Source organism: Dermacentor silvarum, chromosome 2, assembly GCF_013339745.2.
Source record: "Dermacentor silvarum isolate Dsil-2018 chromosome 2, BIME_Dsil_1.4, whole genome shotgun sequence".
Classification (NCBI taxonomy): domain Eukaryota; kingdom Metazoa; phylum Arthropoda; class Arachnida; order Ixodida; family Ixodidae; genus Dermacentor; species Dermacentor silvarum.
The window spans coordinates 201,527,457-201,662,413 of record NC_051155.1 but is presented as its reverse complement, the minus strand read 5'-3'; the positions used below and the strand labels follow the sequence as shown (position 1 = coordinate 201,662,413).

At 46.6% G+C, this 134,957-nt stretch overlaps 5 protein-coding genes across 5 annotated transcripts in view; 4 read left to right on the top strand and 1 right to left on the bottom strand.

Annotated features, from left to right (window-relative positions):
• The window catches only part of LOC119441204 (sulfotransferase ssu-1-like), a 12,648-nt gene extending 12,258 nt beyond the window's left edge, over positions 1–390 (top strand). The window contains exon 3 of the mRNA XM_037705858.2: positions 349–390. Within this exon, the coding sequence (XP_037561786.2) occupies positions 349–390 (42 nt within the window). The remainder of the gene's footprint in view (positions 1–348) is intronic.
• A 4,231-nt stretch (positions 391–4,621) lies between these two features.
• LOC119441203 (sulfotransferase ssu-1) lies at positions 4,622–10,253 on the top strand. The gene is made up of 3 exons (XM_037705857.2): positions 4,622–4,693; positions 7,724–7,914; positions 9,031–10,253. Exons 2-3 carry the CDS (start codon positions 7,730–7,732, stop codon positions 9,791–9,793), a joined length of 948 nt encoding a protein of 315 aa, XP_037561785.2. The 5' UTR covers positions 4,622–4,693; positions 7,724–7,729; the 3' UTR covers positions 9,794–10,253.
• Positions 10,254–13,347: 3,094 nt separating this feature from the next.
• Positions 13,348–87,428, bottom strand: LOC119440666 (uncharacterized). Its single transcript, XM_049663003.1, has 9 exons — positions 87,320–87,428; positions 86,051–86,180; positions 81,962–82,137; positions 26,341–26,517; positions 24,067–24,198; positions 22,797–22,890; positions 21,147–21,416; positions 15,358–15,654; positions 13,348–13,670 (listed from the first exon to the last, which is right to left on the bottom strand). Exons 1-9 carry the CDS (start codon positions 87,426–87,428, stop codon positions 13,355–13,357), a joined length of 1,701 nt encoding a protein of 566 aa, XP_049518960.1. The 3' UTR covers positions 13,348–13,354.
• Positions 87,429–94,712: 7,284 nt separating this feature from the next.
• On the top strand, positions 94,713–95,375 carry LOC119440661 (prenylated Rab acceptor protein 1). The gene has a single exon (XM_037705552.1). The coding sequence runs from the start codon at positions 94,713–94,715 to the stop codon at positions 95,373–95,375; it is 663 nt and encodes a 220-aa protein (XP_037561480.1).
• A 4,559-nt stretch (positions 95,376–99,934) lies between these two features.
• On the top strand, positions 99,935–115,798 carry LOC119440660 (uncharacterized). Its single transcript, XM_037705551.2, has 7 exons — positions 99,935–100,040; positions 101,204–101,579; positions 102,216–102,403; positions 105,865–106,073; positions 107,444–108,586; positions 111,029–111,172; positions 115,420–115,798. The coding sequence occupies exons 2-7, from the start codon at positions 101,276–101,278 to the stop codon at positions 115,796–115,798; spliced, it is 2,367 nt and encodes a 788-aa protein (XP_037561479.1). The 5' UTR covers positions 99,935–100,040; positions 101,204–101,275.
• Positions 115,799–134,957: the final 19,159 nt, after the last annotated feature.

The following is a 134,957-nucleotide window of genomic DNA, read 5'->3' as shown; positions in this document are numbered from 1 at the left end:
TCTTATTGGGTCGCAAATACTGGATGCATGACGACCTCTGCAGCCGGAGCACGCAATTCTCCATCCACAATCCCTTGCACGGTGGCCTTTACTGGTGCATCGAAAGGACCGCATGTCGGCGGAGAGAAGTTTCTTCTTCTCTGACAGCGGTAGGCCTGTACGGCTGGACTCCGTCAAATGTTGCGTTGACTTGTAGAAAGTGCAGCCCGTATCCAGAGGGGTTTTTGAAGCTTGGTTATGAAGCACTGATAACGTTGGGATCGTACTGTCAAAACGACGGCTCTTATTGTCTCTAGGATGAGCCGCCTCATCGTATCCTTTTTGCTCCCCAAATTCACTCTTTTCTAGGCTTTCCAGTTCAATAGAGACGAACTGAAGCAGACGCTCTAGCTCGGTGGTATACTGAACGTTGTCATTGGCGGAACTTGCAGCTTGTGTAGCGCAAGATCTGTGATACGCCACGATTACGTCATGTGGCAATGCCCTGAGCAGAACGTCGTATAGTATCGACGAGAAAGACGAGAAAGACGACTTGCTCACGCCAAGCGCCTCATGTCCCCGCGTGTTATTGAGCACCTGGTCATACAACTTGCGAAGTTTTGTTACTTCATTAGAAGAACGCACAGGATTGAGCCTGTGGCTTGAGAAATACTCCTGCTCCAGTCGCTTCTTGGCGCCGAAACATCTTTTCAGTATGTCCAACGCGTCCGCGTAACACGCTTCGGTGGTAGGCAGCCTCGCTATAGCGCTGTCGCCACGTCTCCTTTCAAAAATAACCTCAGGCAGTTAAATTTGTCGCTAGCTGTAAGGTTTCCGTTCTGGTTGATGATCTGGTCGAATTGCTCCCAGAAGTCGTTCCGCTTGCACAGATCACCGGCGAAACTATTAATTACCAGCTTCGACAACTTGATTCCTGGCCTTTCAGAATGTCCTATGGCCGCCAGCGTGTCGCAAACATCGACAGGCGATGACAATGAATTGGTTTCGGACTGCTGGTGGTGTTTGCTCTGGAGCTTGGCTAAGATGCGGGTCGCGTGGTCATCATATTCAATTACGGTAGCGTAATCCGCCTCGAATGCCTCGTAAATTATGTGGCTTTCTAGCCCATCATTAACCTTCTTCAGTTCATCGTTATTGTTCCTGAGCCGCTCGTAAATACTGTCAATCTGTCGCGATGTCGCGACCTTGTTTTCTAGCAGCGCACTTGCTTCTTGAATGATCTTGGTGATCTGGGCCCGTCGGGTGGTCCGATTCAACTTGAGCTTATCCATGGCGGTCAGCAGATGCGTCTACCTCCGTGGTTCGCGGCGGTTGTTTCAGTCGGTAGCCACCAGCGAAGTCCCTTGACTGTGGCTCACGGCTCTCCCCTCCCCGGTTTCAGCACCAATTTTAGAATATGTGACACACGGAACAGCCGACAAAGACTCAAGACTCAGACAGGCGTTTATTAGCGTCCGCCTGAGCCCAGAACCTCAAAGATGGCTGCCAGTCTGTTGGAACGCGCTCACGCACTCCCTGGCCCGAAGCTCGTCCTCTTCTATTTTGTATGAAGAACGCATGAAATTCAACACCTCATTTTTGCACTCATGATTTGGCGTCCACAGTGTTTTTGTTTCCTGTCACTTATGTGGTTCCTAACCACGATGGGTGACTCGCGAAGAAATGGATACGCGGAGCGCAGCGGAGCCATTTCGTATTGAATGATCCTTATCGCGTGATAGAAGACGATGACGATGGTGACCTGCACACCATCAAAAGTGTTGTGCGAGCGTTTGCATATAGGGAAGACACAATGCCGGGTTGTGTGAGAAATTTGACGTCATTTCTTGACGCGTATTTACCCTTTGCGCCGGCGGCCATTTTTGGTGCCATGTATAGTAAATTCTCGAGTCGAATACGAATTGAATATCAGAGACAATTCGATTCGTAGTAGAAATTTCAAATATTCGCATACCACTAGTGCTTAGGCTTGTAAATACATTTTCTACATGTTAATTGAAGGCTGACTTACGCACGTGCTGCCGCTGTTACTGATATGCCGTACCTCAAACTTAATACACCCATTTTATTTCTTATATCTGATTAGAACTATACAGTATACAAATGTTGGACTACCTATGCCAGAGGCTATGGAAACTAAAGTCTCTGGATATGGTTGCTTTCTTTTCTAATGACATCTTTTTTCACCACCACGACTCATCACCCTCGTAATAATTGCACCCTTTCCGCTAGCGTCGTCCGCCATGTTCTTCCTAACTCGCACAGGCGAAGCGGCGGAGTAGACTTTCGCGTCGTCCTCAGTCGTTTGTACATGATAGCACTGGATGATTGTGAAACATGATAAAACAAAAGAGATAAACCACAAGAAGCGCATCATTGCGCCTCTAAGCCCGAGTGCAGATGCTCGTGCTTGCGAAGCACAGCGAAGTGCACGCTACGTGTCCTTTATCGCGGCATCATTTTGTCGATCCGCAGACCGTTGTTCACCTTCGCGTCGTCTTCAGCCGTTTGTACACGATAGCACTGGATGATTGTGAAACATGATAAAACAAAAGAGATAAACTACAAGAAGCGGATCATTGTGCCTGTAAGCCCGAGTGCAGATATTTGTGCTTGCGGCGCACAACGAAGTGCACGCTACGTGTCCATTATCGCGGCATCATTTTGGCGATCTGTACAGCGTTGTTCACCTTCGCGTCGTCCTCAGCCACTTACACGATAGCAGTGGACAATTGTGAAGCGTGATAAAACAAAAAAAGATAAACCACAAGAAGCACATCATTGCGCCTCTAGGCCCGAATACAGATATTTGTGATTGTGGCGCACAGCGAAGTGCACGCTTCGTGTCCTATATCGCGGCATCATTTTGGCGATCCGTAGAGCGTTGTTCGTCGTGCGCCGCTGTTATACTCGTAGTTTCAGTGTTATACTTTGGGAAAGGCGGTATACATTGAAAGTGATTATGCTGTTCCTGTAAGCCTTTGTGTTGCCCAAGCAAGTAAAATGTCCCAGACTTTTGCGTTCTTCTTTCTTCTTTCTGGGGTATTACGTACCAAAACCAGTTCTGATTATGAGGCACGCCGTAGTGGAGGGCTCCGGAGTACTTTTGACCACCTGGGGTTCTTTAACGTGCACTACAACGCAAGCACACGGGCGTTTTTGCATTTCGCCTCCATCGAAATGCGGCCGCCGCGGCCGGGATTCGATCCCGCGATCTCGTGCTCAGCAGCGCAACGCCTTAGCTGACTGAGCCACCCCGGCGGGTAGACTTTTGCGTGCGTTAGCAGACAGACAGAAAGCGAGCTGATAGTATCTCTACACATTGAGGGCTGCGATTACATTTTGCGCTTTCATTTTGACAAGTGTTTATTTTTTTTCCACAAAATTAAAAGCATTTCCACGAAACTTAAATCACAACACAGAATTATGGACACTCAAACACGTTGTCAGCCTGGTCGTACACTTCATTGTCAACAGTATCGGAACACGTAGAAAGAAAGCATGGAAGACGGAAACAGCTTCCAGCAGGAAGTACAACGCTGACGCAGCAGATTTGTTGGCGACACATGAAAAGTTGTTGCGACTTAGATTCCATTTAAAGCATTCACAAATACTTTAATGCAAATCGATCAGCATAGTCATACTGTAAGGTTGGTCACTGAGCTTTCTAAAAGAAAGATAACGAACGGAATATGATATGATGTCCATGCCTTTCTTCAGCGTTCTGTCTTCAATCTGTGTGAAAAACATTTTCCTTTGAATTATACAGATTCAACAAGACGTGTTAACGTGTGGTTACAAGCAGGGGGCCGTTTTCTTCCATGGTCGATGAATTGCCATCTGTGTTCTTTGCCTGACAGAATCGATCACTGTTTGGCGGATTGTCAAGACGCTCTGTTCTTTTGGGACATTCTAGAGAACACTCAAGAATGATACACAACCACATTGCACAGCCAGCAAAAAAAAAAAAAAAAAAACGAAAAAAACAAACTTGTAGCTTTACTGTACTAGTTCACAGAATAGTTTTAACGACTAACATTATAGTTAGTCGGAAAATATTTAATTAGCTTATTTCGTAAATCTAGATCAAGATGCATTGTCGCCTATAATTATTAGAGAGACAGCTGTTTGTTTCACTTATTTATTGAATGAAATAACGCTTAGAATGTGGGCAAGCATGATTCTGGAAACTGGGCCCACCGTAAGAATGCCTACTTTTGCCTCCATAAAACAAGGTACTTCAATTATCATTGCCTGCTTGTTTCCTTACTGCCCGTACCTTTCCATCCTGGAGGCATTTGCCAACTAGCTCCATGTCTTCCTCTTCTCTGCGGACGTTTTTATCTATGCAAAGCTCATAATAATATTCTCCCAAAGGAATCTTCTACCTGTATTTGCTTTCACTAGAACACTAGCCACTGATAAATGGCGCTTTCAATGACTGCCTAGAATATACTGCGCAGAATCTTTATCTCCTAAATATTAACTCCAGCAAGAAAGATACGGAGGCTGTACAAGCGCTCTACGGCAGAAGTCCTTATCACTGAGGGAGAAACGCTGTGAGAGATGGCTTAGCGAGATGTCTAGTCCGATAAGCGCGACAGCATTGCCCTTCCAGACACAAAGAAGGCGTCATCACAGACAGGGCACCACTAGAGGCAACAACTTACTCCAGGAAATTCTCTATAAGCAGGTATGTATTTAATTGTATTACCTATTAAGGTTGATTCACACTAGGCCGACACGGCACCGATTTTGGTCTGCTGGCTGTTGGCGACAGCATTTTCTTTCCTTTAAACCGTTGGCCACAGCGTTTTCCGTCCTGTAAACTGCTGTCGTCACAGTCAGCAGACCAAAATCCTTGTCGTGTCGGCGTACTGTGAATCAGCCTTTACGAATATAAAACTCCGCGCTGTGGGCTTCAGTTGTTTCTCGCTGTCACTATAATTTAAGTATATCCTGCTAACTTACATGCAGATTAAGTTACGCAACTGTGTTGGCCACTTCCATATGCTACTGAATTCGGGACATCAGAGTTGTTCGCAACAAATGGTTGGTAAACTACAGGCGCGAAGAGGGGCTTATAAAGACCTTATTTGTGGTACATTCTTTCTATAGAAGTTTGTTGACGTAACGTTCTGCTTTCGATGATGTAACTAGTACGTATTTAGTTCGCCCTGTCAGGGATTCTAGTTGCATTCAAAGCTTGTTTCCCGCCCACCGCTGTGACGCAGTCGCTGTGTTGTTACGATGTTGAGCCGAGAGGTCGCAGGATTGGTCGTCTGCCACGTCGAGGGAGATATTGAATTATGAGCATTGAGCGCACATCACTGAACCCCTACAGGTGGTCAAAATAGAGATGGATGGATGGATGTAAATGAAAGTCCTCAGGTACGCGACTCAGCGCGCAGTGGGCCGTTCCGACGTTGGGACAGTCAGGCCATGCCCGACCGCCGCATCGTGGGCCCTCTGGACAGCCCATAGTTGCGCCCCGGAATCGGGGCTCTTGATAGCGGAGAGCCACTTGTCCTCATTGATAAAGATAAAGATATTGATACAGATTGATATTTATAAAGATAAAGATAAAGATTGATAGAGATAAACATATTTTATTGATAGAAAGAACAGGAGAGGCCGACCTGAGGAGGTGATCTCTAGCCTGCTACTCTGGCCTGGGTAGAAAAGGAGGTGAGTGATAGTATCAGAAGGAAAGATGATGAGCAGAAGGGAAGGAGCGACATGTGTTCAATGCTGGGCGAATTGGTATTCCATACTGACGAAAAAGTTGCGCTCGTATTGTGTCTCGCTTTTTTGCGCTATATTTCGTCAGAGGGAATGTGTATGTGCATTACACAGCGCGTATACTTAGACTACGCGTCCACTGCCCTGGTACACCGAAATTTTAGTATGGTTCTTCTCTACTTTGGAGTTGTAGAGTACTATCATGGGCCGAGAACAGCGCCCTCTGACCGTGGTTGCCTGCGAAGTTTCGCTGGGAAACCGTCCGAGTCCATCAGCCTAGCATATATGCTGGACAATCGCATAAGATACGTTCCACCATTTTAGGAGTATATGACAGTGCTCGCAGTCAGGGTTATTCGCTCGGACGAGGAGATGTGCTTAACTTGTGCTTAGCGCTGAGTGAAAGAAACGTCAGAACGGATTCTGTACAGCAAAAATGCCTGGCCTTGCGTAATCTTTAGACGTAGACGGGAGTTTCCCGCCTGGATCAAATACATAGAAACACCTGTAGGTGTCAGCATGAGCAGTGTACGACTCCATCATCTCATGCATGATTAATTGAAACAGCGAATTGCTCAATCGGTCGGTCGGTCAATCAATCAATCAATCAATCAATCAGTCAGTCAATTCATGAAGACATTGAGGTTTGGCCGCAGGTTGTGTTGGTTCCGAGCAGTTGTGGGTCAAGAGGTGCTCGCAGAAATCCATAATCAACCACAACGAAACATATACTACTTTTATCGCGCAGCTTTCCGCGTTACCGGCAATGCTGTGAGACTCATACAAATGCTTAATGCGATGTAAATGCATGTTTTCTCTCAAACAGGATTCAATAGTGAGATAAAGTATGTTGACTATCACAGAATATGCTATAGCCTTGACAAGCAATCCGTGGAACTCATTTATGATGAACGTTAGAAGCAAATTTTCATGACACCAATGCATGTGTTCATGTTACGCACTTCTTGCACATTACAAATACAGTAGATACTTCGAACACCGACAATAGACTGTGGAAGCACGACTTCTTGCTGCCATTTGGTCATTATGGTTAACATAACTGAGCTTTGTTCCCCCCCCCCCCAGGCACTGACGACATAAGACTAAGAGCCAGGGACTATACCGCAATGATTACAGAGCCATTTATATAAACGCCATCAAGCCAATCAGAAATGTCTTTATCTCGTATCAACTTACTTCGGCTCGGTTATGTTCACCATCTGGCCTCATGGTGCATGTTGGACCCGCCGCGGTGGCTCAGTCAGCTAAGGCGTTGCGCTGCTGAGCACGAGATCGCGGGATCGAATCCCGGCCGCGGCGACCGCATTTCAGTGGACGCGAAATGCAAAAGCGCCCATGTGCTTGCGTTGTAGTGCACGTTAAAGAACCCCAGGCGGTCAAAAATGAATCCGGAGCCCTCCACTACGGCGAGCCTCATAAGCAGAACTGGTTTTGGCACGTAAAACTCCAGGAAGAAGAAGACAGTGCATGTTGGTACAACTGTTGAGCAAGAATTTCATCGCTGCAGATATCAGTATTTGATCGACTGTAATGGCATATTCAAGGTATTTTTATGCTTTTCATACGTGCAGCACATTGTTTCTGCGGTCATCATCACACGACTGTGGAAAAAATTAACTTGTATATTCTCCAGTCTTTTTTTTTTTTTTTGCTTCTTGATGGAGCAAGACTGCTATCGACGAAGTGCGCAGTTCATGTGTGCACTCAACATGAAAAAATAGTTGAATGACTTTACCTTTATTAATTTCATGTAAATTTAATGAGCACTAATAAATTTTTTCTGCATTTTTTTAGTGTAGAATGAGTCTTTTTTTTTTTTTTCGTGTTAGCCACTGTCAGTAGGCGACGAAATAAACACTGCGAATGGATGTACCGTGATTCAAAGAGAAAATCTTCATGATTGTAGGCTCAACAAGATAATGAAAGGCACATTCACGTCTTGCATGTTACACGTTTTCAGAAAGGCATGACACCCAAACGCTTTCCTGCCTACCAAGTGATTGATGGCCTGAAATATGCGAAGACGTACTTGCCTGAGAATGTGCGCGCCATCCGCGCATACATGCCACAAGACGATGACCTTGTACTGGTGTCCTACCTGAAATGCGGCAACAACTGGCTGGAACAAATCATCGAACTAATTCTTCACAGGTACCCATAAATGTTTATACCTCAATAAGGAACTTCGCCGATGGAGCATATGCCAATACAGCATGGTTTGAAAAGTTTAAAACCTTTTAGCTAACGTTAAGCCTATTGCGGCCTAATACACAAGAGACAGAGCCATGTAGCCAATCAGCAGGACTAGCAAAGAACGACCACACACCCATTTTCACATGCCGAATGGCTAAAAAAATTGAATCAGAGAATTCCTTAATAAAATCTACTATTTCATTAACAAGTCCGTATGATTGAAATATACTTGTGAACTAGCCTACATTATTTGCTCAGGTTCTATGTAGATAGCTTTTTTTTGTTGTTACGCAGAACAAACGTTACTAACTTCTTTGTGGTCAGCATACAGGGGCTACACAACCCGTTCGCAGCTAGTTGCATTCGGTGCACTTATAACCTTCGTACATATATCTCCAATTGTCCTTGTAATAATCGGATGTCGCAGGGAGATGCCTTCGTCCTGCAGGGGACATAAAAATAGGCTGATGATCATGATGATACATATACCTACAAATATTCCAACCGAAATACTTATCCAACCAGGAGTCAGCAGTCACGCTAAACTCGGAAGGGTAGGCAAAGGAGGCTTCGCTTTAATGAATGTTTAAACAACTCATGCTAGTAGGTCGAAGCTTGGACACGCGCCCCGAAAGCGAGGATGGTTCGAGTACCGGATGACGGCAAGGTTGGTGTCACCACTTCCCAGGCCGATGCGTCAGTTACAATTTCAGCCTGTTGTCCGTGTTCTTGGTTTAGTCAGACGATGTCTCTGCAGAAGCGCTCTACAGTATTTTGCGTACGATCTGTCAAATAGGCCGACAGTAGTAGCTGTCATAACAACTCCTAAGTATCCTTGTTTTGCGTGCACATCAAAACTGAATGTAAACAATTCATATGCCTTATTTATTCCAATCCTGTCGTTTATGTACGATATCGTGGTACCTTTGAAAATTTGGATGACACGTACGGCTGAAACTTAGAACAAAAATATTCATTCCGTCGTGTATTTACGTGCACGAGCGCTTGCCAATCTCGCATGCTCTCACCCCCCCCCCCCCCCCCCCTCCCTATTTTATCTGCTTTGGTATCCAGGGGGCAAAGTGCCGACAACTACGCCGAATTTCACCGTTGGTGTCCATACCCTGAGCTGACGGGTATGCGCTACCTCGACGAGATGCAGCCACCACGTTTTCTGAAAACGCACTTCCAGTACCAACAGCAGCTCAAGAACCCCAAGGCCAAGTTCATCTACCTGACCCGCAACCCGCTCGATGTCTGCGTCTCATTCTACTACTACGTGCGGAACGGCCCAATATACGACTTCGCCGATGGCACATTCGACGAGTTCGTCCATGCTTTCGTTGCCGGCGAAGTAGAGCGGGGAGACTACTGCGATCACCTGCTCTCGTGGTACCCGCATCGACACGAAGAAAATGTGTTCTTTCTCACATACGAGCAGCTAAAAAGCGATTTTAGAAACACAGTTTTGTCCCTAGCAGGCTTCATGGGTGAGCAGTACAGACGCATGTTAGAAGAAGACCAAGACGTGTACCGCAACATTGTTGAGAAGAGCAGCGTGCAGTACATGTCCAAAGTATGTTATATTGACCAGTCAACCATGGCGAGGTTGACGGAGAAAGATCAGCCTTTCGTGGACGCCGCTCACCGCTTCACGTTGGCGACTCCCGGCAAGCTCAAGGGTACGGGCATCGTAAGAAAAGGTGTCGTAGGAGACTGGAAGTCGCACTTCACGCAGCGTCATCTAGACCTGATACGCGAGTGGATTGCGAAGAGGAACGCCACCGCATCAATTCGAGAGATCTGGGCCGATATGAACCTCGGTGGGATTGTGTGAATGCCGAGTCAAGAAATATTGGCGCGCATGGACTTGGAATTTAGCACCCTGATTTCACTGTCATCTCTGTGTCGTATGTTGCGAGTAAACCTTCTCATTGAACACTGAAAGGAAATTCAAGTGGGCACTTTGAATGCACACCACTTGAATAAGGCACCAAGATTGAAAGCTGGGCTTGTTGGTACGGATCCATGCTTAAGAACAAAACAGCGCGAAAAACACGGGGATGACGAAAACGAGCAGACAACACAAGCACTGAACTCGTACCAAAAGGTTTATTCTAGAAACAGCTGGCATGTATACAGTCATGAGAACTGACTTAAAGAAAATTATCAGCGCATGTCTATACCGAAGATTGACATTTAAAAGCTTTATGTTCAACGTGCGCAAACACGTACGCGTCTCCTAATGTTCTTCAATTCCTAAACAACCCCGGATATCAGCCAATTTCTTTCGTGTTAAAGCTTAATGGCGGCTTGTTCAGAAACATCGGATTATTTCATCTATGCTAAGATAACCGCCCTGTTAAATTTTTTCCAGCCTTTCTTTAGAGGGCGCGAAATTAAAAAAAAAGGTCGCAGTTTCACCCGAAAGGCGAAGCTTCGATTGCGATAGAAAATTAGCGGAGAGCTACACAAAGTAAGTATGGTAGTTTTATCGGCCGTGTAAACTTGTAAATGTAGCACACTAACTAAATTAACAAGCATGATGTCACGCGCGCACAAGCTCGCTGTCAAAACGCTGGAGTGAGTCAGCGCCGCAGCAGCAGCGAGCGAATTGAGCTTCGTGCCGGTGCTCCCCCCGCCCCCGCTCCCCTCCACTTCCGCCCGGAGCCTTCCGGAGCAGCGGGAGCGCGCGGCCGCAGTAAAGCGCGGCCCCTCCACCTGCCCACCCTCCCCTTGGAGCCTTCCGGCCCGACGGAAGTGCGCCGCTGCAGTAAAGCGCGGCCCCTCCATCTCCCTACCCTCCCCCCAGAGCGATGTGCCCGACTGGAAAACGCCGCTTCCTTCTTGCTTTCCGTCCTTGCGTGCGCGAGTCAGAAACAACTAAATTAGGTAAATCATTAACAAGTGCGACTTGCATGAATGATCGAATTATAGGATATGAAGTATCGAGGAAGAAGAAGAAACGAGACACTATTTGCCGCACATAAAAATGTACTAAACCCAGCCCGCCCTCCCTAACTGGCCTGAAAATACTGTCTCGCCTCATGGGCTCGAACGTGGAAGGCCATAGAGTTTCTCACTGTAACACCTAGAGGGTAATCTGGCGCCACCGCCTATGCGAGTTTCTTAAAGGGCGCCGTGCCCTCATGGGAATGACGGGATATGTGCCTGCGAGGCGTGTGTTGGCTGGTGTTGAACGAGGCTTCGTCTAAAACGTGGATATGGCTACACAAATACTGCTTTCCTAAAATAAAATCTACATAAACGGCTTTCATTCGCTCATATTACATCTCTCAGTAAAGTTTACTCACCTACAATGCATGATCAAGCGAAGAAAAGCAAGAACAGACGACAAGTTGTTCCAAAGCGAGCGATAATCTTGTCGCCTGCCCTCCAACTTTAGCGTCCAGCTGATACTTTGTTACGTTTCATATAACTGTGCATCCAATAGTACGTCCTCAGAATTAAACAAAGCACGTTTTTGTGTAATACTAAAGCTAAAAAGCAGTTTTTTACGTGCTGTTTTAGCAGAAAATGAATCATTGTGACAGACGGAATGGTGCTAGCCAGGCGCGTCTTCAACGCTTTCTGGCTCTCCGTGAACGATGCCAACTTGAAGTCACAATATATCGGAATTCCCATGGATACCACAGCGCAGCAGCGCCAGCTTTCCCTCTAGGTAATATAGTGGGAAACTCTATTTGGAAGACCATACGAAAGTTGGAAAAATTTGTTGAAAGCGTTGAATATACAGCCTGGTACAATGAATAACTTACTATATATATATATATATATATATATATATATATATATATATTAAATTTTTGTTGCCAAAAACTTATTGCAGGCTTCCACGGTTCTGGCCATAGCCTCCTATATTTTTTCTAAAAAATATAGGAGGCTATGTTATGGCTTACTAAAGGTGTGCCTAGTGGGTGCGTGATTTCACACGTCACAGAGACGCGCTCGTGCCACTGCTCGCGCGTTCGTCGTCGTCTTCAACAGCTGGCTCCGATGCCGTTCATGCCAGCGTTCCCATGCTCCGCCTCCCTCTGCGAAGGCGCTGATGGCACTGGCTGACTTCCAGTAGGTGCGGCGATTTCGGCGAGTTCTGTCGTGCGCTCCGATGGACGAGCCTTCGAGAAAGACAGTGAAAAAAAAAACACCGCATATCCACGGGGTGAATGATGATGAGTGGGCGAAGCTCCGGAGGGAATCATCGGTAAACCATAAATCTTCCATAAATCTTCCGTGTAATTCGGGAGTGAACGCACGACAGAGAAACGCGCGTTCTGTGCCGTGCTCCCTTAAGGGCTGCAGAAGTAGGCGTCTCTTTCCTCCTTTACAATCACCATATATGTAGAGCAAACGTGCCTTCTTCCGACGCGCGAAAGGCCGGGGGGGGGGGGGGGAGGGAAGGGAGGCGACATTTAGCTGCGGCACCAAGTGCCTATTTATATCAGAGGCTCCGGCAACAGTCACCAACGCCGCACGCATTTTGAGCGAACGCGGGCAAAACGCCGACGGCGTCGACAAGTTCAGCGTGTTGCCGGCGCTGCTGCATGTCCAAAATTATACAGCTGATAAAGCTAATATCATTACTCCGTATAGCTCTCTAGAAATTTGCTATCGCAATTGATGCTTCGCCTTTCAGGTGAAACTGCGACAACTTCTTTTTTTTTCATAAAAGTAGACGTGGCTACCTACTACGACGACGACTACTACTACTACATACTACAGAGGAGGGACAGACCCACACCCTAAGGAGCTTCGCCCCTAAAAGAAATTGTTACACGTTTGTAAAACGTAAACGCGAAATCCTGATAGCACACTTGGCACACAGTAATTGTGACAAAAACTGCGTCAATGGTGCAATAAGGCTTTCGCCTTAACGGTTTACAAACGCGTAACACTTGCTTAATTTTTTTGCACTGGCGCTGCGTGCAGTGGCGTCAGCAAATTTAATTCTATATTTCGGGAAACGGATGGGCAGGTATATACTTAAATATATTATGTCTTCATTCAAAGGACTCATGAGCATGAATATTCGTGCAGTCATTCTTTAGCCATAAGAGTTTAATACTCCAACATTGATATAGCGCGTCTTTAACGTCATGTAGAGTTTAATGATAACGACACTTTTCTCAAAGAATCATACGCCTGTATTCATGAATGATCAACACGCAAGCGGCATGATAGGAACTTATCGTGTGCGGAATGTGGACCCAACGAAAACGCTCATTTTGCTCGTGAAACACAGTTGGCCCATACGTCATGTGCGCCGCAGGGAAATAATGCCGAGAAGCTGGAAGGGAAGCAGCGAGACATGTATACTTCCAAGATGCTTGGCCTCAAGCTGAATCACAAACAGCGTACGTACACGTATATTTACTTTCTATTTCTTATAGTTTGCAAATAACACTTTGCGCGCCGACGTCGGCAGCGCGTCGCTGGACTCGCTGCGCGTCCTGGGCTCGCGCGCAGCCGCCGAGTAACGAGAACTGCTGCGGTTGCGCAGCCTTGTCAGGGGCGCCCGCGGCTCTTCATCGTCATCATCGTCATCGGCCGCGTAGCGCTGCGGCTTCCCGGAGCGGGCCCCAGGCACCGGGAACGAGCGGAACGAAGACGCCTCGTCGCTGCAGGTAGCCAGCGTGGCCCGACGCTGATTAGGCTGCAAGCGCTGCGACGAGCGACCACTGGGCGCCGCAATCCTGCGCATTAAGCGTGAATTTGTTTTGGAAAATGCTGCTCTAACTTGTCGTGTCAAGTGCCGCCCAGAACAATTGTTGTGATAACGTGAGCGGTACGCGTACCATTGTCATCAGCGCTACCGCGCACACCATTCAACAATGATCACGATCGCATAATTACTGGTTAGAACTCCTTCATTCTTAGGTTACCACGTATAATCTAATTCTTTCGGTTAAGCGACACGTTTCGCTGTCGCTTCGGTTATCGAGTGCTTTGAGGATTCTGCTTGCCTAATTTCAAGACTAAAGATGTAAATGGCTAACTACTCTTCGCGTAAAAGCGCTACTGACAGGAGCTCGCGAATCTATCTATCTATCTATCTATCTATCTATCTATCTATCTATCTATCTATCTATCTATCTATCTATCTATCTATCTATCTATCTATCTATCTATCTATCTATCTATCTATCTATCTATCTATCTATCTATCTATCTATCTATCTATCTATCTATCTATCTATCTATCTATCTATCTATCTATCTATCTGCGCCACTTGCACATATTCACTTCGGCATACACCCATGTGCATATAGGCGTCATCTGGGTCAATGACGCTGTCGCTTCATGGCAAGTGCTAGAATCAATCTAACAGCAGAAAATAATACGTCGCGTAGAGCGTGCTGTCGAAGGGTATTCAGTGTATTTCAAGGTATTCGGCGTGTTCAGGGTATTTCTTCAGCTCGCCCTTGCATACGGTTTCGCTGATGTACCGGTCCTTTCTCCTAATTCCCGGCTTGAGGAGTCCAGGAGCACGTTTACGAACTTGCGCGCAGGCGCTAACAAGCCGCAGATACTACGCATCCTGATGAAGCCTAAGTTTGCTGTGGCGCGGTATTTGGGTGCCATCTCGAATGCACTCTGCGAGTATACAAGGGCGGCTACCTACAAGATTTCGGTACATGTACTAGTGTTTCTTTCCACCTTTGTTTTGCGCTTCTTCCGTGAATAGACTATAATCTCTTCAAGACAAGATGACCAGAACTAGTGCAAACACGTCTCTTATAGCATGGCTGGTACGTATTACTTTCCATTGGAAGTGAGGATATGCAATAAAGAAACGCAACAGCTGTTTTCACCCTCGAAGTTTCTTATTTTGCGTGCATACGTGAAAATGTGCGCATACGATGATCGCTAAGCAGATTACCAACGAATTAGTCATGCACGCTGCCCTAACATCTATACCCATGCGAAGTGCTCCTCATTCTCAGTGGAGAAGGGTGGACATTAGGCACCTTCCTAGCCATATATATAGTGCAATAGTTGCGAATAGAATGCATGCTGACAGGGAGAAGAAACCCAGTAAGAGCTTTCCGGCCAGTACAACGCACGCACACAGGCATGCGCGTGCACATAAAAGCACGCCCTGTCGGGCACGCGCACTTACATTAGTACAACAGCGTATCATCAGCAGCCTATATTTAGGTACACTGCAGGACAAAGGCCTCCTCCTGAGATCTAAAATCACCCCTGTCTTGCGCTAGCTGATTCCAACTTGCGTCTGCAGATTTCTGAACTTCATCATCCCACCTAGTTCTCTGCCGCCCTCGACTGCGCTTCCCTTCTCTTGATATCCATTCTGTACCTCTAATGGTAGGTAACTCTAATGGTGTAGGTAGCCTCGGCAATTTCGATTTCACAGATACCTGCGAAGGGACTCCTGCAGCGATTTGGGCAGCGGCGGTCCCTCGCTGCCGTAGCGGGCCGATAGGGCCGAGGGTGGTGCCGGACTGGCCATCGCCGAGCGGGGTGGTATTGGCTCGGCGACGCTGGACGAGTCCGGGTACGAGCTGGAGGCGCCCTTGCCCGCCATCAGCCGCCTCACCAGCTTGTTCTGGTAGATGGGCGACGCCAGAGAGGTAAACGCCTGCTGGGCCCACATCACCCGGTTCTGATCCGCGGCACCTCCTCCCCCAGCACTATCGAGGGTGCATTGGTTGTTCCTGGAATAACGAAAGAGTACGAGTTTTTTCTCCTCTTCGCGAGATGTATAACAGGCAAAAAGAAAAAATGACACAGTTTCGCCCTAAGGGCGAAGCAATGAATGCGATAGCAACACAGCAATGTCATACGAAGTAAGGTGAGCGGCTTTGGTAGCAATATGAATTGTAGTAAACATGAGCTGATTATGTAAGCGGGTGTGCTGCGGCGTAAGTAGACAGACATGAAGAGAGACTCGATGACCACGAGAAGGCGCTTGTGAAACGGTGGTGTTGATGAGAAGCGCTTCCCGTGGGCAGCGCGTGCGAAGGGACACACCTGTAGCGCTGCACTGTTGATCCGGGCATCATTGCATGTGTAGTGTGCGTTGGAAAATGTGGCCCGACTATTACTAACTGAATGAACAAGCGTGGTGTGAGCGCGCACAAACAAACATGAATAGATCACACTGAATGACTGCAGACAACGACCGTCAAAACTCTGGCAGCAAGCGGATACGCCGCAGTGGCGAAGGTACGTGCGGTCTATCGCTTCAACGGAAACTGAGCGGCGAATGCACGGCGCATAAAGGTCAGAGCCGTGTGGAGATAAGAGACGGTGCGAGCGAGCGACGAGCGCGGTTGTTGGCAGAGTGGAAGTGCGCCCCCCCCCCCCCCCCCCCCGCTCCCTCCGGCGCTGGCTTCCCGCTTCCTTGCTTGCGCGTGGGAGATTGAGTGCGTTCGCTCTCCGTGAGAGCGCGCGTCCCCGCACGCTTCCGCTCGGGCATACGGCACGCGGCGAAGATTTTATCTATAGGGAACCTCACGGCGACGGCGACGGCGGCGACGACGGCGACGCCGACGGCAGAAATCCGCTTGAAGTGTCCATATAATTGCTATCGCAATAAAACAATATGTGTATCCCACGCTCTGTAGTAATCGATGTAAGCCAAGTTTTTCTATGCTGATTACTTTGATTTACGATAATTATCCGTGATGTTGGCTGCGAATGTGTAGTTTATTCAGCGTTTAGTCCAATGCGAGAGCGATGACTTGATGTTAAACGTTAACTTGCGTGCACGTCTGCTGTTTGTCTGCGTAGTCCACAGAAGACACAGGGAGACGTGCTTGCGTGAGGCATTGTTGTGCGTCATTGCTCATAATCTCCGAGAGAGATAAGCATTATCATTGCCTCCCATGGCACATCGCATCGTGGCAGATGTAATAAACTAATCTAATTATGGGGTTGTACGTAATTCAATTAAATATTATAATTGTATGTATACATTGTTTACATATATTGGCGATCTGCACCACGTTTCGCTGCGTAGCGAAGACGCTCCTGTTCCGCGCGACACTTCTTTCTGGCCTCGGTGTCATCGATTCTGAGTGCACGCTTTGGAGCCATTTTGCTAGCACGTGTTCACGTGCTCCTTCTGCGTACGTGGCCAGCACGCTCTTGATACGCCAGCTCCAAGCGCTCTCTTCAGGCTATGGATGATTGTAATGATTACACTATCACAGCCAAGCACCTACATTTTCGTCACATAGGAAGGCAATCACAGCACCTGCCATACGCACAAACTGTGAAACGCTGGCGCGGCGGCACCAGCGGAATGGATAGATGGATGGATGCTATGAGCTTCCCCTTTGGAACTGGGCGGCGGGTTGCGCCACCAAGCTCTTGTTATTATGTTGCCAATGTCCCACCTATCTTAGAAAAAAAAAACGAATTCCCATCACAAACCTTTCCGAACCCCTACTTCTAACTTTGTTTTTGTGCACCTCCATTGTTTTTCGTTTCCCTACTTTTCTTCCACCAATATTCCAATCAGCCTCTTACTAATTGCTACTGCGGACATGTTTACTTTTCCCCTGCTCTCACTGAACCCAAGGGCTTCAAGGAGCCCAGAGGTGCCTAAATCGATCGCTGGGCAGATATCTTAACATTCTAATAAAACATGCACCATCGTTTCCTTAGCTTTAACGCACCAAGCACATGCTTCTCCTTCTTGTATGCCACTTTATAAGTGCGTGTTCTGAAGGCATCCTGTTCTCGCTTCGAAAAGTGAAGAGCTTCCCTTTCAGTTATCATAAATTGTTTCTGTCCTGATTTCGTTTTTTGCTCTTAAGTAGTTACTTATAGCTGGTTTATTTTCCATTGCCGCCACCCATGAGATTACCTCAGCCTCTCTGACTTTTCACTCTTGACGTTCTTTGGTGCCATTCTGCTCACCATGCCGGTCACAATCTTGCTGGTAAGTTTACTAGTTCTTTTCCTCCAATGGGAATCAATGTTCTGCTGTACAAATATCTGAACCCTCTCCCAGCCCATTTACTTTCTTCCCTATTTCTCGGTCGTTATTTATAATCAACTTCCCTCACTTCAAAAATTGTCCAGCGCATATCACCTTGCACAGCTTCATTTACAGTCCTCCCGTGAGCGTCCAACGGGTGGCGTCCCACTGACCTTTGGTTGCCAACGAGTTCTGATTGTACCCCTGACTTCAGCAAACAACCACATTTCCAAATTTAGGTCCAGGAACCATTACACCTTTCCACATACCCCGGAGCACCGCGTACCTATTGAATCCCCATAGCGCTTTGTGTTTCATTATGGCCGCATTTCTCTTCCGCTTTGCTGTTATTGTTTTTTCCTGTGTTTCTATGTATCTATTGCTTTCGTATATTCATATACCAAGGTATTTATATTCTTTTACCAGAGGTATTTCCTGGCCCTGCATTGACACTGTCTGTTCCCTGTTTTCATTGAATACCACAACACCCGATTTTTTAATGCTAAACTTCAAACCTAAATTCTTGCCTTCCTGTCCGCAGATATTAGCCAGACATTGCATTTCACCCTCGATTGTTAGCTAGCAACACAATATCGTCCAGATAAAACAAACCTGGAAGCTGCTACTCTCTACTATTGTACCCGCCTGTTTTTATGAGAGAGTAAACCCGATATTGCCTCCTCTAGCGCCCTTTCCATCCGTACCATGTACATCGTAAGCAGCAGCAGGGATAAGATGGCACCCCTGTCTCAGTCCTTTCTTGATATAAACTGGCTCTTAGCTCATGATTCGTTCCCATTCAACGCAAACTGCCTATGCCTTCCCCTTCCAGAATTTCCCACAATATGTTACGGTTTACGGTGTCATACGCTCCGGTAATGTCTAAATGCGCGGGATGGATGCTATGAGCGGCCCCTCTGGAACTGAGCGGTGGGTTGCGCCACGAAGCTCTTGTTATTATATTGCCTAATGTCCTACCTGTCATCAAAAAACACGAAGAATTTTCATTACCAAACTTTCTGAACCCCTACTGGTAACATTGTCTTTACCTTCCAGTCACCTCCGACTAACCTCTATTGCGGGCATGTTTACTTTCCCCCGGCTCTCGCTGAACCCAGGGGCTTCAAGGAGGCCAGAGGTGCCTAAATCAACCGCTGGGCAGATATCTTCACATTCTAATAGGACATGCTCCATCGTTTCCCTATAGCGCTGATGCGAGCGCCATCTGGTGGTGTTGCAAGAAACCCAGTGGCGCACTCTGGGTTTCTCCCAGCAAGCAAGACCACAGCAGCGCCGGAAAAGTCGGGAGAAAAGACAAGGAAAGCTTCGCATTGAAATGCGGCGTGATCACCACGTGATCAACATTTTCGATTAGCCCGTTGTGTGGAGTCCTGGAGAATGGCAGCAACGGATATTCCTGATCTGATATAAAGAGTCTTGGCCTCACGCAGAACTTTCTGGAAATCCGGAGTTGATGTTATAGCTTTGAAGTAGGCCACAACTTTATGCCCTTACCGAGCTAAGATTCCTTGCTAAAGAGAAAGTGCGGTGTCGGTCGCGTTTCGATGCTGTGGTCGGTAGAAGAAAATGGAGAGGAGAATATGGAGATGTGCAGAGGTGGGAAGGGGAGAGCTGCACATGAGGTGCACACATTCTTCTGCTGCGGCGACGGAATGGAGATCTGCGCAGAAAGGACACGCCCCCCGTCGCCTGTTAACACTTCGCACAGCGTGCGGGCGTTCCAGCCTGGTCCTACACTACTGTATGCGGATGATGAAGCGACCCATCTACATGTGATGAGTTACGCAGCATATGAGCTCCTTTAATTAGTCTAAAGACAGGAAGCAAACCGTCGTTCGCTTTTACAATTATCTTGAATAATTTCTCCAAATAATTAGTTTCAATCTCAACAACGCTGAGGACTTGCAAAGTCGTGGTGCTGTTGTATTACTGCCAACTGTCTCATGCTAAACGGCTTCTTGTATGCATTTCTAGGCCGAATGCAAATTGTTATTGAAGTTGGCGAGCCTGAGCAAGTTATCCAACATCTCAGATTGACAACGCCTCAAGTAGACGACAGGGTTTCATTAAAATTTCGCTTGCCAAGCGACATAACACATCAATACTTGCACATGCTGAAAACTTTAATATCGAGATGGTGCTGTCCCTGCACTTTTTGCCGGCACTTTCTGACCGCGCCATTGGGGCATGAACATAGCATGCCGACGCCGTGTAGAGCTGAGGCGACGACACAGGGGCAGTAAGAACATATCTGTCAACAACGTTGTGTATAAAAAATCATGCCAAACTTACACTTGAGCTTGAAAAGCAGCTTTACATCAATGCATTGACACCTACACGCAGCCTCAAGAGGACATCATTCGACTTTGATCAGCCACTGATGGCAAGCTCCGACACTGCATATATACTTTATGCCTTAGCTTCAAAATATTTTTGAAACATTTATGTCGGCCGAAGGCAAAAATGTTCCACGGCTACATTTGGAAGTTCTGCTTTTCAATTTATAAAAATATTTCAGATCCAAAGCACATGTTGGAAGCGAAACTAAATGCGTTGTGTAAATTTGTCTTTATTACCATCCTATGCAACGGGGAATTGAACCAATGTTTATGCACCACTTAGATTCGAACTCTTATGTCATGCTATGTTGGTTTATGCACTACAACGTTCAGAAGCTATGCCGAAATGCAAACACCAGTACATGCGAATGCACACTTTAACACGTCGACGGAGTTATGTCAAGAGGACCAGGTCGATGTTTGGTATTTGTCGAGGGAAGAATGATGACGAGAGGTGCATGGCAAAGAGAAGTACGACGCTGAAGACAGCGCTAATGTTGATTGTTGTTCTGCCTTTAATTACTGCGTCTTTGGCCTAATGGAAACTGACGTGCGCGCACGTGGCATCGCGTCAAGAAAGCAGCAGCGACGGTCAGCGAGGTCAGTGAGTGTTCGCAAAGAAAGCTTCGCTTGAAAAGGCGCCAGAAATCTTTTGAAAAAAGTTTCAAAGTAGGAAAGGCTATTTCATGCATCACGGGGTAACAGCTTTCACTACTCGAAACGCACGAACATGGACTCAAAAATCAGATGGAGCATTTGCTATCTTGGAGAAAACGGTAAGGTTGAAAAAGATTATGTGACTCCGTAAAGCAAGACAAGGTGATTCAAAAAAAAAAAAAGAAACGAATGGCGTGCTCACCCCCTTAATCCCTTCGGGACACGGACCCAGTCCTTCATTTGTGGGACGTTGAGACGGCTGAGCATGTCGCTGTACTGGTAGCCCTTGGGCACGGCCCCACCAGCTTCGCCGCTGTAACCACGATAGCGTGACTCAGGCGCCTGCTGTGTCGACTGCTGACGTTGTACTTGGGTCTGCTGGCGGGAGCTAGACGCTCCGGGACCGGCAGCCGGCGCGTCTTCCGCGTCATCGTCATCGCTGTTGCCCGAACCCGAGCTCGACTTCTTGTTGCTGGCAACATGGTCGGAAACAAAGATAGTTTCAGGCATTGCGTCATAACCACACATTACCAGTCAGCTTTTAGGAGAACAAAACAATGTGGCTCTCCTAGCTCACTGCGTAGCAAGCATGGAGGCCGGAAAAAGTTAGGAGGTAGCATCGCGCAACGCGATTGAAGCCAAGCGTGTCGGCCCAACACGTGTTAGTCCTGTCTGAATGAGCGGTAAGTTTTAGGGCTGCCGCTCTGCATGCAGCACTGCGGCAGGGCCCCCGAACAAGTGCGCATTGATTAAAAAAAAAAGCACCAGGGAGCAACCGTCTCGGCAAATCTCGATTGTGGCTCCGTGATCTCGACCCAAGAAGTCACGTGTTGGGCCGACCCTAAGAAAAGAGCTGGCGTCACGGAGTGTTCGTTGCCAAGGCTGGCTACGCGACGTAATGCTCTCTCCTAACTTTTTCTTTCCTCAATGGTAGCAAGGGCCTCAAATTTGGCAGCCTTGACGCTATGAAGTTGTATAGGAGAATTTAATGGGCAAGTTTCCGGCTGCTGAAGTTCACGTTCTATACATGACGCCGGCGGCTGAAAGGATGCTCCACGTCCGCCACCATGGGCGTGAGTGGCGCAGCAATAACACCTCCAAGGCAGCATCTAGTACACATACGCGAACAGACAAGAAAGAATCCGAGGACTTAGCTTTCGCCGTAGCTGTATAGGTTGAGCATCGCAAGAGCAATGCGGAGGATGGTGGTTCACCTCCCATCGGCGACAAGTTTGACTTTTCGTTTATTTTCATGTCCTATTTTTCTTACAATTTCTGCATTTCAAGTAATAGAATAAATTATTTTCCCGTATACGATTTCCTTAGCTTGCTTGTCTGTAGGCTAGACTTATGGCTGAAATGGTAGACTGAATTTATGAAACTAAGATTAATATCGAGAGCGGAGGAGTGGTGCTCCCGAAAGTGGGCCGCAAGCAAGACTGCGTCCCGAATCGACCAAAACTTTTTCCGGGGCAGCTGGTGTCGACATCTGAGAACGTTGCCGGATTTAGCCGAGCTATCCACTTACGTTATTCCATGTTACTCCCGTCCTAATGTCAGGAATTTGCTGCGTTGCTAAGCTGTGACAAAGCAACGTTTGGGCATTGGGTATCAGACGAAGGATGATGTGCCATAGAGACTACACAGCTGGAAGCTGCGTAACTTATTTCTATGTTGCTTTCAGTATACCTACTCTATAACGAGTGATTCATTGCTCCTAATGGTGAAAAAAAGGGCTCTTTTAATCACGTTATAAATAACACAAACAACGGTTTTCTAACGAGAAAAATATGGAATCGAAGTGGCAAACAGCTGCTACACTTGCACATATAGGACATGTATGGCCGCTTACCGCTTCGATATCAGCCAGGCAGCCATCCCAACTCCTATCACAGCAAGAACTGCCACAGGAATGAGCCAGGAGATCCACTCCTGTACTGAATCGCCTGCGCGAGACAAGATAAAAGCTACAGGCTTGTAGCTTCTAGTTGAGTTTCCTATACGTATATGGTTGTAATTAGGGTATACAAAGACGTAGCACAATATACAAGAATATATTTCTTAGTCAAATACTAACAAGACGTCGTATTAAAAAATAAGAATATGAGAACATTGAAAACAATGAATTGCTAAAGGCAGAGAATGTATACTACGTAGGAATATGTAGGAAAAACTCAGTGCCATTCCATTCTGTGAAGGTGGATGACCAGTTAAGCTGTATACAGGGTGATAAAACTATACTTGTTTTATATAACGACACATACCACATGAATTTTCATTTCCTACCGTCTTCTAAATGACTATAGCTTTGTGGTCACTATGGTGGACGGCCATGGGTTGTGCAACGATGCAACGATGCTTCAGCGGGAATGGGCACGAAGGCGGCGGGAGGCGTTAGCAGCCTCCCGCCGTCTTCGCGCTCATTCCCACTCCTGCTTACGCAGTCGTTCTTCGTAGGCATGCTGTTCTTCCACGGCCTACTACAATACACGGCCTACCCATTACATGGTCGGAACACAACTGAGGTAACGTGTCTATGCAGTGCGTGACGTCATAAGCCAAAGACGGACATTCATTGGCGGCGCACCGGCGATACGCTTTTGCTTTGTATCGAGGCTACGGCATCTTTGGTCCCCGTGCTCGGTCTACGCACGCAGCGATCCGCTGGAAACTAGCGTATAACAGCTCCGCTGTAATACGCTGTAATAATGTGAATTTTCTCCATTAACATAGCTTCGACATCACGCATCGCTAAATGAACGAGCTAACACTAGGCGTTCCCGCGTCGTACATTCGCCGGATATGCATTCCATGTGGTTTCTGCTTCACACAGTTCCGGGCCCCTGTTCACCAAAATATTTCTACATTTAAGCAGTTCGTCGCTACATTGCGCTTATGTACAGCTTTCTCTATTTGTTTTATTTTAGGTCGCATCTCTCTATGTCACCTTTTGCCTTTAACCTGTTTGCCTCACCACGAGTATACCAGTTGATCCTTATACTGCCTAACTTCTCTCTCTTTCCTTCACGTATTTGTTTTATGTAAGCAGCCGGCAAGTCTGAAACGCTTTATTAACGAATCACTTAGACAATTGGGGCGCTGATTAGCCGAGTGTCGCTCACCGCCAATGCATTCAACGTGGTCTTTGAGGACGTGGGGAGGCTGGCAGGAGCACAGCCTGTTGACGCACTCCAGGTACGGGTTAGTGGCCGCACACTCCTCGTTGCTTCGACACTCGTCAAACAAGTCCTTGGCTGTACGTAATGACACGAACAACGGTTATTGATAACTCTTTGTTGGACTCCACGAAAAAGTTACGTTATACTATGTCACTCTCGAAATAATAACCTGTGGTAAAAGTACACCATGTTTGAAAGTGACTACTGTGAAAGAGCGCTAAATGTCCACTTTTGCAAAGACTGCGCTGGCAAACGTAGCTCGCAGCGACAGAATGCTGAGCAAGTTAGTAGAGAATGATCGTATGAAAAGGCTGGCGGACAAAACAGGCATACAGGATAAGAACTACCTGCGCATGCTCATACCAATGCGGCGCAAAGGCGTCAATCATAGATGAGCTAGTCGTTGCATCAATCAGGGAATAATAAAGCACGAACGATCGTTAACTGACGAAACAACGTCTAACCTTTAGGTGCACTGGGGAAATTACAAGCATACTCATAAAATTGACTGGAGATCTAGACATTTCTTTCGGATGTAGGAATAATCGAAGAAGGGCGTCTTATATGGTTGGGTTGTGACTTAACAGTAATAGCGGTTGCACGTGCGCATAGATGTCTACCCTTGGTTATCTTGCATAAAGAAGAATGGTCACGTATGAACTAATATTTCTCGAGAGTGTACACCTGTTGCCATGGTTGACGACATGGCACGGCGTTACCCTGGACACATAAGGGTAGTTTTACAGCGTAAGCTGTTATGGGCTCATTCCTATAGCCGTTTCGGTTCGCGATGGTGTCCGCCGCCGCGACCGATGTCCGGTGTCCCTAACCGCTATCGCCGGAAATGCGAAAAAAAGTACCCGGTTCCCGCCGGGATCAAACCCGGGCCGCTGCGCGGGAGTCAGATACTCTACCACTGAGCAACGCAAGCGCTTGCTGCCAGGGAGCGGAAAAATTCCCTATAAACGCGCCCTAGCGAGGAGGCGCGCAATCAACACGATACCGAGCCTCCGCCAGTATGGTGGCGCCATCTAGTTAAGACGCCTGCAAACGCCACGTGCCCGACATGTAAGTCGCATATAGCAGTTGCATGCTACATGTAACTGGACCTGGTTAACCCAAGCAGGCTAGGTGACTATTTGTCACCAGCCCGTTTTGAAGATTCCAATAAACGATCATCATCATCATCATCAACAACAACAACAACAACGTAACATGCCAGGTGTCAAGGGATGTGAGATTTGCGCCAAGTATTCTAGATACCTCTTAGGTACACGATACCTCTAGGTACACTTTATGGCGTCTCCTCGCAAGGTACGAACCGCTGCTGAAGAAGCGAATCGTAGAGCTACGTGCGCGGCTACAACCAGACATCATCGGGCTCAGCAGACTGCTGTGCAGAGAGCATTACAAGCCACAGCTCGCCGTCGATGCCGGGCGGACAGTTCAAATCGTTCTCGTCAAAACGAGGTGAAGAGACTTTGCCGCTAAGACTATGTTGTGCGTGGTGCTGAAATTGGAGCTCCTCTTGCGCCACTCCACCAGCTTACGCGGTGACTGTGCTGCGTGTACCTCGCAGGCCTGTGACTTTTTGGGGGGGTTTTTTTGCCTTCTCTCCTCTGCGCCACTGTGCGACCTTTCAGTTCATAGTCTGCGTTTGTCTTTTGCGTTATTTTTATTTCGGGATTTTCCCGCCTGCCTTTTCATACCACAAATGTAGTTTGTTTCATCTGTTGTTTTATGAAATACTATTTGTACTGTTCAGAAATCTTGGACAGAAAGCAATGTAATGCATGTAATGCATCTAAGCAATGTAAGCAATGTAAGCAATGTAAAGCAATGATAACCACGGCAGCTCCGCGGCTATGGCGTTGGGCTGTTGAGCATGAGATCAAGGGTTTAAACCTGCAGCGGCGCGAGCCCCATTGCGTTGGGGGCAAAATGCATAAAACACTCGTGTATCTTGCATTGGGTGCACATCAAAGAACACCAAGAGGTCGGAGTCTCCTATGACGTGACTCAATAACAGATCATGGTGTTGGCACGTAAAATGCCTCAATGTAACTGAATTAATTGAATAATTCAGGGTTATTACGTGCCAAAACCACGATTTTATTATGATACACGCCGTAGTGGGGGCTGCGGATTAATTTTGACCACCTGGAGATCTTTAACGTGCCCCCAGTAGAACGCCGTAGCAAGTGAGCTTCCACCCACCGGTGACGCATCGCACGACGCCGTTAAAGGTGGCTTCGACGGGACGGTAGAAGGGGCACTGGCAGCGACCGTACGGCTCGCGGGCGTGCTTGATGCAGATCTGGCTGGGCGAGCGCCTGCAGTCCCGGTCATCGTCGCATTTCTCGCGCCGCTCGGGCCGAACCTGCGGACGGGGCCCTGCCACCGAAGAACGTAGAGGTGAACGTTCGACGCTACAAATGTGCAGCGCAGAATGTTGCTTATACTTTGCTCGTGTGGTATGTGCTTAGGCATGAGTTTTGCTCGACTGCACAGTTATCAGTCGCCGCGTCAGAAGGGTGGCCAAGCAGTGATCACGCGTAAGGGGCAGCACGCACTATTAACTAGGTTTACAAGGAACTGGTAAGGAATTTAGATGAGAAGGTTTAACAATATTCCGGCTTAGTATTGAGCGTGGAACAGGCGCTGCAATCTCAAAGATTCTACGATCGCATGCCGATCGTTTTTCGGGCAGAAATCGTAACGCTTTTCTTTCTGATCGGATGTGATCTTTCACACTGGCCGGCCGCCTTCACTAATAGTATGCTCAACATCATAGTTGACGGGCATCTGATCTTACGAACAGATTTAGTGTACAAGCGTCTTTTCTCTTCCTTTCTTTTCCTTTCTTATTCCGAATACGGTACTGCACTCATAAGAATTGCTTGCAGTTAGCCGGTGGGGTCCGTTAACATTATGTTCACTAATATCATTGGCTGGAATATGTTATTACGACCCGGTTTAGCGTGAGAAGTGCTCGCCGCTTCGTGCAACGCTACTCAACTGCAGTGCATATATACCCTTTCTTTTGCGCCCTGCATGACTACAATGGGTGCCAGCCTTCGGCTGCCGCTTAACAATGCGCTTGCATTCATGCAAAACCATCTACGCGAAACTGGTACATAATTACATATGCACGCATTTTAACACGCCATTGGCCACTCGGTATTTGAGGTGACTGCAGGAGTTCAGCGAGCCATTCTGGCTTAAAGCGGTAGTAAATATGGCTTTACCATGCGCCCTACACCAAGTATGAATTCCTGATACTGAGTGTACCGTTATAGAGTACGCCCTTGGGTGCTTTGAACAGCTGATTCCTATGATTTCTCAAGTGTATTACAAGACGAGGAGCGTGTCGAAATAAACTGTGCTTACCGATCCAGAGTAAGGTACGTGACATTCACACAGAACAAAATCAAAAGTGGAAGTGACAAGCATTACAGGGTGACTGTCTTCTAAACAGGAAGTAGTTATCTCCTTTGTTTATTTCAAGCAAACATTGGCGCAAGAACTTGAAATCTGTGGATTGCGTACCTCGGGTGATCGCTGCCTTCTTCCTCAGTATCCTGTTGTAGTAGTTTCGGCCCATGCGGTCGTCCTCCTCTCCTGCGGCCATCTTCGATCCTTCCAAGTCATCGTCAACTCGAAAGGCGTTCATCCCTCTGCCAGGGTCGTCGAGAGAGATCTCGGTGTGACCACCTCGCTCATCGCTGGGAAGAAACGAAGAAACACATCACGCACACTGCCTTCAAAGAGTCCATATATTGGGATGTTGGATGTTCTGTTAATTGTACCCGCCGCAGTGGCTCAGTTAGCTAAGGTGTTGTGCTGCTGAGCACGAGGTCGCGGGATCGAATTCTGGCGGTGGCGGCCGCGTTTCGATGGAGGCGACATGCGAAAACGCCCGTGTGCTTGCGTTGTAGTGCGCGTTAAAGACCCCAGGTGATCCAAATACATGCGGAGCCCTCCACTACGGCGTGGCTCATAATCAGAGCTGGTTTTGGCACGTAAAACCCTAGAAAGAAGAAGAATGTTCTGTTAATGGTACGCACTTGGTAGGTTTCACATGGTCTGCTTCGCATTCGTTCCACGAAATAATTTTTTTTCAGCTAAACTTTGTATCGTCAGGTAGGCCTGATCGAAAACACGTTGTGTGCTGTCTCAAAGCTCCACGCTTCGTTGGCTCCCATATTTGGGTGAGAAAATTCCAAGCTCACTACATTATGCAAGTACTTGCCGACGAAGCGTCATGAGCACGTAGGACCTTTAGATTAGAAGGCAAAGCGCATTTTCACTTCCCCAAGTTTATTTATACTCTGAATTTTGCTCAGACAATTCGGCTCATATTTTTTTCTTTCCCAATGTCTCATGGATAGAGAATACATAACATGATGTCCTTGCGGTAACATTTCATATGTTGTCTTAGAATAAGAGCGAGCAACATATTCACAAAAGATCCGAAAACTTACAGAAGTGCCGTCCAAGTTTGGCCATTACCGCGGGGGTCGCCTCGCCATTATGCCAATCGCTGTCATGTGTGGCAGGCGACCAAATACCAGTCAAGAATCAAAATCTTGGTAATAAGCGGGAACATCCCAATATATTAGGTTACCAGGAGCTTCGTGCAAAAAAATGAAGATTTCAGTTTTAATTATAGTATCTATTGGGACCAGCGCAGAATAAAATCGCACACAAGGAACGATAATGTAACGAGGGATGAAGCAGGTCTAGCTTTCTGTTTATGCATTCCGAATAGACGCAACCGCTAGCTCTTTAATCTGTGTCGTAAATCTTAAAGGTTCTCCTTCAAGAAAGTAAGCAGAAATAGAAGCCCGGCCAGGCCTCCCTAACAAGATAGCCGACTCAGGTGTAGGACAAAACTGAAGGTCTCGTATCACTCTCTATTATAATATACGTGTGAGATCACGTGGACCCTGAATGCAGAATGACATGCTTAAAAAAGGAAATGCTGTTCGTGATGACGGTACCCGGGTAAGTATCTCCATCAAAAACAATAGTATGGAAAGTATTGGTAGTACGTGCACGTGAATGACGTAGAAACGCAGTCAAATCCGACGTGAAATCAGATAAACGAAACGCTACTTGTAGGAAGTAATGACTGCTGGGGATAATGGGCAGTGGAGCTGTGACATGCCTTAGCTAGAGGTTGGAGCAAGGCATGCCAAGGAAGACAACTGTGAGCAATTAATGCAGTAAATTTGTTAAAGAATAGAACCAAAAGTAGAGCACTCAAAACAATTTACGTGCGAAAATCACTATCAGATTCTAAGGCACGCCCTGTAGTGGGGGACTTCAAATAAATTTTTACCCTCGGGTTTTTTTTAACATGCACCCAACGCGCGCTACACTGGCGTTCTTGCATTTCTTGCACCCATCGAAATGCGTCTGCCGCTGCCGCGATTTGATCATGCAACCTAAAAGTGGTGCTATACAGCCTAACTAATACATGGACGGTCTGCAAGGTTTGCTAGATTCGCCGCTGAGGGTTACCATGAAAACTATAGGTTTATATAAAATTTGTTGGCTCTCTGTGCGAGGTTCTTCTCACGGGGATATGGGGTATATTTTGTCTTACCCGTGGAATCGTAGCAGTGATGATGGCGTCGTATTCTGCACAGGCAAGGCGTGGAGCTCGTGCAGAAGCCTGAGGCATGCGAACAGTCTCAAGAGAAAAAGCATGCCTGAAAGTGCGAACATGATTGTTGGGTCACATAAGAAAATAAGGGAAGAAGGAGCGAAAGCAAATAAAGAAAACAATTTCTTTTTTTTCTGTTTGTCACAATTTGACTCAAAATAATTGAATCAGTTAAACCAGAGTGCTACAATTGGGTAAAATGGTACGTACGAGAACAAGGCATCGAGTTCTCTATGGCGTTGTTGCAATATGCTGCTCTGAAAACTAGCGCCGCAGAAAGCTAATGGTCGTTTTTCTCTGAATAAAAGAAGTAAACGTGCCCAGTAGGTGGCTGTCGCTGCACGAGCTTCTAACGATTATGGGGTGTGTGCCTCTCATTCGGGAACAATAGCAAGAAATGTGCTCTACGCTAAAACACAACAGCTTTCGTTTAGCGAATCCGCTCGATGAGCAAGGTAGCTGGATAGAGTTTAGGTAGCGTAGATGCGAAGGAACGATAACACCAAATTCAAGAGGGTACGGGGAATCTTTGCCATTTCGAGTCTGAAGCGAGCATTTCATCTGCTCTACACTCAATTCCCTGCATACATCGGTGGGTAGGGGCCGTGCCAGCTAAAGAACAACCAAAGGCGGCGGAGTGTTCACCTATTGTTGGGAACTACTAACTCTTCCGTAAAACGTCTATTCAGTTGGTACCGCGCGATTCTTGAGGTGAACAACACAGAAGAGTTTCTGGTTCTTTCTCGTTGGATGACGCGACCCATAGCTTTCACTGCGCTCCACGGCGACAGTCCAACGACGCAAAAAGACAGCGCCTATCGTCGTCACAACGAAGCGAGAAAGGATCACGCTAGCCCTTACCGATAAGTGTCCAGCGATTCCTGAACGGCACAAGCGGCCGTTTAGTACACGGCTTTTAGAAAAAGGAACGCGCTTAGCTGCAGTCAAACACCGCGACTTGTCTAAAGCAGCATTGTTTTTTAAACGTGTAAAAAAGCTTTCAACAAAACACGCTATGCAAGAACTTGCCTGTTCCAAATTCCGGAGCTCTCGATGAGAAGCGCGTGAGGCTCGTGCGGGGCGTGTGCTTTCGTTTTCTTCACATCAAGCTCCCAAGCGTTTCTTCTTCTTCACATTTTTCCAGACCACACGTAAATTGGAAATCTCCATTACAAAATTACGATGCCGTATTCCACCCATAAATTTTTATCTACACAGGCCTGGTCTGGCGATGTCCCCTCTATGTCATTTCTGCAAAGAACCTGAAACCATTGTTCATTATCGATTAAACTGCCGCCGATTCGCAATCCAGAGAAAGAAATACTTCGAAATTCCGTTCCGAAAATTAGCCATGGCTATAAACACTGAAAATATTCTATCCTTCGGGGCATATACACTGGGTTTTAGCCACAGGAACGTATGCAGGGCCGTATGTCAGTTCCTTGGTGACACAAGGAGAATACCTAGTTAATTGACTGATATATTGTTGATTATTTTACAAAATTTCAATTTACGTTAATTAACTGATTGATTATTTATTAATTTCGAAAATTCCAATTAAACTGATTGAAATTTAATACCTTCTACCTTGATCTCCTTCCAAAAAGCACACGATTTCCTATAAGATAAAATAAAATACGGCTATAACATCAGTTAGTTTCATTGAATAATTTCAACCGACCTGTTTAACCGCCCACTTCTTGGCCAATCTCCCGTGGTGGGTATGCGCCATGGCATAGGAAGCAAGCAAGCAAGCAACGTCTCTGGAACTGCACATCGCCAAGTGCGCACGTGTTTTTTGCTTACTCGACAAAGAGGTTGATACTCGATCATGAATGCGAGTTCAAACAAGCTGGAAGTACGCACGTCACTCTATTTGTCACATCCTGAATCGAGTTTTTTTTAACGACAACGTATTTCTTAGCGAGTTATCTCACCTTTCCGTATCGGGTATCTGTGTTTATGTTCTTTCTTGGGCCGATATCGAAGATGGTGCCGCAAACAGAAAAGAAAGAAAGAAAGGTTGTCCCACGCTTCTTGTACTCCTCTCACGCAAGGATTGACACGACACACACCGTACACTGTGGCATCGTACCACGTCCCCGCCAACTCGCTCAGGAAGATATTGTCTTTGATCGATTCAACTAAAGGTTGAATTTCTTTGCAACTTTTTCACAGTATTCACCTATACTGTGACAGGTGCTGCATTGGCTAGACCGGCCGATGCATAAACGACAGACTGAGACAGCCTCATGCGCAGGTACAGCTATCAGCTGGATACAGTGATCTAGAAGACCACTTCTTTTAATTTTGAGACTGAGTAGCTTATGGCTTATTAAAAAAGCATATAAAAATAGGAATGCAACTCCGCGTTTTGAAGAAAGTCTAGTAAAGTTCTGTAATTACAGTCATCTTAACTTCACTTGCTGCAGTCATCACGCCGATCACTGCGGAAGCCAGACCACCTGAACAAGGCCTGCCAGATGTGCTGTGTGCTTAGGCGAGGTAACAGTAGGTGGTACACATCGGTTTCTTGTGCCATGGACCGTGCAGTTGGGGTGGGTAGCATAGTCTATGATGAAGTACTTCCTCTTGAAGGTGACCGCAGGGGTGAGGGCTATATCATATCATCCCATATCACCCTCAGAGGAACTTCCTCCATCGTTGTGAAGTTGTGGGGGGGGGGGGGGGGGGACGTGCATACTGGGCTATAAGAGCACGTTTCTCGAATCGGGGAGAAACGTTTGGGTCTAGGAAAGTGGTAAATAAGTCTGGCACAAGGCCTTGTCAAATAAATTGCCCTTGTTATGATACAGTCGTCGTCGTCCACAGAAAATAATGCGCCCCTGTGGGGGATTAAAAAAAAGAAAAAAAAACATTTGTTGATTTTTCCAAGTTATAACAGGAAAACAAATATTTCAGCACTGCTATAATGAATGATGTTGAAAGGCGAAATCTACTGTTAAATTAAGAGGAAGAAGAGTAAGACACAATATTATTGCTGTAAATGTACAAAAATAAACGACAAACAACTTCTGTGGAAATTTAGCCCTAAATGCGAGAGAAAAGCGTTAGCATTAAGTCGCACCATTACGTCGCACCTATCGGAGTCCCCGGATCCAAGATTTGAAATTAAAGCACAATCATCCCATTGGAAAGTGTTGTTTAGAAGCTCACTCGACTATACGACCTAGCTATTCGAGAAACGCAGTGCAATTGTCTGCACTTATATATATATATATATATATATATATATATATATATATATACGTCTGTATATGTATAGTTTCAAACAGTGTTCTGTACGTTCTGTACGTTCTGTATGCACTAAGTTTAGAAAGAAGGCGTACACATTTCACCCGTGGCACGGCCGAAACGTAAGCAAATAAACATATTACCGTTTGCCACGAAAATTAGAAAAGCAATGAGTAGCTATATATAGAAACATTTTGAAATAGCAAGAAAGGGACCTCTTTCGTAAGGAAGTATAGTGAAATTAATAGAAAAAGTTATCATGTGACACCTTCCGTCGTTTTCGTCACCTGTATCAAAAAAAAAAAAAAGAGGGGGGGAGAGGCTTGCGTCCTGCAGTGGCCATAAAGACAGGCTGATGATGATGATCAAAGAGAGAGAGAGAGAGCGTGTGCCGTAGAGGAAGTTGCTATTTTTGTATGTTCAAGTCAAATAATAGCATACGCAAATACATGCAAGCTCAATAAGATAAGCAATAAGGCTGAAACAAAAGTTAGCCCACTACGACACTATAGGGGCATTTGACAATTAGGCCATGAAATGGGGTGGAGGAGAAAGAAAGAGGTGGAATTCTACGGACCTCGTGCCCTACGCCGGTGACGAGGAAGAAAAAGAAGCGCGTGATCTTAGCACGTTCATTTGCGCTTGCTGAACGGGATTCGCTACAGCTCTGAGCAAGTCTATATCGCCACGTCAGGGTCTGTCAAGCCTGCCAAAAAGGACAGCAGCGCAGCGCTACCGCTCACAGCCAGCCAACATCTGCCAACACAACGACTGGCCGCAAAACTCGAAGCCATGGACCGTGAGCAGGGCGACATTGGGGAGTCCCTGAACTCCAGGCCGAAGTCTTCTGGTGATGCTCCAGCCACCTCCCGAGAGCCAACCCCCGCGCTGCCACGCAAACGCCCCTGCTCGTCTGCCAAGGAGGAGGACTTTGACGTACGACGCGCCATCGTGTCCTGGTCTAACGAGCAGCTCAACCGCGCACAGCCGTGGAAGCATTTCGTGGACACCGCCCGATTTTCGGTACCCAAGTCGGCCCAGGATGTTGCCAAGCGGATCCAATCGAACGTGGACCGCTTCCGCATCAACTACGGTATTCTGTTCGTCGTCATCCTGACGGGCTACATAATGTCCAGCCTGGAATTGGCGGCGAGTTTCGCAGTTGTGGCGGCAGTGTGTGCCGCGCTCAAGCTGCACCACAACGACGAGACTGCGGCCGTGTGGGGCACGAGGCTGGTGCTCAGCAAGAACCACAGGCTGATCGCGGTGGCGTTTGTGGCCTTGGTTCTCCTGTATGCCGCCGACTTCTGGTCCGCTGTCATGTGGTCTGTTCGGGCTATCGTGGCGATTGGTACAGTACACGCCACTTTGAATGCTGGCAGTGGCTCCCGCCACAAGCTACGTAACAAGCTGCCGGACATTCCCGAGGAAGATGAAGGGTCACCTTGAGTGATGAGGAGCTGCTCATCTATTCGAATTTCCCTGCGGCGAGCATTCCCTTTGGCAAGGCTGCCGCCACGGGTTTTCGAAATAAAGCCCTCTCTTTTGCTTTCGGGGACTTCCTGGCTTTATTATGATTGCTCGAGGCGCATTGACAGCGTCGGCACCGCTGCTTCCGTTTTCGTGATATCTCCCGCTCACGGCTCAAGCGCGGCTCACGCACGAAATGTTAAAGGTTCTCCACATACGCGGATTGTGTTTGGAAAATTGACGAGGCAAAGTGTACGTACTGTCAACGCTACACTCAATCGCCTAGGTGTTGGACTAGGGATGGTTAATTTAATTATTTTTCCGTATAACGACTAATCATTTTAACCTTAATGCGATTAATTGCTTTCGATGCAGGATTTTTCATCGATTAATTGATTAATTCTGGCCACTCTTAGAAAGGTTGAAAAACAGTTATTTACTTTGGTAGGAACCTACTTTAATGTTCGAGAGGTGGAACCAAGTTGAAAGACAATTGCATAAACGTTTGATAAGGCGAGCAAAACGCCGACAAGCGCCCACAACAGTTCTGCGCGTTGCTGGTGCTGCTGCATGTCCAAGTTTATACAGCTTATAAAACTACTATCCTCACTCCGTATAGCTCTCTACTAATTTTCTATCGCAATTAATGCTTCGCCTTTAGGGTGAAACTGCGACAATTTTAGGGGCGTAGCTCCTCTTAGTCTAATCTCGTCACGTCTCCGTTGTCCGGCGTATCTCCCGGCAGTAAACGGCAGTATCTCCCGTATAATGCAATAGATGGCGCTGTCTCATAGAAGTACATACAAACTGCAGTTCAGGGACGATATTCTAGATGGCGCTGTACACAATCTGTGTCGTCATCACCATTTCTTGTCCCATTTCCTAGATGGCGTTGGTCCAATAGAATTGTGTGCAATATGGCGCTTGTGTGAATCGACACTAGATGGCGCTGGAAGTGCCGCTGCTCTCCGATTAGCTGCTGTGCGGGCTGCGCGGGGATGCGCGGAGAGCGAGCGCCTCTCTCATTTCTTGGATCGCGCGTAATATATAAAGGTAACTTGAAATCTCAATAAAAGTTTTCTTCACCGTACCTCAAGTGTTTGCATGATGATTTTATCGGGCGAACTTCTCGGAGGATTAACGGTATCACCGATAACCTCCGGAGCTTCGCCCACCTCACCATCATTCACGTCGTAGATATGCTGTGATTTTTTTCAGAGTCGTTTAGTAAAATTTCGCGCATGTTTTCTTTTTATTTATTTATTTTTTTGCCCCGAGACGTTGCACAATTAAGAGCTCCCGGAGAAAGAGGATGAAATAGTAATTTCAGTTCAACCCCCTGCCTTGGGCTACTGGGCGCTGGTGTGGGGACGAGAGGCGGTGGGAAACGGGGGCGACCTCTATGCAAAACGTATTAGTTTACTACAGAAACTTGTTTGCCGTCACAAGGCCATTCTACTAAACTGCACGCATATTAGATCGGCAGTAGACAAACATCCCTTTAGCTATCCGTCCTAAATTTCTAAAGACTAAACACAGAGTGTCACGTGCGAACGATGAATGCTAAAGGATTGAGGACGCACATTTTCTTATAAAATAAAGCTGAAAACTAAGCACATGGCATTGCACACACTAGCGACAGTTAAGGAAACTTAGGACAGCCATGGTGTACTTAAATGAGAGGGCGTCTCATTTATTTGAAGCTGAGTTTTTTATGCAGTGTGTACTAAATATTCCTCAGAGGGCGGAACTCTCATATACTAATCCCGCTGCATTAACTGTCGATAATGAAACCATGGCTTCTTGATTTTTGACACGCCTTCCGATTTACCACTGGCGTCATTTCATGTTTTCTTACTTCCTTTCAGCTTTTTATAGCGATAGCAATTATATGAACAGTCCAAGCGCATTTTACCGTCGCCGTCGTCGTCGCCGTGAGGTTCCGTATAAAGTCCAACGGCGATAAAACCGTCGCCGGGCGCCTTATGCTGTGTGTGCGAGTGAAAGAGTGCGAGGGCGAGCCGACAACCGCAGCTTAATCTCGCACACGCGAAAGAGGAAGGCAGCCGGAAGCGCGCTGTCTTCGTTCACTGGGTGAGACACGGGGAGGAGGCGACGAAGCCGGTGGGGGTGGGAGGTGCGTTCTGCTCTTACGGGTGCTGCTGACGGAGCTGCCACGCGGGCACCGTATCTTGAAAGCGATATGCCATGTGGCCGAAGTGTGCGCCCGCGGGGGCTTCATCTTCAAAGCGATCTGCGATGTGTACAAGGTGCATGCGCCGAATGCCGGTAGCTTCGTATGCACTGTGCTTTCGACGTTCGCACTGAAGCGAGACGAGATACAGTACGAAGGTCAATTTGCCCGCCGCTGCAGGCGCGCTTTCTCACTCCAGCCTTTTGACGAGTTTCCGCGATCATAGAGCGAGATGTGTTCATGTTTACCTATGCGCGCGTGACGCTGTGCTTGTTTAGTTAGTAAGCAAATATTTACAACTTTACACGGCCGATAAAACTACTATCCTTCTTCGTAAGCTGTCAACTAATTTGCTATCCCAATTGATGCTTCGCCTTTCAGGCGAAAATGCGACTTTCTTTTTAGTGACATGAGCATCGAGCGGTACTCTAGTTGCTTGCGCAACACTGCCGTTTCACCTCCAGAGACGACCGGGGACGAAATTCAAGATCAGTCGAAAAAAAATAGAGAAACAAAATAGTACAGTATAAAATTCATGGGTTTCGTTATAGATACAATATCAGAACATAAGTTTAGTTACAAGTTCAGTTACTGAAGTGTAAGAAATAATTAGAATTATTCAGAAATCAGAGATTACCGAGCACGAAAGCACAGAATCGTAGATTTTAGAGACCTGCCACGTCAGCACGACTTTAGCGATATTCCTGGAAACCCGGAAGTACCACTTCTTTGAACTTGGGACGGATAAGCTTACGACTTATTAAAAAATTATATAAAAATAGGAATGCAACACCGCGTTTTGATGAAAGTCTAGTAAAGTTCTGTTTTACAGTCATCTTGACTTCACTTGCACATCACGCCGACCACTGCGGAAGCCAGACCACCTGAATAAAGCCTGCCAGATGTGCTGTGTGCTTAGGCGAAGTAACAGTTGCGGGTTAGGAAACGTGCATACTGGGCTGTAAGAACACGTTTATCGAATCAGAGTGAAATGTTTGGGTCTAGCAAAGTGGTAAATAAGTCTGGCACAAGCCCTTGTCAAATAGATTTCGCGCGTTATGAAAAAGTCGTCGACGTCCCGAGAAAATCATGCACCCTTGCGGGGGATTAAAAAAAAAGGGCGTTGATTTTTCCAAGGTATAACACAAAAACAAATGTTTCCGCACTGCTATAATAAATGCTCTTGAAAGGCAAGATCACGCGTTAAATTAGGAGGAAGAAGAGTAAGACACAATCTTATTACTGGAAAAGTAAAAAAAGAAATGAAAAGCAACTTCTGGGTAAATTTAGCAGTAAATGCGAGAGAAAAGCGTTAGCATTAAGTCGCACCATTACGTTGCACCTATCGAAGGTCCCGGATCCAAGATTTAAGTTGAAACTGCGTTCATGCCATTTGAAAGTGTTGTATAAGAGCTCACTCTACTATACGACCTGGCTCTTCGAGAAACGCAGTGCAATTGTTTGAAATAATATATATAATTGCAAACAATGTTCTGTACGTTCGGTATGCACGTAGTTTTAGAAGAAGGCGCACACATTTCGCTCGTTGCACGGCCGAAACGTTAGCACGCAAACATATTACCTTCTGCCACGAAAATTAGAAAAGAAATGAGTAGCTATATATAAATACATTTTTACATAGAAAGAAAGAGACATTTTTTATAAGGGAAGATAGCGAAATTCTTATAAAAAGTTCTCATGTGACACCTTCCGTCATTTTCGTCACCTGTATCAAAAAGAGGGAGAGGCTTTCGTCCTGCAGTGGCCATAAAGACAGGCTGATGATGATGATCAAAGAGAGGGAGAGCGCGTGCCGAGGAGGAAGTTCATATTTTTGTATGTTCAAGTCAAATAATAGGATACACAAATACATGCAAGCTAACTAAGATAAGAAATAAGCCTGAAACGAAAGGTAGAGAACACAGAAACTAGGGGCATTTGACCAGCCATAACTAGAGGGCATAAAATGGGGTGGGGGAGAAAGAAAGAGGTGGCATTCTACGGACCTCGTGCCCTACGCCGGTGACGAGGAAGAAAAAGAAGCGCGTGATATTAGCACGTTCATTTGCGCTTGCTGAACGGGATTCGCTACAGCTCTGAGCAAGTCTAGCGCCACGACAGGGTCTGTCAAGCCTGCCAAAAAGGACAGCAGCGCAGTGCTACCGCTCACAGCCAGCCATCATCTGCCAACTCAGCGACTGGCAGCGAAACTCGAAGCCATGGACCGGGAGCAGGGCGACATTGGGGAGTCCCTGAACTCCAGGCCGAAGTCTTCTGGTGATGCTCCAGCCACCTCCCGAATGCCAACCCCCGCGCTGCCACGCAAGCGCCCCTGCTCGTCTGCCAAGGAGGAGGACTTTGACGTACGACAAGCCATCCTGTCCTGGTGTAACGAGCAGGTCAACCGCGCACAGCCGTGGAACCATTTCGTGGACACCAGCCGGTTTTCGGTACCCAAGTCGGGCCAGGATGTTGCCAAGCGGATCCAATCGAACGTGGACCGCTTCCGCATCAACTACGGTATTCTGTTTGTCGTCATCCTGACGGGCTACGTAATGTCCAGCCTGAAATTGGTGGCGAGTTTCGCGGTGGTGGCTGCAGTGTGTGCCGCGCTCAAGCTGCACCACAACGACGAGACTGCGGCCGTGTGGGGCACCAGGCTGGTGCTCAGCAAGAACCACAGGCTGATCGCGGCGGCGTTTGTGGCGATGGTTGTCCTGTACGCCGCCGACTTCTGGTCCGCTGTGGTGTGGTCCGTTGGGGCCATCGTGGCGATTGGTGCAGTACACGCCACTCTGTATGCTGGGATTGGCTCCCGCAACAAGCTCAGCAACAAGCTGTCGGACATTCCCGAGGAAGATGATGGGTCGCCTTGAGTGATGAGGAGCTGCTCATCAATTCGAATTTTTCTGCGGCGAGCATTGCGTTTGGCCGGGTTATTGCCACGGGCTTTCGAAATAAAGCTCTCTTTTGCCTTCGGGGACTTTCTGGCTCTATTATGATAGTTCGAGGCCATTGACACGTCGGAGCCGCTGCTGCCGTTTTCGTGATCTCCCGCTCACGGCTCAAGTGTGGCTCGCGCACAAAATGTTAAAGGTTCTCCACATATTCGGATTGTGTTTGGCAAATTGACGAGGCAAAGTGTACATACCGTCAACGCTACACTCAATCGCCTAGGTGTTGGACTAGGGATGGTTAATTTATACATTTTTCCGTTAAACGACTAATCATTTTAACCTTTAATCGATTAATCGCTTTCGATGCAGGGTTTTTCATCGATTAATTGATTAATTCTGGTCACTTTTAGAAAGGTTGAAAAGCAGTTATTTACTTTTGTAGAAACCTACTTTAATGTTTGAGAGGCGGAACCAAGTTGAAAGACAATTGCATAAACGTTTGATAAGGCGAGCAAAACGCCGACAAGCGCCGACAACAGTTCTGCGCTTTGATGGTGCTGCTGCATGTCCAAGTTTACACAGCTGATAAAACTACTATCCTCACTCCGTATAGCTCTCTACTAATTTTCTATCGCAATTAATGCTTCGCCTTTAGGGTGAAACTGCGACAATTTTTCAGAGTCGTTTAGTAAAATTTCGCGCGTGTTTTATTTTTCTTTCTTTCTTTTTTGCCCCGAGACGTTGCACAATAAAGAGCTCCTGGAGAAAGGATGAAATAGTAATTTCATTTCAACCCCCGTTGCGCTGGGGATGCAATATGCATCCCCAGCGTAACGTGGAAAGAAGGAAGGCCAGGGCCGTGGCGCTCCTACGCCGGGCGACAGAACTCCCTGGCGGCAGCTGCTTCGTTGACGCGGCCCAATATGGCAACAGCAAAAATTTCGCAGTAGTGTCCATCAACCACAAGGGTTCGACCGTTAACGCAGCTTCGGTACGAAGCACGTCGTCAAGTGCGGCCGAGCAAGTGGCCATTGCCTTGGCCCTCCTGGACGAGAAACATGCCAACATCTTCAGTGAATCCAGGGCAGCCATCCGCGCCTTCAGCGTTGGCGCCGTGTGTAAAGAAGCCTGTCGCATCCTCGACGGTAAAAGCATTGCCACCCACACTCTCACGTGGTTCCCCGCTCACATGGGATCCATCATGGGAGGCCCCACAAACCTCAACGAGCTGGCCCACTCCAAGGCGCGAGGTCTCGCTTTCCGCGACCATGGAGAACTCTCCGGCCGGCCAGGAGTGGTGGAGAACAGAGATCAACCGACAACATACAATGAAATTACGCAGTACTTTTATCTCGGCAGGAGAGACTTTCCCCTTCCTCACAAGAAGTTAAATAGAGCGCAGGCATTGACCCTCAGATTATTGCAAACAGGCTCGTATCCCAGCCCGGCTTTATTACACAAGCTTTATCCCGACACTTATGCCAGTAGTTCTTGCAGGCACTGCAATGACTTCGCTAGCTTAGACCATATGCTCTGACGTTCCCCCTCGTTACGAGGCACGGAACAAATAAATGAGGACAAGTGGCTCTCCGCTATCAAGAGCCCCGATGCCGGGGCGCAACTATGGGCTGTCCAGAGGGCCCACGATGCGGCGGTCGGGCAAGGCCTGACTGTCCCAACGTGGGAGCGGCTCGCTGCGCGCTGAGTCGCGTACCTCAGGACGTTTATTAAAGTTTCACATCCATCCATCCATTTCAACCCCCTGCCTTGGGCTACTGGGCGTTGGTGTGGGGACGAGAGGCGGCGGGAAACGGGGGTGACCCCTATGTGAAACGTATTAGTTTACTACAGAAACTCGTTTGCCGTCACAAGGCCATTCTACTAAACTGCGCGCATATTAGATCAGCGGTAGACCAACATCCCTTTAGCTATCCTTCATAAATTTCTAAAGACTAAACAGAGATTGTCACGTGCGAACGATGAATGCTAAAGGATTGAGGACGCACATTTTCTTATAAAATATAGCTGAAAACTAAGCACATGGCATCGCACACACTAGCGACAGTTAAGGAAACTTAGGACAGCCATGGTGTACTTAAATGAGAGGGCGTCTCTTTTATTCGAAGCTGAGTTTTTTATGCAGTGTGTACTAAATATTCCTCAGAGGGCGGAACTCTCATATACTAATCCCGCTGCATTAACTGTCGATAATGAAACCATGGCTTCTTGATTTTTGACGCGCCTTCCGATTTACCACTGGCGTCATTTCATGTTTTCTTACTTCGTTTCAGCTTTTTATAGCGATAGCAATTATATGAACAGTCCAAGCGCATTTTTACCGTCGCCGTCGTCGTCGCCGTGAGGTTCCGTATAAAGTCCAATGGCGATAAAACCATCGATGCTGTGTGTGCGAGTGAAAGAGTGCGAGGGCGAGCCGACAACCGCAGCTTAATCTCGCACACGCGAAAGAGGAAGGCTGCCGGAAGCGTGCTGTCTTCGTTCACTGGGTGAGACACGGGGAGGAGACGACGAAGCCGGTAGGGTTGAGAGGTGCGTTCTGCTCTTACAGGTGCTGCTTAGGTTATCTTAGGTTTATTATTTACCCAACAGTTTCGGTCGGTGCAGAAGCACAACTTCAGACGCACAACTTCGCGACCTTTTTCAAGGGTCGGTCCACTTGAAAAAGGTCGCGAAGTTGTGCTTCTGATTTTCCTAAATACGCTTGGCCCATTGAAAAATCCAGTTACTATATATATATATATATATATATATATATATAAATTCAAACAATGTTCTGTACGTTCGGTATGCACGTAGTTTTGGAAGACGTTGCACACTTTTTGTCCCGGTTGCACGGCCGAAACGTAAGCAAGCAAACATATTACCTTCTGCCACGAAAATTAGCAAAGAAATGTGTAGCTATGTATAAATACATTTTTACATAGAAAGAAAGAGACATTTTTCATAAGGGAAGATAGCGAAATTATTATAAAAAGGTCTCATGTGACACCTTCCGTCATTTTCGTCACCTGTATCAAAAAGAGGGAGAGGCTTTCGTCCTGCAGTGGCCATAAAGACAGGCTGATGATGATGATCAAAAAGAGGGAGAGCGTGTGCCGAGGAGGAAGTTGACCTTTTTGTATGTTCAAGTCAAATAATAGCATTTGACTAAATTGTATGCATTTGTGCTTGTATGCACAAATGCATACAAGCTAACTAAGATAAGAAATAAGCCTGAAACAAAAGGTAGCGAACACAGAAACTAGAGGCATTTGACCAGCCAGAACTAGAGGCCATAAAATGGGGTGGGGGAGAAAGAAAGAGGTGGCATTCTACGGACCTCGTGCCCTACGCCGGTGACGAGGAAGAAAAAGAAGCGCGTGATATCAGCACGTTCATTTGCGCTTGCTGAACGGGATTCGCTACAGCTCTGAGCAAGTCTAGCGCCACGTCAGGGTCTGTCAAGCCTGCCAAGAAGGACAGCAGCGCAGTGCTACCGCTCACAGCCAGCCATCATCTGCCAACACAGCGACTGGCAGCGAAACTCGAAGCCATGGACCGTGAGCAGGGCGACATTGGGGAGTCCCTGAACTCCAGGTCGAAGTCTTCTGGTGATGCTCCAGCCACCTCCCGAGTGCCAACCCCCGCGCTGCCACGCAAGCGCCCCTGCTCGTCTGCCAAGGAGGAGGACTTTGACGTACGACGCGCCATCCTGTCCTGGTGTAACGAGCAGGTCAACCGCGCACAGCCGTGGAACCATTTCGTGGACACCGCCCGATTTTCGGTACCCAAGTCGGCCCAGGATGTTGCCAAGCGGATCCAGTCGAACGTGGACCGCTTCCGCATCAACTACGGTATTCTGTTTGTCGTCATCCTGACGGGCTACGTAATGTCCAGCCTGAAATTGGTGGCGAGTTTCGCGGTGGTGGCTGCAGTGTGTGGCGCGCTCAAGCTGCACCACAACAACGAGACTGCGGCCGTGTGGGGCACGAGGCTGGTGCTCAGCAAGAACCACAGGCTGATCGCGGCAGCGTTTGTGGCGTTGGTTCTCCAGTACGCCGCCGACTTCTGGTCCGCTGTGGTGTGGTCCGTTGGGTCCATCGTGGCGATTGGTGCAGTACACGCCACTCTGTATGCTGGGATTGGCTCCCGCAACAAGCTCAGCAACAAGCTGCCGGACATTCCCGAGGAAGGTGAAGGGTCGCCTTGAGTGATGAGGAGCTCGTCATTCATTCGAATTTGCCTGCGGCGAGCATTGCGTTTTGGCAAGGTTGGCGCCACGGGTTTTCGAAATAAAGCTCTCTTTTGCTTTCGGGGACTTTCAGGCTTTATTATGATTGCTCGAGGCGCATTGATAGCGTCGGCGCCGCTGCTGCCGTTTTCGTGATCTCCCGCTCACGGCTCAAGCGTGGCTCGCGCACGAAATGTTAAAGGTTCTCCACATATGCGGATTGTGTTTGGAAAATTGACGAGGCAAAGTGTACGTACCGTCAACGCTACACTCAATCGCCTAGGTGTTGGACTAGGGATGGTTAATTTATACATTTTTCCGTTAAACGACTAATCATTTTAACCGTTAATCGTTTAATCGCTTGCGATTCAGGGTTTTTCATCGATTAATTGATTAATTCTGGTCACATTTAGAAAGGTTGAAAAGCAGTTATTTACTTTTGTAGGAACCTACTTTAATGTTTGAGAGGCGGAAGCAAGTTGATAGACAATTGTATAAACGATTGATAAGGCGAGGAAAACGCCGACAAGCGCCGACAACAGTTCTGCGCTTTGATGGTGCTGCTGCATGTCCAAGTTTACACAGCTGATAAAAATACTATCCTCACTCCGTATAGCTCTCTACTAATTTTCTATCGCAATTAATGCTTCGCCTTTAGGGTGAAACTGCGACAATTTTTCAGAGTCGTTTAGTAAAATTTCGCGCGTGTTTTATTTTTCTTTCTTTCTTTTTTGCACCGAGACGTTGCACAATAAAGAGCTCCTGGAGAAAGGATGAAATAGTAATTTCATTTCAACCCCCTGCCTTGGGCTACTGGGCGTTGGTGTGGGGACGAGAGGCGGTGGGAAACGGGGGCGACCTCTATGCGAAACGTATTAGTTTACTACAGAAACTCGTTTGCCGTCACAAGGCCATTTTACTAAACTGCGCGCATATTAGATCGGCAGTAGACCAACATCCCTTTAGCTATCCTTCCTAAATTTCTAACGACTAAACAGAGAGTGTCACGTGCGAACGATGAATGCTAAAGGATTGAGGACGCACATTTTCTTATAAAATAAAGCTGAAAACTAAGCACATGGCATTACACACACTAGCGACAGTTAAGGAAACTTAGGACAGCCATGGTGTACTTAAATGAGAGGGCGTCTCTGTTATTTGAAGCTGAGTTTTTTATGCAGTGTGTACTAAATATTCCTCAGAGGGCGGAACTCTCATATACTAATCCCGCTGCATTAACTGTCGATAATGAAACCATGGTTTCTTGATTTTTGACACGCCTTCCGATTTACCACTGGCGTCATTTCATGTTTTCTTACTTCGTTTCAGCTTTTTATAGCGATAGCTATTATATGAACAGTCCAAGTGCATTTTACCGTCGCCGTCGTCGTCGCCGTGAGGTTCCGTATAAAGTCCAACGGCGATAAAACCGTCGCCGCGCGTCTTTTGCTGTGTGTGCGAGTGAAAGAGTGCGAGGGCGAGCCGACAACCGCAGCTTAATCTCGCACACGCGAAAGAGGAAGGCAGCCGGAAGCGCGCTGTCTTCGTTCACTGTGTGAGACACGGGGAGGAGGTGACGAAGCCGGTGGGGGTGGGACGTGCGTTCTGCTCTTACGGGTGCTGGTGACGGAGCTGCCACGCGGGCACCGTATCTTGAAAGCGATATGCTATGTAGCCGAAGTGTGCGCCCGCGGGGGCTTCATCTTCAAAGCGATCTGCGATGTGTACAAGGTGCATGCGCCGAATGCCGGTAGCTTCGTATGCACTGTGCTTTCGACGTTCGCACTGAAGCGAGACGAGATACAGTACGAAGGTCAATTTGCCCGCCGCTGCAGGCCCGCTTTCTCACTCCAGCCTTTTGACGAGTTTCCGCGATCATAGAGGGAGATGTGTTCATGTTTACCTATTTGCGCGTGACGCTGTGCTTGTTTAGTTAGTAAGCAAATATTTACAACTTTACACGGCCGATAAAACTACTATCCTTACTTCGTAAGCTGTCAACTAATTTGCTATCCCAATTGATGCTTCGCCTTTCAGGCGAAACTGCGACTTTCTTTTTAGTGACATGAGCATCGAGCGGTACTCTAGTTGCTTGCGCAACACTGCCGTTTCACCTCCAGAGACGACCGGGGACGAAATTCAAGATAAATGGGAAAAAAATAGAGAAACAAAATAGTACAGCATAAAATTCATGGGTTTCATTACAGATATAATATCAGAGCATAGGTTTAGTTACAAGTTCAGTTACTGAAGTGTAAGGAATAATTAGAATTAATTAGACATCAGTGATTACTGCACACAAAAGCACAGAATCGTAGATTTTAGAGACCTGCCACGCGAGCACGACTTTAGCGAAATTCCTGGAAACCCGGAAGTACCACTTCTTTGAATTTTGAGTGGGATTAGCTTATGACCTATTAAAAAAGTGTATAAAAATAGGAATGCAACTCCGCGTTTTGAAGAAAGTCTAGTAAAGTTCTGTAATTACAGTCATCTTGACTTCACTTCCTGCAGTCATCACGCTGATCACTGCGGAGGAAAGACCACCTGAACAAGGCCTGCCAGATTTGCTCTGTGCTTAGGCGAGGTAACAGCAGGTGGTACACATCGGTTTCTTGTGCCATGGGCCATGCAGTTGGTGCGGGTGGAATAGTCTATGATGAAGTACTTCTTCTTGAAGGTGACAGCAGGGGTGAGGGCTATATCATATCATCCCATATCATCCTCAGAGGAACTTCCTCCATCGTTGTGAAGTTGCGGGGGAGGAAACGTGCATACTTGGCTGTAAGAGCTTATTTATCGACTCGAGGTGAAACGTTTGGGTCTAGCAAAGTGGTAAATAAGTCTGGCACAAGCCCTTGTCACATAGATTCTGTATGTTTTGATCATGCACAATGCACCAATATACAACGACGAACGCAGGAGAAGCAGAGTCCAAAGACTCCAAAGCTCCCTCCTCCAAAAACAAGGAGTAGTGTACACCGATGCGGCAGAGTACCCAGAAGGGCACTACGCTGCAGTAGTAGTGAGCGACAAAGGCGAGCTAATCTCGAGCTGTAGCGTGAGACACTCTTCACCAGAGGAGGCAGAGATGGCGGCGATTGCCCTGGCGATCACAAACCCATCAACCAGAATAATCATCACCGATTCTAAACCTGCAACCAAAGCCTATGACACTGGTAAGGTGTCCAAAGAGGCCGCCAAAATTCTGCAAGCAGGCAAGGAGAACGTACCCAATGACCTAATTAGAATAATATGGGCGCCCGCTCATAGTGGACTCACAGGGAACGATATCGCCGACGAGATCGCCCGAGGACTTACACACCGGGCCCCAGCGCACGCATACTACTCCCTGTCCAAAAAGCGAGATTTAACCACATACAGAGAAATTCTACAACACTATAGAATGGGCAGGAGAACTTTTCCTCCCACCCATAGATCTCTCACAAAGAAGGAAAAAGTAATCTGGCGAAAACTGCAGACGGGTACCTTCCCAAACCCGTATATCTTACACAAATGGCATCCTGAGGTGCACTCTTCGAAATGCAAAAACTGTGAAGGCATAGCGACCCTAAATCACATGCTCTGGGCTTGCCCAGCGCTAAACGGTCTACATGGGAACAAAGAGTCATGGGAATCCTCCCTTCACAGCCAGGAAGAACATGCCCAAAAACAAGCCATCTGTCAAGCCCAGGCTGCCGCCGGAAGCCAACTGATTCCGGCCGACGTCTAGGGAAGAGGTAGACGGTGAAAGGGGGAGCTGAGTCACCCCGGTCACCCATACTCTCTGACGGGTGCAAGTAAAGTGCTTTCTCTCTCTCTCTTGTCACATAGATTTTCCCGCGTTATGAAAAAGTCGTCGACGTCCAGAGAAAATTATGCACCCTTGCGGGGGAATAAAAAAAGGTGCGTTGATTTTTCCAAGGTATAACACGAAAACAAATGTTTCCGCACTGCTATAATAAATGCTCTTGAAAGGCGAATCACACGTTAAATTAGGAGGAAGAAGAGTAAGACAAAATATTATTACTGGAAAAGCAAAAAAAGAAATGAACAGCAACTTCTGGGGAAATTTAGCAGTAAATGCGAGAGAAAAGCGTTAGCATTAAGTGGCACCATATTATATTGCACCTATCGAAGGTCCCGGATACATGATTGAAGTTGAAACCGCGTTCATGCCATTGGAAAGTGTTGTATAAGAGCTCACTCGACTATACGACCTGGCTCTTCGAGAAACGAAGTGCAATTGTTTGAAATAATATACATATATATAATTGCAAACAATGTTCTGTACGTTCGGTATATGCGCGTAGTTTTGGAAGAAGGCGCACACATTTCGCTCGTTGCACGGCCGAAACGTAAACAAGCAAACATATTACCTTCTGCCACGAAAATTAGAAAAGAAATGAGTAGCTATATATAAACACATTTTAAATAGAACGAAAGAGACATTTTTCATAAGGAAAGATAGCGAAATTATTATAAAAAGGTCTCATGTGACACCTTCTGTCGTTTTCGTCAGCTGTATCAAAAAGAGGGACAGGCTTTCGTCCTACAGTGGCCATAAAGACCGGCTGATGATGATGATTAAAGATAGGGAGAGCGTGTGCCGAGGAGGAAGTTGATATTTTTGTATGTTCAAGTCAAATAATAGGATACACAAATGCATGCAAGCTAACTAAGATCAGAAATAAGCCTGAAACAAAAGGTAGCGAACACAGAAACTAGGGGCATTTGACCATTAGCCATGAAATGGGGTGGGGGAGGAAGAAAGTGGTGGCATTCAACGGACCTCGTGCCCTACGCCGGTGACGACGAAGAAAAAGAAGCGCGTGGTGTTAGCACGTTCATTTGCGCTTGCTGAACGGGATTCGCTACAGCTCTGAGCAAGTCTAGCGCCACGTCAGGGTCTGTCGAACCTACGAAGAGGGAAAGCAGCGCAGCGCTACCGCTCACAGACAGCCAAGATCTGCAAGCACAGCGACTGGCAGTGAAACTCGAAGCTATGGACCGTGAGCAGGGCGACATTGGGGAGTCCTTGAACTCCAGGCGGAAGTCTTCTGGTGATGCTCCAGCCACCTCCCGAGAGCCAACCCCCACGCTGCCACGCAGGCGCCTCTGCTCGTCTGCCAAGGAGAAGGACTTAGACGTACGACGCGCCATCGTGTCCTGGTCTAATGAGCAGCTCAACCGCGCACAGCCGTGGAACCATTTCGTGGACACCGCCCGATTTTCGGTACCCAAGTCGGCCCAGGATGTTGCCAAGCGGATCCAATCGAACGTGGACCGCTTCTGTATCAACTACTGCGTTCTCTTCGTCGTCATCCTGGCGGGCTACGTAATGTCCAGCCTGGAATTGGTGGCGAGTTTCGCGGTGGTGGCTGCAGTGTGTGCCGCGCTCAAGCTGCACCACAACGACGAGACTGCGGCCGTGTGGGGCCCGAGGCTGGTGCTCAGCAAGAACCACAGGCTGATCGCGGTGGCGTTTGTGGCCTTGGTTCTCCTGTATGCCGCCGACTTCTGGTCCGCTGTCTTGTGGTCTGTTGGGGCTATCGTGGCGATCGGCACGATCCACGCCACTCTGTACACCGGGCCTGGCTCCTCCAAGAAGTTCGCCAGGAAGCTGCCGGTCATTTCCGAGGAAGGTGAAATGTCGCCTTGAGTGATGAGGAGCTCGTCATCCATTCGAATTTGCCTGCGGCGAGCATTGCATTTTAGCAAGGTTGGCGCCACGGGTTTTCGAAATAAAGCTCTCTTTTGCTTTCGGGGACTTTCTGGCTTTATTATGATTGCTCGAGGCGCATTGATAGCGTCGGCGGCGCTGCTGCCGTTTTCGTGATATCCCGCTTACGGCTCAAGCGTGGCTCACGCACGAAATGTTAAAGGTTCTCCACATACGCGGATTGTGTTTGGAAAATTGACGAGGCAAAGTGTACGTACCGTCAACGCTACACTCAATCGCCTAGGTGTTGGACTAGGGATGGTTAATTTATATATTTTTCCGTAAAACGACTAATCAATTTAACCATTAATCGATTAATCGCTTGCGATGCAGGGTTTTTCATCGATTAATTGATTAATTCTGGTCACTTTTAGAAAGGTTGAAAAACAGTTATTTACTTTGGTAGGAACCTACTTTAATGTTTGAGAGGCGGAACCAAGTTGAAAGACAATTGCATAAACGTTTGATAAAGTGAGCGAAACGCCGACAAGCGCCCACAACAGTTCTGCGCTTTGCTGGTGCTGCTGCATGTCCAAGTTTATACAGCTTATAAAACTACTATCCTCACTCCGTATAGCTCTCTACTAATATTCTAACGCAATTAATGTTTCGCCTTTAGGGTGAAACTGCGACAATTTTAGGGGCGCAGCTCCTCTTAGTCTAATCTTTTCACGTCTCCGTTGTCCGGCGTATCTCCCGGCAGTAAACGGCAGTATCTCCCGTATAATGCAATAGATGGCGCTGTCTCATAGAAGTACATGTAAACTGCAGTTCAGGGACGATATTCTAGATGGCGCTGTACACAATCTGTGTCGTCATCACCATTTCTCGTCTCATTTCCTAGATGGCGTTGGTCCAATAGAATTGTGTGCAATATGGCGCTTGTGTGAATCGACACTAGATGGCTCTGGAAGTGCCGCTGCTCTCCGATTGGCTGCTGCGCGGGGAGCGAGCGCCTCTCTCATTTCTTGGATCGTGCGTAATATATAAAGGTAACTTGAAATCTCAATAAAAGTTTTCTTCACCGTACCTCACGCGTTTGCATGATGATTTTATCGGGCGAACTTCTCGGAGGATTAACGGTATCACCCATAACCTGCGGAGCTTCGCCCACCTCACCATCATTCACCTCGTGGATATGCTGTGATTTTTTTCAGAGTCGTTTAGTAAAATTTCGTGCATGTTTTCTTTTTATTTATTTATTTTTTGCCCCGAGACACTGCACAATTAAGAACTTCCGGAGAAAGAGGATGAAATAGTAATTTCATTTCAATAGCCTTGGGCTACTGGGCGCTGGTGTGGGGACGAGAGGCGGTGGGAAACGGGGGCGACCTCTATGTGAATCGTATTAGTTTACTACAGAAACTCGTTTGCCGTCACAAGGCCATTCTACTAAACTGCGCGCATATTAGATCGGCAGTAGACCAACATCCTTTAGCTATCCTTCCCAAATTTCTAAAGACTAAACAGAGAGTGTCACGTGCGAACGATGAATGCTAAAGGATTGAGGACGCACATTTTCTTATAAAATATAGCTGAAAACTAAGCACATGGCATCGCACACACTAGCGACAGTTAAGGAAACTTAGGACAGCCATGGTGTACTTAAATGAGAGGGCGTCTCTTTTATTTGAAGCTGAGTTTTTTATGCAGTGTGTACTAAATATTCCTCAGAGGGCGGAACTCTCATATACTAATCCTGCTGCATTAACTGTCGATAATGAAACCATGGCTTCTTGATTTTTGATACGCCTTCCGATTTACCACTGGCGTCATTTCATGTTTTATTACTTCGTTTCAGCTTTTTATAGCGATAGCAATTATATGAACAGTCCAAGCGCATTTTTACCGTCGCCGTCATCGTCGCCGTGAGGTTCCGTATAAAGTCCAACGGCGATAAAACCGTCGCCGCGCGCCTTATGCTGTGTGTGCGAGTGAAAGAGTGCGAGGGCGAGCCGACAACCGCAGCTTAATCTCGCACACGCGAAAGAGGAAGGCAGCCGGAAGCGCGCTGTCTTCGTTCACTGGGTGAGACACGGGGAGGAGGCGACGAAGCCGGTGGGGGTGGGACGTGCGTTCTGCTCTTACGGGTGCTGGTGACGGAGCTGCCACGCGGGCACCGTATCTTGAAAGCGATATGCTATGTGGCCGAAGTGTGCGCCCGCGGGGGCTTCATCTTCAAAGCGATCTGCGATGGGTACAAGGTGCATGCGCCGAATGCCGGTAGCTTCGTATGCACTGTGCTTTCGACGTTCGCACTGAAGCGAGACGAGATACAGTACGAAGGTCAATTTGCCCGCCGCTGCAGGTGCGCTTTCTCACTCCAGCCTTTTGACGAGTTTCCGCGGTCATAGAGCGAGATGTGTTCATGTTTACCTATGCGCGCGTGACGCTGTGCTTGTTTAGTTAGTAAGCAAATATTTACAACTTTACACGGCCGATAAAACTACTATCCTTACTTCGTAAGCTGTCAACTAATTTGCTATCCCAATTGATGCTTCGCCTTTCAGGCGAAAATGCTACTTTCTTTTTAGTGACATGAGCATCGAGCGGTACTCTAGTTGCTTGCGCAACACTGCCGTTTCACCTCCAGAGACGACCGGGGACGAAATTCAAGATAAATGGGGAAAAAAATAGAGAAACAAAATAGTACAGTATAAAATTCATGGGTTTCATTACAGATATAATATCAGAGCATAGGTTTAGTTACAAGTTCAGTTACTGAAGTGTAAGGAATAATTAGAATTAATTAGACATCAGTGATTACTGCACACAAAAGCACAGAATCGTAGATTTTAGAGACCTTCCACGCGAGCACGACTTTAGCGAAATTCCTGGAAACCCGGAAGTACCACTTCTTTGAATTTTGAGTGGGATTAGCTTATGACCTATTAAAAAAGTGTATAAAAATAGGAATGCAACTCCGCGTTTTGAAGAAAGTCTAGTAAAGTTCTGTAATTACAGTCATCTTGACTTCACTTCCTGCAGTCATCACGCTGATCACTGCGGAGGAGAGACCACCTGAACAAGGCCTGCCAGATTTGCTCTGTGCTTAGGCGAGGTAACAGCAGGTGGTACACATCGGTTTCTTGTGCCATGGGCCATGCAGTTGGTGCGGGTGGAATAGTCTATGATGAAGTACTTCTTCTTGAAGGTGACAGCAGGGGTGAGGGCTATATCATATCATCCCATATCATCCTCAGAGGAACTTCCTCCATCGTTGTGAAGTTGCGGGGGAGGAAACGTGCATACTTGGCTGTAAGAGCTTATTTATCGACTCGAGGTGAAACGTTTGGGTCTAGCAAAGTGGTAAATAAGTCTGGCACAAGCCCTTGTCACATAGATTCTGTATGTTTTGATCATGCACAATGCACCAATATACAACGACGAACGCAGGAGAAGCAGAGTCCAAAGACTCCAAAGCTCCCTCCTCCAAAAACAAGGAGTAGTGTACACCGATGCGGCAGAGTACCCAGAAGGGCACTACGCTGCAGTAGTAGTGAGCGACAAAGGCGAGCTAATCTCGAGCTGTAGCGTGAGACACTCTTCACCAGAGGAGGCAGAGATGGCGGCGATTGCCCTGGCGATCACAAACCCATCAACCAGAATAATCATCACCGATTCTAAACCTGCAACCAAAGCCTATGACACTGGTAAGGTGTCCAAAGAGGCCGCCAAAATTCTGCAAGCAGGCAAGGAGAACGTACCCAATGACCTAATTAGAATAATATGGGCGCCCGCTCATAGTGGACTCACAGGGAACGAGATCGCCGACGAGGTCGCCCGAGGACTTACACACCGGGCCCCAGCGCACGCATACTACTCCCTGTCCAAAAAGCGAGATTTAACCACATACAGAGAAATTCTACAACACTATAGAATGGGCAGGAGAACTTTTCCTCCCACCCATAGATCTCTCACAAAGAAGGAAAAAGTAATCTGGCGAAAACTGCAGACGGGTACCTTCCCAAACCCGTATATCTTACACAAATGGCATCCTGAGGTGCACTCTTCGAAATGCAAAAACTGTGAAGGCATAGCGACCCTAAATCACATGCTCTGGGCTTGCCCAGCGCTAAACGGTCTACATGGGAACAAAGAGTCATGGGAATCCTCCCTTCACAGCCAGGAAGAACATGCCCAAAAACAAGCCATCTGTGAAGCCCAGGCTGCCGCCGGAAGCCAACTGATTCCGGCCGACGTCTAGGGAAGAGGTAGACGGTGAAAGGGGGAGCTGAGTCACCCCGATCACCCATACTCTCTGACGGGTGCAAGTAAAGTGCTTTCTCTCTCTCTCTTGTCACATAGATTTTCCCGCGTTATGAAAAAGTCGTCGACGTCCCGAGAAAATTATGCACCCTTGCGGGGGAATAAAAAAAGGTGCGTTGATTTTTCCAAGGTATAACACGAAAACAAATGTTTCCGCACTGCTATAATAAATGCTCTTGAAAGGCGAATCACACGTTAAATTAGGAGGAAGAAGAGTAAGACACAATATTATTACTGGAAAAGCAAAAAAAAAAAGAAATGAAAAGCAACTTCTGGGGAAATTTAGCAGTAAATGCGAGAGAAAAGCGTTAGCATTAAGTGGCACCATATTATATTGCACCTATCGAAGGTCCCGGATACATGATTGAAGTTGAAACCGCGTTCATGCCATTGGAAAGTGTTGTATAAGAGCTCACTCGACTATACGACCTGGCTCTTCGAGAAACGAAGTGCAATTGTTTGAAATAATATACATATATATAATTGCAAACAATGTTCTGTACGTTCGGTATATGCGCGTAGTTTTGGAAGAAGGCGCACACATTTCGCTCGTTGCACGGCCGAAACGTAAACAAGCAAACATATTACCTTCTGCCACGAAAATTAGAAAAGAAATGAGTAGCTATATATAAACACATTTTAAATAGAACGAAAGAGACATTTTTCATAAGGAAAGATAGCGAAATTATTATAAAAAGGTCTCATGTGACACCTTCTGTCGTTTTCGTCAGCTGTATCAAAAAGAGGGAGAGGCTTTCGTCCTACAGTAGCCATAAAGACCGGCTGATGATGATGATTAAAGATAGGGAGAGCGTGTGCCGAGGAGGAAGTTGATATTTTTGTATGTTCAAGTCAAATAATAGGATACACAAATGCATGCAAGCTAACTAAGATAAGAAATAAGCCTGAAACAAAAGGTAGCGAACACAGAAACTAGGGGCATTTGACCATTAGCCATGAAATGGGGTGGGGGAGAAAGAAAGAGGTGACATTCAACGGACCTCGTGCCCTACGCCGGTGACGACGAAGAAAAAGAAGCGCGTGGTATTAGCACGTTCATTTGCGCTTGCTGAACGGGATTCGCTACAGCTCTGAGCAAGTCTAGCGCCACGTCAGGGTCTGTCAAACCTACGAAGAGGGAAAGCAGCGCAGCGCTACCGCTCACAGCCAGCCAAGATCTGCAAGCACAGCGACTGGCAGTGAAACTCGAAGCTATGGTCCGTGAGCAGGGCGACATTGGGAAGTCCTTGAACTCCAGGCGGAAGTCTTCTGGTGATGCTCCAGCCACCTCCCGAGAGCCAACCCCCGCGCTGCCACGCAGGCGCCTCTGCTCGTCTGCCAAGGAGAAGGACTTAGACGTACGACGCGCCATCGTGTCCTGGTCTAATGAGCAGCTCAACCGCGCACAGCCGTGGAACCATTTCGTGGACACCGCCCGATTTTCGACACCCAAGTCGGCCCAGGATGTTGCCAAGCGGATCCAATCGAACGTGGACCGCTTCTGTATCAACTACTGCGTTCTCTTCGTCGTCATCCTGGCGGGCTACGTAATGTCCAGCCTGGAATTGGTGGCGAGTTTCGCGGTGGTGGCTGCAGTGTGTGCCGCGCTCAAGCTGCACCACAACGACGAGACTGCGGCCGTGTGGGGCACGAGGCTGGTGCTCAGCAAGAACCACAGGCTGATCGCGGTGGCGTTTGTGGCCTTGGTTCTCCTGTATGCCACCGACTTCTGGTCCGCTGTCTTGTGGTCTGTTGGGGCTATCGTGGCGATCGGCACGATCCACGCCACTCTGTACACCGGGCCTGGCTCCTCCAAGAAGTTTGCCAGGAAGCTGCCGGTCATTTCCGAGGAAGGTGAAATGTCGCCTTGAGTGATGAGGAGCTCGTCATCCATTCGAATTTGCCTGCGGCGAGCATTGCATTTTAGCAAGGTTGGCGCCACGGGTTTTCGAAATAAAGCTCTCTTTTGCTTTCGGGGACTTTCTGGCTTTATTATGATTGCTCGAGGCGCATTGATAGCGTCGGCGGCGCTGCTGCCGTTTTCGTGATATCCCGCTTACGGCTCAAGCGTGGCTCACGCACGAAATGTTAAAGGTTCTCCACATACGCGGATTGTGTTTGGAAAATTGACGAGGCAAAGTGTACGTACCGTCAACGCTACACTCAATCGCCTAGGTGTTGGACTAGGGATGGTTAATTTATATATTTTTCCGTAAAACGACTAATCATTTTAACCGTTAATCGATTAATCGCTTGCGATGCAGGGTTTTTCATCGATTAATTGATTAATTCTGGTCACTTTTAGAAAGGTTGAAAAACAGTTATTTACTTTAGTAGGAACCTACTTTAATGTTTGAGAGGCGGAACCAAGTTGAAAGACAATTGCATAAACGTTTGATAAAGTGAGCGAAACGCCGACAAGCGCCCACAACAGTTCTGCGCTTTGCTGGTGCTGCTGCATGTCCAAGTTTATACAGCTTATAAAACTACTATCCTCACTCCGTATAGCTCTCTACTAATATTCTAACGCAATTAATGCTTCGCCTTTAGGGTGAAACTGCGACAATTTTAGAGGCGTAGCTCCTCTTAGTCTAATCTTTTCACGTCTCCGTTGTCCGGCGTATCTCCCGGCAGTAAACGGCAGTATCTCCCGTATAATGCAATAGATGGCGCTGTCTCATAGAAGTACATATAAACTGCAGTTCAGGGACGATATTCTAGATGGCGCTGTACACAATCTGTGTCGTCATCACCATTTCTCGTCTCATTTCCTAGATGGCGTTGGTCCAATAGAATTGTGTGCAATATGGCGCTTGTGTGAATCGACACTAGATGGCTCTGGAAGTGCCGCTGCTCTCCGATTGGCTGCTGCGCGGGGAGCGAGCGCCTCTCTCATTTCTTGGATCGTGCGTAATATATAAAGGTAACTTGAAATCTCAATAAAAGTTTTCTTCACCGTACCTCACGCGTTTGCATGATGATTTTATCGGGCGAACTTCTCGGAGGATTAACGGTATCACCCATAACCTGCGGAGCTTCGCCCACCTCACCATCATTCACCTCGTGGATATGCTGTGATTTTTTTCAGAGTCGTTTAGTAAAATTTCGCGCATGTTTTCTTTTTATTTATTTATTTTTTGCCCCGAGACACTGCACAATTAAGAACTTCCGGAGAAAGAGGATGAAATAGTAATTTCATTTCAATAGCCTTGGGCTACTGGGCGCTGGTGTGGGGACGAGAGGCGGTGGGAAACGGGGGCGACCTCTATGTGAATCGTATTAGTTTACTACAGAAACTCGTTTGCCGTCACAAGGCCATTCTACTAAACTGCGCGCATATTAGATCGGCAGTAGAACAACATCCTTTAGCTATCCTTCCCAAATTTCTAAAGACTAAACAGAGAGTGTCACGTGCGAACGATGAATGCTAAAGGATTGAGGACGCACATTTTCTTATAAAATATAGCTGAAAACTAAGCACATGGCATTGCACACACTAGCGACAGTTAAGGAAACTTAGGACAGCCATGGTGTACTTAAATGAGAGGGCGTCTCTTTTATTTGAAGCTGAGTTTTTTATGCAGTGTGTACTAAATATTCCTCAGAGGGCGGAACTCTCATATACTAATCCTGCTGCATTAACTGTCGATAATGAAACCATGGCTTCTTGATTTTTGACACGCCTTCCGATTTACCACTGGCGTTATTTCATGTTTTCTTACTTCGTTTCAGCCTTTTATAGCGATAGCAATTATATGAAAAGTCCAAGCGCATTTTACCGTCGCCGTCGTCGTCGCCGTGAGGTTCCGTATAAAGTCCAACGGCGATAAAACCGTCGCCGCGCGTCTTTTGCTGTGTGTGCGAGTGAAAGAGTGCGAGGGCGAGCCGACAACCGCAGCTTAATCTCGCACACGCGAAAGAGGAAGGCAGCCGGAAGCGCGCTGTCTTCGTTCACTGGGTGAGACACGGGGAGGAGGTGACGAAGCCGGTGGGGGTGGGAGGTGCGTTCTGCTCTTACGGGTGCTGTTGGCGGAGCTGCCACGCGGGCACCGTATCTTGAAAGCGATATGCTATGTAGCCTAAGTGTGCGCCCGCGGGGGCTTCATCTTCAAAGCGATCTGCGATGGGTACAAGGTGCATGCGCCGAATGCCGGTAGCTTCGTATGCACTGTGCTTTCGACGTTCGCGCTGAAGCGAGACGAGATACAGCACGAAGGTCAATTTGCCCGCCGCTGCAGGCGCGCTTTCTCACTCCAGCCTTTTGACAAGTTTCCGCGATCATAGAGCGAGATGTGTTCATGTTTACCTATGCGCGCGTGACACCATGCTTGTTTATTTAGTTAGTAAGCAAATATTTACAACTTTACACGGCCGATAAATCTACTATCCTTACTTCGTAAGCTGTCGACTAATTTGCTATCCCAATTGATGCTTCGCCTTTCGGGCGAAAATGCGGCTTTCTTTTTAGTGACACGAGCATCGAGCGGTACTCTAGTTGCTTGCGCAACACTGCCGTTTCACCTCCAGAGACGACCGGGGACGAAATTCAAGATAAATGGGAAAAAAATATAGAAACAAAATAGCACAGTATAAAATTCATGTGTTTCATTATAGATACAATATCAGAACATAAGTTTAGTTACAAGTTCAGTTACTGAAGTGTAAGAAATAATTAGAATTATTCAGAAATCAGAGATTACCGCACACAAAAGCACAGAAGCGTAGATTTTAGAGACCTGCCACGTGAGCACGACTTTAGCGAAATTCCTGGAAACCCGGAAGTACCACTTCTTTGAATTTTGAGACAGATTAGCTTACGACTTATTAAAAAAGTATATAAAAATTGGAATGCAACTCCACGTTTTGAAGAAAGTCTAGTAAAGTTCTGTTATTACAGTCATCTTGACTTCACTTGCACATCACGCCGATCCCTGCGGAAGCCAGACCACCTGAATAAAGCCTGCCAGATGTGCTGTGTGCTTAGGCGAGGTAACAGTAGGTTGTACACATCGGTTTCTTGTGCCATGGGCCATGCCGTTGGGGTGGGTAGCATAGTCTATGACGAAGTACTTCCTCTTGAAGGTGACAGCAGGCATGAGGGCTATATCATATCATCCCATATCATCCTCAGAGGAACTTCCTCCATCGTTGTGAAGTTGCGGGGGAGGAAACGTGCATACTGGGCTGTAAGAACACATTTGTCGAATCAGAGTGAAATGTTTGGGTCCAGCAAAGGGGTAAATAAGTCTGGCACAAGCCCTTGTCAAATAGATTTCGCGCATTATGAAAAAGTCGTCGACGTCCCGAGAAAATCATGCACCCTTGCGGGGAATTAAAAAAGGTGCGTTGATTTTTCCAAGGTATAACACGAAAACAAATGTTTCCGCATTGCTATAATAAATGTTCTTGAAAGGCGAAATCACACGTTAAATTCGGAGGAAGAAGAGTAAGACAGAATCTTATTACTGGAAAATTAAAAAAAAGGAATGAAAAGCAACTTCTGGGGAAATTTAGCAGTAAATGCGAGAGAAAAGCGTTAGCATTGAGTGGCACCATATTATATTGCACCTATCGAAGGTCCCGGATACATGATTGAAGTTGAAACCACGGTCATGCCATTGGAAAGTGTTGTATAAGAGCTCACTCGACTATACGACCTGGCTCTTCGAGAAACGAAGTGCAATTGTTTGAAATAATATATATATATATCATTTCAAACAATGTTCTGTACGTTCGGTATGCACGTAGTTTTGGAAGAAGGCGCACACATTTCGCCCTTTGCACGGCCGAAACGTAAGCAAGCACACATATTACCATCTGCCGCGAAAATTAGAAAAGAAATAAGTAGCTATATATAAATACACTTTTAAATAGAAACAAAGAGACATTTTTCATAAGGGAAGATAGCGAAATTATTATAAAATGGTCTCATGTAGCACCTTCCGTCGTTTTCGTCAGCTGTATCAAAAAGAGGGAGAGGCTTTCGTCCTCAGTCGCCATAAAGACAGGCTGATGATGATGATCAAAGAGAGGGAGAGCGTGTGCCGAGGAGGAAGTTGATATTTTTGTATGTTCAAGTCAAATAATAGGATACACAAATGCATGCAAGCTAACTAAGATAAGAAATAAGCCTGAAACAAAAGGTAGCGAACACAGAAACTAGGGGCATTTGACCATTAGGCCATGAAATGGGGTGGGGGAGAAAGAAAGAGGTGGCATTCTACGGACCTCGTGCCCTACACCGGTGACGAGGAAGAAAAAGAAGCGCGTGATATTAGCACGTTCATTTGCGCTTGCTGAACGGGATTCGCTACAGCTCTGAGCAAGTCTAGCGCCACGTCAGGGTCTGTCAAGCCTGCCAAGAAGGACAGCAGCGCAGTGCTACCGCTCACAGCCGGCCATCATCTGCCAACACAGCGACTGGCAGCGAAACTCGAAGCCATGGACCGTGAGCAGGGCGACATTGGGGAGTCCCTGAACTCCTAGGCCGAAGTCTTCTGGTGATGCTCCAGCCACCTCCCGAGAGCCAACCCCCGTGCTGCCACGCAAGCGCCCCTGCTCGTCTGCCAAGGAGGAGGACTTTGACGTTCGACGCGCCATCGTGTCCTGGTGTAACGAGCAGCTCAACCGCGCACAGCCGTGGAACCATTTCGTGGACACCGCCCGATTTTCGGTACCCAAGTCGGCCCAGGATGTTGCCAAGCGGATCCAATCGAACGTGGACCGCTTCCGCATCAACTACGGCATTCTGTTCGTCGTCATCCTGGCGGGCTACGTAATGTCCAGCCTGGAATTGGTGGCGAGTTTCGCGGTGGTGGCTGCAGTGTGTGCCGCGCTCAAGCTGCACCACAACGACGAGACTGCGGTCGTGTGGGGCACGAGGCTGATGCTCACCAAGAACCACAGGCTGATCGCGGCGGCGTTTGTGGCGATGGTTCTCCTGTACGCCGCCGACTTCTGGTCCGCTGTGGTGTGGTCCGTTGGGGCCATCGTGGCGATTGGTGCAGCCCATGCCACTCTGTATGCTGGGATTGGCTCCCGCAACAAGCACAGCAACAAGCTGCCGGACATACCCGAGGAAGATGAAGGGTCGCCTTGAGTGATATGGAGCTGCTCATCAATTCGAATTTTCCTGCGGCGAGCATTGCGTTTGGCAGGGTTGGCGGCACGGGCTTTCGAAATAAAGCTATCTCTTTTGGTTTCGGGGATTTTCTGGCTTTATTATGATAGCTCGAGGCACATTGACAGAGTCGGTGCCGCTGCTGCCGTATAATCGTGCTCTCCCGCTCACGGCTCATGCGTCGGCACACGAAAGGTTAAAAGGTCTCCACATACATGGAGTGTGTTTGTCTGCAAAAATTACGAGCCAACGCGTACGTACCTTGAATGCTACACTGAATCGCCTAGGTGTCGGACTATGGTTGGTTAATTTATTTTTTCTGATTAAGGACTAATCATTTTAACCTTAAATCGATTAATCGCTTTCGATGCAGGGTTTTTCATCGGTTAATTGATTAATTCCGGTCACTTTTAGAAAGGTTGAAAAACAGTTATTTACTTTTGTTGGAACCTACTTTAATGTTTGAGAGGCGGAACCAAGTTGAAAGATAATCGTATAAACGTTTGATAAGGTATATTTAACACGTAGAAGTCTAAATATAGTTAGCACTAGGGGCTTTTCAAAAGATGAACAATATATATTATGAAATGGCACTTAGTGCATAATTAAAGAAGAGACATGGCACTCGTGAATCCCCCGTAAGATACATTGAAACAACAAATAAGAAAACTGGCAAAAGTCAAAAGTGATGTCCAACTGAAATATGCAACATATTGAAATATGCACACGGAAAAAGGAAATTACTGGTTTAAGATTTTAATGCACATGCTCCTCTCTGCAGAGCGAAGGAATGTCAATTGGCTGGGATGTTTTAGTGAAACCGACGCCTTCTTTGAATGTCTACACAACTGCAGCGTGCGATAATAGATGCTCGGACGATATAGATTTGCTGGAATTGACATGAACTCCATCGTTTTGTCAACATACATGCTCCAAACCGGCGCGCATGCTGTGCCACGTTTTTAATGGACTGGGAGTGGCACGACGATGAACGACTGGGTTGCCTTGAATTGCGAGAGCATTTCAAGCCTCCGGCTTCGGGCGCGCTGTGATGGCAGGTGCGGTGTGGGAGAAGAGACGGGAAGCGCTTGCCTCGGCATCTCTCGGGACTTGGAAAAACACTCGCCAGTCGCCCTATTCGCAACTCAAATGAACTGCTGGGGGCGCTGCGAAACCTGGCCGCGTCTGGCTACACTGTGCAACATGGCGGTTATACGGAGGTCCCCGCGTCGCCGAAACCGCTGTGTTTGATGTACAGTACACTGTAGTTTGATGATTTTCGTGCAGTGTGATGCCGGTTTGTGCTGTTTTGTTGAAGGAAAGCGAGTAGCTTACGCCGACCAAATCATTTTAGCCGATCTGAGAGAGGTACAGTAAGTAATGAGGCTGAAGTGGTTGCACGGTGTGTGCAAACATCTGGCGTGACAGCGGACCCGCGCGAGATTCTGATGAAAATCACCAATGTATTCTTGAACCCATTGGTCGTGGAACCGAAGTACTCGTGCACTGTTGGATGGGCGGAAAAGTACAAGCACGTTTCTGCTGCTTTGAGTCACTGTTAAGGCGCGGATAGATAGTCCGGTCTTTCGAGCGTGCGAGACAGTGGCCGGCGAAGTTGGATACATCACGCTGGCCTCGCCAGGATTGCCGAAATATTACAACCTGCTCAGTTTGGTACGTTTAACATGGCCCGCAGCAGCGCACCGACTTGCTCGATCAGCTGTTGCCGCTGTACATGCGGATAAATCCGCAGCTGTCACGCACTTTCTCATTGTTGTTGCCTTAACACATTTTCGTTCGGCGAAGGCGCAAACTCTGCACGATCTTTTCAGTCCAGAGAGCAAGCGAACCTAAAATCAAGCTTTGCACTTTATCGCGAGCATGCACTACGAATCTGTGGCGAACATTTCTCGCTACTTTTGCGTTCCTGTTATCTATTTTACATTCAAGATTTGCGCAACGTGACTGTTGCTTTGCTTAGCTGTAGTTATTCCAGTAGTTGGCGCATTGTTTCTCTCGTAGAGAACAATACGATAAATAAGAAAGCGAAAGATCTGCTTACTACAATAAAAACACATTTGCACACCATGTACATGTATGGCTTGTGCTGCGTGGCCTGACCATGATTGATTACTCCCCGCTGTCCACGAACATGTCACTTATGGCTGCTTTGTAAACTAATGAAATAAAACAAATGTTTCTGTGTAAATTAATGTTAACTAAGCTACTGCATTATGAATCTAATTAATTTTCATGTTATTCTATAATTTACGTATCCTGCACTTTAAGTGGCCAGAACTGTGTTCGCCTCTGAACTGCCAATTTCCTTCAGACACTGATAAGAGATACAATTGCTTTGATAATTACGCATTTTCAAACGAGCAGCTACTAATTTGCACTAGTTACACGGGTAGCGTGTCCAGGTCGCAAGGAAGGCGTACCGCTATGCCACCCCATATTTATTTTGCATGCTGGCGCATACATGTTGTGCTTACATAGAACGATTTACCGACGTTACCCGGGAGTACCTGAAACTCCGATGTAACGATCGATTTTCGCTGATGTACCATACTCGGTAGTTCCACGTTGTGCGCCGCATGTATCCGATATAACAGCTTTAATGAAGGAAAGCTTGAGTACCGCGGCGACATTTGCATCATGAATTGCATTACCACGCCGGCTATCACATGAAACTGCTTGTTGCAGCACGCATACGCTGAACGTTATCACGATGGCAGTAACAACCTCAACGCAAACTTCCTGAAGTTCGCTGTAGCGCTTTACTGCATATATAGTACAAGCAACAGTATCGCGTTCTCTTCACACAAACAACAAACAGACCCTCACCCGAAAAAAAAAAATTAAACTTTCTCGGGCAAGATGTTGAGCACATAACAATTGCCGTTGTCGCAGCTTATGATAAGATTCGCAATCCATGTGGCTCTTCGACGCCGCAAAACTGCAAAACGCAGCATAATTCCACGGCTGTGCGGAGTTTCGTTGATGGTGGCGCGCACCCGCTCGCAGTGCGAAGGCTACGGACGGAGCGTCTGCTCCGACGCTCCGACCTCCGTACGAGGTTTCCGGCGCTCGCCGCTAGGTGTCGCATTAATGGCTGGAGTCGCGAATTCCACCGCCGCACAGCCAATGCTCATGTGACGCCATTCCAGTGCGATTTCAAAATTTTCGCGCCACTCCTGTCAAACACTCGCAAAGGATTATTCGAACAGATCTAATCGATTAAGTCGATTAAATGAAAGGCGGACATCGATGAAGAATAATCGCATTGCGGGATACATCTAATCGATTAATCATTCATCGATATTACCAACCATATGTCGGACCAAGGGCAGTGTTCTTGCTTTCGCTGCAGAAATGAGCGTCCCTGCTAAGCTGCTGTGTGTATGCTCTGGTGTCAGCAGTAAACGTCGACATAACGCTATGTGGATTAGGCACCGACAAACGGCAACGGTTTCTCGCCGTTCTAACATCGTCAACACTTTGCAATAGCGAGAACAGGGTTTAAATCGTAAATCTGGGACCTCAAAGAGGAGTCACCTAATGCTGTGCCTTTACCCCGCATTTATCGCTAAATCACCATTGAATATTGTTTTTTATAACATGTTGTTTATAACATCTAATCTGTTTCTAGCCTCTTCGGTGAGCTTATCTCGAAGATAGTGCAGTATAAACGTATACCTGCGACTAAGAACATTGGGTATATGCCCCTAAGGATACTCGCTATGTAATGACTGTGATGATTAAAATAATAATGATAATAATAATTTTAATATGATAATAATATTTTCATAATAATAATAATATACGATAAATAGTAAATCAATCATTTATTTGCCGTGCCAAGGCACAACCATCAGTTCTGATGGCATTACAAAAAGTCAAAAACAAGAATGCAAGAAAACACTGCAGGAGAATATCAGTAAAAAGAAGCAATCTATAAAAAGAACAGTCTCGACAAGAAGAGTGTACGCACTACAAGGCTCAATGTGAATACAAAAGAAAAAATTCAGAGCCCTTCTCGAAGCTTGTGGCATGCGTTCCGCTTCGTTTGCCCTAAACTCAGGGTCGGCGGCTCCTCGTTGACGTTTGGCCTCAACATCACGCTCCCTCAACTCGGGGTCCGCGGCTCTTCGCTGACGTTTCGCCAGGGTTTCGGAAGCCCTCGAGCTAGAATCCGACGACAAGCTTCGCTTATCGCCATTTTCTCGACAGGAGAGGGGCTGCTTATTTTGTCTCTTTGGGTCCCACGCACGTGTGACAGGGGTAGTTCAGGTGCGCGTTACAGGTCCCCGAGCCCACAGGGGTATGTGCCATTGAGTTTAGACCCTTTCTGCACCATCACCAGGATCGGCCCACTTTTCAGCGTGCCACCACCACCACCACAACCACCACCACCGCCGCCGAAACTTGTGAGCCTATAAAGCTTCGCTTAAAAGGAGGAGAGGGGCAGTCGAACAATGTGTGAAACTATGGCACACCAGCTCAATGCTCGGAAAAGAACAATGACAGCGACTTAGGCAGAAACATGGAAAGGTGTATGCTCTCGGGTGATGTTGCTCGAAATACGAAACGTGATACAACTGAGGGGTGCGGGGCAGTTTGGAACCGTGAAGGAGTTCGAAAAGAAGCCGAAAGTGAGCGCGATTGCATCGGCAGCGAAGTAATGGCAATGACATTAATCCGAGAGGGCCAGAAAAAGGTCCAGCGTCCGTGTTAGCAAAGCGGTGAGGATATCTGCTTAGAAACGTTTTCACGACCCGATCTACTGGAGGTCAGCTTCGAGTTTGTACGGCTTCGATGGTGAAAGGTGACGCTATATTAAGATCTATTTTTTCTCTATAATGTCGGTGTAGTGCTGCAAAGCAGCCAGCAAACGGACTAATCCTTTCGAAGGCTATGAGAACTGGCTTATACAGACTCGATGTCTTTCATTGGTTGTAAAGAGAGCTGCAAATATTTTTTTTCTTTGTGACATCCCAAATGTCGCCAATGCGACATCTTATATCACAATATTGATCAAGTTATGTCGAAAAGATTTGTCATGATTAGTGATGAGTGGTACTTTGTACTATGACCTGTTTGGTATGACACCTGGGATAGTTTTCAAGCGAAGCTTGTATTGCCTCACAAGTGTCGGCGTTGGTTTCACGCTAAAGCTCTATCGGAAGCCTGTCGAAAACTCGCGTCTCGTTCACTTGGTATATGTCAAAATTGGCATGGTAGGGTACAAACGTCTGACTAACATGACTGATAGGTTATGACATCAATAACGTCACATGCTCGTCAGTAACGTCACGATTACCGATAATAAAATCGCACGTGGCGCATAACCGTATTGGATATTCGGGTATGAGCCACGAATATGCGGGTATGAGCCAGGGACAAGAAAAAAAGAAAGAAGGAAGGAAGGAAGAAAGGAAGAAAGAAAGAGAGAAGAAGGAAGAAATAACGTGTGGCACATACCCGCATTCGATATGGGCGTATGAGCCAGGGACAAAAAAGAAAGAAGGAAGGAAAGAAAGAAAACCCGGCTGCTCCAAGAGTAGAGCAGGTGCGGGGAAAGCTGCGCCGGCGCCGCATCATGTGACGCGCGCGACCAATTAGGGTAGTTAGGTGTTTCGCGGGGATTGAAAGGAAAGAAAAGGGGGGTTTGCGCACCCTCCAACGGGATTCCCTCGCCTCAGATAAGTTTCGAAGCCCGGGTGGGAAGGCCTCGGGTGATGCGTTCCGCTGAAAGAGCAGACTGGGTTTGAGCAACGGTGGCGTGCACTCGCTCGGGAAAGGTCTCGTCGTCACCGTGCCGATTCTAGCTTGAGGGCTTCCGAAGCCCAGGCGAAACGTCAGCGAAGAACCGCCGACCCCGAGTGGCGGGAGAGCGATGTTGAAGCCAAACTTCAGCCAGGACCCTGAGTTTAAGGCAAACGAAGCGGAACGCCTGCGACAGCGGTCTAGTCAAAAGGTTCGCTTACCCCTATTTTCTCGACAGGGGAAGGGCATTTTTTATTGCGATATGGACACTCCAAGCGTATTTCTGCCTTCGGCGTCGTCGCCGCCGTCGCCGTGAGGTGCCGTATAGAGTCCAACGGCGATGATATCGTCGCCGCGCGCCGTATGCTGTATGTGCGAGTGAAAGCGCGCGAGGCACGCCCGCTTTCACGGGGCGCGAACGCACGGCGGATAGCAAACGCGATTTCTTTCGTCGCGCGAAAGGCCATGGGGGGACGGGAGGTAGGGAGGACAGGCGACGTTTAGCTGCGGGACCAAATGCATTTTTGTATAAAAACGTTGCGAGGCGAGAAGGTGTCAAAGACTTTGGACGCTGCTCGACGAGTGTCCCGTTCTGATCTCGTTGAAAACCTCCGAGCCTGCGGGAAACGGGGGCGACCCCTATGTGAAACGTATTAGTTTACTACAGACACTCGTTTGCTGTCACAAGTCTATTCTACTAAACTGCGCGCATATTAAATCGGCAGTAGACCGGCATCCCTTTAGCTATCCTTCCTAAATTTCTAAAGACTACACAGTGAGTGTCACGTGTGAACGGTGAATGCTAAAAGATTGAGGACGCACATTTTCTTATAAAATAAAGCTGAAAACTAAGCACATGGCATTGCACACACTAGTGACACTTAAGGAAACTTAGGACAGCCATGGTCTACTTAAACGAGAGGGCGTCTCTCTTATTTGATGCTGGATGTTTTTTATACAATGTGTACTAAATATTCCTCAGAGGACAGAGCGCTCATATACTAATCCCGCTGCATTAACTGTCGATATCAAAACCATGGCTTCGTGCTTTTTGACACACGTTCCGATTTACCATTGGCGTCATTTCATCTTTTCTTACTTCGTTTCAGCCTTTTATTGCGATAGCAATTATATGAACACTCCAAACGCATTTTTGCCGTCGCCGTCGTCGTCGCCGTGAGGTTCCGTATAAAGTCCAACGGCGATAAAACTGTCGCCGCGCGCCGTACGCTGTGTGTGCGAGTGAAAGCGTGCGAGGGTGAGCCGGCAACCGCAGCTTAATCTCGCGCACGCGACAGAGGAAGGCAGCCGGAAGCGCACTGTCTTCGTTCGCTCTGTGGGACACGGGAATTAGGCGACGAAGCCGGTGGGGGTGGGAGGTGCGTTCTGCTCTTGCGGGTGCTGCTGATGGGGCTGCCGCGCCGGCACCGTATCTTCAAAGCGATCTGCTATGTGGTAGAAGTGAGCGCCCGCGGGCGCTTCATCTTCAAAGCGATCTGCGATGGGTACAAGGTGCATGCGCCGAGTGCCGGCAGCTTCGTATGCGCTGTGCTTTCGACGCGAGACGAGAGACCGCACGAAGGTCAATTTGCCCGCTGCTGCTGGCGCGCTTTCTCACTCAAGCGTTTTGACGAGTTTCCGCGATCATAGAGCGAGATATGTTCATGTTTACCTATGCGCGCGTGACACCGTGCTTGTTTGTTCAGTTGGTAAGCAAATATTTACAACTTTACACGCCCTATAAAACTACTATCCTGACTTCGTAAGCTGTCAACTAATTTGCTATCGCAATCGATGGTTCGCCTTTCGGGCGAAAATGCGACTTTCTTTTTAGTGACACGCGCATGGAGCGGCACTCTCGTTGCTTGCGCAGCACTGCCGTTTCATCTCCAGAGACGACCGGGGACGAAATTCAAAATAAATCGAAAAAATATAGAAACAATAGTACAGTACAAAATTCATGGGTTTCTGTATAGATATAATATTAGAGCATTAGTTTAGTTATAAGTGGAGTTACTGAAGTGTCTGCAATAATTGTAATTAAAGAGAAATTACTGATTACGGGGAACGAAGTTGAAGATAAATTAGAAAAAAATTAAACATAGTAGTACAGTATAAAATTCATGGGTTTCGTTATAGATATAATATCAGAACATAAGTGTAGTTACAAGTTGAGTTACTGAAGTGTCAGGAATAATTATAATTAGAAATCAGTGATTACCGCACACAAAAACACAGAATTGTAGATTTTAGAGACCCGCCACGTGAGCACGACTTAGGCGAAATTCCTGGAACCCCGGAAGTAGAATGCGTAGCAATGGCGTCACTAATGACGTCACGCACAAGATGGTGACATGACCGGCTAATTAATGGAAAACTGTTGCCTTGCATAAACTCAACATCTGCCTAGTAGTGCGGATGTGACGTCACTTCCTCCTCTCTCGCTTGTCCTCTCCCGGCGCACACCTACTCGCTCATTTGCTTGCTCGCAACCGCTGCGCGCGCGCGCTCGTTACATGCTCTGACGTCAGCACCGGAAATCGCATGTAAGGTGCGCTTCGTACGCCGCTCGCTAGGGGGCTACGCCCCACCGGGTAGCGCGCACTGCGCTTCCTCCTCGCCCTCCCTACGCAGTAGTACAGCAGTACAGCACAATACGCAGTAGTACAGCATGAGACTTGTCGAGTGGTCAAGGGGCCGGCCGTGGACTGCTCAAGCGTGCGTAGCATCTATCTGCTGGTTTCCAGGTCTGTTCCACATCACATTGAGCGATCATGCGGCTTGACCATGCGCGGTGTTATTGAGGCGTCGGCTTGTATTCTTTCATAGCGTTGAGCGTCGGTCTCGGCGTAACCAGCAGATGAACGAGCGGGGTGCTGCGAAAGATGAAAGACGGTGATAGCGAAGAGAGTGCAAGGAGGAAAGCGGAGGAGGAGAGTATGGCGAAAGGGTGTGGAGGTAAGCGTAGTGCCGCACGAGAAATGCTCCACGGAGGCGACCTACTACTACGAGATGGTGCCAGAGTACCGTGCGCCGTCACCCGGTCACCGATGACGTCATTACTAAGGCAAGGGGCGAGCGCTTCCACCGATACCATATATGGAAACAAAGCGTTGGCGTGGGCTTCGGACCCACTGCGCATACGGTACTTCGCCTGCGCCGTCGCCGCTGTAGAGAATTCTCTCCGCGCGAGCTATGCGTTCCTGTTTTCACGCTTTCTCTCTGAACACTCAGGATGCAACCGGTGGAAGTGCTTCGCCTGCCGCTGCTGCTAAACAAGCTGCCCGAGTAGAGGCTGAGTGCCGCCGCGGAGGGTACCCTGTCGTTCAGAATAAAATTCTTTGTCACGATATATTGCAAACTCAAAACACCTAAGAGCTGCGCTCAAATTTCGCAATAGGGAATATCGTAATCGCTGGTGAATTTTTTGTTGCGGTCAAGTGACCACTGTAGACAACTGTGATCCACACTGTACGTGCACCTGATGCGCATAACTGATAGCGTGCAGGACGTGGACTTACGAAGAGCCTCATGTTGCTCGCGGAACCAAGCAGGGCCATACATGATGCGGACAACAGGGTAAGCGTGCGGAGCTGATGGAAACAAAGCAGCGATAGATGTATACTTGCAAGATTCAAGGCCTCAAGCTGAATCAAGCAGCGTACGTACACGTATATTTTCTATTTCTTATAGTTTGCAAAGAACACTTTGCGTGGCGACGCCGGCAGCGCGTCGCTGGACTCGCTTCGCGCCCTGGGCTCGCGCGCCGCCGCCGAATAACGTGAGCTGCTGCGGCTGCGCAGCCTTGTCAGGGGCGCCCGCGTCTCTTCATCGTCATCATCGTCATCGGCCGCGTAGCGCTGCGGCTTCCCGGAGCGGGCCCCAGGCACCGGGAACGACCGGAACGAGGACGCCTCGTCGCTGCACGTGGCCAGCGGTGGCCGACGCTGATGCGGCTGCAAGCGCTGCGACGAACGACCACTGGCGGCCACAATCCTGCGTATCCAGCGAGAATTCGCTTTGAGGATGCTGGTCTAAGCTGTCGTGTCAAGCGCTGCCTGGAACACTGTCATAACGGTAATGTGAAGGGCATGTAGATTAATTATCACCCCCACGCACATCCCCTTCAACAATGAGCACGAGCGTAGTTATGTGTTGTCTGGCTCAGCCTCGTGACCGGTTATAACTCGTTGATGGACGTAGCATATGAGTAAGATTACTCGGTTACGGCGTTGTCCAGTTCACGTACGAGATACCTTTCGTTGACGCTGCAGTTATGGAGTGGTGGAGCCTTTTTCTAACTTCCGAGACTAGAAGAGAGGAAAGAATAGCTATGCGTGTGCGCGCGGACGCGCACACACGCACATGTGCATACCTACCTACCTACGCACATGCATGCATGCATGTATACATACATACATACAAAGATACATACATACATACATACATACATACATACATACATCATACATACATACATACATACATACATACATACATACATACATACATACATACATACATACATACATACTACATACATACATACATACATACATACATACATACATACATACATACATACATACATACATACATACATACATACATACATACATACATACATACGAGAGGGTGATGGCCATGGAACGATCACGATGGCATGGCAGCGACTGGATAAATAAGATGCCATTACGACATTGGCCTGATGACGATGAACCGACAACGGTTCATCGACAATGGGATGAAGACACTAGAATCCACATGACGAGAATGGGATGAAGACACTAAAATCACTACGATGGAATGACGATGATGGAATGACCATAAAGGCGTGATGACGACCACGTGACAACAATGACACGACGACAAAGGAATAACGAAGAAGGAATGACCACCATGGAATGATGATGCTGAAAGGACGAAGACGGCGGGACGACGGCCACCAGGACGACAATGGTTGGCGGCATAACGACAATAGAAGGACTATGGCGGCATGATGACAATAGCGGACGACAATGGTCGAAAGACTCTGGAATGACGATAACGGCATAAGCACAACGGAATGACGAAGTCGGAATGAGGACACCGGAATGAGGATGATGGAACGACCACGATGGCATCGTGTCAACAGTGTGAGCGTGAATGTATGACCACAACTGTACAGGACCTTCGCAATCACGACGATGGCATGACGGCAAATGACAATGATTTCATGATTGCGATGACATGACAAGGATGGCGTCATAACTATGGTATGACTACTGAATGACGACGAATGCATGGTTAGAACGGCGTGACGACAACAGGAAAACGACGCCATGATGACGGTGTTATGATAATGCCGACGTGTCAGCGGCGGCGTGATGACAAAGTATAATGCAGTGACGATGAAAAAGTGAAAATGGCTTGACAAAAACGACGGCACTACAAAAAAATCACCAGCCCTTCCCCTGTCGAGAAAGTGGGGATAAGCTAAGCTTGTGGCAGGACGACACCGTCGCAGGCGTTCCGCTTCGTTTGCCCTAAACTCTGGGTCGGCGGCTCTTCGCTGACGTTTGGCCTCAACATTGCGCTCCCGAAACTCGGCGTCCGCGGCTCTTCGCTGACGTTTCGCCTGAGCTTCGGAAGCCCTCACGCTAGAAGCGCACGACAAGCTTCGCTTACCCCGATTTTCTCGACAGGGGAATTGGGCTGGTGATTTAGTCTCTTTGGGTCCCACGTGTGACAAGGGTAGTTCAAGGGTGCGTTACAGGTCCCCGAGCCCACAGGAATATGTGCCATTGACCTTGGACCCATTCTGCACTATCACCAGTATAGGCCCACATGACAGGGGTATGTGCCATTGAGCTTGGACCCTTTCTCCACTATGACCAGGATCGGCCCACTTTTCAGCGTGACACCCCTACTACTGCCGATACTTGTGAGCCTATAAAGCTTCGCTTAAAAACGAATGATCACAATGAAATGACGCCAGAAAAGCCGGCAGATCCCACGCCCTGTGGGAATCGATGTTATGCGAAGCAGTGTGCGGGTAGCCTACCAAGTTAACGAAATGACCATGAGAGCACCAAGACGTAGGCGGCTTTTTCATGACCTACATGACACGCATGTTATGACATTGATGTCATGAGTCCTCAGGAGTACCTTTAGCAACACCTAGGAGACCTTAAGGCGCAAGCCTTAGCCATGCTCATGACTATGACTTCAACCTATGTCCTTTAGCCTTTTCCTTCACTTAGTACCACCGCCGAACCCATTTCAGTGGTTTTTGAGTTATCTTCTTTAGCTGAGGCATTGTCATTTTTGCTGAGTCATGCTCATGACTATAACTTCTACCACCATCCTTTAGTCTTTACTTCACTTAGTACCCACGTCAGAGCCCGTTTCAGTGGTTTCTGAGTGTTAATCTATTTCACTGAGTCATTGTCATTTTTGCTGAGTCATGCTCATGACTATGAGATCTACCATTATCCTTTAGTGTTTCCTTCACTTAGTACACACGTCAGAACCTATTTCACTGGTTTTTGAATGTTAATATTTTTTGGTGGGTCATTGTCATATTAGGCGGCTGTTTTATGGACCTGCATGACACGCATGTCATGACATTCATGTGATGACCGATCATTTATGTTCGTCATACACTATTGTCATACTATGCAAATTTTGGTACCTACGAAGTTAACGAAACGACCATAAAAGCACCAAGATGTAGGCGGCTAGATAGATAGATAGATAGATAGATAGATAGATAGATAGATAGATAGATAGATAGATAGATAGATAGATAGATAGATAGATAGATAGATAGATACTGTCAAAGCGGCAATTGTTCGCCAAGAAATGCTTCGCATTTAATATAATGTGACAGATACCTGCGCAGGGACTCCTGCAGCGAAGTGGGCAGCGGCGGCACCTCGCTGCCGTAGCGCGCCGATAAGGCCGAGGGTGGCGCAGGACTGGCCATCGCCGAGCGGGGTGGCATTGGCTCGGCGACGCTGGATGAGTCCGGGTACGAGCTGGATGCGCCCTTACCCGCCATCAGGCGCCTGACCAGCTTGTTCTGGTATATGGGCGACGCCAGAGAGGTAAACGCTTGCTGGGCCCACATCACTCGGTTCTGATCCGCGGCGCCTCCTCCACCAGAACCATCCAATGTGCCCTGGGCGTTGCTGGATAAACGAAAGGACACGATTTTATGCCTTACATGAAAGTAAAACAATGCGCGTGAGACAGGGAAAAAAAGTCACAGGCCTGCGTGGCACACGCAGCACAGTATTGTCACAGCGTAAGCTGGTGGAGCGGCTCAAGAGTAATTCCAATTTCGGCACCACGCACAGCAGGGTCTTTGCGACAGCCTCTTCGCCTCGTTTTGACGAGAACGATCTGAACTGCCAGCCCGGCGTCGAGCTGCGGCTTGTAATGCTCTCCGCACAGCAGTCTGCTGAGCCTGATGATGCCTGGCCGCGCAGGCCTGTGACGTTTGCAGGCACCTTAACTAGAGGGCGCCACCATACTCGCGGAGGCTGGGGATCACCTTTTTTTGTTGCGCGCCTCGACCTAATGGCATCTCGTCAACTGCGCCTGCGAACGCTGCACTTGCAGGCGCATTAACTAGATGGCGCCACCATACTGGCGGTGGCTCGGATCGTCTGCGCCTGCGTTTAAAGTGCATTTCCCGGTGCCTGATAGCAAGTGCTTGCGTGGGTCAGTGGTAGAGTATCTGTTAGAGTATATGGCGCGGGTTCGATGCCGGCGGGAACCGGGTACTTTTTTTTTGCATTTCCAGCGATAGCGGTTACGATCGCTGGACGCCGTTGGTGGAGGCGGCGGCACCAGCGGCGGCGGACACCATCGCGAACCAAAACAGCTATAGGAATGAGTCCATAGCAGCTTACGCTGTAAAAAAAATGGAGGACGCTTAAGCTTCACCTTTAAGAGTAGAACGCGATAGCGTTATCGGGACCCGTTCGCATCGCATCGTTCGCATCCGGCAAGTAGGCTTCATTCACTGCAACTTAGAACGTAGGAAAGTCAGCGTACAACGACCAAGCTTATATCAATCCCTTTAAAGTCGGCTTCACCTTTAAACAGACATGCATTGCTTGGAAGATGTTTTTTCAGGGGCAATATAAGTCGTCTTACATTAAAATTCGAAGGCCCTAGGACCCTTTTTTTCATTATTTTTTATTTGTTTGCTATTGCCCCGACGCGCGCGCGCGCGTCCAAAACGCATTTGGCTGGCCAAGTCCCAATTTTACCTGCCGTAGGGAGCCTACATGAAACGGCGTTGCATGTAGGCTTCCTAACCTGCCGAGGATGCCAGCGCCATCCGGATAAGATCTTCGCAAGTAGGCTACCCGATTGAGCCGGTGTTCTTATGGTAGAAATGCTGGCAAAAGAGGTTTGTGTTTGAGTTTCCTCGTAACAGAAATATGTTTTCTCGTACATTGAAATAACTGTCTGACGACACCATGTCTGTAGGTTGTGCTTAATTTCTACTTTACCATTTTTCTTATGGATTTCACTGCCAGAAATTCAATTTTCGTTCACTAACAGCTTGCACCACGACGAAGGGGCTGCGCGGTCGGGGTGGTTCAGAATTATTTTCGCCTGCAGTAACATCTTGCGCCGCGCGGAGGGCCGGCGGGGTCGGGGTGGTTGCGGATGATTTTTTGCGCCACGGATGCCGACATCCACGCCGACGCCGGATTTTCTGCGACACGGGGCCCTTAAGGCTATCGCGTTAAAAGAAGCGTGGGGTTAGTCGGACCGCTCGACGGCTAACCGATACGAAGCTCGATGGGCCCGATAATATTCGTGCACTTCGCGTTGTTCTGCGGACCTCTGGACGATGGCAGCAAGATATATCCCTGACCTGCTGGGTAGAGGGGTTCTTGGAGTAAATATGAAAAAGGAAACCATACAAAGCACTGAAGAAGCTATGTTTCTTTGCATGAACAGGAAGCCTCTCGTAGAACCAGAATGTCGTAATGGCTTTAACAGCTGAAAGACAATATCCGGCTCTGTAAAACAAACGGCGGGCTCACCCCCTTAATCCCTTCGGGACACGGACCCAGTCTTTCATTGGCGGGACGTTGAGGCGGCTGAGCATGTCGCTGTGCTGGTAGCCCCTGGGCACGGCACCACCGCCTTCGCCACTGTAACCGCGATAGCGTGACTCAGGCGCCTGCTGTGCTGACTGCTGCTGTTGGACTTGGGGCTGCTGGCGGCTGTAAGACGCCCCGGGTTCGGCAGCCGGCGCGTCTTCCGCGTCATTGTCATTGCTGTTGCCCGACCCCGAGCTGGACTTCTTGCTGTTGGCAGCATGGGAAGAAACAAGAATACATTTTCAGATATATGTTCGTGACCCCTCCTGTTCATTAAAGCAAACCAAAAGGACATTTTTAACGCAAGCTATAGATGATCAGTTGATTACGCGAAGCAACTTTTGTTGATAGTCGAGGGTCAGCGCACTACTAAATGGATGCAAGCTCTGATAGTAGCCGCGAATACGCTAATATGTTTTCCAACCAGCTGTTTGCGACGATTGAGAACGCTGCCATGAGGGGCTCTTAACCTAAGATGATTGGTTTATCGTATCCGATATGATGCAGATTCTAATTCTGAAGCTGCATCTCTGAATTGCTGGTAAGCTGCCACAAAGGCAAGGTTTGCAATTAGCGCATAAGACGAAAAATTAGGCCTACTTAATGATGCTCTGCAGAAGGCGCTACGCAAAAGAAATTGTGTAACTTGTGTCTCTGGTAATTGTGGTATAGGGACAGTAATTTAATTGTGGTATAGGGACAGCACTTTATGTGTTAAAGCTAGGATGGGTTTCTTTAGTTACATATACCTGACTCGAAGATAATGCCGCTTTAAGGCGGGAAATACATTTTCTAAGCAATAGAAAGCTGCTATCCTTGCATCAGTATGGACACTTAGGTAAAGCAGGCCGGCAACTTACCGCTTCGAAATCAACCAGGCAGCCATTCCGACTCCAGTGACCGCAAGGACCGCCACAGGAACGAGCCAGGAGATCCACTGCTGCACCGAGGCACCTGCCGAGAGCCACAAAAACTACAGGCATTAACTTCCGTTTGAGTTTACTATGTGTTGGTTTGTAAGATACACGGATGGAACACAATATACAAAGGTGAAGCACTTAGTGAAGCACTGTAGCGGGACCAAGTATTAAAGATTAAGTGAAAAGCACTGAAAACAGAAGCAGTTGGAAAATATGAAGAATGTATGCACTTTGCTTTGTAGTCTTTCGAGGTAGTGTACGCCAGGGTATGTAGAACTGAAAAGAATGTGAGCTCGACAGAGGTTCTATCATTCGCAAAAAACAAGGGTATACACCAGCCTTCACTAAATAATCAAATGCCTACTATATTTGTGCGATCTTTTTCAGCAACACATTTCATTTAGCTGACAAATACGAATACAGAAGTTTATTTTTGGATCATTATGAGGAAGATGGACACAGTGGCCATATGCAGGAAGTAAAAAAAAAATCCTGCAAGGTTTATTACACGTCAGTCAAATTATTCAATGAAGAAAATACATAACGCTTGTCCCCATGTGTCTCTTTCTTTATGCATATGTCTTAGTTCGCGCTGCTATAACCTCATGATAACGCTGTCAAAGAAAAAAAAATGAGGCAGAACTCACAAAGCTATTTCGGTGTGATCGTATTCAGTTTCATGTCTAATGCCCTATAATACCAAATGAAGTTGCAAGTGGCATTTTTGCCATATGTGGCAAAATGCCACGTGTCGTCAAATAAAGACAGTCTATGCTAGCTGTCGAGATGGCGAAAATTTGCCAGAAATTCGTTCCATGTGGTTGGCGTTTTAGAGTCGTGAAAGCGAACATTTACTGCCGTATTCAGTATACGGCAGTAAATGTTCGCTATCACGACTCTAAAGCGCCAACCACATGGAACGTATTTCTGGCAAATTTTCGCCATCTCGCCAGCTAGCATAGACGTGTTTATTTGACGACACGTGGATTTGTTGGTTCTGTCTCATTTTTTTTTTCGCTGACATCGTTATCATGAGGTTATAGCAGCGCAAACTAAGATATAGGCATAAAGAAAGAGACACACGGAGACAAGCGTTATGTGTTTTTTTTTTTCATTGAATGATTTGACTGACGTGTAATAATAACCTTGCAGGATTATTTTTATACTTCCTGTATATGACCACTGAAATGTATCTTAACTTCAAGCTCGTACTTGACTTGACCTAAATGGCGCCTCTCGTGAACGCGCCGACGGAACCGCAATGAGCGTCTTGGGCACGTTCACGCTAGGCGTCATTTAGATCAAGTCAACCATGAGCTTCAAGGTATGTTGCATTTGCGAATATAGGGGTTAGAGTCGTGATAGCTAACATAACGTTTGCGAAAACAGCCGGCCAAGGTGCGCACGGAGACATTAGCCAAGTGTCGCTCACCGCCGGTGCATTCAGCGTGATCTTTGAGGACGTAAGGAGGTGGGCAGGAGCAAAGCCGGTTGATGCACTCCAGGTACGGGTTGGTGGCCGCGCACTCCTCGTTGCTTCGACACTCGTCAAACAAGTCCTTGGCTGTGCGCAATGACACGAACAACGGTAACATTTTGTTGGACGCGAGGAAAAAGATAAGTTAAACTTTAGTATTGTACTCCCAAAAGGGTATCCTCTTTTAAAAGTACAGCCTGTTTGAAAGTTACCGTGAACGAGTGCGAAAATGTCCACATTTACATTAACAAAGACCGCGGTGGCAAACGTAGCTCAGACCGACAGAAAGTTGAGCAAATTTGTAGGGACTAATTGTCTGAAAAGGCCGGCGGACAAGACATGTATACAGGGGAACTACCTGCGCTTGCGCATGGGAATGCAACGTCAGCCAGTCAATCATGCATAATGTGAGAGTGATCGAGTTAACCAGGGACTGTTAAAACACGAACGTTCGTTGACCGATGAAACAACGTCTATCATTTAGGTGCACTGGGGCAATTACAAGCCCACTGCTAAAATGGAGTGTAGAGAACTTTTGTTCAGACGTATCGAACAATTGCGTCTTGTGGTCGGGGCGTGGCTCATAAGTTATAGCGCTAGTGGGCGCGTATAGAAGCAAGCCCTCGGTTACCGTGCATAAAGATGAATTGTGACGTCTGAACGAATATCTTTCGAGAGTGTACACGCGTTGCCATGAGTGACGGGTTGACGCTGGCTTACACCATGAAGATGCCAAGATAGTTTTCTTGCCTTCCTTCCTTCGTACCAAGTCGATAGTCGCGTTCGTGTTATCTTTTGCATTAGATTAGTTATTTCCACCGGCCTTTTCATATCACATATGTAGCCCAATTAGTGTGTTAAGGTTTTATAAAATACTATTTCTACTGCTTAGAATCATGGGCAAAAAGCACTGCTTCGTGGAACATGAAAGTGAGAGAGCGAAATTACAGGATGCTGAAAAAAAAAGCTAAGCGGTTTCAGTAAATAGGCTCAGGTGGTTACGCGAATGCTTGGACAAGTCTTTAATGCGTTTTTGGCGGACATAATTTTCTCGATAAATTAGATTCAGCAAATACGTTTTTAATCGTAATTTATTCATTTTTTTTGTTTCGAGATTATTGCATATGCTTATGTAAGAGTCTTGAAAAGACTAGGATTCGAAGATAACCCCATTTCGATTAATCTTACCAGGTCTCTTTTGTGCCAAGATATGCAACATAAATTTCGACAATGAATACGCTGATTCCGCATTCGCAGGCTGGTGTCTGGACTCAAAGGCGAGACATCCCTCATGTGAAGCAGCTGAGTCCTTGTAGGACGTCAGTCTAAAAGCAGGATGGGGCTGATAACAGCTGCATTATTCCGCAGACTGGCAAAAACAAGACCGGTTTACCCCTTGTCCGCGCAATCAGCTTCACCACTTAAGCACCCGGGTATGTCCTTGGGTAAAGAATACCGCCCTTGAATGCGAAATAACGTACTAAGTGTCAAATTAGTACATTACGTGTCTGCTAACGTAATTAATTTACAGCGGATTCTTCAAGGTGCAGGAATGCATGAAAGATCATGTTGTGGTAGCGTTGAACAGACTTATTAAAACAGAAAATAATTTATCCAAAGGCCTACCGCCTATTTTATAGATGCTAGCAGAGGTAAATACCTGATGCCCCTCATCACAGATTGAGATCCGATGCTACCGTATTCACGAAACGTTTTACGTAAGAACGCTTCTTCCGCGTCTACGCTTGGGCGCCCGTCAATCATTAGCGAACATCGTGATAAACAGAATAACGGTGGTGTGTAGCTGTATGCGGCGCTTGCGCCACAGAATTTTGCAGGTTTTCCTTCGCATTCCAACAACCACCGAAGACAGAAAAGTACTGTGTTTTAACCTTCACTCTGCAGTGCGTCGCGCTTTATAATAGATATACTTTTTTTGAAAACTCTTTACAATGTCTAAAATGAACAAACGACCACAAAGGTTGTTTTTATGTTGCTTAGCTTCTTTAAATTCATGAGAGCTGGAACATTGCCCGTGGCATGGCTCACGATTAATATCCAAGCAGGTGGTCAAGCGAGCGCAGTAGGCATTGATGTGACGTCCACGCAAGAGTGACGGACTGTGACTGACGATGTGTGTGCTGTGCTGTGTGCTGTCTCTCTCTCTCTCCTCCCCATCTTTCATTCCCCCTCATCCCGCTCCCATTTGTAGGGTAGCAAACCGGTTGTGCTGAACTGGTTAACCTCCCTGCCTTTCCTTCTCCCCTCTTTCCTTCCTTCCTTCCTTCCTTCCAGAGAGTTCCCAGCGGGAACGTCTACTCTACATCCTGACAATGAAAAAAAAAAAACTGCTTAATTATAGGGTTTGACGTCTCATAATTACACCATTGGATGCCGTAGTAGAGCGTTGCGGATTAATTTTGATGACCTGGTGTTGTAAATCTGTGCACGTAAGCCATCGCGGAATGGCATCGAACCCACGACCTCGTGTTCCGCAACAGAACACCGTAGCCACCGAGCCTCCACCCACCGGTGACGCATCGCACGACGCCGTTAAAGGTGGCTTCGACGGGACGGTAGAAGGGGCATTGGCAGCGACCGTACGGCTCGCGTGCGTGCTTGATGCAGATCTGGCTGGGCGAGCGCCTACAGTCCCGGTCATCGTCGCATTTCTCGTGCCGCTCGGGCCGAACCTGCGGACGAGGCCCTGCCACCGAAGAACGAAGAGGTGAACGTTTTGCTCGATTGCACAGTTATCAGTCGCCGCGTCGGAAGGGGGGCCAAGCAGTGATCACGTGTAAGGCGCAGCACGTACTATTGACTAGGTTTCAAATGAACTGGTAAGGAGTTTAGGCGAGATGGATTAACAAAATTCCAGCTTAATATTGAGCGTGGAACAGGCGCTACAATCAAAAAGCTTCTACGATCGCATGCAGACAGTTTCTCAGGCAGAAATCATATAGCTTTTCCTTCAGATGTGTACTTTCATACTGTTTCATGTCCAACAACATAACTGATATGGTCTTGTGAACTGATTTAGCGTAAGAACGCTTTCAATAAATACGGTTCCTCGCCAGTAAGAATTGCTTGCCGTTAGACGGTCGGGTCTATTAAAATTATGTTCACCAATTTCATCGGCTAGAATATGTTATTACCAGCCGGTTCAGCATGCGAAGTGTTCGCAACTTCGTGCAACGTCACTCAACTGCAGTGCATGCGCTTTCTTCTGCTTCGTGACTGTACAGTGAGTGCCAGCATCCAGTACCCGCTTGAACATCGCGTTGTTTTTACGTAAAACTGCACCTGCTGGAAACTGGTACATAAATATATATGTGCGCATTCTGACACGCCACTAGCCAGTCGCTGCTTGAGATGATTGGAGGAGTTCGGCGAGCCATTCTGACTTAAGGCGGAATAGTAAACATGGTTTTACCATGCGCCCTACACCCAGTATGAATTCCCGATACTTAGTGTACCGTTATAGAGTACGCCCTGGGGTGCTTTGAACCACTCATTCTTCTGATTTCTCAAGTGTATTACAAGACGAAGAGCGTGTCGAAATAAAGTAAGCTTACCGATCCAGAGTAAGGTATGTGACATTCACATAGAGCAAAATCAAAAGTTGAAGTGACAAGCATTACAGGGAGACTGTCTTCTAACAGGAGGTAGTTATATCCTTTGTTTCTTTCAAGCAAACATTGGCGCAAGAACTTGAAATCTGTGGCTTGCGTACCTCGGGTGATCGCTGCCTTCTTCCTCAGTATCCTGTTGTAGTAGTTTCGGCCCATGCGGTCATCCTCCTCTCCTGCGGCCATCTTCGATCCTTCCAAGTCGTCGTCGACTCGAAAGGCGTTCATCCCTCTGCCAGGGTCGTCGAGAGAGATCTCGTCGTGACCACCTCGCTCATCGCTGGGAAGAAACGAAGAAACACATAGAGCACGCTGCATTCAAAGGGTCGATATTGGGCAGTTCGATGCTTTGTTAATTGCACGCACTTGGTATGTTTCACATGGTCCGTTTCGCACTCGCTACACGAACCGAGAGCTATTTCTTGACCTTGTTTTTATACCTTCATGGGACCTTACAAGAATTCACCGACGATCACGGTACTCGCAAATTCGAAATTTGAGTGCATCTCTATACGTGTTTTCATTTCGAGATCTACTGACTGGCGCGGACAATCTGTCTCGTGCGGTACGTTGCAAACGGAGCGAAGTGTGGCACGACAGCTTCGCTAATCTAGAGATTGCGAGAGCCAGCTCGTGGGTGACGCGCGTGGACGCGATTCACAGCAGCCGCCGGAGCGAGCCCTCCCAGACGTCGCGCGCTACTCTGGCACGATCTCGACGCCGACTCGCCCAGCAGGAACGGATGCCAAAGAGCTGCGCTTTAAACGTTGCTGTGTCCTGTTCGCAAGTTCTATGCTTCGTTGCACTTGTTTTATTGCGATAGCAATTATATGGACACTCAAAAGCAGATTTCTGCCGTCGCCGTCGCCGTCGCCGTGAGGTTCCGTATGACGTCAATGGAGATGAAATCGTCGCCGCGCGCCGAACGCTGTATATGCGAGTGAAAGGGCGCGAGGGGCGCGCGCTTTCACGGGGAGTGAACGCACGGCAGAGAACAAACGCGTGTTCTGCGCCGTGCTCGCTTAAGGGCTGCAGAAGTAGGCGTCTCTTTCCTCCTTTACAATCACCATATATGTAGAGCAAACGCGCCTTCTTCCGACGCGCGAGAGGCTGTGGGGGAGGGGGGGAGGGGGAGGGAAGGGAAGGGAGGCGACGTTTAGCTGCGGCACCAAGTGCCTATTAAAGACGATAGTCTTTCTTGGGGAACTTAAACGCTGAAAATTTGGTCTGTCTGTCTGTCTGTCTGTCTGTCACCCGATTCAGCCACCCGGCCAAAGTTGGACCACTTGCTTCCCGCCCACACTACTTAAACTGGTACGGCTGTTCATACTTGTGAACGTTATCGATCACAAAGTAAATATTGCGCATATCTGAGGCGCAACATCACTAGATAAGTATTAGGAGGTGTGTTCTTTTAATAGAAAATACATAGATACGTAACTCTAAAGACCCTAGTTTCTTAAGCTGCGCTGAAAATGCCATGCTATGCGCGCCGACGCACGACGTTCCCCGACTGCGCGCCGACGAGCGCCCTCTGCCATGGAAGAAGGAAACCCTCTGCACAAGCTCATGTTTCCCGACGTATTGCCAGATGGCGTCCATGTCTCACGCAGCGCCTCCTCAATTTTATCAATGCCAGCCAGATGCGGCCGATTCAACATAAAGGAAGCGCTGTCTGAGGCAGGGCAAAACATAAATGGCCGCTTGATGAAATAATGCGGTAAAATGAAATCTGTTCAAACAAACCTCCATTGCATTTATCATGCCAGGACGGAAATGGTACGAGAACAGCATCACGGGTGGCCGCGGATCAGACCAGCACTCATGTAGTACGGCCGGCAGAAGACTATCGTCTTTCGACGACATTTGCAGCGAAGCACGCAGATACGCGGCAATTTTTTTTATATCAGAGGCTCCGGCAACAGTCACCAACGCCGCACGCATTTTGAGCGAACGCGGGCAAAACGCCGACGGCGTCGACAATAGTTCTGCGTGTTGCCGGTGCTGCTGCATTTCCAAGTTTATACAGCTGATAAAGCTAATATCATTACTCCGTATAGCTCTCTACAAATTTGCTATCGCAATTGATGCTTCGCCTTTCAGGTGAAACTGCGACAACTTTTTCTTTGTATATCAAAGCATAGAATATTCCAAAAAGAGATTCTCTTACCTGAACTATCGTTATATGCGTATATGGAACTATTTGAAGAGTTGTCGTAGAAAAAAAAAAGCGGGGTCCAATTTCACAAAACGTTTCTTACCTAAATGTTAGGGAATTAAGTGCGATCTGTGATCAGCCTTTAGCGCAGCGGTTGTCTCGCCATCATGCCAATCACTATCCTGAGTTGCAGGCGTCCGTACCCCGGCCAATGAATGACAGTCATCGCATTAAGTACAGAGATGGCAACATATAATATTAGTAAACATTTCGCGCCAAAAAAAGTTTGAAAGTGCAAGTTTTCATCGTAATCCAGCGCAGGAAAAACCGAGGAACAGAAAGAAACAGTGCACGGGTGGTTCATTTTACATTTACTGGACGAGTTCCATTGTGGACTCCGAATCGATCCAATAGCAAGCACTGTTGTTGTAAAGCTTAGAGTTTGATATCTTTAGAGTAGAAACCGAAACAAAACTCTGCCGGTTAGGTCACTGAGATAGGACAAAAGATGGTTTGCTATCACGCTTCAGTATAGTAATTGCATGAGTATATTAAACGAATTCAGTGTATTACTAGTACAAGAACTTGCGATAAAATAATCAGATTAAGTTAACGCTGCTGGTTGATACTTGGTAATAATGATTGCTGGGATAATGACCAGCGGAACTTTGACATGACTTAGATGCTACACAAAGGCGCAGGGAAGCCATGTGTGAGCAACTAATGCAGTCGATGCGTCAAGAAACAGACATATGAGGAGCTGTTTAACCTAACTGGCCCGTGGATTAGAGCACTGCACGGGCCGACTTTTTCAACATGGGCCCGGCCCGGGCACGTTTTTACGTTAGGCTGCCCGCCCGAGCCAGCCGAAAAGTTTTATGGCCGAGAACCGGGCATGGCCCGGGCCCGGCGATAATCTACGTTATCCGTCCGGCCCGGCCCGCCACCCCTTTACCTTAGGCCCGAGCCTGGCCCGAGACCAAAAAAGATCCCCGAGTGGCATTTAAAAAATAAGATAAAGAATAGAATGAAAGGAATTTATTTTTAAGGCATAAATACGTGTCATATGCAATTATGAACACCATTTGAGCGGTCTGAACGCAAATACCAGCCCGCGAAGTAGTACGAATGACCCTGCCGAGCAGTAGCGCCACAGTTTCCAACGGCGCGACCTTGATGCGGCCCAATCTACTTCCATCGCAGCGCCGCCACAGTATTTTTCCACGTCGGTCGTCTCAATGCAACGCATGCGCCGCCCCAGCCGCTCGTCCCACTCAACCGTATTCTAGTACACTATAGCTGAAGCGCAGCCACGACCGGTCGTGAGCGCAGCGCATGGATGGAGTAAATGGAGAAAGAAAGCTTCTCCTTCTTCCATGGTGCAGCGTAATGCGCTGCTTCTAGGCGGCCGGTTGAGAACATGCATGCAATCATGGATGGACGCAGTGCCATATTTCACCCGCGTGACGAATTATCTTACCCGTTGCATCGTTTTCCAATTCGCCTTTGAAGAATCAGCAAGTCGCGAACGCCCTTACACCGCGCTGAAAGCATTAATTACATTGATTTAGGGAAGGAATATAATGGCATCCTTTGGTTTGAGGCGACTTCGGTCTTTTTGGACCTTTACATTCGGTTCCAACAGCGCCATATACGATGGAAGAAGAAAAGGGAAGTACACTGCAGTAGCACTGCTAGCTTCCAGCTGCGCCGGGGCAACAGGTTTTTCAATGTCGAGACGCGCGAGGATAACTCGCTGCACCTTACGTGCAAACCACCAGAAAGTCCCGCTCGGCCCGGGCCCGCGTCAAAAAACCCGAGCCTGGCCCTGGCCCGGGTCGAAAAGCACATACCGTGCCTGAGCCCGGGCCGAGCCCGTGAAAGAACTGCCCAGCCCAGCCCGGGCTTTCGGGTAAGCCCGAGCCTATGCAGTGCTCTACCGTGGATGGTCTGCTAGGTTTGCATGATCCGCCATTGAATTCCAACAGGAAAACGAAATCTATAATTATTGCGCAATGCGCAAGATTGTGCTCACGGAGAGAAGTGGTGTGCCTTGTCTTGCCCATGGAATCGTAGCAGTGATGGCGTCATATTCTGGACAGGCAAGGCGTGGAGCCGGTTCAGAAGCACCAGGCATGCACACAGCCTCCATACAAGTAGCATGCCTGAAAGTGGAACACGATGACAGTGATAAGCTTGCAAACCAGAAAGGCCAACGACGGTGAGAGAAAATGGGTTAAGTTCATTTCCTTTCCTCGCGACACCGCTAAAGATGACTAAGTCAGTTTAGCAATACTAGTACCGTTAGGCTATACACGGTACGTCTACCACGAAGCACACAATGCGAGCAAATTGCGGGAACGAGGCAACGCTAGGTAGCGCTCGCACACCCTTATAGCTCCGAATCGTGTGCTAGACTCAAGAGGCTTTGTTTAGTAAATCCACTGGCCAGGTAAAGAAGCGTGCTAGAATTCAGGGGGAAACGAATTATCCAATTGTGTGCCAAGAAAGAATTCGAACGGAGCGTAAACAGCGCCCTATATACGCTCCGTCTCACCAACACCCTTGCAGTATGGCGAAGCTTACAGGGCTCCTGTCAGCAAGTGCAAATAAGAGAGTCGGTTGCGCGTTCCGCAAACGGGGAGGAGGGCTCAGGCATTGTTGGTGCTACAGTAATCCATCTGCGAAGCTTCCATTTAGTAGGCGTCGCGCGATCAGTGGTGGACAGTGGAGATCGAAGCACTTTTCCCTTTTCTCGTTGGTTGGCGCCGATGCATAGCGTTCATTGCACCGCACGGAGTCAGTGAGGTGCAATATACAGTCTAGAGACGCGAAAGAGCCCGCCTATCGTTGTTAGAATGAAGCGAGAGAGGCTAGTCCTTTCTGATGGTCCTTTGCTAATCCTCGACAACCCGAGCAGCTGTTAAGTAAACGGCGTTTATAAAGAGAGGGGCGGTTGCTGCAGAAACCCATGACATTCTTAAAGCATTTTTTTTAACTCGCGAAAAGCTTTCAAAAAGACGCAATGCAAGAACTCGCCTGTTCTAATTTCCGGATCTGTCGATGAGAAGCGCGTGAGGTTCGTGGGGCTCGTGCAGGGCATGCGCCTTCGTTTTCTTCACCGCAAGCTCCCCAGCTGCAGCTTGCTTGCTTGTTCCGTCACTTGTGGCGCTTACCCACTACGGGAGATTGGCCAAGTAGGCGGCGGTTTATGGTTAAAGGGAAGGGGGAGAGGGAAATACCTGAACGAAAAATTAAATCAGAGTGAGGTATAACGCTTATGATAATTAGGAAATAGACTTACCTGTGTTTCTTCTTCGTCGCATTTCTTCAAAGCTAATCTGGAACTGTGCACTGCCAAATGTGGACAGAGATTTAGCATGCTTGGCAAGGATGTTGGTACTCGCTAACATCCTTGCCGTAATGATGTAAGGTGAAAAAGCAGGACGTTCAAGAATATGTTTGGTTTCAGTAGATACGACCCAGAAAATGAGAAATAATCTTATAAAAGAGTCACAATTTTGGGTATATGAGCTTTATTCATTAATCAGAGCCGCCACAATATCATACAGCTAGTCACTAGATGCAAGGACCCGACTACCTTCAGCAGTGTTGTACGAGCTTCGTCATTTCCCTCAGTGGTTGCGAAAAAAATGGCTGGTAGTCACGAGGACGTGAGAGAAAGAGAGAGAAATACTTTGACGTGTGCTATAAATATTAGCATAGCGTAATGGCTGGCATGCTACTGTATATAGAGAACGTGTTTAACTAGATGGCGCCATCTATGAACCATGTGCAGTGAAGTAGTTTACGAGTTTACCATTTCAAGCATAGAGTTTCTTACAATAATTCTTAGACGGAACTATGGCACTGGTGTCTACGTGAACTGCAAGCAGGGTGATTCAACCAGTATGAGATTGATGGAATTAGTACATGGATTTGCTTAACCCTTTCGGCCCTGGCGTCCTATAAAAAGGACACGAAGAGAAATTGTTGTAAATCGTGACGCAAATGGTTAGCAAACTCAAAAAATAATTAGGCATATTCTTCATACCCCTCCGCCAGCATAGGCGACCGTTTCTTCATCCTTGTCTTCCACAGGAAGCCCTAGAGGTGAAATCAAAATGGCGGAAGGCAAGAAACATGACTGCAGCAGTATCCACGTCTTTTGATAATAATAATATTTTACTCAATACCTATTGTCTCAGTAGCGATCATAATTTTGTGCGTTGTTACTGATATGTTTAGAGGTGTATATATATCGAGAAGTTTTGCCTCTTATTTGCGCACAGACCGCAGCACGCCATGATCTGCGTGTCTTAAATATAGGACACCAAGGGTGGTATTCTGTAAGAGTCCAATTAGTGGACTGTCCATTTCGGCTGTCGCTGATTGGCTGCTGCTTCACGCGCAGGAAGGAGACTGGCTGGCACCTTCCTGCACGTGAATCAGCAGCCAATCAGCGACAGCCGAAATGGACAGTCCACCAATTGTACTCTTACAGAATACCGCCCCAGGGGGCTCAGCGGTTGTCATGAGGCCTGCATGATTTGAATGCACAGTGAGGACGCTGTTGCTTGTGACAGCTTCCGATTTCTTGTGTTATTATTTCCAAGGCAATAATTCGGCCTGAACAGTTGTATTCGTTGGAAAGGGGACTCCTATAGCGAAAAATATGTGCCGCAAGGACTCACATATGTTTGCTCCACTATAGGAAGTATGCGTGTTGGAGATAGAAGACGATGACGATGAAGAGCAGGATATACAGTGTGCTTTTGAAGGCTAGGGGAGCAGTAATTGCGGTACAATAGACGAAGAATTCGCCGTCTATGGCGAAAATACATCAAATTGACTATCAAGTAGATGGAGGCCATTCAAGCGCAATGATGAAGGAAGTGTGCGTGTTGGAGGTAGAAGACGATGACGATAAAAAACCAGGATACACATGTCCGGATGTTTTGAGGCAACAACAACAACAACATCCGAGGGGTCGCAGCAGAGCGCCACAACAGGAGGACCAGCGCAGCAGGCCTTTAGAACGGACTAGCACGTGTCGTGCTGACGCATCGATCACGCGCCGCCCGACATTATTTTCGTCGTCTTTCGCAGACGGCACCAAGGCGCCGGCCAAGAGCACCAACCTTAGCGTCCCCGCGTTGCGGCGTCTGTGGGGGGTACACAGTTTGCTTTTGCGGCCTTGGGGAGCAGTAATTGCTGCACAACACACAAAGAATTTGCCACCCATGACGAAAATACATCCGATAAAGCGACTATCAAGTAGATAGAGGTCAATCAAGTGCAATGATGAAGGAAGTTCGCGCGTTGGAGGTAGAAGACGATGACGATGAAGAGCAGGATATACAGATGCGCCATGACATAGGAAGCAAGCAAGCAAGCAAGCTTTTGCAGGCTTGGGGAGCAGTAATTGCTGTACAGTAGACAAAGAATTGGCCAGAGAAGAGAGAGACGAACATTCGGCCTTCCGAATGTTCTATGCAAGATGCACCCGGCGCATTACACAGACACCTTCCCGTGGTGTGGAGCAAAACCCACGCTGGCTCACATAACGTGGGACTGTATGGCTAGGCCGAGAGACACAAACTCTCCCCTTCTAAGGCTGACAAACTTCGTATGGCAGTGCGAGGCACTGCTCGCAAGCGAGGACCGGGAGAGCCAACTGGCCCTCCTGGACCAAGCTCAGCGAGCCGCTAGGGCCAGTGGAGCCCTGGACTGAGGCCCCCTCCCGGACCTGCCGTTAAACCATTTACGTATTTAATGAAGTTTTTTCCTCCTCCTCCCCGGGGTTCATTAAATTAGTTCTTAATTATGAGGTTACACACACATTCGGCTGCGACGGAGAGTACGACGTCACTGACGGTATGCCCGCATGTCCGCCGTTGTCTCGAGTTTGCTCGGCGGCGTTGGTGAGCAGCATTCGCCCGCCATTGCCACTTACGATTCTTCGAAATTAAGTTGCTTCAAAATGAAATCTGTCCGTTGCGTGAGACAATGAATGGCTCATACCCCCGTAAACGCGGCCTGCCCATTACGACGACAGAAGAGAACTGAAATTATACGCTGGAATGCTTAGCGGCAACACAGCCAGCTGTGGAAGGAGACAACGACGCCGAACGCGGAGGCAGTGGCACAAGCGTGTGCCGAGCACGAGCATCTTCTTCCTGGGGTTTTTCGTGCCGAAACCACTTTTCATTATGAGGCACGCCGTAGTGGAGGGCTCCGGAATAATTTTGACCACCTGGGGTTCTTTAACGTGCACTACAACACCAAGCACACGGGGGTTATTGCATTTCGCTTACATCGAAATCCGGCCGCCACGGCCGGTATTCGATTGCCCGACCTCGTGCTCAGCAGCGCAACGCCTTAGCTAACTGAGCCACCGCGGCGGGTAGCACGAGCACGAGCTGCGGGCGCCACGTCTACTTCTTTATACACATAAAACCCCGCTTTAAAGGGTGCGTATGAAACGGTTAAGCACGAGCATATTGTTGTGACCCCTGCTCAACAGTACTTTATTGAAAGTGTGTTAAACATACGCGAATTTTTCTGCACACAAAGTGATCCTCCCAATTGGTTGGACAAACTTAACATGCTAAATCCTTTTTATCACAACACACTGGTCAGACACAGACTAGTATTTTTATGCTCATGTAACTTTTTACAATTTACCTTCTTTTGCCAAGCTGGTAATAAAGAAAAAAAAGAAGCGGTGGCTGAATCGGTTAGCGTGGTGGTCTCGCAACCCGGATGTCGGTGGCTCGAATCCGCAGCCCGACCAGCAATTTTCGCGTGGCTTGCGCTTTTTACAGAAACGTCTTCTCTTAGGACCATCGCCTTTCCTCCTCGTTCCCAGCACGTCCTCTCATTGGTCGCCTCCTACACCAGCGTGCCTCTCCTCCTCTGCTGGTCACGTGACCTGCCCCCCCCCCCCCCCCCGCGGCACTCTCATAGTCTCCCGGTCACGTCACCTGCGTGACACCACCGGACAGACAGACAGCGAAGGCTCGACTTAGAAGAGCTTCGCTGTTAAAAAAGTCGCCGTCTCGCCCGACAGGCGAAGCGTCAATTGCGATAGCAAACTAGTAGAGAGCTATAAGGAGTAATGATAGTAGTTTTATCGGCTGTATAAGCTTGGACTCATTCGATTACTAAGTGAATTAACAAGCATGGTGTCAGCGCACAAGCAAACATGAATAAATCACACTCGATGACCGCAGACAGCTACTGTCAAAATGCTGGCGTGAACAAGCGCGGCAGCAGCAGCGAGCGAAGGTTCGTGTGGTTTATCGCTTCAACGAAAACTGAGCGGTGAAAGGCACAGCGCATACAAGGGTAGGAGCCGTGGGCAGATCGCTTTCAAGATACGGTGAGCGCGACCGCCCGCAGCCGCGCAAAGTACAAGTACGCAGTAGCTGGCAGAGTGCCGCAAGTGCTAGGTAGGGCCAATATGTCGCCCGGCCGTTAAACCTCCTTGGCCCCGGCGTAATGTAAGAACACATAGGAAATTAAAGACAAGGCAAGCCCTTGCTATCGCTTTCCACACTTTGCCCTTCAGGTGAAACTGCCAGATGTCTTATTTTTTATGTCAATTTATTGATAATATTCTTACCTTTTTCTTTCGTTCTTTCTTTGTCTTATTTTTATTTTATTTCTCAGCTTAGTCATCTCGAGTAGCATATTAGGCATTTTTCTAGGTTACCATCTCAGCTCTTGTTAAAGTACGACTCTCTCTCCCTAAAAAAAATATCCTCTCGATTTCAAGCAGTTTTTCTCTTTCTGGGGTTTTCATGCCAAAACCAGTTCTGATTATGAGGCACGGCGTAGTGGAGGGCTCCGGATTGATTTTGACCACCTGTGATTCTTTAACGTGCACTGCAAGGCAAGCACACGGGTGTTTTTGCATTTCGCCTCCATAGAAATGCGGCTGCCGCGGCCGGGATTCAATCCCGCGACCTCGTGCTCACCAGCGCAACGCCTTAGCTGACTGAGCCACCCCGACGGGTGAAGCAGTTTTTTTTTTTTTTTGCTTGCGCTGCTAGCGAAAAGGTGCAATAATTTAGCCGTTTGGATGTGAAACCTTATATTAGTCTGAGTGACAAATTAAACATTTTCCAACATACAAACGAAAAATGTTATATAAACCAATTTGGTAAAGCAATAATTGTAATTTAGTTTAGGCTTTTCCGGTTGATTGAATGAACTGAATTAGCTTTTAATGCGTAGAGGTAAGGCATGAAGAAATATATGAACATGCTAAAAAAATACTCGCGCATATTTTCCTTTCCATAACACCTTAGATTTGTTCACCAAATCACGAATTATAAATATGAACAACGAGTTAAAGTAAATTAACTTGAGTAAAGAGGAAATGAGTGAGTGGAGACTAAAATGTGTTTAAGTGGCACACCTGTTAGGACGTTTTCTTTTTCTTTCTGAGCTTTGCAAGTGGGACTTTGCACGAGGGTAGCAATTTAAAATTTAATATAGTGCTGTTGTACCAACCGACTTGCAGGGGTGTGCTTTGCAGCCTTTCTCAGGTACACTCACTTTATTGACGGGGCTGCGTAGCACGAATTTCACACTAGGGCATCAGCAACATCTTCGTGTTTCCCAATAGGTGACCCGTAAAATAGCGAGGGTCGGCTGTTCATGGTCGGCTGTTCAGCCATTGGCTGCTCAAATTCAAGCGTTAAAGGTGAACGCAGGTAACTACTGCCTTGCAGCAACCCTTGCTGAGTCAGCTGTGCACAAGCATCCGAGGAATGGCTGCCACTTCCAAAACTGTAACAAGGCAGAAACCATCCGCGAACAAAAAGAAAATGAACGTACAGTGTCACTTATCAGGCGGCGATCAGCTGTGTAAAGGCCGACATGGAATGATTCCCCAAGATATTTCTTGGGGAATCATTCCATGTTCTACCGCAGCCGTGGCCTAGTGGTAGAACGCCCGCCTCGGCTGCGGGAGGCTATGGGTTCGATTCCCACCGCCGCCGGGCACCCACTGGTTCAAATGGGCACAAGCGTCCCCCGGCCTGGCGTTCGGCTTTCTTCGGGGGTGATGCGCTTGGGAAAGGAGCCTGCGCCCTGAATTCCTGTCGAAACCAACGTGAGCACGGAAAACATGTGGCTGCCCGAGTCATTCCACATTGACTCGGGCAGCCAGAACTATGTCAGTACTCGCATGCACATATAGAGTTATTATGAAACGAGGTTTTACGGCATGAATTTAAGCGGGACACAGCGAGATGCATAATACTCGTAACCAACTAGCCCTCCTTAGCTCTTTCAGCACAGATAGAGATAATGCGCAGCCGTAATATGACGGTGATACGGCCATTGTTGACAAAAAAAGCGAGAACGTTTAACTACGTACTACTTCAAATGAACCTAGAGTTTCGAGCGAGAAATGCCGTTGACAGCGCGCAAAGTTATCATTTTCAGCGCTAGCTGCGCCATTATACCGACGATATCGGTTTCTAGCTAGGATCGCAGAACAGCATGCACCGCTGTAGCCATCGCCTCAGCACCCGATTTTCTAAGTAATGCTTCTACACGTTTGATTAATTATCGGATAACGATAACTTTTTCACCTGTCTGACTGACCCGCAGGCAGAGCAGTCAGTGACGGTGGGTCCAAGCAACGGCAGATGTCGTAGAGCTAAACCTGGCAGAAACAAAAAAGGCCGCCGAAACGAAAACCAGAGTTCCTTTATGAATAAAAGCGTATCCTTGCCTTTCTTGGCTCGTCATCGTCGCGCCCAGAGTGAACTGAAACCTCGAAATCGGCGGCGTGAATGGTACGACATTTATGGTCCACAAAGCGGACAGAAAGCTTCGCACGACTGACAGTGGAAACCGCGTAGAAAAACACGTGCGCCGGGCATGCTGCCGATGCGCCGCGTCGTCCATCGAACCGGAAGCTGCTAGCAGACGGCGAGCCCCACAATTCCCTGCGATTGCTCGTTTTACGGGTCACCTATAGCGGGAGCTATTTCCACAAGTTTCCACAAGCAGTTCACTTTGAGCAAATATGAAATTCACGTGTAAGGTTTGGTTTGTTTTCTTTTACTCATGTTAATTGATGATGATGATGATGATTTCTTGTATAATGACACACACCCACTGTGGAGGATTGGCCATGAACCGGGTGGTAATATATTGACAAAAACGAAGAAAAATAAAGGTAAATTCTGAAGTTAATTGGCATGTAATACATGTCGTTGTCATCGGCATCGTGACCTGCACTGGAAGGGAGAACTCGCGACGGGACTGAGGTTTATGTTTTTCTATTCTCAAATGAAAAAGAAGATACGCAAATACACGCAAGAAAAATGAAAAAGAGTGTATTCAGCCTGAAACAAAACCCAGCGAAAAAAGCCGCAAAGAGTGTTTGACCCCAGACCCACGACGTACGTGTGAAAAAAAAAAGAAGAAAAAAAGAAAAGGTGGCATTTTGTGGAACTCGTGCCATACACCGGCGACGAGGAAGAAAAACTATCAGAAGCGCGTGAACTAAGCACGTTACTGCGCTGGCTGAACGGGATTCGCTACAGCTCTGAGCAAGTCTAGCGCCACGTCAGGGTCTGTCGAACCTACCAAGAGGGAAAGCAGCGCAGCGCTACCGCTCACAACCAGCCGCCATCTGGAAAACACAGCGACTGGCAGCGAAACTCGAAGCCATGGACCGTGAGCAGGGCGACATTGGGGAGTCCCTGAACACCAGGCCGAAGTCTTCTGATGATGCTCCAGCCACCTCCCGTGCGCCAACCCCCGCACTGCCACGCAAGCGCCTCTGCTCGTCTACCAAGGGGGAGGACTTTGACGTACGACGCGCCATCGTGTCCTGGTCTAACGAGCAGCTCAACCGCGCACAGCCGTGGAACCATTTCGTGGACACCGCCCGATTTTCGGTACCCAAGTCGGCCCAGGATGTTGCCAAGCGGATCCAATCGAACGTGGACCACTTCTGTATCAACTACAGCATTCTGTTCGTCGTCATCCTGGCGGGCTACGTAATGTCCAGCCTGGAATTGCTGGCGAGTTTCGCGGTGGTGGCTGCAGTGTGTGCCGCGCTCAAGCTGCACCACGACGACGAGACTGCGGCCGTGTGGGGCACGAGGCTGGTGCTCACCAAGAACCACAGGCTGATCGCGGCGGCGTTTGTGGCGTTGGTTCTCCTGTACGCCGCCGACTTTTGGTCCGCCGTCACGTGGTCCGTTGGGGCCATCGTGGCGATCGGCACGATCCATGCCACTCTGTACACCGGGCCTGGCTCCTCCAAGAAGTTCGCCAGGAAGCTGCCGGATATTCCCGAGGAAGGTGACATCATGGGTAACATTTGAGTGAAATTCCCGTCTGTTCAGTTCTTCAAGACATTTTGCATGTGACTTTCTTTTCACCAGTGTGTCGGTGAACGCGTTTTACTTGGCAAAGAGCACGGAGTACGGCTAGAGAGGTGAAGATTGTTAAATCTGTACTCGAATGTTTCTTGCGGCGAGCACTTCATTTGGCAAGGTTGACAGCAAGGGTTTTCAAAAATAAAGCTGCACGAAAGCATTTGAATTGTCTCGGCACACTGCGAATGAAGCTCGTAAATGCGGGACACTTCATGAGGGACTTTTCCATCTGCGCCTTCTGTTCTTGAGTGTTTTCACTTAGTTTATTTTAAAGCTGGAATAAAACGACTAGTGTTTTCTGGAGCGTGCCTCTTCTTTACCTGCCTAAACATGTCAACAAGCATACTTATGTTGTATGATTTCACTGTTGGTGCACTTGCCGTGTGTTTTGAATTGAGACATGACAAATGTCATACATTTGGCTGACTGCTGCTTGTTCTAGACAATTTTGGCTAGACCTCGGTCAGCATATTGGATGTGCTGCGTACGGGGCAGGCTCCACAGAACATTCTATGCAACGAAGTCCTGGTTGAACATGCGGCAGCTGTTTGCCATGTGAGAAGTATGAAAGCTCGAGTGAGGTGTATTACGTGGCCGAATTAAATGCAACGTAGGCTTCTGGTGCGCAGCGCGAGTAGCTTATCACGGCGCTTACACTGTCTGTGCGCGTAAAAATTGAAGGGCTCGATGAGAAATCACCAGTGATTAAGGTGTGGTGTGAAAAGGTCAAAAGACAACCCTCGTTTCTTCGTAGTTAAGTAACTGTTCAAACGTCAAAAGAATGTATCTTTGCGATGGAACTTCTACAACGGCAAAGAGCCGGCTCTGCCAGCTGAGCGCTGCTGATTTATTTTATTACGAAGAGCCATCTGGGCATTGAATCAGGGGAAAGCCTTCAATAGCGGCTTCCGGAAAATAGTGCATGCGATTTGTCACGCGGTGAAGAGTGGTGACAGCACGAAACTGCGGCGAGTAAGGTACCCATGAATGAGAAAACCCATGAAGGAAGAGAAAGATAGTGGAATTTGGAACACATGTTACTCGTTTCTTCATAGTTCTCAGCGCAGAATGGAGCCGCCGCACCGAAAGCCCGCCACGCACGCGAAACGTGAAACGCAAGGAAGGATAAAAGAGCGAGTCTTTCAAATTCGTATTACTAATGAGCAAGTAGAGGAAAACCGGCGTACCTGTCTCACTACGTATTTGACAATTTAACCACGTGATATGGGGAAGAGAGTGGGGGAGAAACGAAGAGGAGGAAGGGAAGAACTTAACGAGCTCCTCATGTTGCAGTCTGAGCGGGATGTATACGATTGCTCACCATTGGCTGCCCACGCCTAATCCCTTTTTGCACTATGTGATTTTCTTTTTACGCCAGCTAGATATGTTAAGATAATCCCATTCACTGCATATAAATATACATTGACTAGATTTTTTTCATGTGAGTATTTATTACCTAACACTAACGCATTGAGCGGCACGTACGACACGCTTTGAGCCGTGAAACGTCAGACATCTTAAGAATTCTTTGAAATCTGTCTCTCTGTTCACCAGGAAAGTCTTTCTCTAAGGCGGATTTGTGGAGTTTAGGTATTGAAGTCACCTCGAGAGGGAACAATAGTCTGTCGCATGCTCTGCACTCATGGTCGAAATCGCTGACCTTAAAGCGGTGCGATTAAACTCCGGAGCACACACAGTGAATAAAGTCGCTTCTGGTCAACTCCCTGTCATGAGTCTTGCTTAGCGGCAAGCATATATTCGCCATCTTTAATCTCTTGCTGCCGACGCTCTCGCATATCACCGCATTGATATAACGAAGCCCTTCCAAACGCACAACGCGCTGCAGCGCATGTAGCGTCGCCTCTCCGTTTTGACCTTGGGGCGAACGATTTCTTTTCGCACTTTGTCAGTTGGCCATTCGGCGCTCCTCTCGTGTTATCGACGCGATTGACTGGTAGTGATTGGTGGATAGGAAAAGAATAGAATAACGCAAAAATAATCCTAACATTAAATTGTCCGTGGCGATTGTTCTTGTTCCTCAAATCATGCCTTGTACCCACGAGGGGCATTGGCCACACTGAATTGATTGAAAAGTACCCCCAACAAAATACCTAAAGGGCTAAAGGCAAACATTGAAAGTGAAGCATTAGACAACTAAATAATAACACAAATTTTGAGAGGGCCTACACATAAACTTACGGGGGGAAAGAAGAAAGAAAAATGTGCGCCACAGTATCCCTAGCAGCGTAACTTTCCAGACGCTTCAATGAACTTGTGCAGATCACTAATCATCGACCCACGGCTTGTGCCTAATTGAAAGGCACCAAAGGACAAAATGCTTGGTGTTGTAAGTGCTAAACCAAGATTACCAGTCGAAAATATGAAAAAAAAAACATTCTGTGGAGGGAGGAGAAACGATGGCAAGGAAGAAAAAAATGGTGGAGAATTTCTGGCTCATTACAAAAAGAGCAGAGGTTAGTGATGGATAAACTAGACCTATGAAGGCAAAAATTTAGGCGGGGATTTCTACAACGGAAGCGTGATAACGTCACCTCGCACAGTCGTGGAAGGAATTTTTGGATTCGTAAATATTACATGTCTAAAGTCATCTGCGGAAAGTAGGGATGATCCATTACAATTTATAAATAAAAGTCGTTTGAACCTAGCTCTTGTTATAAAAGAGAAATCAGAAAGAGCATTTAAGACCGCACCATTTAGTGACGACGATACGAGCGAGTCAGTGGACTTATTTAAAAAGATTCCTCTATGTCCAGGGACCCAGACAAAGTGGGCTTCAGGCAAATTGTCCGGGACAAGAGTCGAAAATCTTGGGAGCTAAATGTGTACAGACCGAAAGCGCATCTGTAGCAATTATTACTTTACATTTTTGTGGGCCCGATTTTCTGATGACCAGAATAAGTACCAGAAAGTCTGCAAAAAAATTGGGGTGTAATCAGCGCGACGAAGAGGAAAAGACCAGTTACATTGAGTTGAAAAGATACCAACTCCGGCCGTCTCTAAACTTTGTGTTGCGTCCGTATAAATAAGCAAGTCAGGCGGAAATTCACCAGGATGATCTTGAAGGAGACCTTCAAGTATGTGCGCTGGAAGAAGCTTGTGCGTTTTCGAAAAATATTAGGAAAAATCTGTTTCACCGTCAACGAATTTGCTTTTGGAGAAATCAGGCATGGTATCCATGGTGATTGGTGCGAGCAGACTTGTGCCTTCACCTTCTTTCACTCTGGCGTACCCCCTCTACAACCCAACGTTACTCTAATATGGCTACCGCTGGCAGATAATGATGATGATGTTGATGATGACGATGGCGTTAAGATATTTGGCAGATACCCACTCACGGGGTTTGACCAAGAACCGGGCAGGTTTTACATAAGAGCTAAGCAAATAAACGTTAAAATCCATAATTTTCATGGATAATTTAAAGCCAAGTGCTCTGTGACCGCCTCGATCTTCTGTCTCTTCTTCCTTCTTGATGTCCCTTTCCCCTTACTCAAGGCACTGATCCGTCATGTCTAAAGGGGTGCAGAATATAGCGTCCCTTCCTCTTCACAATCACTCTCTCTCTGCCCCCTTTATTTCACTCCATCGCTCCGCTAGAGACGTAAGTGGTCACTTCGGCCGATACTGACACTCTAATCCTTCGGAGATTTCCCGCAATTTCCTTCGCTTCCTTTCTCGGCGGGGCAGTCGCCGGGGAAACGCGATGACATACTCAGGACATTTATGCCGTGTGATGGTACGTGGAATAACACCGCATTGTTTTTCTTAGTCATTCTAATGTTTATTTTTTACTTATATTTGCCTGCAGTTTCTTTTTCTTAATGCATGCGTGAGCCAGCAATCCGACCTGAGGATTGTTCCTGGGCACGGTAAATAAAGGATTGATTCGTTGGTTTATTATTATCATCCTTTCCAATGCGACTTCAAGTCCACATGACTTCACGTCAGTCGCGTGCTCCAGTGAATCGCTTCACAAGTGTTCGTTTCCCCAGTAAAACGTGTATCATAGGCAAGCAGATGTCTTTAAAAGAGTTTCGAATACTTACGAGAGGATAGAGGCAATGATCATAAACAAGGCTACTTATACGTAGTCGTGGCACACGGCACGAAAGAAAAAAGTGTATGCGGAAAACGTGCCGAATTATTTACGTGGGTAAACACAGCGTAGCCAAGAAGGTGCGTGACATTGAAGGTCTTAGTGAACATTACCATATTCAAGAGGGAAACAAACATATGTGCCCGTCAGTAATCCCACAAGTAAGAATGAAATGAACTTTCTTGGTCTTGGTCTTCTCAGGGGGCAGAATATGAATTTCTTCTGAACACAGAACTTAGCTGGAACCGTATTCAGTGGTGTTGAATACAACTATGTTAGCTTTGCGTTAAATTCAGCGGCAGGTGAAAAAAATTTTCACAGATAGCGAAGAGAAAGAAAATTCGAACGTTATCGGCCGTTGAAGCACGCGCACTGCCACCGCGTGAAATTTCACGTTCTTGCTTCGCGAGGCCATTAGAGCTACTGGTGGTGCTGCTGCTGCAAGTGCGAAAAACGTTCCCGGCTGAAGCTGTCATTGGCCCATCGAGCTACAATAGGTGCGTACCTTGCCCGTAAGGCCCTGAATTTCCCAAAGTTTACCGCTTGGAGGAAATGACGAGCGCGTTAATTTTCTTTAGCACCTTCGAACAGACGCGACTATAAATTTGCTCTAACAATTTCACTGCTCCGGCGGCAGGAAATGTTCGCATCAATGAATTTAATTAAATTATGGGGTTTTACGCGCCACAACCACGATCTGATTATGAGGCACGCCGTAGTGTGGGACTCTGGAATAATTTGGACGGTACTTAGATTAAGGTCGGTACTTAGACTTATGGGGCACGTTAAAAATCCCCAGGTGGTCCGTCGGGCGAAAAGGTCTGCCGGAGGAGTGTCTGTGGCGCGCTACTCTACGCTGGGGTAATATGAAAGAGAAAGAGAGGGGAAAATGTTTAGGGTAAATATGTGGCATGGTCGTAAATTGAGGCAATGAGTTCAGTACGCGAAGACCGCGCTATGTCTGCAGCTTTTGAACACTGGGTTAAAGATTGGTTAAGCGTGTGCTAGTGAAAAGCGTTATAGAGGTACCGATAGCGCTCTGACTGTGTCAAGTCAACGTGTTTCCTCGTGTACTATGACCATAGGCAGAATATCGGCACATAAGCACTGGTGCTCATTCATTGTGAATACATAACATCAACTGTACTCTTTTGTTTCACCTAACCACGCTTGTAGAATGATTTTTACCCATACATAGTTCTGAAATTTTTAGTGTTATTGACAATTAGCCGGCGCACTTGAGATGGATGAAAATCTGCCTAAGCTAACTATATACAGCCCAGGCATGAACGTCCTATGATTTTAGGTGACGAAACACAGCGCAGATTATTATTATTTTGTGTGTGTGTGTGGTCCCTTGGGTTCCCTTGGGTTCACGACCACGATATCGTTTTTTTCTTCATATATATCAATTTTGAAGTGCTTGATTTTCGTATGTTTGCTTTACTATGATTGAGCTGCAAGAATTGCATGTCCTTGTCAGGCACCGTATGCCTTTTGGCAGGTCACTCAAGACAATTTTCCTTGTAAATTGTTCTGCATAAACAGGAGGAAGAATTTTCTATTTGTCATACTGATAAGTGTGATAACCAACCACAACTACCAGTTCGTGTTTCCTTGCTCTAAGCTCCATATAACGGGGACACCTTGTTTCTTGCAGACCACCCAGTGCCAGCCTTTCCATTTCGAAATATCGACTCCTAGTTGGCGTTCGTCTTTAGTAATAGACGAGATGACTACTGACGAAGGAAGTATTCTTGCCAAGACCGTTCAGCCACCGGCGAATGGCTCCGCAATCCTGACGAAACAGACCAGTTCGGTGAAATCCAGGAAGTCCGCAACCCCCAAAATTGAGAAAAGTGCCTCCCACCTCGAGCTCGCCTCAGACAACGAGCCGGCACCCAAGACCACCATTCAGGGCGCGCCCCCCTTGAAGATTGCAGCCACAGCGCCTCCGCCTGCAGGCGCCGTGACGAGTGACTTGTCTAGCGGTCCCAAGGGAACCACGGGTGCGGGAGACAAGTTAAAGGCGCTGTGTAAGTTGTCAGACATGTTGTTGCTGTTGTGGTGGCATTTTAGGCCAGGATACTGCTGCCCTCGTTTAGAGACCGGTTGGGGCTGTAATTAGCTGCCGACTTACGGTCATGTGCTGTCCTCGACAGTGGCTTGTGTTGAGAATGGCAGGCGAGCTAGCCTGTTTCTTGCCTATATAATGAGCATCCCTTGCATCGAGAGACAAAGGTTTCTTCGCCTTTCTGCATTAGGACGTATGCCATGGCATGGACGTGTGTCCGTTTGTTACCCGCAGTGTCCCGTTTGTTGCGCCTGTACATTTTACACTTCAAAAAGGTCCTCTTTGTAGTTTTCATAACGACCGGAGCAGTGTTCTTAACCATTGTAGTAAACATTCAAGTGCTCATCCATTGCATATCGCAATAATTTATTTCTGACTACAGTGGGCCCTCCCAGCAGTGCGCACACAACGCACGACCTATCCAGATTTGATTCAAACTCATGCGATGTTCTTAGTGTGGCGACAGCCTTATTTCGGCTACTGCAGCGTAAATAGGAACGGCGGAGCAGCGGCGGGCAGCGCACCGCACAAGTGTAGAAATGCAGGAGACTATGGTTAATCTATGCGGCCTTTTTTGTTATTATTCGATGTCTTGCAGTCGGCGACAAGGACCAGCGCGGGTACGACAAGACGCCTGCACGCCCTGGTGCATTCGCCGGCGTGCTGATAGGCTTGTTCTGTTCGCTCGTCGGATTCGCCATGCTCGCTTTCGCCATGGCCATCTCGCGGCGCGCGGAGGAAGTCGCCGACGCGTCACTGCCCTGCGAAACCGAGCAGTGTCACGAGGTACGTTCCCATAGGAACTCCCGCAATGCATTCCTTCGACAAGTTCGTAATTGATGGCTTCGTAAGTGAACGGACTCAAAGAAGCATAATTACGTGATCCAGAATTAGTATCTGACTGCGTAGTAACAATCGCATGGCTCTTAGTGGTAACAGAGGCTGAACAGGCTGGACAAGAACACAATGACACGACACGGGGGGAAGGAGCCATGGTGAAACTTCAAAGCTCACTCCATTTGGCTACCACCGGCTGCATATATTATGACACTGTATTTTGTTTCAGTAAGAGCTTACGTGTCCGCACTTGACGTTGAGAGCAGGCTTATTTGTCCAGGATTGTGTGGCGAGCATCCTTCCATGCATCGTCTTACTGCACAGACGCATTGTACAAAAATAAACATTTTGAGCAATGTGCGGTCTTGCAATGGAACTACCAGATCGTACTCAAACTTGAAGACATTTTTGTAGCCTTGCGACCAGCATTTCACAGAAGAGTGCAATTTCAGAAAACATTGAGGTGGAGAGTATTCTAGAATGTAGAGCTTGTTGCATCAGAGTTGCATAAATACTCACGTACTTAATAAAAATAAAAAGTCCTATCACATCTTGTCAAAATCACTTAAACGTTCGCGTCAGAGCTCACAGAAAATACGACTACCTGATTTCGGAACCAAAGTATCCCACGGGCACCCTGGGTCCAGCTTTGATCTCTCCGCTGCCCCTTGAATGCCCTATAGATGCTCCGCCGTCCACTTTATTTATTTATTTATTTATTTATTTATTTATTTATTTATTTATTTATTTATTTATTTATTTATTTATTTATTTATTTATTTATTTATTTATTTATTTATTTATTTATTTATTTATTTATTTATTTATTTATTTACTCTCAATCGCCCGAATTAAGGTGTTACAGAGATGAGGGACAAGGACAAATATAAGCGTTGGTGGTGGTCTGTAAATTCTTGGAGTTAAGAGGTCGCAGTGATTGAAGCAGGGAGGTGGTTTCCGCCTTCCGAGGATTCCGGTATGGAGGGGTCCGAGTAAATTTTACAGCGACAAAGTGGTTCACAAACTTCTTGTAGTACGTACGATGACCGATGGTGCAACTCTTTACTAGGTATCTGATCGAAGTAAATTATTTTATGCAAGAAGCACAGTTGTGAACACCTTCGGCGCAAACCGAGCTCTGGTAGGTCAGGCGTTAGTTTCATTGAGGAAACACTAGACTAGCGGCTATAGTTAGAAAGAAAAAACCGGGTGCAGCGATTCTGGACGAACTCTAAAAGGTTTGTTAGCATAATCTCAGCTGCCCTTCCGAAGCCTCCGTTTGCCAGTACCTTTATTTTTAACAGCGGAGCTGTTTTAAGGTTTTCGTTCCCTGTGTAGCGTTTGCAAAAACTCGCCTAACTATGACGTCACTGCGTACAGCTGCACCTCGCTTCACCTTGCGATAGCCAATCAATAGCCAATCAAGAGCTAATCGATAATCGATCAATAATCAATAAATTCTGAAAAATGCTGGGGATGGCTTGTTAGTGCTTAGCCTTGCCCAAATACGTGGCCAATACCTTGCGGTAGCCAATCGGTAGCCAATCAATAGCTAATTGATAATCGATCAATTATGTAATAAATTCCGGCAAATGCTGGGGATTACTTGGTGGTGCTTAGCCTAGTCCAAATACGTGGGCAATACCTTGCGATAGCCAATCAATAGCCAATGAATATGTAATCGATAATCAATCAATAATCAATAAATTCTGGAAAATGCTGGGGATTACTTGGTAGTATTTAGCCTAGCCCAAATACGTGGCCAATACTTTGCGATATAAACAATAGCTAATCGATAATCGATCAATAAATAATACATTCCGGAATATAATTGTACATAATAAATGTGGTTGAATCTGACTTGACTGTGTGATTGCTTGATCTAGCTAAGTGAGAGACACTACAGCCCTTGCATAGCAAGGTCAGTTGCATGGCACAAGAAATAGTCCAAAAAAACCGACCATCATCTCGCAAAACTTAGCACAACCAAGCATCACCTTGCAAAACTTAGCAAAACCGAGCATAACCCGTAAGGCCCGGACCAGCAGGGTGCCGATCGGCTCCGCTGTTTCTTTAGCCTTGCGCCACTAGTGCAAGCTACGCTAATTTTTTTTTTTTTCAAGCTAAATGACGTCACTGCTATACATATGTGTACAGCGGCGAAGCTTACGAAATCACATCGGCCATAATGGAACGCATATGATGCCCTTGCCTGCTGGCATATGATCCCTGAACAACGCCAATCCACGGGAGTGGCAGGTGCGTCTGCTCTGCGGCGACACCACTTAAAGGACGCCCAAATCTACGCAAAAAAGTGGTGGCGCCATCTGTCACCGTGCAACGTCTTTCGCCGTGTTTTGCCGTAGCGGTACACATGGCGCCCCCCTTACCTTGCAGTGACATCGCGAGCGGCCCCTGTGTGACCACAGGCTAGGCCTTCGCCCCTCGATATTGAGAACCAATCCCAAGAAGACCACCGAGATAGCGCCAAAGCTTCGCTGCAGAGCGGACACAAAGTGTAGGCGAAAGTGTACAAGACCAGAGTAGCAATGTTGGCTTGTTGGTATGGTATCTTGATCTGAGTTTTTTTAGCGCCAATAATACTGGGGGGGACACAAAAAAAAACACACAAAATACACACATAGTGCCATGCATGTCCATTGTGTCTTCTTGTGTCCAGTGCTATTCGCACTAAAAACTCAGATCAAGATCTACAAGACCATCCACTTCCAGCAAGCAGGCAAACTGGTTATGAATGGCTACCCGTTCGGCCGGAAGTGGGCAGGCATCAGGTGGCCAGGTACCGCCATGTCAGGTGTGACAAAATGTAAGCTGTAGTCATTAAAGGGAAGTCGGCGGGAGACCTCGACGCGGTAAAAGATTATTCAGCTTTGGGCTTCAAAGCCGTGTGGGCTTCAAAGAAATGGAGGGGGCCCTGTTTGAAGCAATAGGGAATGAATGGCACCGTCTGTGACAGCCAGTGTTTCCCAGTGTTGGGCCGAGCGAAGGTGTTCTGAGATGTTGTTGGAAGTGCCGGAAGATGCGCCAAAGCAATGTATACCGATGGTTCACTCACGTAAAAGAAAAAAAAAACTTTTCGTATACATGGGGCAAACATGTGCTACTTGAATTTTTGCGGTTGATGTAAAAAGAGCGTTGGCAACACCTTGTTTGCGAATGGTGCGATACAGTTTGAGTAGTGTTACAGTGTTATACATACATAGTTCGCACGTAAAAGAAAAAAAAAACTTTTCGTATACATGGGGCAAACATGTGCTACTTGAATTTTTGCGGTTGATGTAAAAAGAGCGTTGGCAACACCTTGTTTGCGAATGGTGCGATACAGTTTGAGTAGTGTTACAGTGTTATACATACATAGTTCGCACGTCTGTCTCCTACGATGTACGCAGGCGCTCAAGCTGCTCGACACGTCTGGGAACTTGACAGTGGACCCATGTCATGACTTCTATGACTACGTTTGCTACCGATGGACGCAGAACGGCAGTTTCATGGGAGAGATCATGGAGAATTTTTATTCCCTCCTGGACAGCATTATCATGCCAGGGGAACTGCCTTACCCGGACGCCTATGGATCCCACATTTTCTTCCACACATACAGGTGAGCATCTGCTATATGGACGCTGCCAACTTCAATTAACTTCTACACCCGTATGATTAAGAAATTAGGAATCACTAGAAAGAGATGATTAGTAAACTAGCACCCTGGTGTTCAGAACGCTTTGTGATGACTGCAACTTGCGCAATTTTAGCTTATGCATACACCCTTGGTCTTAGGAAGAACTAATTTAGTTCATCCTAAATAAATTGCAAGACCGTAGAGGCTTGGGCTAGTCGGTACATACTCGAGAGGGAAACAGTGCGAAAAAACACGACAAGAAGACAAGAAGGGAGACACACACCAGCGCTGGTGTGTGTCTCCCTTCTTGTCTTCTGGTCGTGTTTTTTCGCGCTAGTTCATTCTAACTTACTCGTTTTGTAATATCTCTTAAATAAGAAAGGACGCTCACTTAGACTGCATGTCCGTGGTACCTAAAGTGTACTGCAACATCACTGTATAATCTGCTAAATACTTGCGCCACAATTCAAATGAGCAATTCACTTATTTAGAGAGCCACAATTAACAAGTAATCTTCAACAGAAGGACGAGAAGAGAACACAACCATGTTCCAGGAATGGTCGACTATAACGACAGCTACGCACTACATAGGTTCTGCCCCTATGCAATGAGATGCATTTTCGATGGCGAGTGAGGTCCCATATCGACATAACCCTGACGACAAGTCTATGCATAGATACAAAAAGGGTTAATAAATAGGGCGGAACCACGTCTTCACCACGTAGGTGTAAAGAATGAGTTGGCCGTAATGCGTGCGCATTGTCAAGATTAATAATAAAGATAACAATCTGAATAGCAAAATGACCTTTAGGTTGCGCCTGAACGTTCTTCAGTAGTTACATTGTAATAACTATTCTCCTTCATTTACCGCATGAATTATACGTGTGTCCTCTCCATGGCGTGGCTTTCATTATGAAGAAGGCAATGACGTTTGTTTGAATGCCCATGACACCAAAATTATTCAATTCTCAGCCGACAGCACTGATAGCATTGAGGAGTTCTTGCAGGCAATCTTGGGAAACGGATATCAAGGTTTTCAGTTTACACCTCATGTCACCTAATGTTACAAACGCGACTTGGTGCGTATCGCTTAAGGATATATAAATTTTCACAGAGTAACTCTTCTGATAAAACGACGAAAGTCTGGAATAGTTAGCTATAGGATTACAAGCACAAAAACGGGCGATCTAGTCGCTTGATAATTGCTTCCGCAATGCAGGCTGCCTGCATACGGGACCTGATAATGGATCGCAGGGATGAAAGCCTTAACGTTGCATCAAATATATGCGCTACATCTATGAAAAGTATTTTGTTACGGCTGTTCCGTTTAAACTTCGTATTTCTTATTTCAGGGCTTGCATTAGTTTTATGAACAACAGTCAAGATACTACGGTTCTGGCATCCGTTCTTCCACGTTTGCAAAAGCATGCCAGTAGCCTGCACAACATACCTCAGCGTGATTTGATTATGGCCATAGCGACACTGTCGGCAGTGAACGGCATCGACGTCCTCTTTGGCATCGGGCTTGAATTATACGAGAAAAACACGTACCCTGCCCTTACGAGTGGACGTTCAATTAGAAAAGCATTCGAAGGCCTTCCCAATTTCGAAAGTCACCTGGAAGAAGCTCTCGCAAAGATGGTTACGAACGCACCCGCGAAAAACTTGGTTGGTGACATCCTGAAACTCGACGACATCGTGAACGCTGCCTTTGAAAACGACTCTGACACGAGGCTGCTCAATTTGAGCTCGATTACCGAGGTAGCTCGAGAATTTGGGCAAGCCGATTGGTCATCTCTGTTTCAGAAGCACCTGCGTGTGCCTCGAGCAGAAGGGTTCCTCTGGACTGGCCAGAACCAGGTAGAGAACATCCTGAGAGTCATAAGTAGTAATACAACGAGCGAGACAGTGCGAGCCTATCTGTCACTACAGGTAGCCGCGGAGTTTCTTGCTCTCTACTTCAAGAGTAGGCTCTCAAGCGTGGACACCACCGAGCTGGAAACTCGCAAGACCTGCCTGAAGACAGCGTGTCGTGTCGCCAGTCACGCCTGCTCGTACCAAATCAGCCGCCTGCTGGGCCTGCCCCCCATCGCCGAAGGAGACACGCAAGTGCTGCTCGACGCGGTCGTCGACGCGTTCTCCAAGAACCAGGGCTTGGTCCCGTGGATCGACAGCCGCCGTTGGGTCACCCTGATAGCAACGTTCAGGAACACGACCGTGACGCTTCCTCACCGGCTCGTCAGACAGCTCACTGACCGCAGCACGCCAGTCTACCCCAACATCAGCGAGTGGTCCGGTGACTTCCTGAACGAGCACCTGACCTTGATGGGAGACCACAAGACGGCGTCCGTAACTTACCCGCTGCCTGTTGGCATGGAACTGCTGGCCGAGCGGCAAATCGAAGGTGCCTTCACTTTCAGCGAGCTGCTCAACAGTGTCGTTCTTTCGGGTGCTCTCATCAGTGCCCCGGTACTGTACTCCGCCACGATGCCAAGGTGTGTTTTTCTTACATATCTCAAGTATCGCACGCATTACGTTACTAAAGTTCAAAAAATCTAATTTGGAAATGTATACGCCTCTTTTAATTCATCTTTCTTAGCTGTTGCACTCAATCATTTAATGTCGCATAATAATGAAAGGGAATTTTATTTTTAGTGCCAGTCTGATTGCGGTGCCTGTCGCTGAACGCTGTGTCGGAGGGCTTCATTCTAAGCGCTTGGGTTACTCATCGTATTTAGTACCAGATGAAAGCACGAAGGCTTGAGAACCTCTATGCCATTTGCTATCGTATGGTAGCGGTAGGTTACACAATAGGTACTATCGTACTCATAATGAGTCATTACCAACTAGCCTGATTGTCAGTTCTATTTAACAAGCTGTTAAACAGGCAGACTAATCATAATCAAGCTGAACTCCTGGTACGCAATGGCATTATCACGCGCTGTTACAGGAAATAAAACATTTCATTAAACCATTATCTATAGTATCTGGGTATAAAATACGAATAAAGGCTTTTTTTTTTTTTTTTTTGCTGAAGTGAGAATATACGGCGGCAGTTAGTAACTGAAGTTTACGTTAACCACAGTTACCTTGTCCCTGCAATGGGGGTACTATCCTCGTAAAGCCAATGAAAATCATATTATATTAGGTGGGCAAGAAAGAAGTCGCATACCAAGTTAACTTAGTTTCCCAAAATTTTATTTAGCTCCACATGTCACTGGATTTTTTTTTTAATTTTTGAAGCATTTTGCCTCCCGTAGAGTACTCGGCTAATGCGCATCCAGGATAGCGAATGTCGAAATTACTGAAAAAACAAAAAAAAATATCCTCTTTGTAAAAACACGGCTAAATATTCAGAAAACAAAAAAGGGCATATTTCATTCTGTCTGTATACATTTTTCATGGCTGTCACGCGTTCGTCGTCGGTGCGAAGTCGATCGACGGTGTATACAAGCCGGTTGGTCGTTCCGTACTCAAGCGAACACAGTGAAAAGAGTCAGAATCGGGAGTAAACAAAAAAAAAGATTTTTATCGACTGATAAATATACACAATTAATAAAATAAAATAATAAAAAAGACACAAGACAGACTAACACACCTGAACTTAATATAACACAATGATGACGGAGAAATGAGATGAGCAATTAACAATACATATACATATGAAACAGGGCGCGGATCAAATATACAAGAATAACACCGAACAGCATTTCCCTAAAATAAAGTTCAAATGAAAACAACGATGTCATACGTGTGGCCGGGCAGCAGCAGCAAGTCCATAAACCGTTAAGTCGGCGCGCAGAGCTTTCTCGAAGAATGCTGGCGGGCCGATCTTGTTGAGGTGGATGCGATTGCTGGCCTGAATTTCCCAGGAGTCTAGATTTGACGTTTTCTCTCAAGCAGGTTGAGCTAACTTGAGGCGAACTACCGTGAGCTTCGTTGCAGACGTTGGTTTGTCGTCTCGTACGTCAACTAGTTCCTCGGAGTTCCGACGTGGCCAGGCGGCCCAGGCGATACTGGACGGCACTAGCCCCCCGACGACTTCTCAGCAGCGCATAGGTTCAGCTTCTAGACTAATTAGCAGGGCCCAAAACCTGCGCTTAAATAGCCGCTCCTTTCCCTAGTTTTCTATGTAGGGGAACTGCCGGTATGCAGAGTTCACCTAATTAATTCATAACTCCTCCCAAAAGTCTTGGCCGTGCCCCTTTCACCAGGGAAGAAGGCCGGTAGATTCCCCTCTCTCCAAGGTCGAGCCCCGGCCCTGCACCACACGGACGCACACCTCGGGTTTCGTTAATCGACGTGTCGATGTCTCGAAACGAGATGCCACCCCGTGGGGCCACGACATTTTTGACGCCCGTTAATCGGCGTGTCGCCTTTTCGAAATTATATGCCGCACAGTGAGGACAAGACGTTTTTGGCGGCCGCTGATCCGCGTGTCGATTTCTCGAGAGACTATATGCTGCCCCGTGAAGATACAACGTTTTTGGCGGCCGTTAATTGGCGTCAAAACCACTCGAAAACTCTCGAAAATATGCCGCTCCGTGACATTTCAGGTCTTATTCCGGTTTATCAGTTGCTACTACTATCGGATTTCTAAACGAAAAGACGCTAAAGCATATTAAAAACTTTGTGCACTGCTGCGATTTATTGCGCAGTGACGTCTGTGGCAGTGTAACTGAGCTGCTTCCATGTGGTAAAGCTCTGATTATTGCAATAGGCCGTACAAGCTGCAAAGACCGCTTTTAAACGTCGATTGTAACAAATGTCAAAATCACACGTAACGAAGTTAGGTAGGCATGAGGACATTATTTCTTGGCATAAAAATAACCAAGCGATGAAGAACTATATTCACTAGCGATGTAATATATTGAAAACACCAAGATTTATGCTTAAAAAACTGAAAGGACCTAACTCTCGGCTCCTTGTGTCCTCAGAGAATTCAACTTCGGAACAATCGGTTCCCTTCTGGCTCGTGAGATCGCGCACGTCATCACTCCAGCGAGCAGTAAAGAATGGTGGGACGAGCGTTCGCAGGAAGGCTTCCGAGAAGGCACCGAGTGCCTTCGCCAAGTTCACAGGCAAGCCTCAATGTTCATGCATTTACGTGCATTTCTGAATATCTTATGGCCCTCTTTTAAGGTATATCGCGAAGTTAAAAACACGATGTTTGTTTCAAAAAGTCGATTTTCCGTTTTTACCTAATTATATGCAGGATTCATTGAAGAACATTTTGCAGCAAATATTATATTCTTGCGCTCTTTTGTCAAAGGATATAGCAATATTTGAACACCACCCAGTGTCTGTTAAACTGAAACTGAAGGTGCCGGTCTGATCTGTAACATGAAAAAAAAATGATCGAATTGTGTATTATTTTCTGTTTTGAGTAATAGGGGTTCAAAAGAATTTATTTATTTATTTATTTATTTATTTATTTATTTATTTATTTATTTATTTATTTATTTATTTATTTATTTATTTATTTATTTATTTATTTATTTATTTATTTATTTATTTATTTATTTATTTATTTACAATACTTTCAGGGACAAAAGGCACTACAGAAAAGAGTGGGTAAAAATGGCAAGTCGTGCAACTAACAGCAAAATATTACAAGGCATCTTGTAAAGCGATCTTGAACTAGTGGAGGGAATAGTGAATAGTGGAGGGAAGAGGCTTCTATGCGACACTTGTTCTAGGAACAAAAGGGTCATTACACAATTTTGTGCGACAAAATGGTAGACCAACCTAGAAGCGATGATCGGTCCTTGAGATATATTGAGGTGGATGAAACAGGATGTCCTTCAAATCGTTGTTGTAATAATAGATTTTGTGAAAAAGATTAAGGCGAAATAACTTTCGACGCAACGAAAGCTCAGAGAAGTTTATGGTTTTCTTCATAAACCTGACACTAGAATAACGTGAATAATTCGATAAGATGAAGCGTGCTCCGCGATTCTGAATGGCTTCAAGAGTTTGACGGTTGTCTAAGTAGGATCTCATATGGCGCATGCGTACTCTAATTTAGAACGTACGAAAGTTTTGTTAAGTGCTAACTTCAGAGACGATGGGGTTCAAAAATATTTTGAATGTTCTGAGGTAAATAGCCAAGCATGCGATTCGCGTTGTTAGTTACATATTCGACATGGGTATTTCACGAAAGATTTAAAAAATGTGGACACCAAGGTATTAATGACTGTCAACAGATGGTAATCGAATATTATTGAGGCAGTAAGTACGCGGACAGTGGTGGCGTGGAGCAGAGGTAGAATACCCGGCTTCAAATCTGAAGGTCGAAAGTTCGAATCGTACTCCAGCCCACCACATTTTCAGGCAATGAGTGGTGCCTGACAGCGGCAAGAAAAAAATATTAATGCCGAGAGCTAGTGGGGCTATACTAGTTCAGGTGCAACCAAACTAGGAAGGCCCACTAAGCTTCATCAAAGTCACTCCCTCACCAGAACAGGAATTGGCCTCCCTGGTGCAGTATTCGGCCACTACCTTCTTCATGACTCCGACAATACGCTGGCGCAAGACAGAGGTAATTGGAGATCGCAGGGAGAGGCCTTCGTCCTACAGTGGACATAAAAATAGGCTGATGATGATGAAGTACACGGACAATTAGTAGTAGCGTGGTGACAAACGCTCATGCTTTAGTTGTATCAAGTGTAATGAGCCATTGATTGCACCATTCGAATACCCCATCTAGATCGTGCTGCAGATTGACATAATCAGCATGGTTAGTAATTTTCTGGTAAACTACACAGTCATCTGCAAACAGTCGGACAGTTCAGGAAGAAAGGCAAGTAGGAAGATCATTATTACGAGTATAAATCAAGAAAAACCGAGGGGCCAATACGGACCCTGCCGGGACACCAGATGTTACGGCAGAATTAGGTGAACAAAAGTAATTCTAGTGCATGTTTCCATCTCTGGTAAAAATAAACTGTAACAACGTTGACGCACCGAGTTTAAAGCATGCATTTTGCTTACACTATCCTGGTTTCTGGTGCGGTATATAAATACAGAGTTGCCTTTCTTTGTTGTGTATGCACTGTAGTTTTCTAATTGATAGTAGTAGCTACAGTATGGCAAAGATCAGAGTGCGAAGGCGAGGGCAACAAAAGTTTCTCGGGAATCTATACACGAAAGTCACCGTGCGCGAAAGACCCGGTGATATGAGTGCTCCAGGAAGTGCGTTGAAGCGTGTTGAATAATGGGGAGAGTGGCTGCAAAATTCTGCGATAAACGTCTACTCTGTCCGAAAACAGTTATAGATCTTGGCACTCTGTCAGGCGTCGTCTTGCCCTGAATGAGTGCTTCAAGAGCACGAGTTGACAAAGGTCAACCAAGGACACCCATGTGAACCTTCCGACGCTAAAGTTTGCTGTATCTGACGCTCTCTGCTATTTCATCAATGTCAAGAAAAACACGCTTGATACGTTCAAACGATTAGGAATAAAACATGGCCTTTACAATTTAAAAACTTCTATAATTCATCGGCCGCCTAATGTGAAGGCCTCCCGCTGCTGTACTGATGCTTCAAAACAAGCTAGAAAAGTTATGACGCGCCCCATATGCAAAATTGGACGAAAACAAGAATCTGAAGACAAGCTACAAATTTGATGAATTCTAGCTCTCCCAGATGTATTTTTGAGAGCGTTACAGGCGTTTAAGTTCTTTTTTTGTTGATTTTCTCAGAACAAATTATTTTTGGATTTATTTCGTATGCAAATAAGCATAAATTTTTATACTTTGGGCGCTTATTTCTTACAGCGTTGGCTGTGCTATTATACCTCCGAAAGTAAAATCGTACTACACTTTTAGAATGAATCTATGTTAAAGCAAGCTCCGTGTAAAAGCAAGGCACACCTATGAGAATAGCATGCATTTTTTGTTGTATCATCAGAACGTTCTCAGGATTCGACGCTTTTGACAGAAAATTAAAAGTAAACAGAGCCGCTCCATTTCGCACTCCTGGCGATTCGTGTGGAAGGTGTGAACGTACAAACATTCGACCCGACCAATCACGGCTCGCGCGACACAGTTGGCCGCAAAGCAAGGTCGCAAATTTTTGTTTTGAATCTCGCGCTCCTCGATCATTCAACTCTGTGTTTCGAGTTGCAAAGCTAATGATCGTATCAGCGGCACGTCGGAAAATGCGGGCGTTTGTTTTACGAGGCGATGGCGGTGCGAAAGGAGGCGCACTGCCACTGATGGTTTCTTTCCGGCCGCTGCCAGAGCTGGCACCACTGCTGCACACTTGAAGGCGTTTGCAACAAACTTTTCAATCAAATTCATGACTAGACTGCGTAAATACCTGAAATGAAAAGCAGCCACAGGAAAGCATGTGCACAATGGAAGACGCAGACTAACTAATAAAGTTGGATTATGATGGGGTTATATGTGCCAAAACCGCTACCTGAGTATGAGGCACGCCGTAGTATGAGACTTCGGTTTAATTTTGACCCCGTGCACTTAATGCGACGTAGACGGGCGTTATTTCATTTCACACCCATCGACATCCAGTGACCTAGCTCGAGCTTAGCAGTGCAGTGCCAAACCTGTTAAGCAACCACGGCGGGTGAATAAGCATGACTTGGCAGAGTTGATGGTAGGTATTATCGCCTACTCGAGGTTAACGATGTGCAGGCAAGGTCGTCGTGGTTCTTGTCCTGTGTAGTTTTTTTTTTTTTTTTTAGCTGCCCAACCACTCCGGTGGAAAAGCCGGTGCAAGCGCATGAATGGCACTGATCCTGAGACAATTCGAAGTGGCAGCCACCAGGGTACGCCTGCTTGTGTAAAGTTGTGGCGAGTCTCTCCTCAGTCGGCATTACAGTCGGTCACGGGTCAGTTGGAGCGAACTTTTAGTGTAAAACGTGTCTGTGTAATTACCTTCAATAAGCACGTTGGAAGTGCACAAGTACTGCCAGTTCGTTGGGCCCCAGAACTCGTACATGGTGTCACACGATTGAGTGCTAGGTTGATTGATTCATTGATTGATTGAGTCATTGATCTATTCATTCACTCGCCAATTGCCTTTAACCTCTCAAAGGAGCCTTTAGGCTCAAGGGGACGGTTGTGGATAGCTCTAGGTATACATTTGCAACCTGCGGTTATTTAGGTGCCGCAAATTGAGGTAGAACGCTGTTGCATTGTGGCCTCATCAGGAGGAGGCCGTCACAGCAGGAACTCGAACCCAGGACCTAGTTATTAGTCGCAATACACCATATTTACTGCGCCGCCACGGTGACTGGCTACCATACTAGGACGAAGATGTTTGCGAGTGCATAGTTCGTAATTGACTGCCATAACTTCTCTTGCACAGCTCTTTCAACGGACATTCTTCGGGCTGGAACGTTGCCACTGCCTCGAAGTTGTTCGCTTTGACCATGGCGGCGAGGACTGCGATGGATGCGCTACTCAGCGGTGCTGGCGGTATTGGCGGTGCCCCTGTGCCCGGCTTCCAGCAGCCCCAGACAAGTACCGATGCCATGAGGACGTTCTTCCGGCGCTTCTGCTTGCTGTCGTGCGGTCACGACGAGCTCCACCTGTCAGCGCGCAGCCTCTGCATGATCCCGCTGATGGGGATGCCGGAGTTCGCGGGCGCATTCCGCTGCCCTCGTGGCACGGTAATGAACCCCAACGACAGCTGCGCTCTAAGACTCCCTGAGCAGCGAGATTTGGAGCGTACCAGAAAATTTTGATTGGCTTAATAAATAATTTCGACGCAAATATGGTGCTTTAGTACGGAAGGTTGTGTTCTGCGGGCTCTGCCATGGCCATCACTCTGTCCATCTAATGCTGGTATGTCACCGTCCCCGCAAGTGAAAGAAACACAGGTCTAACCTTTCGAGAGAAACATTTCCTTCAAGCGTGTTGAACATAGTATACGGTACCTTTTTTGTCGATATAGTAAAACACCGGTATGCCGAAGGCCATGGGACCTCCAATACTACTGATTACACGTGGTCCCGTCATTCTAAAGAGGGAACCATGGCACTCGAAAAAAAAGGTTTTCTTAACATAAACTTAACAGACTTCTAAATTAATGCCTAATTTTCTTCTGCACACTTCAAACGAAATTTGCGACTGCAGTCGACGCTATCCTTCGTGATTCGTTGCTTGATCAGCGGCAAAGTCCGAAAAAGACAACAAGGTACAGATGCGGAGCGTTGAACGCCGCTATTGCTCGCCTTGTCAAAATTCTTGGTTAGTCTGCAGGCTCTTCATCGCTGCTGCTTTCGCCGTTCTTTCTCCCTCATCGCGTCCTTGGCGGCCTCGACGATGTCGTTAGTTCCGAGCAGATCATCACGACGGATAAAATTAGGGAAGACGGGAGGAGGCGGGGAGGGGGAGGGAGAGGTATACCATTGCTATTGCGGTGTCCTGACTCTCCCGCAATGTCTTTGTTGGAGTGTCGATCGGCGCTTACAAAAACGCATCGCCACTGTGTTGCGGCGACGGAACGGAATTGGCAACGCCGCTACGTGCGTTCGTTGTAAAGCAATAAATCAGCCCTCTTTCGTTGTAGAGACAAATTCGGTACAGTCATCTTCACTGTAAAGCGTTTACAATACCCATGAAAGGTAGCAATTCCGCATGAACATATGAAACTCTTCGCTAAACAGGTGATTTGTTGTAGAGGTGTTCGACTTCATACGCGGTCCTCTTTTGAGTGCGGTTGGTTCGCAGCCTCTGAGATCTGCTAAGCGCAATAAATGCTCGGGGTCTTTCTGGCATTTCCTAATGGTTAGCTTCACTTTGCGACATGCCTGATTGGTCTGCAGTGAACAACTGCAGAAAAGTTTTGCTGACGAAATTTCAAGAAAAAACGATTTTTAAGGAGCACACTGGGTACGTTGCGCTGTATGTGGTATGCCTGCCATTGCGGTATTTCATCCAGATGAGCAGTACTTATTACTTATGTATCTATTAGGAATCAATAAGGACTGCGAGTGGCTCATAAAATGTTCTAAATATCATATGAATGCTAGATAAGTGGACAGTCATTATTGCAATGATGCACTAGGCTAGGAAAACTACTACCACACTTGGTAGAAGCGTGCGTCTTGCTTGTAGACACTAACTTCGACTTGGGATGACTACCACATTCTAAATATTTCTCTACAAAACGTGTTTAAAGTTTCGTGAGTAAGCTACAATGTCATGGTTGGGTCGCTGATATGAGCGTGATGTCATATCCTTCTAAGACTCCTTGTACAATGCATTGCACTTTGCCTCAACTTTTTTTTTTTTTGCAGTTCACTTGGAAGTCATTACGCAAAATATTCATTCTGGGTACGCAGTACGGTGCATGTGCAGCTATAAAGAAGTAGTTTACTCATAGTTTTGTCATCCGCTATCGAGAAATTTGACACTAAATTACCTAGACCTCTGTGTTGTCCAAGACGGCGTAAAGAAACCTTGGGGTGTGTTTCGAAATCACTGAGATTGCGGGAAAATACCGGACGCGGCAGCAACATGGCAATGTACTACACTCGTAGTTCCATCTTCATCTCTGTGTTTAGACAATGAAAGGCAGTTGCAAACATGAGGAGAGACAGCTTTTGGCATCTAACCATGCTATTTAAATTTTAGAAATTGCTTTCAAGTTCTTAACATAACAGGAGACAATAAATCCACCCTGAAGAGTGACTATGTCCCATAGTTGTGTTCGGGTCTCAGGAGGACATACTTCCAATTACGAAAAGAGGACTGATTTTATTCTGGCTTTTTAATGAAGCCAGTTAATTTGGAGCAAGGTCACGTCGTTGTCAGGTCGTCCTGCTATATAGCACTCGCTATTGCTGTAAACCTCTCTTTATCGAAATTAAACCTTAATGAAATACATTACATATTCTAGCACAGAATCCACTCCGCATCAAATCAAATAGCTCTGCCGCAAGATCGTGAACGCATAACCACCTGGTGCTCATCTTGGTTGACGCCGTTAAATGCTGAAAAGTGTACCAAAGGACTATTGCTCGAAGCTGATCAATCTCTACATTTTATTATTTCTCTGCTGGTAGTCTTGTGCATCCAAATCCATCTTGAAAGTGCTGAAGCGCCCGCCTCAATTCCACCATTTCTTTATCTACTCATAGTAACAAGATAACAGCTGACGCGTGTCGTACGCTATAGGTAACATAAAGCACAACCTTCGCGATGCACCCCCCCCCCCCCCCCCCCCCGCTCTCACGCACGAGCTCACCTACAAAACATTTGCACGTACTAATAACACGAATATGCATCGCCAAACTGCTCCCCTGAGCAGACCTATGTTGTCCGATCATTAAAATCAGTTCAATATGGCTCCGCACATATAATCGTCAAAGACATACCTTCTAGCGTAAGGAGCCTCAAACAACCACTATCACTAATTCCTCCCTCGAACTCGCGCGAAACACGTTGCTTGTTTGGTGCACAAAATTGTCAACGGCAAACATCCCTCTTCCTTGCCGCTTCTTGAACCTCACAACAGTTTGCGCTGTTCGCACAATAATTTCAGTTTTAAGCGTCTCTACAGTTGCACCAACGCGTTTACCACGCATTGCCACATGTCACTGTGTTATGGAATAACCTTCCTGATGGCATAGCGGGCAAGGGATGTGCACTTCGAACGAATGTTTCGAGAATCACCGCGGCTAACATCTCCAGCTTACCATTTGTCTGTATCTCTACCCCCTTAATGAAAGGGCGAAATGTGTCTGGTATTTAACAAATCGCTTAATTGGTATTTTCCAGCGCAATGCTATTGCCAGGGATGGTAAGTACCGAAGTAAGGCTAAGGCGGGGCAAAATCAAACTCGGAGCAAAACGCGTTATTTCGACCTTGCTGCTCCGAACCTTGTGTATTTGTTCAAGGAGAATAAATTAATTCAAATATCTCCCAAACTGCGCCATCAGAGTGACGTCATATTTTGCCGACCAATGAAACTATTTACCTACCTTTTTTGAACAGCAACTTTGATAGGACAATATACACTGGAATTTAAAAAAAATGCAGGTCAGTGCGCGTCAGGAGGCAACCAGACAAAAAAAAAATACGACGATAAAGTCAGCTCAATTGTTTTTTCCTGTGAGTACAGCGCAGAACTCCTACGGCTCTATATCAACAAAGTTTTTTTTTTACTTTTTTTTTACTTCAACCTTTCACTACGCTTACATAAAATTTCGGCAAAATACGTTTGATTCATCACTCTGTTACAATTATTTGAACAATATTCTATGGCAGGGGCAAAACGCACCAAGCAGCCTTAAAGGGGCCCTTGAACACTTTTTATCGAAGTGGAGAAAGGCATTTGAATTGAAAATAGGCTATTTCAAAAAGACTTTGCCACAAAAAGTACTTCAATGCGTTCAGCAGCAGCGGAGTTATTGGCAATCAAACACGGCTTCCGCTGTGCTCCCGTTCCTTCTTCAATGTCTTGCACTGCGAAGGCTACGGCGGAGTGGGGCGGCGCCACAACGCTCCATCTTCGAAATGTCACCACGGCGCGCAGTTCAAATTTACTTTTGGATGTTAACGTAGACTCCACGACTTCCGATTTTGGTGCTTACGACGCGCTAAACGTAAGCCAAGCGCGGTTGCCTTCAGCGAGCCGCAGTGTGCTTAGCAACTGGACTCGTGGCGGCCCCTCGCGGCGGCCTGCGGTGCAGACGACCACAGCTACCAATAGCCGCCACGTATTGGAATGAGCTTTATTACGAAATAAAGCCCCTAAAAAGGAGTGCAGGATCATGGTTTCTGTAGAAAAGAGCTTTTGAGAGAAAGGTGGCTTCGCGCTCCGCTTGCGAGCTCCATGCACCGCGTACGACAGCAAAACATAGCACACATCAGCGTAAGCTACCCGCAGCACTGTGTTATTTCAGCCAAGCCCAAGGGGTTGTGCAGGCCTCATTGAAAATATTTTATAGATCTAATTTTGGTAGCCTCTTTACCCTTTCAGTTCTTTGTCCAGCATAGTGCGAAGGTACAAGACAAAGAAATTCAGTGCTGCATTGGCCGGAAATTGCATGCAAAGAGCAATTGAGCCCGCCCATCAGCGCAATGACTTGATTCGAGCAGCGCTGAAAGTTATCGGCGTGCGGCGAAAAAATACTCTGCAGAGGCTTTCGCCGAAAGAGCTGAACAAAGGCGAGCTTAATAAATGGGATAAAATCTTCCATGAAATTTCTCTAGTGCCAAGAAAAATAAAAGCTGGAAGAGAATTCAGAGCTGAACTCAATTCTCGCTTCGTCTGCCCTTAAGTCCACGTTGTTGGCAAAGGCTGCCAGAAGGCTCGCAATCTTAGAAAAATGTGAAAATCGTGGAGAAAGGCAAGTAAAAGGAAATAAAGGCAAAGATATCCATTGAGCGTGCAGATACACGAAGAAGTGTTGTGTAGGTCACACGACTCGCACCAACGGAAACTGGTAGCATTTGGTTTTCAAGAAGTGTATAACAATAGAGCACCAGGCTCTGTGTAGATACAGTGCAGAGGTTGCAGCGTGTGGGTCCATGAAACATGTTTGGTGACCGGCGGGGCCTACTTCAAATGCTTGGTTTGCAAGTAATGAGTTATATTAATTTGGGGGCTTGTGTCATTTAGGCCACTCGACCTGTATTATTTCGCCCCAGGGGTCGGAGTTAACTGGGACAATTCATATGTTTAAATAATTTTTTATTCACCTGTTCGACTAAGTTTAATGTCATTGCTTTCTCACACCACGAGAACAAGGGAGCAAAGGGATGTGTCCTCATTTAACTTTTTCACAATTATCATCAAAACAAAACCAGCATGCAGTACACATTTCTGTCTTATTTTAGCCCGCCTTGCCCTACATATATTAACCTGCTTAAGATGATTATTGGGGCTTTTGTATTTCTATTGGGTTATATACGACTGCGCATGTATCAGTATCTATTTTCGATACATAACTTGAAGTGTCCACTTGTGGAAACGCTAAAGAGTAACCAAAGACTAGCACGGCTTTCCGCCTCAATTAGCTTTTTTGAAAATTGTCTTTTGCAGGCATGTTATGCATGGGTCATTCCCTGTCAAACGTACTGGCGGTGGCGTTCGGCCATCACAAAAGTTTGATGAAGAAAAAGCCGCTAAAGCACAGCGCAGGGAGTAATCGATCTGCCCCCGTCGCAGATGGATTTCAAGATAAAACGGCCGGTCGCGCTCAATTGAGCCACGATCGCCAGTTCACGTCCTGCCAAGATTTCACTCGTACATACAGCATACGGCGCGCGGCGATGATTTATGCGGGACCTCAAGGCGACGGTGACGGCAGAAATTGCGTCTGGAGTGTCCATATAATTGCTATCGCAATAAAAGAAACATGACTGATAACAATATTTGAAGATTGTTAGATGGACAATGTTTCACCCAGCAAAATATTTTCAACGCGTGAGCGCCATTTTAATTTCGCGCTGGAGGGCAGAACACGCTGTAAAAAAAAAGATTTCTAAACAAATTGGCTTAACTCCTGATGATCGTAAAACTGTTATAGTGTCCTCTAAAAAAATGTGGCATTAAAATTGGCTAATTTTAAACGGCTTTTGTATTGTACGTGTTTTGTGTGTTTGTAGTCGGAGGAAAAAGTGCCATACTTGAGATATTTTAAAAAATTAGTTTTTAACTCCCATATCTTATAACAGTTTGCCGTTGTCGCTCAGAATATAAATTATCAATTCAAAGTGGTTTAGTACTCCACAAACCTATAATTTGCAAGAACAACATTTTGAAGCATCATGTGTTGAGCCCTTAATTGCACACTGCTTCATGCAAAATAGGAAACATGATGGAGCTTGGCCTTGGCGAAGAAATTCCGACACGAGAGTGATCTCGGTTTGAGCGCTTGAACAGACTCCGCTCTTCATGTTCCTTCGTAGTCTAACTTTGGTCCTCACCTGCATTGATCCTTTTTCTCTTTCTTTCTTTAATCTCATTCAACATCCAGAAAGCTGGGTAGCTGGTCAGAACTTTTGTTCGTGCAGACCTCTCAGCTTTTGTGTTGCAATAAAAGTAACTGTATTTTTGGTGACGGGATTCGAAGCTGAGCAGCAGGAGAACGATGTTTCATTGCAATCACTCCGGTCACTATTGTCTCACATCTCCCCTTGCGCTGGCATGCTGCTTGAAGTCACGTGATCTAAACAGACACTTATCGCCAGCTTAATCGTCATAGCCACACCGAATTTGATCACCAGTTCACGATCTGATCTGTATACCATGGATCAGGATGCTGCAGGCATTAACCAGCAGATAAACTGCAAGGAAATGCGGAGCCCGCTTTCGCAGAAGCGCCTGCGTATTAACCTTACGAGTCCGGCCGTATTTTACTCTTCTCTATTACAAATTTTATTCACTGATCCCCTACCATATTGAAAGCCCCATGCCTTCAACTTGGTAAGCACAGCCTCATTTCACTCTGAATGAATACTTCGGCATGCTAACAAAACGTGCTCACTAACCTTGTGCGTTGTTTCCATACGCTACAATCGAAAAGTCATCATCAGTTATCTCTCTTTCACAGCTCCGACTTCTCAGCATTAGATACTCTGATCTGACGTCGAACAGGATTGGTAAGTGCTCTAAGTTTCCCAGAACTTTATTTTTATTTTATTGTTTTACTGTTCTATGGAATTTCATAACAGTCTTCCTCGCCATTGCACTTTTTTCAGTACGCTGTTTCTGCATCTGTCACTTTACGTTTTATGCCCTTTCCACAGCTGCTTTTTTTGTTGTTAAGGCAAGATTTACTGGTTAGCTTTAAGGCTAACTTTCTGCACTGTGAGTCAGTGTCTGGCAAAATGTTGCGAACATTTTTTTCCTTTTTTTAACGCCTTCTCATTAGAAAGCGAAGAAGCAAAACATCAAGGTGTGGACCGCGTCCAGATGCGTCATGTCCGGTCAGCAGAAGTCTAAACGTTGCGACTAGTTACAATATATGCATCGCCGAAGTTATTGACTAAATGAATTAGTGTAATTGCATTAGCGCCAGTGCATTGTAGTTCTTTTTCTGAGTGAGTGAGAACATAATTATGCAAAAATAATCCATGAATGCTAACACGTTCACCAGTTGTTTGGATACATTTTTAAACATGTACTTTCCCGAATTCCTGCAGCATAAAAGTTTATTCAGTACTGAGCGGCTTCTGTTCCCGAAATGAAGCGTATGCGCAGAAGTTAATTTGTAGAGCTTGCCTTATCACAGAGCTAATTTGCAATTACTGCAGTGTATGACGCCAACATCTGCTATAAATTTTGCTTACAAATTTTATCGTCCTGTTTAATTCCTTGGTTTGATTATAATATACAGGCATTCGCTGGAACGTGTCATACGCCAACGGAAACTTATTCAGGCTCTACTTAGAAGGAAAAGATGCAACTACCACCAATGCTTAAATAAGCATTTTTTTTCCTTGCAAAGGAGCACGTAGCTTAATGCCTCAATATGAAATTGTTCTTTTTGAACTGTTGTTTCATCAATGTGCCTGGGTATTTTAGCTGATATAGAATATCCAAATGTCATTAATAAGCAAATAAACCTACAGAAACAGGAGATATAGATGAAACAGCAAGCGGTAGCTCCAGGTGTTGATATGGAGAAAACAAGGTCTGCGAAAAAAGAAGGCTCTTCACAGACGCTAATCGAATTTATGAATTCTACCCCACAAACATTTTTGTGGCATTTTGCCCCATATCACGAAAATACAAACTACGTCGACGTCGATGTACATATCATTAATGGCGATTTGAATGGCGTTTGCTCATCTGTTTTGTTTATATCAAGTACGATGTATTGCATGTGCGATGCGTTATATTGTACTCTACTTTCATGCCGCAGTTGTACGTATCCCTATGGGTGAATAAATTTCCTTGTCAACTTGCCAGCATGTTCTCGTTTTGAGTGCCCAGATGTTCTCGTTTGGGTGCCCGAATAACGGCTCTGGCTTTTGGCTCAAGGTCACTTGAAGGTCGCCGACAACGGGAGCTAAAAGCATTTCATGCTTAAAATTCACAACAATGTTGAAAGTTGTACAACATATAACACAGACATACCTATAGTATTGGTAATGCAGAAACAAATCTCGTAGGAAGCTACAGAATGAAACACTCTGCCGCAGCGCTAATCTGGCAGTCGCTACGGCCACGGTAGCACACTCCAATAACATGGTCCAGTTGATTGGTAGGATTGAAAGTCGGTCGAGTTGATAAACATCTATGTTATTACCGTGCGAGAAAAGAAAACGGGTGCGAGGGAGGAAGCACACAACACATGCGCAAATTCGCAACTGCTTTATTCTGAAAGTTGCTACAAATAAATATTTGACCAAGGTAAACCTATCATCATATCTAAGCGAGAATAACACGGAAACAAAAAATTACTATGTGTCACAAAACCATATGTTCCATACGTCAGCATTTCGGGTATTGTGCCAAATTGATACAAAAGCAAACATGTGAGGGCTGCTCACGGTTGACTTATACATTCTTGTTTCAGTTTACTAATATAAAACGCATCACCACTCTCGGAAATGTGCGGCCAGGTGGGACAGAACTGCGTTTTTTAGGGGCAGTTCATGTTCCCGAAGGCATGTGTTATGCACCTTCCACTTTGACCAACGTTAAGACTTTCGGCACGACAAGGGTACCTGGTAAACAATGCCGGCATACAAGAAATGCAGGACCTAGTGCACTGCACTTGGCGTGCGAATTGACGTGCGGAAAAAACAGATTTGCTCCTTTTTCCTACCTTGGTGAAGACTTTGGAAGTTTTTCTGGGGCCGAGAATACAGTTTGCACTCCGTACCGTCAACCTACATTCTTTAGTCCGTACGATAATCACTGCACAACTGAAAAGTTGATCTTGCTCAGCATGAGAATCTGCTCAGAGAACTTCCCTAGCTATGTCAAATTAAGTATTAAAGGTGCCTTAGTTTGCTGTAGTAAATAATATGGTTAAGTTGTCTTTAAGTAAAGTGCCTCGAGCGGCCAGTCGCGCGGCAATACTTGCGTGTATTCGCGGGCTCCTTTCACACTCGGAAAAACACATTTATGTAGCACCTATTGAGCAACAGAAAGCTGTATCGGAAGTTTTTCATGTTATTCTACAACTTTCTCATTGACAATTTGATAATTAGGACAGTACTTCTCGAGTTAGATAATTAATTACAATTACCTAATAAATCTCAGTAACGAAAAATTTACTGGCGGCTATTCCACTGTACTGCAAACCATACGCACTAGGTTTGCTTCGCATAACGCCCTCCTTCTTTCTTTTAATCGTGCTGCATGATAGCTAGGACACCCTGTATATATATATATATATATATATATATATATATATATATATACGCCAGATGTGTCCCTGGGTCCAATGATTGCAATTCTTGAGTTATAGGACCCACGCATCGAAAGTATGTTCTTTTTCCGACATTGCTGCTAGGATTTGTCTGGCCTTCATCAGGGAATGATGAAGGCCTGATATATATAGTGAAACCTCGATGTGATGAGGTCAGTAAAATCTAAAATTTGCTTCGTTATGTACAAATTTCGTTATGTTGAAATTCGACCTTTTATGCAAATAAGTGCCGTCGCCGATTCTCTTTATGCGGAAGGGGTCACAAAAGTTTCCATGTTATCGGGCAATCAGAAAAAGCAAACTTTAATGAGGAAGAGATCATTTTATTGAATTCGAGAGTAGGCGACGAAATATACGGTTTCATACCGTGTCGACGATCTCTTCACACCGGCGGTACAAATCGAAGCCAGCCACGCTTTCGCTTTCGCGCCGCTGTTAATAGCGTCACCCGCAGTGGGAAAAATGCCGGTAGCCGCGAGCAAATTCTCCGTCTGTTTCTCGCTTCAACGCATTTCCGAAACTCAAGGTCACGCAACCCTTCAGCACTTAACGCGCCCGAAGATCGCGCACGATGCCACACCATCTCGGCTCACCGCACGTTTGCACACGCGGCGGATTTCCTCTAAAACCGGGTGCACAACTTCGTTATATTGAGAATTTGGTTATATTGAAGTTCCTTATATAAAGGTTTAACTGCATACTTTGACACCAGACGGCCTGCTCAACCCCACTTTATATTTTATGTATATTTTCTTTGCTGTACGGAAATTCATCTACCTAGTTGTATATTTTACAGGTGCTGTGGAGGTTCAATGTAATAGTTGTTTCTTAAAACTCACAGAAGCTACTTGGTGTGCAAATATACAGGTGCTTGGTTTCAAAGACGACCATCGCATTCCTGTAGTGGCATAATTCATTAACGCTTTAACGAAAGTCACCATAACAGATATTACTCTAGCAGCTACTGACACCTTATTGTGCAATAAAATAATAAATTGATATAATACAGGCAAGACAGAAAGAAAATAGTATGCCAAGAGGGGTACTGAGATCGGTGTTCATGTTCCAATAAATGCTATGACAGCGAGACCACATCAGCAAGCAGAGCGGAAAAATTCGTTACATGCTGAACAATACACCACGCAAGACTCTTCAGTGGCCGAACGCAGCAGCTGCACGGGGTGACAGACGTAAGCCACTAGTGGAAACAGATGCATAGAGATTGACAATCTGTAATAAATCACCTAGCTGCCTTCAGTACCGGGCGCCTACGCATAGCCGCGACCTTCCTGGAACGCACGTGCTGTGCGGTCTTCCTATATACAAGAAAGAAAAAGTGCAGCTCCGTGAATTAAAGAAGTCTGTTACTTTTCTTTTATTGTCAGACAATGACAATGTAACTCTTTTTTTCTTCTATATACTTACCGCGTTTTCGTGCTACATATTTAAGAAAAACACATTTAAATTAAGCCAACCAACAACGGTGGGAAAGAATGAGAGACATTCGGGCCACCAAGTGATGTACCCTTTCTTTGTTTCCTTCTCTGTCTTGTTCTTACATGGTTTTCTGTAGACAAATTTAGATAACGCGTGCCTTGACTGTTTCTTTTCTTTTCTTCTTTCTGTTTTTGCGCTATAAAGCAATTGGGATCTTCCGGTAATAAAATTATTTTTTTTATTTTTTATTCATTTATTTAAGGGTTAGTAAAACAAAATTGTGGGGCAAACAAAAACATAAAGCAACCTGGAGTTAATGAAAGAAAAGGTCAGAACAGTTTACTCGGTGATGGTGCTTTTATTTCCTCAGCCTAATTAAAAGATCATCAGCCATTGATTGCACTCTGTGAAGGTGGTAGACCAGCGAAGCTGATCAAGTGATTCTTATTCAGACATTTCCCATGTGGCGCCCCAATTGGAATTATTGAGGTGGGGACGCCATCGGTTCGGAGAAAAACACCCCTTTCCAAGCCTTGAGGTCCCATAATGTCCTACCACCAGGCCGGGAGCGCCCTTGTACCTATTTGACCGTAGGTACCCGGTGGCAGCACCTCCCACAGCGGTGGCGGATGCTCTCAACAGGGCCGTCTGCGGTTGGACAATCAGGCGTCCAGAGACAACTCGTAAGTCTCTATGGGGCACACGACACACAGGTGACACAGAATTTTGATCAAAGGTGCGAACATAGTTTATTGTCTTGAGCGGCGGCGGTGGTCATCGCGACGAAAGGCACACGTACACACACTCTCATGCACACACATTTATTCTCGTCTTTGTTCTTGTCATCGCTCTTCGTAGGCGCATTGCTCCTTGGGAGTGCGCACTACACGCGGCCTCCTCATTACGACAAGAGAAGTGAAATTGAAAATGGAGAACGTCACCTTGTCTTATAGACATGCGCCACGGTGCCGCCACCGCGGAAAAGCGGCTGGAAGCTAGGCACGCAAGCGGTTGGAACGCCGACAAAGAGATGGCGGTGCGAACGTAGACATGGCTGACGCGGGTCGGCATTTCGGGCTTAGATCCGATTCTCGGCCTTTTGGCTAAGATGAAAATGTAGGCATGGAGGTCCATCTCCCTGGCGAGACGGAGGGCGAATTCAGGCAGGCATCCACACAGCTGCCGTCGGTGTGGACTGAGGCCAGAAAAGCCTCTCGTCGCCTCTCCATCGCCTGGGAGATCACGGACCACGGGACCCGCCTCACCTTAGGGGAGGCCTCCATGTCGGCTAGGAACCGCCACAAGCTGATGAGGACTATCCGGGCGCTCCTCTCCAAGGACCAGGACAGCACCCTACACGAGAAACGAAACCAGGGCAAGGCGATGGTGTGCGTAGCGGCGGCCTGGCCAACGCCAACTTCATTGGGTCCGGCTGCTACACTCGGTTTACAGATTGGCGCTTCATTCACCGAGCCCGGCTCAGCCTCCTCCCCCTCAATGCCACACGAGTATGAGCACCCGCAGCATACAAGCGATGTAGGCGCTGCGTATATGGGGAGGAGACACCGGGCCTCTTCAATTATCCATCTCTGACAGTTGCGGACTGTCCGAGAAGCTGCACACGCAACGCTCATTGGCTGAAAGCACTGCTTCGGGCAGTCTGGGACTGTCAGGGACGGATAATCGAAGAGGCCCATTACCCCATGTCCTCTGCCATTGCATGAGGCAGATCCGGGTTCTGACTGAACGCCATAGCGCCATCGTCGACCGAGTGAAAAAGGCTGCCCAGGTGAGGTTCACCGTGATAGCGGAAAACCAGGTCGTCGGCAACACCTCTCTCAAGCTCGACCTGGTGCTGGCCCGTGGGAAGAAAGCAGTCATCCTGGACGTCTACTGCCCATTCGAGAACCGGTTGCAGGCGTTCCAGGACGCCCGGAAAGCCAAGGAGGAGAAGTACGCTCACATACAACGACATCTCCTCCGGCGGTTCCAGCGGGTGACGGTGGACGCTGTGGTGGTTGGTTGCCTTGGCGCCTGGTACCCGGGGAATGATCGTGTGCTCCGCAGGATCTGCAGCAAACAGTACCTGCTGACCATGAAAAGACTTTGTATAAGTGACACGATCCGCTTATCCACACAGATTTACAAAGGTCATATTGGCTCAGCCTAATGTATTTATTGTTTTTAGAGAAGCGTTATATACACCTTTACAGTTTTAGCCTCTTATATGACTAACACCACTAACTAGCGTTTTTTAGCTATTTTTATTTTTATTGTGTGCACTTTTACCCAGTTATGTTTTGGTTTTGTAACCCATTCGTTATGATGTTTTTTTTTTTCAATAAGCATTAATAAAAAATTCTGTTGTTACACCTGTTCCCGGGACCTCGTTGGGTCCCAGGTGTGACAAAGGTAGTTCAAGGGCGCGTTACAGTGTCCCGGAGCCTGCCACCCGGAGTCCACAGGGGTAAGTACCATTGCGCTTGGACCCTTTCTGCACTATCACCCGGATCAGCCTACATTTTCGCTCGCGGAGAAGAAAAATACATGGAACCCAAGCCATGAAGAGCCTCGCTGTAAAATATTCTAAGCAATTATTGCAACATTTATGGTAGCTGCCATATGGTGGCTCCTGCATTTTTCGAGACCTTCTTACACATGATTGGAACACAGAACTCACATAAAGTCCAGGTGTAAGAGCTTGGCAGTATAAGCACACAGCATTTCTGAGGTGAGTTGTCGAATAATTTATTGGTTTTTTATTGTCTTGGCCTAATGAATGCACGCTATTATTGGTGATCCGAATAGATAATACCCCTTATTTCATCCCCTGGAGCAACGTGGACGCATTGGTTAGTACCTGTTAATAAAGCCTTTACCAGTGCATGCTGCTGTGGTAATAGCATTTCCTGCACTTCTCACAACAGAAAAGCACATTGGTCTGGTGCAGATTTGTGGAATGCCTGTGACGTTGGGTGATATGTATTGGGCATGTTTCCAGTGATAGATTCGACAGTGAAACGTTAACGGCAAATGTAAAAAAAAAAGCTAGAACGGGTGGAAATCTGGCCTTAAACTAATCAAAGAATCTTCAAAGCAAACTCGTTTCAGATTTTTTTTTTTTTTCGTGCAGTGCTGGCTCTACTAAATGAGGTGCACAATAAAACCACGGCTAATTCCATTCATGTGAACAAGACCGACCGGCGTTAATTGACACTGCAGCTCAATAGCTTCTGCGTTTTGATCCTGAGAACGAGGGTGTGCGTTCAGATTTTCTTTGGCGCGCATTTTTACGGGTTCTGTGTGCGAGAACCCTCGTGTATGGAACTTTGCTTCCGCGACAGCCAAGACCGAATACTCAAAATTCACTCGAAGTCCACCACTACGGTGCCACCTATAGCCAGATTGTGGCCTTAGGACGTAAACCCTTTAATGATATTTAGTTCATAGGCTTAGTATGCACAGCGATCGTACGTGAAATATCGGTTGTTAAGCACACGTGTGCAAGCAGCTATTTGGATTATTCTTAAAACTGGTAATTTTATTCTTTATAAGGCACCCTTCTAAAGAAGGACCAGCATTTCCGCCTAAATTATTAACAGTGGTTCTTCTGTGTGTAACTGTAATTGTGGGGTATAGTGTTCGCTTGTGGTGCATGGTGTGCTCAACGTGATCTATAGGTCCTTTCTAGGCCATGAATACGAGATTTGTTGACTAGTGGTTGCACGTTTCTCGCATATAGTATGTATCTCGCATTTACCTGATAAAATAAATACCATGTAAAGAAAGCAAGAATAAATAGTGGAGTGGTCGAGAGGTAGCACTTCCGACTGGCAATCTGCAGATGCATAGTTTGAATCCAAGCTGGGCGACGTTTCTTTCATATTTTTTAAATAAAATTTTTGGAAACACTTCTGGATTAGTTTGACGGACGTCCAATACACAAGGGTAGTGATAGAATAAAATATATCACTGTAAAAAATGAAACGTAAAATTACGGAAACACACAGATTGGGGGAAAAGGTGTCATTCCAAAAAATACCCCTTTCTAATTGTTACATAATTGTTCGCGTATGCGCTCTTTCCTATAGGTCTAAGGAGGGTGGGTTATAGACACGAGAAAACCCCTTTAAGGGTGCAATCTTTCTTAGTGTGTGGAGCCTAGGGGTTTGCGAATAGTGAAATTTGAAGTCGAATCGAATTCGAATCGAATAGTGCCGAATAGTGACCAAAAATATCGAATATCGAATCGAATATCGAATCGAATATGGAATACAAAAGATTTTATTGAAAATTTACAGAAAGAACAAAGAAATTGTGTCTGCTCATGTCCTCGAGCACACAAAGCGGTGAGTGACTGTTACCACAAGGCTACAAATTGTCACGCAGAAACACAAGCTGTTCCGCATGACCTGGCTTGAGGCTCTCTCGCCGCGATGTTACGATGTTTCCTGCAGTTTAAAACATGCGTTCACTGGGCACCTCTGTAGCAGGGATGGCAAGGTATCGCAAAGCAATTTTGGAGATTCCTGGATACAGTGAAGCTCCATGCTCTTTCCAATATTTCAAAGGATGATCATTTCTTGGGATCAGCGGCTCATTGAAGTATGTTTCAGCTTCTTGACTATAAGCTGTGAGCTCATTGTGCTGGTTCTGCTTTGACGCAAACACTTTTGAAAGTGTTTTACGGCGTTTGCGGCATACGCGACCGAACTACGTAAAAGTCCGTGCTTTCGTTTCGGAAGCGAAGTTGTGAAGGGCTAAAGCTTGTTCATATGTGTTTTTTTTTTGCGTGCGGAAATGGCATAATCTTCTTTAATATAAACATGCGCTTGCTTTTGAACCTGGATACCGGTGAAAGTTTTAACGAAAGGCCTACTGTAACGACATTAGCATTAGTTTTAACTACACCACCCTAACCAAGTTGCACCATTATCCTTTGTCGCGTTTTGGAAATTCGTCCTGTCGGATTATTCGAAACTTCTAATACTAGCTATTCGAAAGTCGAATCGATTTATTCGATTATGTATTATTCGATTCGAATTCGGAACTCGAATATTCGCACACCCCTAGTGGAGCCCCATTTTGAATCGCAATCACTTTTTTTTTAGAAAAAAAGAAAGGAGATACTAATAAGTAAGCTGTGGGAACAAGAAAATTAACAAACTGTGCAAAGCGTCACAGCAACCACAGAGTCGGCCATAAGGGCAACAAAAAGATAGAAAAGAAAAACGGTATCAATGTTTTTTGTAGAACTGCAGTGAAGGGCAGTAAAATTACTGAAAGGTTAAAAAGCACGACGTGTGAACGCTATTTCTTTATCTAAAAGAAAAATAAAAGTGGCGCCACACTACCGTCCCCTGTTCCTGCACTGAACATATGCGTGGCGTCATGAACTTCTCTTTTTCCTTTCCGTCACGTGCTATAACCCTTGTTCTGGTGAACTGGTGCCTATTGTTTACAGGTGGTTCTGAGCAGGACCTTCGGAAGTATCATGACACAAAGTCCTTGCTTTCAGTTTTATATATAATGGTGCCCCACTATTGCTGCATACAAGTTTAATGCTATCGTTTGTTTTGCTGTGCTTTTTACTGTTCACACCGATTTCGGTAAAAGTAACTTTATTGCCAACAGCGCCTGGAAATAATCCGTGTTTCGATACATTTACTCCAGTTCTCTTGCACCGGCTTTTGTAATCTACGTGCATCTTGTGCTCTTTGTCACTGTTGCTACGCTTTTTTTATTTGTTCCTTGGTGTATTTTGATATGCTTCTAAACCCCAGTAATAATCAAACAACCAATGTTTATTAAACTCTACAGGAACAAGTCGTTAAGCCTTCGTTATGCAGCCCCGTTATGATGCTGTTGTACGGTGCGTGAAACAGTAATCATGACAAATATGACATGTGTTTAAATAGTAAGTCACGAAAAACAACAATACGGAATACAGTAACATAGCCACAGCCGTATGTTCGCACGTTTGAGGCTGCAAGCATTCAAATTACAAGGCGCACATTACAAGACAATGTACACATACACAATGTCGCGTATCTATAAAAATAAATTCACAAAACAGAACAAAAGCATGGTAGATTTTCAAAGATGTCGACGCTTGTAGCGTGTTACTACGTGTCAGAGTAAGGCATACTTGTGACATGGCGTAGTGCGAGTCCTCCGCTTAGTTATTTTTGGGGTATTCAAATGCGAAGTTTAGAAATAGGTTTTGAGCAACATGTATTTCCGTGTACAAGCTTTTCCGTATATAAGGTTTGTTTTAACACGCATTGATCTGAAGGTCAATTTGGCACTTACGTCATTAAGTTTGGAGATAGACTTGTCAGTCTAGGAAGAAATACGGTGCGCATAGATTGACTGTTTATACGCCTCCTCAATATATGCCGCTATTCGTTTTATACCAGTGGGCCACAGTATACCACTGGACTACAGACAGTTCTGTATAATTTGAGGAAATGGTCGACATTTCTGAAATTTTTAAACATTCGACGGATAGCGCGTATGCACCTGAAAGCTCGTGGCGTAAGAGCGTTAACGTGGGAAGAGAACGTGAGTGGCGTCGAAAAGGGCGCAAACCAAGGTAACTGACCAGGCCCACACAAGGCAAAGCAATATTTTCGATGGCGCTAGCAAATAAAACGTAATGTCTTTTAACAGCGGAGCTCTTTAAGCCAGCCTTTATTCCGTTAGTCGTCCACAAAAAAGTGTGGGACGATCCTGGCGTTCTTGCAGAAAGTGTCCAAGCGCAATGACACATACCCCTGTGAGCTAGCGAAGCTGAGCCTGGCTAAGTTTAGCTAAGCATAGTTGGGACTACTTAAGCTTACTCAGTCATCGATAGCCAATCGATAGCCAATCAATGGCTAATCGATAATCGATCAATAATCAATAAATTCCGGAAATGCTGGGGATGACTTGGTAGGGCTTAGCCTAGCCCAAACACGTGGCTAATACCTTGTGATAGCCAATCAATATCTAATTGATGCTCGATCAATAATCAATAAATTCCGGAAAATGCTGGGGATGACTTGGAATTGCATAGCCTAGCCCAAAATCCAGGACTAGCTAGGTGCCCATAAGCTCCGCTGTCTCTTTAGCATTGCGTCTTCAGTGCAAGCTACGCTATATTTTTTTCTTCATTTTTTTTTCTTTCTTTTTTCGTGTGTACGGCATCACCTTTGTTCTTGCTTTAGCGTGCGTTTTCTCCACAGTAGTTAATATATGTGGCGATGCCTACCCGCAAAAGATCACATTGGCCGACACTGATCACTACCGAAAATATTTTGATAACATGCACGGTATAGGAGAAAACAGGGATGTTTGGCCATGGTGCTTAGATCATTGAAAAATATCGCAAATAGTACATGTGCCAGAATTGAACCGTGCAGATCAACAGATGTCCTGTGGTATAGTTTGAGCATTGACGAGAACAAAAGTAATATTGATGCTTACGTAGCTTTTTAGCATAATGAGAACACCTTAGCAAGCGTGTAGTTTCACTTTACTCGCACTTTTCTGGTTAACCAATGATAGTTCTCACTCCACAATGTAGTCTTGTCATGTAGTCCTAAAAGAGCCCGCCGACGCTGTACTCACAAAAGCTGGTCCTAAATGATATGGAATTTTACTTTGTGAAAGGAGCGTAAGACGGCTTGGCTTCCTGTGTGTGAACGCAAAATAACCAGCATAGTCATTTTATTTATCGCAGAACGTATAGAAGTTCACCACAATATAGACAGCCAGCAACCTATGAGGAGTCCACTTTTCTTTCATTACTGGTTTAACAACAGACAGAACCACTGGACGTTAGCAGTGCCCAGAAGACCCCTTGCGGCGCACTAAGCCTCGCTTACCAACGGGGAACTGGCTTGGTAAGAGCTGCCAAGATATTTAATTTCGATCTTCCGCACGCACGCCCACCAGACCAGCGTCCTGCGTTCCTACTGCCTTTCGTTTTCCCTTATATGGATTTTTTGTCTCTACTTAGGTCTGCATATCGGCGTCGCGGTTATATTTCGTTTATTAATTTTCTATTCCCAAATGTTGCGTGTT

Coding starts and splice junctions, on each gene's coding strand:
- LOC119441203 (XM_037705857.2), top strand. CDS start 7,730: ATGACACCCAAACGCTTTCCTGCCTACCAAGTGATTGATGGCCTGAAA. Junction 7,915..9,030: donor ATCGAACTAATTCTTCACAG/GTACCCATAAAT, acceptor TTTGGTATCCAG/GGGGCAAAGTGCCGACAACT.
- LOC119440666 (XM_049663003.1), bottom strand. CDS start 87,428: ATGTTAGCGAGTACCAACATCCTTGCCAAGCATGCTAAATCTCTGTCC. Junction 86,181..87,319: donor GCGACGAAGAAGAAACACAG/GTAAGTCTATTT, acceptor TTCCACTTTCAG/GCATGCTACTTGTATGGAGG. Junction 26,518..81,961: donor GAAGGCAGCGATCACCCGAG/GTACGCAAGCCA, acceptor CTTCGGTGGCAG/GGCCCCGTCCGCAGGTTCGG.
- LOC119440661 (XM_037705552.1), top strand. CDS start 94,713: ATGGACCGTGAGCAGGGCGACATTGGGGAGTCCCTGAACACCAGGCCG.
- LOC119440660 (XM_037705551.2), top strand. CDS start 101,276: ATGACTACTGACGAAGGAAGTATTCTTGCCAAGACCGTTCAGCCACCG. Junction 106,074..107,443: donor ATTTTCTTCCACACATACAG/GTGAGCATCTGC, acceptor TTCTTATTTCAG/GGCTTGCATTAGTTTTATGA. Junction 108,587..111,028: donor TACTCCGCCACGATGCCAAG/GTGTGTTTTTCT, acceptor TTGTGTCCTCAG/AGAATTCAACTTCGGAACAA.